This window comes from Phyllobates terribilis, unplaced genomic scaffold (genome assembly GCF_046119375.1).
Source record: "Phyllobates terribilis strain yellow unplaced genomic scaffold, ASM4611937v1 Scaffold_5__5_contigs__length_657084704, whole genome shotgun sequence".
Lineage (NCBI taxonomy): Eukaryota > Metazoa > Chordata > Amphibia > Anura > Dendrobatidae > Phyllobates > Phyllobates terribilis.
Genome location: NW_027362765.1, coordinates 31,049,740 through 31,161,067, shown reverse-complemented (window position 1 = coordinate 31,161,067; position 111,328 = coordinate 31,049,740). Strand labels below are relative to the sequence as shown.

The 111,328-nt window shown below is 47.6% G+C and overlaps 1 pseudogene; it reads right to left on the bottom strand.

Annotated features, from left to right (window-relative positions):
• Nucleotides 1-9,575: 9,575 nt before the first annotated feature.
• LOC141271402 (uncharacterized) lies at nt 9,576-62,855 on the bottom strand (annotated as a pseudogene).
• Between the last annotated feature and the right edge of the window lie 48,473 nt (nt 62,856-111,328).

Here is a 111,328-nt window from a genome sequence, read left to right as displayed (position 1 = left end):
TCCCCCCGCTCTGCTGTCAGCGCGCGCTCCGTCCCGGCGTCCTCCTCCTGCTCTGCTCTCAGCGCGCGCTCCTTCCCGGCCCCTGTGCTTAGGGCGCGCGCGCGCGCGCTTCCCTCCTCTTAAAGGGGCCGCGCGCGCCGCCCTAAAGAGTCCCCGGCCAATGGCCGGAGGACTTCATCATATATAAGGCACCTCCTCCAAAATGGAGGTGCCCGAGCAATGTTGTTTGCACCTGTGTCTCACCTGTGCTTCAGCCCTCAGGTCCCGTTGCCAGTTACCTGCCAGTTTCCTGCTAGTTACCTGCCAGTTACCTGCCTGATTCCTGCCTGAATACTTGTTACCTGTCTGCCAGTCTGAGGTCCGACGGTCTGCCTTACTACTCCTGTCAGTCTGTCTAAAGGACCAGCCTGCCCGCTCACCTGGGAGCGCATATCAGCTACCTGCCTGCTTGCCTGAGGTCCGACGGTCTGCCTTACTACTCCGGTCAGTCTGTCTATGGACCAGCTTGCCCGCTCACCTGGGAGCGCTTCCCCGTTATCTGCCTGCTTGCCAGCCCGGAGGCTCCGTTGTCACGTGCTGTGACCACCAGCTATCTCAGAGACTCTTGCCCGCTCACCTGGGAGCGCATCTCCGTTACCTGCCTGCTTGCCAGCCCGGAGGTCCCGTTGTCACGCGCGGTGACCACCAGCTATTCCAGAGACTCTTGCCCGCTCACCTGGGAGCGCTTCTCCGTTACCTACCTGCCTGCCAGCCCGGAGGTTCCGCCGTCACGTGCCGTGACCACCTGCTATTCCAGAGACTCTCGCTTGCTCACCTGGGAGCACACATCTACCATCTGCCTGCTAGCCTACCCGGAGGCTCTGCCATCACAGGTCGTACCTACCCCTTACCCAGAGACTGCCCTGATCACTTGCCGTAACTCCTTGTCCGTTCACCCAGAGACTGCCACCCGCTCCCTTACAAGGGCCGCCCCCTTGTATAGTAGCTCAGAGGTTCCGCCTTCCGGACCCGTTACAGTCCGCCTCCCGGACCCGTTACAATAGATGTATAGTTACGCTACCCCTTTTACTATGTATATTGTATTTTCTTGTACTTTTTCAACACAAAAATAAAAAAAAACTTGAATTTGAAAAAAAAAAAAAATGAGAGGGGCCTGTAATTGACATCATAGGTAGACCTCAACTATGAGAGACAAATAGAGAAAACAAATTCTGAAAATCACATTGTCTGATTTGTAAAAAATTTTTTTTCAAATTTTGGGGAAAAAAAGTATTTGGTCAATTACAAACTAGCAAGATTTCTTTCTCTCACAGACCTGTAACTTCTTCTTTAAGAGACTCCTCCCTCCTCCACTCATTATCTGTAGTACTGGCACCAGTTTGAACTTGTTATCAGTATAAAAGACACCTGTCTGCAACCTCAAACAGTCACACTCCAAACTCCACTATGGTGAAGACCAAAGAGCTGTCAAAGAACACCAGAAACAACCTGCACCAGGCTGGGAAGACTGAATCTGTAATAGGCAAGCAGCTTGGTGTGAAGAAATCAACTGTTCAGAGCAATAATTAGAAAATGGAAGACATACAAGACCACTGATAATCTCCCTCGATCTGGGGCTCCACACAAGATCTCATTCCGTGGGGTCAAAATGATCTCAAGAAAGGTGAGCAAAAATCCCAGAACCACACGGGAGGACCTAGTTAATGATCTGCAGAGAGCTGGGACCAACGTTACACAGGCTACCATCAGTAACACACTACGCCGCCAGGGACTCAGATCCTGCAGTGCCAGACGTGTCCCCCTGCTTAAGCCATTACATGTCCAGGCCCATCTGAAGTTTGATAGAGAGCATTTGGATGATCCCGAAGAGTATTGCGAGAATGTCATATGGTTAGATGAAACCAAAGTAGAACTGTTTGATAGAAGCACAACTCGTCTTGTTTGGAGGAGAAAGAATGCCGAGTTGCATCCAAAGAACACCATACCTACTGTGAAGCAAGGAGGTGGCAACATCATGCTTTGGGGCTGTTTCCCTGCCAAGGGACCAGGACGACTGATCCATGTACATGAAAGAATGAATGGGGCCATGTATCGTGAGATTTTGAGTGCAAACCTCCTTCCATCAGCAAGGGCATGGAAGATGAAACGTGGCTGGGTCTTTCAGCATGACAATGATCCCAAGCACACTGCCAAGGCAACGAAGGAGTGGCTTCGTAAGAAGCATTTCAAGGTCCTGCAGTGGCCTAGCCAGTCTCCATATCTAAACCCTACAGAAAACCTTTGGAGGGAGTTGAAAGTCCGTGTTGCCCAGCGACAGCCCCAAAACATCACTGCTCTAGAGGAGATCTGAATAGAGGAATGGGCCAACATACCAGCAACAGTGTGTGCCAACCTTGTGAAGACTTACAGAAAACGTTTGACCTCTGTCATTACCAACAAAGGATATATAACAAAGTATGAACTTTTGTAATTGACCAAATACTTATTTTCCACCAAAATTTGATAAAAAAATTCTTTACAAATCAGACAATGTGATTTTCAGGATTTGTTTTCTCATTTTGTCTCTCATAGTTGAGGTCTACCTATGATGTCAATTACAGGCTGTAACGGGTCTGGGAGACGGAACCTCTGAGCAACTATACAAGGGGGCGGTCCTTGTAAGGAAGCGGGTGGCTCCCAGGGAAGACGGGCAGGTAATCACGGCAAGTGACAGGGACAGTCTCTGGGTAGAAGGGCAGGTAGTCACGGCAAGTGACAGGGACAGTCTCTGGGTAGAAGGGCAGGTAGTCACGGCAAGTGACAGGGACAGTCTCTGGGTAGAAAGACGGGTACTCACGGCAAGTGACAGGGACAGTCTCTGGACAGGCAGGTGGTCACGGCTAGTGACGGCAGAGCCTCCAGGTAGGCTAGCAGGCAGGTAGCAGATGAGCGCTCCCAGGTGAGCAGACAAGAGTCTCTGGACAGGCAGGTGGTCACGGCAAGTGACGGCGGAGCCTCCAGGTAGGCTAGCAGGCAGGTAGCAGATGAGCGCTCCCAGGTGAGCAGACAAGAGTCTCTGGACAGGCAGGTGGTCACGGCAAGTGAAGGCGGAGCCTCCAGGTAGGCTAGCAGGCAGGTAGCAGACGAGCGCTCCCAGGTGAGCGGGCAGGCTGGTCCATAGACAGACTGACAGGTGTCGGAAGGCAGACCGTCGGACCGCAGGCTTGCAAGCAGGTAAACGGATATCTGGCAGGTATCAAGCCGGAATCTGGCAGGTAACAGGCAGGAATCTGGCAGGTCACAGGCAGGAATCTGGCAGGTGACTGGCAGGTAACTGGAAACGGGACCTGAGGGCTGAAGCAGAGTGAAGGCTTTGCAACAACATTGCTCGGGCACATCCATTTTGGAGGAGGTGCCTTATATATGGTGAAGTCCTCCGGCCATTGGCCGGGGACTCCTTAGGACGGCGCGCGCGGCCCCTTTAAGAGAGGGGAAGCGCGCTCGCCCTAAGCACCGTGGCCGGGAAGCAGCGCGCGCTGCCAGCAGAGCGGGAGGAAGACCCCGGGCACAGAGCGGAGAGGTGAGGGGAACAGCGTCCCTGCCTAGCAGGAGGCAGGGACGCCGACGCTACAGTACCCCCCCCTTTAGGCCCCCCCTTTTTTAGGCCAGAGAGAAATTTATCAAGGATCAGAGGGGCATGGATGTTCTCCCGGGGCTCCCACGTTCTCTCCTCAGGACCAAACCCCTTCCAATCTACCAGAAAAAAGGTTTTTCCTCTTACCCTTTTGGTGGCCAGAATGTTCTCTACCTCAAACTCGTTCTCAGCGGAAACCGGAGCAGGAGGCGTACCTGTAGACTTGGAAAAAGAGTTAAGTACCACGGGTTTGAGGAGAGATACATGGAAGGAGTTAGGGATCCGTAAGTTGGCCGGGAGTTTCAATTTATAGGCCACCGGGTTGATCTGTTTGATAACTTCCAGTGGGCCGATGAACCGAGGCCCTAACTTGTAGGAGGGAATCTTGAGCCGGACATATTTGGACGAGCGCCAGACTTTATCTCCAGGACGGAATTGTGGAGGATCCAGGCGTTTCTTGTCAGCGTGTTTTTTCATCCGTTCGGACGACTGAAGGAGTGCGGATCGGGTACTCTCCCAAATGGAGGAGAATTCGCGAACGAGAGATTCCGCAGCCGGATTGTCCACCGAGGTGGAGACGGGAAATGGGATCCGAGGATGCTGACCGAAGACTACAAAAAACGGGGATTTGGAGAAAGATTCGCTCTCGTGATTATTGTAAGAGAACTCGGCCCATGGTAGGAGATCCACCCAGTCCGAATGGTGGGCATTAACGAAGTGCCGGAGGTAACTGGTGAGGTTCTGATTGATCCGCTCCACTTGACCATTGGACTGTGGATGGTAAGCAGAGGAGAAGTCCAGAGTGACGTCAAGCAACTTACATGTGGCTCTCCAGAAGCGTGAGGTGAACTGAACCCCACGATCTGACACGATGTGGAGGGGCAGGCCATGGAGACGGAAGATGTGGCGGATAAAGTCTTTAGCCAGTTCGGGTGCAGACGGGAGACCCGGCAGGGGAATGAAGTGCGCCATCTTGGAGAAGCGATCAGCGACCACCCAAATGACCGTACAACCGGCAGAGACAGGAAGATCCGTTATAAAGTCCATAGCAATATGCTGCCACGGGGCAGCAGGTACTGGAAGAGGAAGAAGGCGACCGGGTGGCAGGTGTCTCGGAACTTTGTTGCGGGCGCAGGACACACAGGCAGAAACAAGGTCTATTACATCCTTGTGCAGGGTAGGCCACCAGTAATGCCGGGTAATGAGCTGGAGGGTCTTTTTCTGACCGGCGTGGCCAGCTAGCTTAGACGAATGACCCCAGTGTAGGACCTTCTTCCGATCAGGTACAGTTACAAACGTCTTACCGGGAGGGAGACGATTTAGATTCACGGGAGCCACTTGCATTACTCTGGCGGGATCAATGATGTGCTTAGGTTCCTCCTCTAGATCAGACACCAGGAAGGATCGGGACAAGGCGTCAGCTTTGATGTTTTTGTCTGCCGGGCGAAATGAAGAACAAAATCAAAGCGGGCAAAAAACAAGGACCACCGGGCTTGGCGCGGGTTAAGTCTCTGGGCGCTCTGAAGGTAAGCCAAGTTCTTGTGGTCCGTGTAAATTATTACCGGGTGAAGAGCCCCCTCGAGCAGGTAACGCCACTCCTCCAGTGCCAGCTTAATGGCTAACAATTCACGATCTCCAATAGAATAGTTGCGCTCAGAAGAGGAGAAGAGTTTGGAGAAAAAAACGCAGGTTACCATTCTCCCGGAAGATGACTTTTGGGTAAGTACCACCCCGGCTCCGGAGGAGGAAGCGTCAACTTCTAGGAAGAATTGTTTGTTGCCGTCCGGACGATGCAGCACCGGGGCGGAGGAGAAGGCCTGTTTTAAGGAAAGAAAGGCCTCCTCAGCTTCGGGCGGCCATCTTCTGGGATTAGTACCCTTACGGGTGAGCGCAGAGATAGGGGCAGTCCGGGAAGAGAAGTGCGGTATGAAGAGGCGGTAATAGTTGGCGAAGCCCAGGAACCGCTGAATAGCCTTCAACCCCTCTGGTCGGGGCCACTTCTGGATGGCAGACAGTTTCTCAGGATCCATTTGTAGGCCGGTCTGAGAGATTATGTAGCCCAGAAATGGAAGAGAGGTCTGCTCAAAGATGCACTTCTCATATTTAGCGTAGAGGTGGTTCTGCCTGAGCCTGAGCAGGACCTGACGAACATCCCTCCGGTGAGTAGGAAGGTCCGGAGAGAAGACCAAGATGTCGTCCAGGTACACCACCACGCAGGAGTAGAGAAGGTCACGGAAGATGTCATTGACCAACTCTTGAAAGACGGCAGGAGCGTTACAGAGACCGAAGGGCATTACAAGGTACTCATAGTGGCCATCCCGGGTGTTGAATGCCGTCTTCCACTCATCTCCCTGACGGATACGGACCAGGTTATATGCCCCACGGAGATCCAGTTTGGTGAAGATTCTAGCCCCCCTCAGGCGGTCAAATAATTCAGGAATGAGCAGGAGGGGGTATTTATTCTTCACCGTAATCTGGTTAAGGCCTCTATAATCTATACAAGGACGGAGTGAGCCGTCCTTCTTTTTGACGAAGAAGAAGCCTGCTCCCGCCGGGGAGGTAGATTTCCGGATAAATCCCCAGGCCAGATTCTCCTCAATATATTCTGACATGGACCGGGTCTCCGCTGCGGACAAAGGGTAGATACGCCCACGGGGAGGAGTAGAGCCGGGTATCAGGTCGATTGGACAATCGTATGGTCTATGAGGGGGTAATGTCTCTGCTTCTTTTTTATTGAAGACATCCGCATAAGACCAATAGGGAACCGGTAGACCGGGTAGACTGACTGGGGTAGGAGAAGGACGAGCAGGATGAACGGGAACTAGACAAGTCCTATGGCAGTCTTGTCCCCAGCGAAGGACTTCTCCGGTCTGCCAGTCAAGCACGGGCGCATGTTTCTGGAGCCAAGGTAGGCCTAACAAGAGTGCGTGAGAGAGTCCAGGCAGAACATGAAAGGAGATGCTCTCAGAATGCAGCATTCCCACCTGCAGAGTTATGGATTCGGTGATGAGTTGGATGGGATGTGGTAAGAGGCCCCCATCCACGGCGGCGACAGATAAGGGTACAGCCAGAGGTTTGGTGGGAATGCGGTATTTCTCTACCAGAGACTGAGAAATGAGATTTCCAGCAGCTCCTGAGTCAAGTTGAGCCAGTTCGAAATAGCGGTTCTCTCCGCAGGTGATAGAGACTGACAGCATCAGAGATGGAGAGGGTTTACTTTTGTCTAGGGCGACCTCTCTGAGCGATCCTAGACACAGGCGTTTCCCGACCTCTCTGGGCAGGAACGGATCTGGTGCTCCTTACTGCCACAGTAGAAGCAGCTCCCCTCGGCACGGCGTAAGTCTTGACGGGTTTTGACCATCTTGGTCTGGTCGACCTGCATAGGCTCAGGTGAGTGTGCCTGGGGAGTAACGGAGGGAGTGACGGGTTTCTGGAAGGTGGGGGCTAGACGTGGAAACCTCCTCTCACGGGTGACCTCTTTGGCGCGCTCCTGGAATCGGATGTCAATCCGGGTGGCAAGTGTTATTAAGTCGTCAAGAGTGGTAGGAATGTCCCAACTGGCGAGTTCATCTTTAATACGGCCGGACAGACCCTCCCAGAAGACAGACACCAGAGCGTCGTTATCCCAGGCCAGCTCCGAAGCAAGGATACGGAACCGTATGGCATATTGGCCCACGGTGAGATCTCCTTGACGGAGGCGTAGCAGAGACGATGCGGATGAGGTCTTCCGTCCGGGTTCGTCGAAGACTTTCCGGAAAGCCGTGAGAAAGGCTGGCAGGTCGGACACCAGGGGATCTCCTCTCTCCCATAGAGGATTTAGCCAAGCCAGAGCCTCCCCCGTGAGGTGGGACATGATAAAGGCTACTTTGGACCGGTCGGAGATAAACTGGTGGGACAAGAGTTCAAAGTGCAGGGTGCACTGGTTTATGAAGTCCCGAGATTGAGCGGAGTCACCTCCGAAACGAGGAGGTGCAGAAAACCGGGGTCCGGGACAGGATACCATGGTATTGGTGGGCAGCGGCGCTGCCGGGTTGCGAGTCATGACACTAGCGGTGGTTGCAGGTGGAGCAGACAGAGTGTCCAGGCGAGAGTTGACACTCCGCAGGTGACTCAGGATGGACTCCTGTTGGGACCTCTGACGGGACAGTTCATGACATAGGTCCGAGAGCGAGGGAGCTTGGGTGCCACCGGATTCCATGGCCCGAGCAAACTGTAACGGGTCTGGGAGACGGAACCTCTGAGCAACTATACAAGGGGGCGGTCCTTGTAAGGAAGCGGGTGGCTCCCAGGGAAGACGGGCAGGTAGTCACGGCAAGTGACAGGGACAGTCTCTGGGTAGAAGGGCAGGTAGTCACGGCAAGTGACAGGGACAGTCTCTGGGTAGAAGGGCAGGTAGTCACGGCAAGTGACAGGGACAATCTCTGGGTAGAAAGACGGGTACTCACGGCAAGTGACAGGGACAGTCTCTGGACAGGCAGGTGGTCACGGCTAGTGACGGCAGAGCCTCCAGGTAGGCTAGCAGGCAGGTAGCAGATGAGCGCTCCCAGGTGAGCAGACAAGAGTCTCTGGACAGGCAGGTGGTCACGGCAAGTGACGGCGGAGCCTCCAGGTAGGCTAGCAGGCAGGTAGCAGATGAGCGCTCCCAGGTGAGCAGACAAGAGTCTCTGGACAGGCAGGTGGTCACGGCAAGTGAAGGCGGAGCCTCCAGGTAGGCTAGCAGGCAGGTAGCAGACGAGCGCTCCCAGGTGAGCAGGCAGGCTGGTCCATAGACAGACTGACAGGTGTCGGAAGGCAGACCGTCGGACCGCAGGCTTGCAAGCAGGTAAACGGATATCTGGCAGGTATCAAGCCGGAATCTGGCAGGTGACTGGCAGGTAACAGGCAGGAATCTGGCAGGTGACTGGCAGGTCACAGGCAGGAATCTGGCAGGTGACTGGCAGGTAACTGGAAACGGGACCTGAGGGCTGAAGCAGAGTGAAGGCTTTGCAGCAACATTGCTCGGGCACCTCCATTTTGGAGGAGGTGCCTTATATATGGTGAAGTCCTCCGGCCATTGGCCGGGGACTCCTTAGGACGGCGCGCACGGCCCCTTTAAGAGAGGGGAAGCGCGCGCGCGCCCTAAGCACCGTGGCCGGGAAGCAGCGCGCGCTGCCAGCAGAGCGGGAGGAAGACGCCGGGCACAGAGCGGAGAGGTGAGGGGAACAGCGTCCCTGCCTAGCAGGAGGCAGGGACGCCGACGCTACACAGGCCTCTCTCATCTTTTTAAAAGAACTTGCACAATTGGTGGCTAACTAAATACTTTTTTTCCTCACTGTATATATTTTTTTTTCATGTGTTGGAATAGGATGTGTATATATTATAAGTACACTGTGAGCACCCAATAACTGGTCTAGTATTGAAAACAGCCTGCACCCATGTCCATCACTCAATTACGTAATTGTCCTGACAATTAGAGGTAGCAGAGTGTTATTCCCGGACATATTGGTGACAGCAGGGTTATCAGCATGATCTCTCAGCTGTCATGCCTGACACATACACACACTGCTTTGCTACATATACACATTTACATACGCAAAGCTCTACTACATATGCACCTTTGCATACACATACACTGTGTATTCATTACCCCATTTTGCAGTTCCTTCTAGGTCACGTGAAAGGTCCTGGAGCTAGTCAAATGGAAGGTTCTTCAGCTGCTCACTCAGGATGAGCAGCCTCTATGCAGTTCCTGGTAGCATCCTCTCCTGCTCCACACTGATCACATAGATCAGTGTTCGGCAGACAAGAGAGAAACATTCTGTCAGTGATTGGGAAGGACACTGTTTCAGTGTTCACCTCTATCCCAGGAAGCTGCTGGGGACTATAAGAGACACTCACTTATTAGCAAAACTATTTCTTGTTTAAACTAAGTGTGTCTTATAATGAAAAAAAACACAGTAAGTCCAAAAGTAATTTCCCTTTCTTGTTTAATTATACAACAGTCTGTTATAAGATTCTTGTACAATTTGTCAAAATATATATTTCTTCCAGCGTGAGTTATTTTTGATGGTCAACAAAATATGATTTTTCAGTAATTCAATTTCACATTCTAGGTATTAGAATGGCTTCTCTCTGTGTGGGATTTTTGATGCTTAAGAAGGTTCCATTTTCGGTTAAAACATTTCCCACATTCTGAACATGAAAAAGGCTTCTCTGCTGTGTGACTTCTCTGGTGTGTAACAAGAAATAATTTATTTGTAAAACATTTCCCACATTCTGAACATGAATATGGCTTCTTCCCTGTGTGATTTCTCTGGTGTCTAACAAAGTTTGATTTCTGGTTAAAACATTTCCCACATTCTAAACATGAATATGGCTTCTCCCCTGTGTGAGTTCTCAGATGTGTAACAAGATGTGATTTATGTGCAAAACATTTTCCACATTCTGAACATGAATATGGCTTCTCCCCTGTGTGAGTTCTTTGGTGTGTAACAAGATGTGATTTCTTGTTAAAACATTTTCCACATTCTGAACATGAATATGGCTTCTCCCCTGTGTGAGTTCTCTGGTGACTAACTAGAACCGATTTCCAGTTAAAACATTTCCCACATTCTAAACATGAAAAAGGCTTATCCCCGGTTTGAGTTCTCTGGTGTGTAACAAGATGTGATTTCTCGTTAAAACATTTTCCACAGTTTGAACATGAATGTCGCTTATCCCCAGTATGAATGCTGGTATGTTTAACAAGAATTGATTCCTGGCTAACATATTTTCCACACAATAAATCAGAAGATAAGACCTGTTTCAAAGGATCAGATGACATTTCTTTGTTGTGAAGATAGGATGGTATATTTGGAGCACTGGCATTCACTTCAATCTCAAGGTCATCTGGTTTAAAAATTGAAGATGTCAGTTGTTCCTCTGATCTTCTGGTACAATCATCTGCCAAGAATAAAAACAATTATTATTTTTGAATAAAATATCCTTGAAATTTATATTTTTGATTGTATTATAGAATGTTACAGTTGGAAGGAACCTCCAGGGTCAGTGTCCAACCCCTTGCTCAATGCTGGATTCACTAAACCATCTCAGGCAGATGTCGGTCAAGCCTCTATTTGAATACTTCCATTGAAGGAGAACGCAACAACTCTCATTGCAGCCTGTTCCACTCATTGAACATCCTCACTGTTTTTCTAATATCTAATCTGTATCTTCTTTCTTTCAGTTTCATTCCATTGCTTCTCGTGTTTCCATGTGCAAATGAGAATAAGGATGATCCTTCTACAATGTGACATCCCTTCAGATATTTGTAGACAGCTATTAAGTCTCCTCTTAGCCTTCTTTTTTGGAAGCTAAACATTCCCAGATCCTTAAACCGTTCCTCGTAGGAGATAGTTTGCAGTCCGCTCACCATCTTGGTACCTCTTCTCTTAACTTGCTCCAGTTTTTCGATGACTGTTTTTAAAATGTGGTGCCCAGAACTGGACACAGTATTCCACATGGAGTCTGGTCAAGGAAGAGTAGAGGGGGATAATTACTTCACGTGATCTAGACTCTTTGCTTCTCTTAATACATCCCAGAACTGTGTTTGTCTTTTGTACTGCTGCATCACACTGTTGACTCATGTGCAGTCTGTGATCTATTAGTATACCCAAGTCTTTTTCACATGTGCTGCTGCCTAGTTGTATTCCGCCCATTCTGTAATGTCATTTTTTCCATTAAATACCATTCTTTTAGTCACTGCCTATTGGTCAAGCTTATCTAGATCCTTCTGAATTTTTTCTATGTCTTCTCTAGTGTTAGCTATCCCTCCTAGCTTTTCGTCTGCAAATTTGATTAGTTTACCTTCAGTCACCTTATGTACAGTAGATCATTTATAAAAATGTTGAAGAATACTGGAGCCAGGACAAAGCCTTGTGGTACCCCACTTGAAGCACTATTCCAATTGGATTTTTGAACATTTCAACTCAAAATGTCCATGGAAATGATAAGTTATGTAGTAACATTTAATTATTTACTAAACAATGACAGTTAACAGTCAAATAGAAGACCTCATAGAATGAACCTTTAGAGCACGGTGTTCAACTGTTTGTTCATTCTGCCTCCCAAATATTCAAATAAAAAGCCACAAAAAAATGTTAAGTTGGCGAAAATGATACTAATAAAAACTTGTACTCATCCTTCAAAAAACAACCTCCAGTCAGGTGTAAAAATGGTCACTGCTCCTATAGATTAATTCACTGATGGTTAATTTATAAATGGGAGTCACTTTATGGGGTTTTCTTCTACTCTAGTTTTCTGCCATTGTGTAACATTGGGGCTTCTGCAAATGGTGTGTCATATCTCCTCTGGGATCTGCTCTTGCGATGTCTTCTTCTAACACCAGTCACCGCCATCATTCATTCTGCGGGCAGAGACATTGTAACCAGAAGCCCTGGGCAGCACAGGCTCTGTCCAGCCACAAAGAATAGGGTGGCTGGGACCAGTACTACCATCCAGTCTGGCAGTATGGCAGTGTGCGCTGTCCAACTGGAGTAATCAGCTCTCTGCTTCAGGTAATTGGAAAGCACCACACCCTACTAAAGCTCAAGGCACATTGCTGCAAGGTGCCAGGTACAGCCTTGTTCCCCTCTGGTTCAGCCCTATTGCTCAGCTCCCGGTTTGTGTACTTGATTCTGTTGTGATCCCGGCTGGTTTACGGAGTAATCTTGTGTTTTTGTAAATTTAATTGAACACATAAAAACTTGTTGCTAAATTTATAAGCCTTCTATCATCCGAAAAACCATTAAAAGAATGGTGAAAATATAAAACGAGATGTTGGAAAAATGCTGCCGATCTAAGGGTAGAAATAAAGTAAATGTTATTTATTAACTATTTTGTCTGGTATCACTATCTGATTAAGGAGCATACAAATTTAAAGTTTGAAAATTACAAATCTTTCTAAATAATGTGGCAGTTTTCAGGTATTTTTAAAACTAAACGCAAAATATATTAATCTAAAATTACCAGCAACATAAAGTAGAATGTGCCACAGAAAAAAAAGATTTTAGAATCACTGGAATCAGAAGAAGCATCCAAAGTTTTCACCACATAAAGTGACACGTCAGATTAGAAAAATAGGGCCTGGTTAGGAGCAAAAAACTGTCTGCTGGAAGTGGATAAATCAGAGGCTTTTGGGCACTAACCACTGTAGTCAAAAACTGTGACTATAGACAATAACACATCTACTGAAATCATCAAACTCAAAAGTCTTCACCAGTAAAAAAATAGTAACTAGTGGTGAAACCTCTGTGGAGTAATAAGAGTATGCAGCTCGTGGCAATCTAAACTATCGTAGGGGCCAATATTTTCTGTCAGATGAGAAATTAAAGAAAACTTTTTATAATAGTGCAGAATAAAGGTGTCTTAAATTTAGATGTCAGGAATTTGGCAGAGAAAATGGAGACCTTTTTTTAAAGACTACCAAACAGTTGTGTAGCACCCTGAGGATTCGGCTGCTACAGGGGTATTGCACCTCAACCCAGAGGTGTGGTATTCCACTCCCGGGTAAGGATGGATTGTGGAACTGAGCTAGTAGGCTGCATGCACTACATACATCCCATTTCCGGGGGACAGAACAACGGTACTCCCACCAGTATATGTGCAGGTACGACAGCGTCTGTCCCTGGCTGGAGTGGGAGGGGGGTGGAACATCCCAGTAGTGTAGGGGCAGATAGGGGGTGTAGTCTGGGTAAAGCTAGGAGCCCATTGGGTGCTGGTCACCTGGGCTCACACATAGAGGGAGTATATAAGGTGGGCACCATCTTAGATCAGGGTGAGTTCAGCCTGAGGAGAAGCAGAGCAGAGGACCTCAGCCAGGAGGGCTGACAGGGAGCTGTGGCTCCGGCTGGGCCCAGCTCCAGAGCAAAGCCTGCAGTGAAGCAGAGGAGAGAGGAGTCAGAAGGACCCAGAGAAAGAGTCAGAAGGAACCCCAAGATCCCAGAATAAGGACAGAAGGGTGAAGGGTTGGCGGACACGGGTACCGGAACCCAAGCTGGCAGAGGCAGAAGTAAACCTTAGCCAGGAACCGGAGGTCGTGGTCAGGATCTGCCGCGACCCTCACCAAATCCACTAGAAAGGCATACCAAGTATAGGGTCAGGGAGCCCAGAGGAGGCTTGACCACCAAGAGACCCGAGGGAGCCGGCCAAAAGTGGATCCCTGGTGGGAACGGCCAGAGGAAGGGAGAGTCAGAAAGGAGCTCAGGACCACGCTCCGGAATTGCCTGGGGGTTGGCCGAGTCCAGGACCTGGTGGACGCAGCACGGCTCGGGTGGTCACTCAAGGCCAGAGTGACTAAAGCAACATCAGTGAGTAAAAACCCTGAAACTGCATCTCCTGACTCTGCCTCTCCTTACTGCACCATCACAATCCCCATCATCCACACCTGCTGCCCTGAGGCCATACCCCTCCCGTTGGGGGTTATACCATCACTGCTGCACATATACCACCGGCCTCAGCGGACTGCTCTGCAGCGGCGGCTTCAAAGCCGCACTCAACGGGTGGCGTAGTCGACACATCAAATTAACATCTACTGCCATAGACTGCCACTTAGTTTGACACCCTGGGCACGGACCGGGTCACCGCCACAAGGACTACTACCCCCATACAGATCCGGCTCCGGGTTTCCCCTGAACATGGCCCAGGGGGCGCGTCAGTTGCAGACTCACTTAAGTGAAGCAAGATAATCCCACCACAATCACACATATCATACAGAATGAATCTGTAAAAAAAACATGTTACATCCCCAACAAGAATGTATGTTCAAGATGAGAACTACAACATTAAACCGGAGTTCTACTTATTTATGATGGACTTCGGGAGCTCCTATGAGTCCTGACCAGAAAAGTAGAGAAAGTATTAGTGCTCCCCATTTCAGGAGCGATTGTGCAGTAATCTGAATTCCTTAGGAACGAAAACATAATGTAATTTATGACGTGGACTGATACCATTAAACCAGGGCTCGAGCCATGCCAAAGCAACTCACCTGGGTAGTCATATGTAGGAATCTCCTCTTTACACCACTCATCACCTCTCACATATGTCTCTGTAGTATTAATATAGGTCAGATCTTTACCCTGAAACAAATATTATAAAAGTCACAGACAGATGGAGAAGTCACATCTATGATCATCTCTAATCCTGGAATCTCCACCGTTCTCATTACACAAGTATAAAACTGGTGGATAAAACAAGACTGAGCACAAGACCTTCACAGCCGTCTACACATCATAGGAGAGATCTCATGACACCTTCTCTCCATCTACCTGATGATCCTGAGGAACATAGGGATCTTCTTGTTTACAGTCCTGTGGAAGAAGAGGACGGGGACATCTCTCTGGTGTTGTCCTCTTACTGGATAGAACTGGAGGAAACACATACAGGGACTGAATTCATTCTTTACATACTGATAATTATAGACCGTGTGTATTTAGTCCTGTCTATTACCTGGCGATGTGAGGGGCTGGGGAACCTCCATCATGACGTCCTTGTACAGATCTTTGTGTCCTTCTAAATACTCCCACTCCTCCATGGAAAAATAGATGGTGACATCCTGACACCTTATAGGAACCTGACACATACAATGAAACAGTCATCCCCCCAATCACTTCATAGCGTTACAATATAATGTCCCAGCATTCCCAGCAGTGTCACCTCTCCAGTCAACAGCTCAATCATCTTGTAGGTGAGTTCTAGGATCTTCTGGTCATTGATGTCCTCATGTATTAGGGGGTGAGGTGGAGGCCCCGTGATTGGGCTCAATGGTCTTCTCCATCCCTCAGACACAGAGTCCTGACAGGGCTCACTAGAGGTCTTCTTCACTACTGTGTAATCCTGGTTATGGAGAGACACATTAATAAGTCTCACTACAGACATTTCCAGAGTCCTCACCTCTCCAGTTCTGTTCATCTGTTATTCCCATAGATAAGAATGATGTAATGTGAAGTCATCAGAATCTCTCACCTCTCCAGTAAGCCGGAAGAGGATCTCTAGCGTGAGATGTAATATCCTATCCGCCATCTTGTCCCTGTCCTTATCCATCCTTGAAGGATAAATAAGAAAAATTCTTACTATAGAAGATCTCCACTGAGATTATCTGATTTTGTACGAATCTGAATGGGGAGAAGATGAGCCGATGTAACATCATAAAGATCCCATTTAATAATACAATTATTATATTATGGTGGAAACATATCAGGAGATAGAATGTGTAGATGTTATATTTTCTCTTGCCTCACATGGACTGGAACATAAGTTGAATTGCTGACTAAGACATGTCCTCCATGCTCCCAATCACTGGCTATGTTGGCCACTACTATTAACAACTGATTGGCTATAGGAATCGCAAGTTCTTTATGGCTGACCAAGAAAAACAGAGACTGACGGGGGTCCTAAGAAGTGGTGGTATTTTTATTATTTTACAACATTCTGTTAACTAAACTCTTAAAGCTCGCATACACATTAGACTAAAGTAGACTAAAATTGCTGATTTCAGTGGTCCTTCTGACAGATGATGTCAGGTGTGAGAAGGATCTTGCTGAATTTCAGAAGCTGATCCCTTTGTTCTCCCTGGAGATAAGCGTCCGCTAAATGAGTCTGCCAATGACTCCCACAGACCACAGGGAAGCTCAGCCATGTAGAATGGTTGTGTGTACGGGGAATTCGGGATAGATACGGTAGTCATCAGCAGAATGATTGTTCGGCCAACAGTTATCTCATGTCATGTCATGTCATCTCATTAGTATTACACTGACAGGCAGGGATAATACACCGCACTACAGTAGTACAGTGCATCACCGGAGCAATCAGAGGCTTGTATGTTGTATGATCGCACTAATGAGGACTGGTGAAAAAAAATCTAAAATAGTTTTTAAGTGAAAAATAAAAATCACAGTTTTAGCAAGAAAGAGAACATTATCCATTTTTGATGAAGACAGAGAGAAGACATCTTCCATATATTTCAGCTAACTAAAAACGATCATCTATTATTTTATTTGAGGCAGAGAGAAGGATGAAAAGAGATAAAACCCCTCATACATCAATAGCACCTGCCCACAAGCCCAGATCCATAATTTCCAGACTTGGGAAACTGATTCAGGAGGTTGCTGGTATGTGCCGGGTTCATCTGTATCTGCATCAAGAATGGGGATAAGTGAGGATTTATTTATTAGCCAAAGGAGTGGGTGGTACAATATTGTGGGGGGCACCTTGTAGTATCAAAGTGTGTGGGGTGATGTCGGTATTGTGGGAACATTATACAGGTGCATCTCACTAAATTAGAATATCGTCAAAAAGTTAAATTTATTTCAGTTCTTCAATACAAAAAGTGAAACTCGTATATTATATAGAATCATTACAAACAGAGTGATCTATTTCAAGGGTTTATTTCTGTTAATGTTGATGATTATGGCTTACAGCCAATGAAAACACAAGACTCATTATCTCAATAAATTGAAATAATAAACAAAAAACACCTGCAAAGGCATCCTAAGTGTTTAAAAAGGTCCCTTAGTCTGTTTCAGTAGGCTCCACAATCATGGGGAAAACTGCTGACTTGACAGATGTCCAGAAGGCAGTCATTGACACACTTCACAAGGTCCCAGAGTGGCAATTTTCATTTGGAAATCAAGGTCCCAGAGTCTGGAGGAAGAGTGGAGAGGCACACAATCCAAGCTGCTTTAGGTCTAATGTGTAGTTTCCACAATCAGTGATGGTTTGGGGAGCCATGTCATCTGCTGGTGTAGGTCCACTGTGTTTTATCAAGACCAAAGTCAGCGCAGCCGTCTACCAGGAAATTTTAGAGCACTTCATGTTTCCCTCTGCCGACAAGCTTTTTGAAGATGGAAATTTCATTCGCCAGCAGGACTTGGTACCTGTCCACACTGCCAAAAGTACCAATACCTGGTTTAAAAAGAACAGTATCACTGTGCTTGATTGGCCAGCAAACTCGCCTGACCTTAACCCCATAGAGAATCTATGGGGTATTGTCAAGAGGAAGGTGAGAAACACCAGACCCAACAATGCAGACGAGCTGAAGGCTGCTATCAAAGCAACCTGGGCTTCCATAACACCTCAGCAGTGCCACAGGCTGATCGCCTCCATGCCACGCCACATTGATGCAGTAATTGATGCAAAAGGAGCCCCGACCAAGTATTGAGTGCATTTACTGAACATACATTTCAGTAGGCCAACATTTCGGATTTTAAAAACATTTTTCAAGCTGTTGTTATAAAGTATTCTAATTTATTGAGATAATGACTTTTGTGTTTTCATTGGCTGTAAGCCATAATCATCAACATTAAGAGAAATAAACACTTGAAATAGATCACTCTGTCTGTAATGACTCTATATAATATATGAGTTTCAATTTTTGTATCGAAGAACTGAAATAAATGAACTTTGTGACGATACTCTAATTTAGGGAGATGCACCTGTACTTTATGTGGGGGAAATTGTGGTACTGTGGGAACATTATACTATATATGGGGGGTATGGTGGTACTATGGTTACATTATACTGTGTGTGGGGGGGGGTGGCGGTTCTGTTGGAACATTACACTGTGTGTGGGGAGATGGAGGTAGTGTGGAAACATTACACTGTGTGTGGGGGGATGGCTGTACTGTGGGAACATTATACTGTGTGTGGGTGGATGGCGGTACTGTGGGAACATTATACTGTGTGGGGGATGGTGGTAATGTGGAAACATTATACTGCATGTGGGGGGGATGGTGGTACCATGCGAACATTATACTGTGTGTGGGGGGATGGCGGTACTGGGGGAACATTATACTGTGTGAGGGGATGGCGTGGGGAACATTATACTGTGTGAGGGGATGGCGGTACTGGGGGAACATTATACTGTGTGAGGGGATGGCAGTACTGGGGGAACATTATACTGTGTGAGGGGATGGCAGTACTGAGGGAACATTTTACTGTGTGTGGGGAGATGGCGGTACTGTGGGAACATTATACTGTGTGTGGGGATGGCGGTACTGGGGGAACATTATACTGTGTGAGGGGATGGCGGTACTGAGGGAACATTATACTGTGTGGGGGGATGGCGGTACTGGGGGAACATTATACTGTGTGTGGAGATGGCAGTACTGAGGGAACATTTTACTGTGTGTGGGGAGATGGCGGTACTGTGGGAACATTATACTGTGTGTGGGGATGGCGGTACTGGGGGAATATTATACTGTGTGAGGGGATGGCGGTACTGGGGGAACATTATACTGTGTGGGGGGATGGCGGTACTGGGGGAACAGTATACGCTGTTTACTACAAAAAATTCTGCTGTGTTTAGCAGTCCAAGCAAAGTAGATGTGATTTCATGAAAACTTCTGACCACTTCGTGACTGAAGACGCTGCTGAATTGTTCAGTTCTGGCGCTTTTTTTTCCACTATAGACTTGTATGAGGGACGTACTAAACTGCATATTGGGATGATGGGCTGCAATGCTAGACTCGACCACTAGATGGCAGCACATTTTTCAAATGCAGACCAGGAAATGACTTCTGGCCTTGATACTGGATTAGAAGAAGCTGCAGTTTTTAACTCTTGACCTGTAATATAGAAAGAAATCAGAGGGAATTCAATGGAAATACTAAAATGAATCAGAACATCCACAGGGCTGGATTAAAGTTTAATACTAGAACCAGGGAAAAAAGATTGTAACTATTTGGGATTATGTGTAGAATATCGGGGTTACACATGCCTGGTGATATATCTCATCAACATCTCATAGGAATATAGGTATTATTGTTCTGTATGGGGATTATGGCTAAAATATCACAAATACACATGCCCAGGAACATACTTCATCTACTTCTGATAGGAATATGGGTATAACTATTGTTCTGTATGGGGATTATGGGTGAAATATCACAAATACACATGCCCAGGAACATACTTCATCTACTTCTCATAGGAATATGGGTATAACTATTGTTCTGTATGGGGATTATGGGTGAAATATCACAAATACACATGCCCAGGAACATATTTCATCTACATTCAATAGGAATATGGGTATAACTATTGTTCTGTATGGGGATTATGGGTGAAATATCACAAATACACATGCCCAGGAACATACTTCATCTACTTCTGATAGGAATATGGGTATAACTATTGTTCTGTATGGGGATTATGGGTGAAATATCACAAATACACATGCCCAGGAACATATTTCATCTACATTCAATAGGAATATGGGTATAACTATTGTTCTGTAAGGGGATTATGGGTGAAATATCACAAATACACATGCCCAGGAACATATTTCATCTACTTCTGATAGGAATATGGGTATAACTATTGTTCTGTATGGGGATTATGGGTGAAATATCACAAATACACATGCCCAGGAACATATTTCATCTACATTCAATAGGAATATGGGTATAACTATTGTTCTATATGGGGATTATGGGTGAAATATCACAAATACACATGCCCAGGAACATATTTCATCTACTACTCATAGGAATATGGGTATAACTATTGTTCTGTATGGGGATTATGGGTGAAATATCACAAATACACATGCCCAGGAACATATTTCATCTACTTCTGATAGGAATATGGGTATAACTATTGTTCTGTATGGGGATTATGGGTGAAATATCACAAATACACATGCCCAGGAACATACTTCATCTACTTCTCATAGGAATATGGGTATAACTATTGTTCTGTATGGGAATTAGGGTGAAATATCACAAATACACATGCCCAGGAACATATTTCATCTACTTCTCATAGGAATATGGGTATAACTATTGTTCTGTATGGGGATTATGGGTGAAATATCACTAATACACATGCCCAGGAACATATTTCATCTACTTCTGATAGGAATATGGGTATAACTATTGTTCTGTATGGGGATTATGGGTGAAATATCACAAATACACATGCCCAGGAACATATTTCATCTACTTCTCATAGGAATATGGGTATAACTATTGTTCTGTATGGGGATTATGGGTGAAATATCACAAATACACATGCCCAGGAACATATTTCATCTACATTCAATAGGAATATGGGTATAACCATTGTTCTGTATGGGGATTATGGGTGAAATATCACAAATACACATGCCAGGAACATACTTCATCTACATTCAAGCATCTGGAGGACGGCGCGGAGCTGAAAATGACAGGTAAGTAAAAAGTACACTGACTCTTTAAACAGGTCAAAAACAAGGAAGATTGATATTTTTAGCCTGGAATCCAGAATTTTACAAGTAATTTGTATTTTATGGGCGCTTTAGACTTTCACTATTTTCCAAAAGTGCCCATAAAATACAGTAAAGAGTGTATAAAGGCTCTGAATTGGCATAATGTGTGTTCTGTACATCAGGAACGAATGTGCTGAACATAGGACTTTTTGATGGTGGCACAGCTAAACTGTGCAATCAGGGAGGCAGTGAGGGCAGAGTGGGGTGGGTAGGTCTGCCCACCGCCAATCCTTATTGCAGTGGAGAGGGAGGATGATGTCTGTGACCTATGTCAGGCAGACATCATCCTCCCTTGATGTCCACCCCTCCACATGAGTGTTCCGGCAGAGGTCAGAATTCTCTTGAAGAAGTAGAAGGAAATATGCCACGCACTGGACCCGGTTTCCGACGCACAGCAGAGGATGATAGTGGCAGCACAGAAACGGACACACACAACAAAAAAAAATCTGCCCTGTATAGCGGGGAACAATATGAAAGTTTCCATTCCCATTCAAGTGAACCTGGATGGAAAACAGGCACATAAGATTCAATTATGCCTTGCCTACTGACTAAGAAGCAATACCGAGTCCTATATCAGACATGTGAACGTAAGCAGGATAATTTATTGTTCCATGAAAGCTATTTTGTTGTATTTGTTGTGATGGCCTTCGCATTAACCTAGAGACCAGTATACACTAAAATACATGTTCCATTTCCAAATTTTTTGGTTAAGATAAAACCTATTATTTTATTAAAAGTTGTTTAAAAAAATTTCTATATATCTCCATTAAAAGTTATTGATGTCAACAAACCAAAGTAACCAATAAAACCCTCCAAAAGATCCAACATCCTATAAAGAACAATGTGTTGAGAATAATATAGGTATATAAGCAAGAAGTATGGCGCAAGACTGCTCATCACTCTGACATGGCCAGCCTATCTAATAAGGAGCTATGATGCCAGGGCTCACATCTCCCAGGGGTGGGAGAAGGCAATGGACATGTAATCCTGTCAGATGCAAATAGGTTACAGGATCTGTATATCCATGGCATTCTGACCATAACCCCATATAGAATAATAAATATACCCATATTCTTACCCGAAGTTAATGAAATGTTTCAACATGTGAATTCATCATATTTTACCAATAATCAACATATAAAACAATAATTGTACACATATTCTAACCAGGAATTGATTGAATATGACACTGGGCATGTGTATTCATGATATATCACCTATAATACCCACAAAGAACAATTATACCCATATTCCTAGCAGAAGTAAATCATATATGTTACTGGGCATGTGTATTCATTGTATTTCAACCATAATTCCCAGTAAAAATATTTATACCCTGTGACGACTTCAGTCTTGGGATCGCCGCCTAGCGTCTCCAGGCGGATGGCACTCTTCAATTAAAGGCACTTCACATGGGTTTTAAAGGTAATTCTGGCTCCTGCCAGGTTGATTTCAACAGAAAAAGATACGACTCAGTTACAGCACTGTTCAAACACTTTTGGGCCCCGTGCCCCAATAATTTTCCTTGCCCACAGGCCTCTCTTGCCTGCATGGGACCCTTCAGACTTCCGGGTCCGGCTCCCTCCTGGAGCAATGCACCACACTGCTGTGAGGACATAGGGCCAACAAATAACCCTCCCAACAGTGTCCAAATTGCCCCACCCAATAGATTAACCCCTATGCTGCTGGGATGGGTGTCCATATGGCCTCCTAGCAGCCAACAAATATCATTACTGTGGTCAACCTGCCACAACTCATATTCTTTTTGAAAATTGTATGTATTCCTGATATGTCACCCAAAATCCTCATATAGAATACGAATTATACCAATATTCCTATCAGAAGTACAAGAAATATGTTACTGGATATGTGTATTTGTGATATTTCACCCATAATATTTCACCCATAATCGCCATACAGAACAATTGTTATAACCATATTCCTATTGAATGTAGATGAAATATGTTCCTGGGCATGTGTATTTGACGCGCCCCCTGGGCCATGTTGTTAGGGATACCCGGAGCCGGATCAGATGGGGGTTGTAGTCTCCGAGTGGCTGTGACCCGGTCCGTGCCCAGGGTGTCAAGCTCAGTGTGTGGCAGTCCTACAGATGTTATTAGAGTTCTTTGTGTCGACTACGCCACCCGTTGATTTGCGGTCAAAAGGCCGCCGCTGCAGCAGGGTCCGCTGAGGCTGTTGGTATGTGTGCAGCTTTGGTAGTATAACCCCCAACGGGAGGGGTATAGCCTCAGGGGGTCAGCCGTGGAGGATGGTGGTTGTGAAGGTGCAGCAAGGAGACTCAGAGGCATAAAATGCAGTTCCAGGGTTTTACTTACTGGTGTTGCTCGGGTCACTGTGTACAGCAGTGACCACCCAAGCCGTGCTGTGTCCACCAGGTCCTGGACTCGGTCAACTCCCGGGCAATTCTTGAGTATGGTCCTGAACTCCTTTCTGACTCTCCCTTCTTCTGGCCGTTCCCACCAGGGATCCACTTTTGGCAGGCTCCCTCGGGTCTCTTGGTGGTCAAGCCTCCTCTGGGCTCCCTGACCCTATGCTTGGTATGCCTTTCTAGTGGATTTGGTGAGGGTCGTGGCAGATCCTGCCCACGACCTCCGGTTCCTGGCTAAGGTGTGCTGTAGCCTCTGCCAGCTTGGGATCCGGTACCCTTTTGCCGACCCTTCACCCTTTTGTCCTTATTTTGGGATCTTGGGGTCCCCTCTGCGCCTCTGGGTCTCTCTTCCTTCTCCTCTGCTCTGCTTCTCAGGCTCTCAGACAGACTGTCTGACTGGCTGACTGACAACTGACTGACAACTGACTGACCCTGATCTAAGATGGTGCCCACCTTATATACTCCCTCTATGTGTGAGCTCAGGTGACCAGCACCCAATGAGCTCCTAGCATTACCCAGACTGCTCCCCCTATCTGCCCCTACACTACTGGGATGTTCCACCCCCCTCCCACTCCAGCCAGGAACAGACACTGTCGTACCTGCACATTTCTCTAGTGGGAGTACCGTCGGTCTGTTCCCCGGAAATGGGATGTGTGTAGTGCATGCAGCTAACTGAGCTCAGTTCCACACCCCATCCTTACCCGGGAGTGGAATACCACACCTCTGGGTTGAGGTGCAATACCCCTGTAGCAGCCGAATCCTCAGGGTGCTACATTCCCCCCTGGTAAATCACAGCACGTCCTCGGGCTGTAAGATAACAAAACATCAAAACATACAATTTTTTTTCCCATAAACATCAACATATAAAACATCATATATATATCTGCATAAAACTTTTCATATAAAACTTTTCATAAATAACATTCTTGCTTCTGGTTCCTCCGGTCACGGTGCAACTTGTGACCGGGTAAAGTGCGACAGTCTCTTGAAGAAAAATGGTTTTCCCATAAAACCAGTAGGGGGCGCTTTAGGAAGCGCAACTATATACAAGGGAAATATGGCCGCTCTCAGTCCTCGGCCAGGTATTAGGGAGGAATGACCGCTCTCAGTCCTCGGTCAGTGGGAATAGGGACACACGGGTTTCAGTTCAATCGGCTGGTCCCAACGGGGACTATATTTTAACTAGAACAGTTCTTATACCCTGACGGGTAACTATGTACAGTCTCTCTCTACCGTACTTCAACGACGGCGTCCTCCTGCTCCTTCTTTAGATTCTTCAGACCCGTCCGGGTCCTCTTGCTCCTCCTCACACCGCAGCTCCTCCTCCGTCAGGCGATGCACATGGAGGGCGTAGGGTCCTTTGGCACACTTGTGCCGGGTGAAGGTGACCTCGTCCCCTACATACAGGTCACGACCTCCGTGTCCCTCCGGCAGATGGCTTTCTACGTCTCTGCGAGTTACAAAGACGTCGCCGGGGGTCTGATGGTCTCTGATAAAGCCCCATCCGTGCTGCATATTGAATTTTATCACAGTCCCGGTGGCACGGGGACCATGAGCTGCACGGGGTTTCCTCCTGGTCCGGCTCTTCTGCTCCGCGCTTCTTATCTGCATCTGCTGTTCCCGGACCCGCCTCTCTCTCCGCTCCCTCTCGAAGACTTCGAGCTGCTGGCGGCAGCACTCTGCACGCTCCGCTGCGGCCGCCCGAGTCTCCTGAGTGAACCCCATGAGGTCTTCTCCAGTGGGGTCCCACTCGAACTGTGCCTCCTCCAGCGGGGGCGAGGTCCTCTTTACGGGCTTCGGAGCCGGAATCAGGGGCTCGCACATGGGCCTGGCTCTCTGGAGTTCCAGCTGAATGTACTCCTGGGGCCATATGAAGGGCTGCCCATCCGGGCACGTATGCTGGGCAAATAGATTTTCACCCAGGTGCGGCACTCTAGATGTTGAGGGCGCGTTGATGGTAGCGGCGCCCGGGTTAACCAGGCCTTGCGACCAGGCCTGGGGCACCTTAAAGGCAAAGGGCACCGTAAGAACGGCGGCGCCCTGGGTTATTCGGCCCTGCGACCAGGCCAGTGGCTCCGCGGAGGTAGGGGGCGCTGTTGGAATTGCGGCGCCCGGGGGTACTAGGCCTTGCGACCAGGCCGGTGGTATTTCCTGATTTGCCGCGCTCAGGGTCGAAGCGCGTGACGTCACAGGGGTCGCGGCCGCGGCTTCCGGTTGAGGCCTAGTCTGCGGCGGTGACGATGCAGCGACGGGCACGGCAGGGGGAATTTCGGGCTCTGCGACGGGGAGCTGGGGCAGGCACGCGGTTTCCCGGCTCGGGGTAGAGACGTCCCCTTTACCTGCCTCCGTCCGTTCAGCTCCCTTCTCGGCGCCGTCTCCTGCCTTCATTCCTCCTGCGCCATCCTCAGAGGCGGTCTGTCTCCTCGTCTCAGGTGGCGTGCTCCGCTGACGGGTGCCGGTCTGCTGGGCCATCTCTCGGCTCCACTCCGCCAACGTCTCCCGCTGCACCCGGGCCATCCTCCGTGCGAGGCCCTCCAGCGCGGTCTGTGCACACTCCCGGTCTCGGGGGAGCTGTGCTAGGATCTCCAGCAGGCCTTCTGGAATGGCGACCTGCAACAGGCTCCTGACCACTGGGTCGGTGCTGCCTGACTCTCCCTCCATCTCCGGATAGGCTCTCTCTGGACTCTCTTCCAGACGTCTTGTTTCCGGGTGCGCTCTCTCCAGACTGCTCCAGGTGACACCCATCTTTGCTCTCTTGTTCTGTCTCCGCCCACATCGAGGGTGGTCCCGGGGCAACTTTGTGATTGTCAGTTCCAGGGGCAGTTCTCTTACGCTGATGGACACTTCCAGCATCACAGTCTCTGTTGGTGGGCGCGGTTTCCGCTTTTGGCGCCATTCTTCGACCTGGCCCACGATGGGAGGTGGCCTCTTGCCACCCTCTGGCACGCCCATAATGGCGTCCGCTCTTCCAAGGTGGGAAATCTTTGGAAATGGCGGGAATCGTCTCCCAGTGGCGGGAAACTCCATGGATGGCGGGAAAAAGCTGCAAATGGCGGACAACCGGCGGGAAACGACCTGTGATGGGGCCCGATGGCGGGGACCCTCCGGAACCGGCGGGAGACTTCTTTTTAAGGTAACGGTGAACTTCTCTTCAGGCACGCAGTACCCGGTTGTTGCGGGCACGTTATCCTGCCGACTACGCCAAAGTTGACGCGCCCCCTGGGCCATGTTGTTAGGGATACCCGGAGCCGGATCAGATGGGGGTTGTAGTCTCCGAGTGGCTGTGACCCGGTCCGTGCCCAGGGTGTCAAGCTCAGTGTGTGGCAGTCCTACAGATGTTATTAGAGTTCTTTGTGTCGACTACGCCACCCGTTGATTTGCGGTCAAAAGGCCGCCGCTGCAGCAGGGTCCGCTGAGGCTGTTGGTATGTGTGCAGCTTTGGTAGTATAACCCCCAACGGGAGGGGTATAGCCTCAGGGGGTCAGCCGTGGAGGATGGTGGTTGTGAAGGTGCAGCAAGGAGACTCAGAGGCATAAAATGCAGTTCCAGGGTTTTACTTACTGGTGTTGCTCGGGTCACTGTGTACAGCAGTGACCACCCAAGCCGTGCTGCGTCCACCAGGTCCTGGACTCGGTCAACTCCCGGGCAATTCTTGAGTATGGTCCTGAGCTCCTTTCTGACTCTCCCTTCTTCTGGCCGTTCCCACCAGGGATCCACTTTTGGCCGGCTCCCTCGGGTCTCTTGGTGGTCAAGCCTCCTCTGGGCTCCCTGACCCTATGCTTGGTATGCCTTTCTAGTGGATTTGGTGAGGGTCGTGGCAGATCCTGCCCATGACCTCCGGTTCCTGGCTAAGGTGTGCTGTAGCCTCTGCCAGCTTGGGATCCGGTACCCTTTTGCCGACCCTTCACCCTTTTGTCCTTATTTTGGGATCTTGGGGTCCCCTCTGTGCCTCTGGGTCTCTCTTCCTTCTCCTCTGCTCTGCTTCTCAGGCTCTCAGACAGACTGTCTGACTGGCTGACTGACAACTGACTGACCCTGATCTAAGATGGTGCCCACCTTATATACTCCCTCTATGTGTGAGCTCAGGTGACCAGCACCCAATGAGCTCCTAGCATTACCCAGACTGCTCCCCCTATCTGCCCCTACACTACTGGGATGTTCCACCCCCCTCCCACTCCAGCCAGGAACAGACACTGTCGTACCTGCACATTTCTCTAGTGGGAGTACCGTCGGTCTGTTCCCCGGAAATGGGATGTGTGTAGTGCATGCAGCTAACTGAGCTCAGTTCCACACCCCATCCTTACCCGGGAGTGGAATACCACACCTCTGGGTTGAGGTGCAATACCCCTGTAGCAGCCGAATCCTCAGGGTGCTACATATTTGTGATATTTCCCCCATAATCCCCATACAGAACAATAGTTATACCTATATTCCTATTGAATGTAGATGAAATATGTTCCTGGGCATGTGTATTTGTGATATTTCACCCATAATCCCCATGCAGGACAATGGTTATACCCATATTCCTATTGAATGTAGATGAAATATGTTCCTGGGCATGTGTATTTGTGATATTTCACCCATAATCCCCATACAGAACAAAAGTTATACCCATATCCCTATCAGAAGTAGATGAAGTATGTTCCTGGGCATGTGTATTTGTGATATTTCACCCATAATCCCCATACAGAATAATAGTTATACCCATATTCCTATGAGAAGTAGATGAAGTATGTTCCTGGGCATGTTTATTTGTGATATTTCACCCATAATCCCCATACAGAACAATAGTTATACCCATATTCCCATCAGAAGTAGATGAAATATGTTCCTGGACATGTGTATTTGTGATTTTTCACCTATAATCCCCATACAGAACAATAGTTATACCCATATTCCTATGAGAAGTAGATGAAATATGCTCCTGGGCATGTGTATTTGTGATATTTCACCTATAATCCCCAAACAGAACAATAGTTATACCCATATTCCTATGAGAAGTAGATGAAGTATGTTCCTGGGCATGTTTATTTGTGATATTTCACCCATAATTCCCATACAGAACAATAGTTATACCCATATTCCTATCAGAAGTAGATGAAATATGTTCCTGGACATGTGTATTTGTGATATTTCACCTATAATCCCCATACAGAACAATAGTTATACCCATATTCCTATGAGAAGTAGATGAATTATGTTCCTGGGCATGTGTATTTGTGATATTTCACCCATAATCCCCATACAGAACAAAAGTTATACCCATATTCCTATCAGAAGTAGATGAAGTATGTTCCTGGGCATGTGTATTTGTGATATTTCACCCATAATCCCCATACAGAATAATAGTTATACCCATATTCCTATCAGAAGTAGATGAAATATGTTCCTGGGCATGTTTATTTGTGATATTTCACCCATAATCCCCATACAGAACAATAGTTATACCCATATTCCCATCAGAAGTAGATGAAATATGTTCCTGGACATGTGTATTTGTGATATTTCACCTATAATCCCCATACAGAACAATAGTTATACCCATATTCTTATGAGAAGTAGATGAAATATGTTCCTGGGCATGTGTATTTGTGATATTTCACCCATAATCCCCATACATAACAATAGTTATACCCATATTCCTATGAGAAGTAGATGAATTATGTTCCTGGGCATGTGCATTTGTGATATTTCACCCATAATCCCCATACAGAACAATAGTTATACCCATATTCCTATCAGAAGTAGATGAAGTATGTTCCTGGGCATGTGTATTTGTGATATTTTAGCCATAATCCCCATACAGAACAATAATTATACCTATATTCCTATGAGATGTTGATGAGATATATCACCAGGCGTGTGTAACCCCGATATTCTACACATAATCCCAAATAGCTACAATCTGTTTTCCCTGGTTCTATTATTAAACTTTAATCCAGCCCTGTGGATGTTCTGATTCATTTTAGTATTTCCATTGAATTCCCTCTGATTTCTTTCTATATTACAGGTCAAGAGTTAAAAACTGCTGCTTCTTCTAATCCAGTATCAAGGCCAGAAGTCATTTCCTGGTCTGCATTTGAAAAATGTGCTGCCATCTAGTGGTCGAGTCTAGCATTGTAGCCCATCACCCCATCATCCCAATATGCAGTTTAGTACGTCCCCTTGTATGAGGAGCTTGTAAAAAAATATATAAAAGATGAATGTAAAAAAAACACACTTGCTTTTTGCAGAATCAAAGATTTTCTGTGTTATAAAAAAATGCATTGAAAACGTGGCTTCAAATCTGCATCATATAATTGGGAAAACACAAAGAAATGCAGTAAAAATGCAATAACCCAAGAAGATTGTTATTGTGTAGTTTGGTGCGATCACCTGCAGAAAACCTGCAGCATTTACACCACATGTGAACACGGCCTTACAGATGTGATTGGCAAATTGTCTTGCCACATTTATCTATACTTATGCCTATGGTAGATTTTTTTACAGTTTCATTTTCTTAATTTAGTTTTCCTTTCCACTTCACTCTATTTGAAGCAGAGTAACCAATTTATTTACTTATGTAAATCTACCATGTATAGACAAATATGACACGTAGGGTTTTAGTATTTTCCTCCCTCACTGCATCCACCCCTCTGACAACTCCTCCTGCCAGGCAGAAAGAGATGGGAAATGGGGGCAAAGGGGTGTGGTCAGGGGCGTGGCCAATATATATAGTGCGGAGCCTGACATGTCCGTCTGAGGCGGGAACATTATACTGTGTAGGGGTTGTATGTATCAGAGGAAGAGGAGCAACACGTCAGGAGTAGTGTTGAGCATTCCGATACTGAAATATCGGGTATCGACCGATATTCGCTGTATCGGAGTTCCGATACTGAGTTCCGATACTTTTACAATATAGAATACCGGAATCGGAAGTTCACATAATGCCTGCGCTCTGCAGTGTCTCTGAAGGATGACAAGCTGGATGGCAGCGCTCAGCTGCGATCCAGCCTGTCATCAGAATGCCATCCCAGCATGGGAGAATTCTCCTGCTCAAGAGCTGACATTACATTATCTCCCTTACATTACAATTAAATGGAATAGCAGGAATTAATATTTTTTTAAGATGTTAATGCCACAGCCATGGTGGTTGTGGCATTACAGTGGTTGCCCAAATCGATGGGAACAGTGCTCACAGTGAAACATGAAAAGCCGGCAATTCATCAGCGGCATATACCGGTACCCGACAATTTAGAACAGAAAGAATAGAGCTTCACACATAGATTAGATAGATAGAAACATGTCAGTCACATATATAATAAGTACAGTGACAGTGTTGCTTACTGTACTTGTCATTTAGTGTAAAGGATTTATTTAAAAAAATAATTGTGTTTTCATGCACCGTCTCTTTAAAAAAGCCGGCCGGCAATTCAGCAGCGGTACCCGACAATTTAGAACAGAAAGAATAGAGCATCACACATAGATTAGATAGATAGAAACATGTCAGTCACATATATAATAAGTACAGTGACAGTGTTGGTTACTGTACTTGTCATTTAGTGTTAAAATAAAGGATTTATTAAAAAAAAAATTGGCGTGAGGTTCCCCGTAATTATAGTCTCTAGTGGAGGTTAAGCAGACGGTTGGGGCAGATGTTTGAAGCCTGGGAAGGGGGTAATACCCACGGAGCTTCCCAGGCTACTAATATCAGCCCCCAGCTGAATACCTAGCCTTTAATAGCTATTAAAATGGGGGACCCCCCAAAAAAATGACGTGGGGTCCCCCCTATTTTAATAGCTAGCAAAGGCTAGGCAGACAGCTGGGGGCTGATATTAATAGCCCAGGAAGGGTGCCATGAATATTGGCCCCCTCCCAGGCTAGAAACACCAGCCATCAGCCGCCCCAGAAATGGCGCATCCATAGGATGCGCCATTTCTGGCACTTAGCCTCGCTCTTCCCACTGCCCTGTAGCGGTGGCAGTGGGGTAATAGGGTTGGGGTTGATGTCAGCTTATAATGGCAGCTGACATCAAGCCCAGGTTAGTAATGGAGAGGCGTCTATAAGACACCCCCATTACTAACCGCATAGTCAAAGTTAAAAAAAAACACAAACACCCAGAATAAAGTCCTTTCATTGAAATAAACACACAATTCTTTATTGTTCTAAATTAAACCATACTTACCGTCACGCCCATTCCAGCTGAAGCCAACGATCTCCTGCAATAAAAGTAAAATAATAAAGCAACATCATCCTTACCTTTCCATGGTTCCCACGACAGCTTCAGCTCTGCTACATTCACGACAGGCTGGATCGCAGCAGAACGCTGCCATCCAGCCTGTCATCCTGCAGACACTGAGAAGCGCAGGCATGCTTGCGCTCCTCAGTGTCTGGCTGTGACGCCATCCAGATGAGCCGACAATGAACTCAGCTCACCTCATGCACGTCACTGACAGCGTGGGAGAATTCTCCTGCGCTCATCGCTTCAGCAGGAGAATTCTCTGACGCTCACCGCATGCGCAGGAGAATTCTCCCACGCTGTCAGTGACGTGCATGAGGTGAGCTGAGTTCATTGTCGGCTCATCTGGATGCCGTCACAGCCAGACACTGAGGAGCGCAAGCAAGCCTGCGCTTCTCAGTGTCTGCGGGATGACAGGCTGGATGGCAGCTTTCTGCTGCGGTCCAGCCTGTCATCTCGATGTAGCAGAGCTGGAGCTGTCCTGGGAACCATGGAAAGGTAAGGATGATGTTGCTTTATTATTTTTCTTTTATTGCAGGAGATCGTTGGCTTCAGCTGGAAAGGGCGTAACGGTAAGTATGGTTTAATTTAGAACAATAAAGAATTGTGTGCTTATTTCAATTAAAGGACTTTATTCTGTGTGTTTGTGTTTTTTTTTAACTTTGACTATGGGGTTAGTAATGGGGGTGTCTTATAGACGCCTCTCCATTACTAACCTGGGCTTGATGTCAACTACCATTATAAGCTGACATCAACCCCAACCCTATTACCCCACTGCCACCACTACAGGGCAGTGGGAAGAGCGAGGCTAAGTGCCAGAATTGTCGCATCCTATGGATGCGCCATTTCTGGGACGGCTGGTGTTTCTAGCCTGGGAGGGGGCCAATATTCATGGCACCCTTCCTGGGCTATTAATATCAGCCCCCAGCTGTCTGCCTAGCATTTGCTAGCTATTAAAATAGGGGGGACCCCACGTCATTTTTTTTGAGGGGTCCCCCATTTTAATAGCTATTATTAAAGGCTAGGTATTCAGCTGGGGGCTGATATTAGTAGCCTGGGAAGCTCCATGGGTATTACCCCCTTCCCAGGCTTCAAACATCTGCCCCAGCCACCTGCTTAACCTCCGCTAGAGACTATAATTACGGGGAACCCCACGCCAATTTTTTTTTTAATAAATCCTGTCACTGTACTTATTATATATGTGACTGACATGTTTCTATCTATCTAATCTATATGTGATGCTCTATCTTTCTGTTCTAAATTGTCGTGTACCGATGCTGAATTGCCGGCCGGCTTTCTTAAAGAGACGGTGCATGAAAACACTATTATTTTTTTAAATAAATCCTTTACACTAAATGACAAGTACAGTAACCAACACTGTCACTGTACTTCATATATATGTGACTGACATGTTTCTATCTATCTAATCTATGTGTGAAGCTCTATTCTTTCTGTTATAAATTGTCGGGTACCGGTATATGCCGCTGCTGAATTGCCGACTTTTCATTTTTCACTGTGAGCACTGTTCCCATCGATTTGGGCAACCACCTCCCCCAATACATTCTACATTATTGTTAGTTGTTTTCCTTCATGTAGAATTAACCTACAAGGAAATAAAGGGTTTATTTTCATTCCGATATTTGTGTCCCATTGACTTGCATTGGTTTCCGGTATCGGAATCGGCGATATCCGATACTTTTTGAGTATTGGCCCGATCCAATCCGATCCGATATTTCCTGATATCGGAAGGTATCGCTCAACACTAGTCAGGAGTCATAGAAAGTAGCAACAGGAAAACACCAAAATACTCTCAGCACTGAGGGGGTTAATGCCGACTGCGCCCAGTAATGGGGAATCTTCACATACCTCCACCTGCAGAGCCGCCACCACATATATGGCTGTTCTGTGCGCACAGGACCTGTGATGAGGTCACAGGAGGGGAGGAGTCAGGGGTCACATGATCAGGGGCCTCAGTGGATGCAGGACTCTGCTGTGCTGGTTGTCATGGTGCTGGATGAGGGGAAGGTTATGTGTGGGGTCAGGAGGGGTTTACAGGGGGGATGTAGCAGAGCCGTGTGTGTACGAGGTGTACGGAGCGGAGCCGCGCGTGTACGAGGCGTACGGAGCGGAGCCGCGCGTGTACGAAGCGTACGGAGCGGAGCCGCGCGTGTATGAGGCGTACGGAGCGGAGCCACGCGTGTACGAGGCGTACGGAGCGGAGCCGCGCGTGTACGAGGCGTACGGAGGGGAGCCGCGTGTGTACGAGGCGTACGGAGCGGAGTACGAGGCGTGCTAGCCACGTTCAGGATGAAACTGGAGTCATGAAAAAAATGATACCTATCAGTTATAGGGCTTGTTCACCTGCTTAAAATGGTATGGATGCTTCAATTGTATTACACAATGCTCCAATATGGCTTTCACGGTGTTTAGATGTCTTATTTGGGGTAGTGGACAAGCACATATAAAACTGGAGTACCTACAGTAATCTAAAGATGCTGGAAAGCTAGCGGTCCCAAACCCAAGAACCTAAAATTAAGCTGCCCAGACGCAACATATGAAAGTGTGGGATATTGAAGGACAGGAAGTCAGATCATTTATACAATGCTTTGAAAGGCAATCGCTTCAAAATGCAAAACAAAACCTCCCTACTTTATATTTGATGCATAAGTTATGGCAGTGTCTTAGAAATATGTAAGAATTGTCTGGCTGTTCACAATTTACTGCTATTTGGGATATGCCTTGGTTGACACATTTACAGTGGCTTGCAAAAGTATACACCACCTCCTTGCCATTTTTTGTGTTTTGCGACTTCACAACCTGGAATTTCACTTTTTTTGAACATTTGCACCAGTTCATGTAAAGAACATGCCTACAGCTGTGAACATTTGGTTTTAACTTTATTGTGAAGCAAACAACAAATAGGTCAAAATCACTGAAAAGTTGTGTGCATAACTATTCACCCCCTTAAAGTCAGTACTTTGTAGAGCCTCCTTTTGCAGTAATTACAGCTGCAAGTTGCTTTGGTTAAAGGGAATCTGTCACCGCCTGTTTATTTTTCCCACAGGGTTCTATTGCGCACGTGCCGAGAAGTGACAGTGACTCCCCGACGCCTGCGCAATAGAACCCTGCAGCGCAGTGCACAGAGAGACGGGGCCGTGAGTAAGCAAAGCGTGCTGTACGTGAGCGGCGCTTTGCGCATACCCGGGAAGTCAGGGAGCACTGTGCACATCAAAAGTCCCTGTGACGTGCAGGGGAGGGGGTGGTATGATAACTAAGCATACAGGCGGGGATTTCGGGAAATAATAAACAGACAGGCGGGAGATTTCTTGGCGTCCGGGGGACACCAAGCCTGTAGAAAATGGAGTTTGTAAAAACAGATTTCTCTGCAATCAAACCTCTATTATGGGCCATACAGGTATGTATAGATTTACTTTTCTATACCCTGTATGTCCAGGGTAGAGGTCTGATAACTCCCAGGGGGTGACAGATTCCCTTTAAGTCTCTATGAGCTTTCTTGCCACTGGGATTTTTGTCCACTCCTCAAGGCAAAACTTCAGCTCCTTAAAGTTAGATGGTTTCCCAAATCTAACCACAGATTCTCAATTGGATTAAGGTCTGGGCTGTGACGGGCCACTCCAAAACATTTACACGTTTCCCCTTTAGGCTATGTGCCCAAGTTGCGGAAATGAAGCGGAAAATTTGCGCTTCATTTCCGCATTTTCTCTCCCGGAAAAACGCATGCGGAATTACGCAAGCGTTTTTCGCGCGTTTTCGACATGCGGAATTGCCTTGCGTTTTTTCATGCATTGAAAATGCAATTCCGCTTGCGGAAACGCAAAATTAATTGACACGCTGCGGATTTTTCTGCGCATCAAAAACGCTGCAGAAAAATCCACAGCATGAGCATAGAACTTGCGGATTCTCATTGGGGACCATGGGGTGCGGATTGACAAGCGTTTCTGCTGCGGAAATTCCACAGCAAATACGTTTGTAAAATGCTACGTGGTCACATACCCTTAGTCTCTGTGCTGCCTCTCTGTTTAATGCCTCCCTGTCTGGGCTGAGAGTTTTGGTGGGTGGCCCTCTCTAGGCAGGTTTGTTGTGGTACCATGTTCTTTCCATTTGAAGATAATGGATTTGATGGTGCTCTGGAGGATCATCAGAGATTGGAACATTTTCTTTTGTACTTTCTCAACAACTTTGTCCCTGACTTGTTTCGAGATATCCTTGGTTTTCATGTTGTTTTTTTGGCTAGTGGTGCCTCTTTCTTAATGGTGTTACAGCCCCTGTGGCCTTTCAGAAAAGGTGTGTATATACTGACAGACCATGTGACTCATGCACTCAAGTGGACTTCCTTTCACTAAGCATGTGACTTATGAAGATAATTGCTTGCATCCGAAATTTTTAGGGGCTTCATCGCATAAGGGCTGAATACATATGGACAGGCCAATTTTTAGTTATTTGGTCCCTTAAATTTAATTTATTCCTATATTTTTATCACTTCATTAACTTAGACTATTTCGTGCTGATGCATTACACACAAATTGGATTATAAAAATATTTAAACACTGGTTGCAATGTAACAAAATAGGTAAAAAGCCCAGGGGGTGTGAATGCTTTTGCATGCCACTGTACATTTTCCATGTATATTCTTACCAGATGTCCTACTCTAAAGAAAATGTTACAATAATTCTTATAAAAAAATGTAGTGGTTTATTGAATTGTCCATCAAAAAGAAATATTGTAGCCAAATACAGGATATGTGAAGTAGTTACAAAGTATTAGTCCATTTGTCCATAATTAATTCATATATTAGTTGAAGTTTGTTCACTCATCTATCCCTGGATCCTGAAAGGAAGCTTACGCCTGTCTGTGTCCAAGTCATGGCCCAAGATGTTTCAGGACTGGGAGCATGTGTCAGGCCTTTTTCCATGAGTATGAATGTCAAAGCTCTGGAACCAACAGGAGCACATTGTCAACCTCTGTGTGTGTACCCAAAATGCTGCGGGGACACAAACACATGTCAGCTCCTGGACTTAAACCCACAGAGTGGAGAGTGCATAAAGAATCCCCCCCCATGAATGTCACATGGTATTTACAGTGGGGAAAATAAGTATTTGATACACTGTCGATTTTGCAAGTTTTCCCACCTACAGAGAATGCAGAGGTCTGTAATTTTTATCAACTTTTATTATCAATTTTTATTCAACTGTGAGAGACCGTCTAAAAATAAAATCCAGAAAATCACATTGTATGATTTGTAGATAATTAAATTGCATTCTATTGCATGAAATAAGTAATTGATCACCTACCAACAACCAGCATGATTTCTGGCTCTCACAGACCTGTTAGTTTTTCTTTAAGAAGCCCTCCTACTCTACACTCATTACCTGTATTAATTGCACCTGTTTGAACTCGTTACCTGTATAAAAGACACCTGTCCACGCACTCAATCAATCACACTCCAACCTCCTCACCATGGCCAAGACCAAAGAGCTGTCTAAGGACACCATGAACAAAATTGTAAACCTGCACAAAGCTGGGATGGACTACAGGACAATAGGCAAGCAGCTTGGTGAGAAGGCAACAACTGTTGGCACAATTATTAGAAAATGGAAGAAACACAAGATAACTGTCAATGTTTCTCGGTCTGGGGCTCCATGCAAGATCTCTCCTCGTGGGGTAAGGATGATTCTGAGAAAGGTCAGGAATCAGCCCAGAACTACATGGGAGGACCTGGTCAATGACCTGAAGAGAGCTGAGACCATAGTCTCAAACATTACCGCTAGTAACACACTACACCGTCATATATTAAAATCCTGCTCACGCCAGCACAAGCCCAGGCCCGTTTGAAGTTCACCAATGACCATCTGTACGATCCAGAAGAGGCATGGGAGGTCACGTGGTCAGATGAGACCAAAATAGAACTTTTTGGTATCAACTCCACTTGTTGTGTTTGGAGGAAGAAGGAGGATAAGTATAACCCCAAGAATGGTGGGGGAAACATCGTACTTTGGGGGTGCTTTTCTGCAAAGGGGAGAAGGCGACTGCTCCGTATTGAAGGGAGGATGGATAGGGTCACGTATCACGTGATTTTAGCCAACAACCTCCTTCCCTCAGTAACAGCCTTGAAGATGGGTCGTGGCTGGGTCTTCCAGCATGACAATGACCCGAAACACACAGCCAGGGCAACTAAGAGTGGCTCTGTAAGAATCATTTTAAGGTTCTGGAGTAGCCTAGCCAGTCTCCAGATCTGAACTCAATAGAAAATCTTTGGAAGGAGCTGAAACTCAATGTTGCCCAGTAACAGCCCTGAAACCTAAAAGATCTGGAGAAGATCTGTATGGAGGAGTGGGCCAAACTTGGTCAAGAACTACAGGAAACGTCTGACCTTTGTAATTGTAAACAAAGGTTTCTATACCAAATATTAAATAAGTTGTCCGGTACTTTTTTTAAATTGCCCAATGTATTCAGCATGTGGGCATAAGTATATTTGTAAATACCTTGTGTTGCTGATAGCGCCGCTCACAGGCATTATCGGTGGCCAATCACAGGCATCACGTGACCCCGCGCTGCCGTCATGACAAGTGAGGCGTGGCTCAGCGCTGAGGTCCCAGCGGTGGCTGCTGGGTTGTGGGCGGGGCTATTTCCCGCGTCACACCCAGCATCCACCACGCGTTTTCCCATTGAATGGGGAGAGGGAGAGCGCGCGGTGGATGCCGGGTGTGACGCAGGGGAATAACCCCCCCCCAACAACCCAGCAGCCTCCATGGAACGCGGAAGAGGGACCCTCAGCTGCAGCCGGGGGTCACGTGATGCCTGTGAGCGGCCAGTGATAGCGCCGCTCACAGGCATTATCGGCAACACAAGGTATTTACAGAGATACTTATGCCCATATGCTAAATACATTGGACAACTTAAATAAAAGTACCGGACAACCCCTTTTAAGTTCTGTTTTTCTATTGTATCAAATAATTAATTTGCATTTTATTGCATGAAATAAGTATGTAAAAATCATACAATGTGATTTTCTGGAATTTATTTTTAGATTCTGTCTCACAATTAAAGTGTACCTACGATAAAAATTACAGACATCAGCATTCTTTGTAGGTGGGAAAACTTGCAAAATCGGCAGTCCATCAAACACTTATTTTCTCCACTGTACATAAGTCCTGGACTTAACACTATTTTCTATATATGGCGTTACAATTTACTCTGAGCTAAGTATACAGAAGTATACATGTAATGTCAGCATAATCTTCCATTAATCTTCCATAATCTTCCAGGGTGAAGCAATATAGCCAGTACAGGGTTGAGATTGGAAATTAATAATTTGACTTAATATTTAACACATCCACGGAAGACAACAGTGGTGGATGATTGCGGAATTCTTTCCATGGTGAAGGGAAAAAAACATTCACAGCATACACCTAAGTGAAGAACAATCTCCAGGAAGTAGGGGTTTCAGTATCTAAGTCTACCATAAAGAGACTTCATGAGAGCATATAGAGAGAGTTCACCACAAGAAGCAAACCATTAATCAGCTTTAAAAAGAGAAAGGCCAGATTAGATTTTGCCAAAAAAATAACTAAAGAAGCCGCTCAGTTCTGGAAAAAAATTATTTGGACAGATGACACTAAGATCAACCTGCATCAGAATGATGTGAAGGATAAAGTACGGAGAAGGCTTGGAACGGCCCATGAGCCAAAGCAAACCACATCCTCTGTAAAATATGGTGGAGGCAGTGTGATGGCATTGGCATGCATGGCTTCAAGTGGCACTGGGTCACTAGTGTTAATTGACGATGTGACTGTATACAGAAACAGCCGAATTAATTCTGAAGTGTACCGGGCGATGCTTTCTGCTCAGATTTAATCAAGTGCAGCAAGGATGATTGGCTGGAGCTTCACAGTACAGATGGACAATAACCCAAAACATCTGCAAAAGCAACCCAGGAGTTTTTAAAGGCAAAGAAGTTGAATATTCTGCAATGGCTAAGTCAATCATCAGATCTCAACCCCAGTGGGCAGCATTTCACATGCTGAAGACAAAACTTAAGATCGAAAGACCCACAAATGAACAACTGAAGTCCACTGCAGTAAAGGCCTGGCAAAGCATCATAAAGGAGGAAACCCAGCGTTTGGTGATGTCCATGGCTCCCAGACTTCAGGCAGTCATTCCCTGCAAAGGATTCTCTACAAAGTATTAAAAATGAATATTTTATTTCTGATAAAGTTAATTTGTCAAATTACTTTTGAGTCCCTGAAATGAGGAGGCTTTGTGGAAAAATGGTTGCAATTCCTAAACGTTTCATAAGCTATTTTTGTTCATTGCCTTAAATTACACCTGAAAGTTTAATTACACTACAATTGCATCTCAATTGTTTCATTTTAAACATAAAATAGTGGAGCTCCACTCTACCCGTGGCTGTTAAAGGCACATGATGGCTGAATAAATCAGCCATCATGTGCTGGGAAAGATGTGGGCTCGGCGTGCAAGCCCGCATCAAAGGCAGGGCCACGATTTTTGAGGTACATGTACTTCAAAAGTAATAAAGGGGTTAATTATACAACTGTCTGTTGTATGTTTGTTGTACAATCTCTCAATAAAATATATAGTTTTTCCCCATGTGAGTTATTTTTGATTCAACAAAATATGATTTTCAAGTAAATCATTTCTTACATTCTAGGTATGATAATGGATTCTCCCTGGGTGGGATTTTTGATGTTTAGGATGGTACCATTTTGGGTTAAAACATTTCCCACATTCTGAGCATCAAAAAGGCTTCTCCCCTGTGTGAGTTCTCTGGTGTCTAATAAGAATTGATTTCCGGTTAAAATATTTCCCACATTCTGAGCATAAATATTGTTTCTCCCCTGTGTGAGTTCTCTGATGTGAGATAAGATGTGATTTCTCTGTAAAACATCTCCCACATTCTGAACATGAAAAAGGCTTCTCCCCTGTGTGAATTCTCTGGTGCTTATCAAGATGAGATTTGCAAATAAAATATTTCCCACATTCTGAACATAAATATAGTTTCTCCCCTGTGTGAGTTCTCTGATGTGCGATAAGATTTGATTTCTCTGTAAAACATTTCTCACATTCTGAACATGAATATGGCTTCTCCCCTGTGTGACTTCTCTGATGTGTAACAAGGTGTGATTTATGTAAAAAACATTTTCCACATTCTGGGCATGAATGTGGCTTCACCCCAGTATGAATTTTCTCATGCCTAACAAGAATTGATTTCTGGTTAAAACATTTTCCACATTCTGAACACAAATGTGGCTTCTCCCCAGTATGAATTTTCTCATGCTTAACAAGAATTGATTTCTGGTTAAAATATTTTCCACATTCTGGACATGAATGTGGCTTCTCTCCAGTATGAATTTTCTCATGCCTAACAAGAATTGATTTCTGGTTAAAACATTTTCCACATATTGAACATGAATGTGGCTTCTCCCCAGTATGAATTCTCTGGTGACTAACCAGAATTGATCTCTGGTTAAAACATTTCCCACATTCTGAACATGAATATGGCTTTTCCTCATTATGAATTCTCTCATGTTTAACAAGAATTGATTTCTGGTTAAAATATTTTCCACACTTGGAACAAGAAAATCTATTCTCCTCTATCTGACTTTTTTGGTGTTTAACAAAATACATTTTCAGAGGAAAACTATTTCCATATTCTGAATGTGAAAATGTCTTCTTTGCTTTAAGAGCAGTTGGTTTTTCTATGTCTCTTTTGTGACTTTTATATTTCTTAGTAGACTGTAATGAATCAGAAGATATGAATGGCTTCAAAGGATTAAATAATAGATCTTTGCTGTGAAGGGATGATGGTATATCTGGAGTAATGGCATTCACTTCAATTGTATCCTGTGTGATCTCAAGGTCAATTGAAGAGGTTTGTTGTATCTCTGTTCTCCTGGTACAGTCATCTGAAAAGAATAAAACCAATTATTAGTTTTGAATAAAAAATATAAATTTCAAGGATATTTTAACATTTCTACTTAAAATGTCCATAGAAATGGCAAAATTATGTAGAAAATTTTAATTATTCACTAAGACAATAACAGCTCACAGTCTAATAGAAAATCTCATAGTATGAACCAGTAGAACATAATGTTCAACTGTTTGTGCATTCTGCCTCCCAAATATTGGAATAAAAAGCCACCAAAAAAGTTATGTAGGCGAAAACGATACCAATAAAAACTTTTATTCATCCTGCAAAGAAAAAGTCCCCACTCAGGTCCATCTCCGGTCAATGGAAAAAACAGAGGTTTCCACATTATTAGTAGCTGAAAGGCTTTTGAAAAGCAACATGGCAGTTACGATTCATCCATTCAGTGTGTCTTGGATGCGGTGACTCAGTCATCCATTCTGAGTCTGGGAGATGCTGAGCTTCTTACAAGTGTTCCCTGTTCCAGGTGATTATGCAGCTACTTAGCTGAGCGGTTGGTCCCAGATTTCTGCCAGACTTAGCATCTGCTCAGTGGTGTACCTTGTATTTTTGTGCTTTGTTTATTGATCTACTGCTGCCTGACCTTGGACCTTGTTCTGACCATCCGTTTGCCTAGCCCCTTTGCTCTGATCCGCTGTCTTTGTGGTATTCTGACCTCAGACCGCGACCTGACTTCTCCTTTGTCTTTCCCCTTTAGTTTACTATGTGCTCTTTTGGCATTTGACCTCGGAACGTTTGACTACCCAACCTCACGGCTTGTCCGTGAATAGTGACTAGCATCACAATGGCTTCCATAAACTAATCCTGCAAAATCAGCTCGCCCAAAAGTCAAATTTCACCCTCGCTTCTGAGCCTTGCAGTGTGCCCAAACCACATTTAGCATGCATATATTTGGCATTTCTGTAGTGAGAAGAACCCACTTAACAATTTACGGTGTGTGTGTCTCCTGGAGCACAAATTGGGCACTATATGTTGGGCAAATAGTATTTCCCACCAAATGAATCCACATAGTAGTCAGTTAGGTTCTGAATATGTCTCCTTATATAAGAAGATTTTAAACAGGCATTCAGCTCGTCTGCTGGTGTTGCTCCCTTAAGAACAGATAACGTTTGGAAGAAGTCACCTGCAAAAAGTAAATTTCCCCCCATTAAGCGATTGGATCCTTGCAGATCTTGGAAGGTGTGATTGAGGGCCTCGACCGCTTTCTTGTGCGCCATGGCATGTTCGTCCCAAACTAATGATTTGCAAGTCTGTAATACTTTAGCTTTCCCTGAGCCATTAGTAACATTACAGACGGAAGTTTCCAAAAGCACTAGATTCAAGAGCAATCCTAGGGTTGAATGAGCCGTGCGCCCTCCATCTAAAAGACTGGCCGCAATCCCAGATGATGCAAGGGCCAGATCAATGTTATTGTTTGAACAAATTTCTTCGAGCTGCAAATTAATTAAGAATGTTTTACCGGTACCTCTTGGTGGATCAAGAACAGTCTCCCATTTCCACTTCAAATCTGAGCTATGATTGCCAAATACGCCGATCTTTGGTCATCATCCAAAAGAGGCTTATTTAATGTGACCGATTCTTTCAACTTTTCCAAATCATAGCTTTTTTCTTGCAGGATATCTCTGTCCATTACATCGAAGGCTGGTGCTGGTGAACCTAATTCTATTAGTATTATTATTGATAGATATGCATCTTTCTTCTAGCGTCAAGAGGACTTTATTGAATATGTTGGCAGTGAAATTTAAATCCAAGTCTGGATTAACTGTCCTGTGCACTGTAAGAATATATTCACTAAGATATTCTTTGTATTTGCCCCAAAGAGCACAGTAATTGGAAGGTGCAAAGGTTGTAATTATGTCATGTCCTAGTGTTCATCATCTTCGATCAGACCACACTTTTGGCATGCCTCCCTGTAAGTGTGACACAGCTCACCCTCAACTGTTTATAAATCTGTGAAAGACGTTGGCCCACAGAAAGTGTGAAGCAATAAATGTAGGTAGTAACAGTCTGCATTGTTTGGATGAACTGTATACATGCGTCCAAGAGCATCAATGAAACTTCCGTCCCATCCTTGGGCCATTGCACCTTTTCCTCTTGCAAAATACTTATCAATTTATTCCATGTACTGTATATTATTTTGGAACGTCTGAATATAATAAAGTCCTCGCAAATAGATCTGCTTGACACAGGAGAAAGAAAGCTGTTAGGCTATGTGCCCACGATGCAGAAATGCTCTGGATTTTTCCTGAGCGTTTCTGCATCTCCCTAGCAGAAACAAACACATGTGGATTGTACATGCGGATTGTACATGCGTTTTTCCTGCCAGGGACATGCGGATGTGAAGCGTTCTTCACTTGCATTTCCACATGCGGGTTGACAAGCGCTTTCCAAGCGATTTTAGCATCACTTGGAAAGTGCTAGTCAAGTTGGTCACACTATATAAATCCATGCATGGATTTATATACTGTGACCGTAAAAGAATGTTTAAAAATAAAAAAATAAATCTATACTTACCTTCCGATGGCCCCCGGTGTCTTGCTTCGCTCCGTTCTCCCTTGTCAGGAGATCGCGGTACACTGAAGGACTGCCAACGTCAGCATCGCGTGACCCGTCACATGACTATGATGTCAGCGCAGGTCCTTCAGTCCATCGCGATCTGCCGGCATGAGAGGACGAGCGCAAAGGGGGCCGTCAGAAGTATAACATTTATTTTATTCTTTTTTTCACAGTTTCTATGGTACCCGGGTCCGGAGGAGAGTCTCCTGTCCTCCACACCCGGGTACCATCCGCATATTGAAACGCTTGGATTCCGCATGTACAGATGTGTAATCCATGCGTTCCAATGCAAGTCAATGGCAGCGAAAATGCAGCACTTCCGCAAAATAATTGGTACTGCTGCGTTTTTTTTGCAATGATAATCCGCAGCGGAAATTTCCGCAGCATGTGCACAGCACATACGGATTATCATTGGGGACCATGGCAGGCCTTCTACCATGCGTTTTTTAACCGTTTCTGCAGTGTTTTTGCCTCTGCGGAAACGCTTAAAATACGCTTAAAAAACGCATCGTGGGCACACAGCCTAAATGTTATATTAGGTGGTTGAGCAGCTCTTTTCTCTGCATTGTTAGTAGTGAAATAAACTCACCGTCCATTTTCAAGATGGACGCTGAGATGAACTACAGTCAAATGTCTTTCATGGATGAGATAATTTAGTAATCGCCTCACGGATTCGTTACTACTTATATACCTTCCCATCTCATAAGATGCACATTTTTGATGGAAAACTGCCATATCACTGCCCTTGTTAACGTTTTTGCAAATGTATTTGATTAATTTCATAGAATTACAATATTCTACGTTAATGTGCCCACCGGCTATCTATTTCAATATCTGTGTACTGATTAACCCTTTTAAATCTCATTGTTGTGATTTGGGTTTCAGTCTTCTGTCAGGAGGACATCATCGCCTGTCTGTGTTTCTTCAATCAATTTGCGTAGATCCTTATTCTTACATTTTCCTTCGTTCATGCATGGCGTTCTTAGTTTAAAGGGAACCTGGCATGTCAGCTGGAGTTGGAGAATGTAAACTGCCCCCAGGTTGTTGATAGTGATGCAATATGCATCACTAACACGCTTTTTGCATTAAAATCGGTGCTGTAATCTTTTGTAAAAATCACTTTATGTACTTATATCTTATTTGCTCGTTTAGTCATAGGGGTGTTCCTTTCCTTATTTAGTCCGGCTTGTCCCGCCCACTCAATTTGAATTGCCCCCGTTGTGTGCAGTTGTCACATGAATAGGCATGCTGTGGTCACACTGATGCTGCAACCCACGCTTGCGCAATGTGTATTGAATGGCCGCGCGTCACTGCGATGATCAGCTCCCGCGCGTGCGTGGCGACAAAACCACAACATGTCACAGGAAAAATACCATATACTGTAACATAGGTACGCAGACTTTTATATAACGACATCAAAGTATCCAGTGAAATGGCATAGTTACCTAGTACATACAGTACAGACCAAAAGTTTGGACAAACCTTCTCATTTAAAGATTTTTCTGTATTTTCATGACTATGAAAATTGTACATTCACACTGAAGGCATCAAAACTATGAATTAACACATGTGGAATTATATACTTAACAAAAAAGTGTGAAACAACTGAAAATATGTCTTATATTCTAGGTTCTTCAAAGTAGCCACCTTTTGCTTTGATGACTGCTTTGCACACTCTTGGCATTCTCTTGATGAGCTTCAAGAGGTAGTCACCGGAAATGGTTTTCACTTCACAGGTGTGCCCTGTCAGGTTTAATAAGTGGGATTTCTTGCCTTATAAATGGGGTTGGGACCATCAGTTACAGTATATGGTATTTTTCCTGTCACATGTTGTGGTTTTGGCACCAATTTTTTTTTTTCATTTTTATCTTCTACTTTTGTTTTTACTGATGGTATCTCATATTGAATGTGTATATCATTTCTTCCAGTGTACGTTCTGAAGAAGGTCATAAAAGACCGAAACATCATTGTTTTCGTACATTATGCTTAGCTTTCAAATAAACCTTTAAAAGAGTGCCAGGTTTCATATTGTTTGTATTGAAAGGATTGGGACCCTATCCGTGCACCTGACATACTCATAGGAGTGCCGTACTTCCCTTTTTTGTACCAAAGGATGTTAACTGGAAAGATGAATTGTATATTCTAATACTTTGCAGAAAATGCTTGGACTCAGGAGTTGTTCCTGACATGTATGAAAGAAGAGGTTCGGGAGGTAGACTTAAAGGTGGCAAATTGACTTTGCCATTTGAGCAGCACATGTCAGGCGATTCCAAGTTAAACTTTTTTGCTTGACAATGTTCACATATTACTTCCATTTTGCCTATTATGATGTTCATATGTGACCTATAGTCTCGAATTGAGCCGTAGTGAAATGCTTCCAAACTAAAGTCAGCCTGCCTCTGTCTTTGCATAAGTTGCATATGTCGCATGTGGACATTTTGATGATATTCATCCTTTTGTTCAGATGTTTCCGCATCCCTTGATTCAGCCTGTCTCAGCCGATTCTCCTGAAGACGTTTCCGGTGTTCAGATGTTTCAGTTTCTCTTGATTCAGTCTGTCTCATCCGTTTCCTTTCAAGCCGAGACTTAAGTTTTTTACTTGTGTCAGCTGTTTGAGACAGTTTTGCTTTCTTAGCTTTTGGATTAATTTGCCCAATAGATGATCGTTTTTTGGGCGGCATTTAAAAAAACAGTCCTTAGTATTATGACCCTCAGTAATCACCTCACACTGACCAGAGATCAAATAAGTGAATCTATATATAAAAAGCAAAACATGAGTGACTGCATCACAGTCAGACTGTTCTAGTTGTCCATAGCAATCAGAGCTCAGCTTTCACTTTACCTCAGCAGCTTCAATGGTGAAAGCTGCTATCTGGTTGCAATAGGAAACCAGAACGATCTTACTGTAAGGTAATTTTCATAAATGAGGCCCCAGTTACTTCAGCAGTGGCTATAGCCAACCAGAATGATCTTACTGTGAGGCAATTTTCATGAATGTGGCCCCAATTACGACTGCAACAGCCGTTGGTATAATTACAGACTTTAGAGCGACTTACCAGGTTGCCCCACCTTAGCGACTGTATGGTTGCTGCTCCTTTAAGAACGACTCTTTGGGTGCTGTTGCTGTAACTCCTTAAGACCCTTTGGGCAAAAACTGTGGTTTTGCATTCAACACACAGACACCCATTCTCTGTGGTTTTGCATTCAACACACAGACACCCATTTTCTCCTTTATTTCTATAGAGCCTAAATTCGGAAGGGGGTGTGTGTTGAAACCTCTCTAGGGTAATTAGAGTATGCAGTTAATTAGTGTATATCTAATCTATCGTAGGAGTCAATATTTTCTGTCAGATGAGTTTCTTGAAAAAATATTAGACATTTAAAAAAAACTTTTTTATAAAAGTGCAGAACTGAGGTGTCTTAAACTTAGATCTCGGGCATTTGGCAGAGACAATGGAGACCTTTTTTTAAAGACTACCAGGGAAATGCAGGCTCAGATAAATGAAGCAGTGTAATCCCACCACAATCACATATATCATACAGAATGAACCAGTAAAAAACAACATATAATAAAAAAACATGTTACATCCCCAACAAGAATGTATGTTCAAAGTGAGAGCTCTGATACTAAACTGGATTTGGATTTATTTATGATGGACCACTGGAGTTACTAGGCGTCCTAACCAGAAAAGTAAAGAAAGTATTAGTGCTCCACATTTCAGGAGCGATTGTGCAGTAATTTGAATTTCTTAGAATGGAAAATATATACAAGCCATGCCAACACATCTCCTGCAGCCGTGAATAAATGTATATTACAGCCATCAAGCATGCACTGCTTAGAGAAATTCCATGGCACAGGTGTAATGTTTTTTGTAGTTTATCATATTCAGTTTTGAAGTTAGTCAGTTTTAATAGAAAGTCAAAAGTCATGATAAATGGAAACTCTGTTGTTGTAGAAAAGTCACACTTGGCTCTCATAGCATCAATACACTCTGCTTTTACTTAGAGGCCCATCTCGATATTTTTCTTAAAGTGATTTTATTGTTAGAATCTGTTTCTTTGGGACCATCTGCTATTTTGTTGTGGTTTTCTGGCTGCTGGTCTTTTTCCCCTGGTGTTGGTTTTGACTAAGGTCAGGTGATTGTATCACCCTTTATTACCCAGCACCTGCCTCCTAGTCCTTGCCGGACAATCCGCAAGAGTTCTGGCTAGGAGGTTTGGTAATAGTGCTTTCTGTGTTTAGTTTTATGCAGTTATTGGATCCTCTAGTTCTGCCTGCTGAGATTCCTGTATTCCCTTTTTTGTTTCTGCAGCTTCCTCTAGTTTCCTGCTAGGAGGTCACCTGTTTTTTTTTTTCCCAGTCCTTAGTTCTTTCAGGGTCTCCTTTCCCTCTACCTTTAGGTCTTCTTTTGAGTTTAGTCTAGGAAACGTCGGTGGGTCTATTCGCTAGGAATAGGTTGCCCACTCAACCGTAGGGCTCCAGTCTAGTCCTAGTGCAGGGACAGCTTTTCCCTCTCCTGCCCTAGTGCTGAGTTGCAGTTTCGTAACAGTTTGTCCGGCCCATATAAAAAAAAAAAAACATTCCTCATCCGGATTCCTTCAGTATGAACAGCGTCCAGGAGCTTGCACAGCGCCTGCAAGGGAAGTAGCCTGTCTGCAACAGCACGTGAGTAATTGCCCTGGAGAATTCCCTGATGAACCGAAGGTAGGATTACCTGAGTTTTTTTCTGGTAAAAGGCAGGAATTTTTCACGTTTAAAAATGCATGTTTACTATATTTTCAGCTTAGACCTGGGTCCTCAGGGAGTGAATTACAGCGTGTGGGGGTTATTATGTATTTATTGCTAGGTGAACCCCAAATCTGGGCATTTTCTTTACATCCTAATGATTCTATGATTCTTGTTTGATGTCAGTAGAAGCATTTTTTACTGCATTGGGGTTGTTATATGATGATCCTGATCGGTCACATCAGCTGAGGCAGAGCTCAGATGGCTTAAACAGGGTTCTGGTGAAGCTGAGAAGTATTGCACCCTGTTCAGACGATGGTCCGCAGAGGTCAGATGGAATGACCCAGCACTCTGTAATGGCTCTGGGAGGCGGAACCTCTGAGCAACTCTACAAGGGGGCGGTCCTTGTGAGGAAGCGGGTGGCTCCCAGGGAAGACGGGCAGGTAGTCACGGCAAGTGACAGGAACAGTCTCTGGGTAGAAGGGCAGGTAGTCACAGCAAGTGACAGGGACAGTCTCTGGGTAGACTAGCAGGCAGGTAGCAGGTGAGCGCTCCCAGGTGAGCGGGCAAGAGTCTCTGGACAGGCAGGTGGTCATGGCAAGTGACGGCAGAGCCTCAAGGTAGGCTAGCAGGCAGGTAGCAGGTGAGCGCTCCCAGGTGAGCGGGCAAGAGTGTCTGGACAGGGAGGTGGTCACGGCAAGTGACGGCAGAGCCTCCAGGTAGGCTAGCAGGCAGGCAGCAGGTGAGCGCTCCCAGGTGAGCGGGCAAGAGTCTCTGGACTGGCAGGTGGTCACGGCAACTGACGGCAGAGCCTCCAGGTAGACTAGCAGGCAGGTAGCAGGTGAGCACTCCCAGGTGAGTGGGCAGGCTGGTCCATAGACAGACTGACAGGTGTCGGAAGGCAGACCGTCGGACTGCAGGCTTGCAAGCAGGTAAGCGGATATCAGGCAGGTATCAAGCAGGAATCTGGCAGGTGACTGGCAGGTAACTGGCAACGGGACCTGAGGGCTGAAGCAGAGTGAAGGCTTTGCAACAACATTGCTCGGGCACCTCCATTTTGGAGGAGGTGCCTTATATATGGTGAGGTCCTCCGGCCATTGGCCGGGGACTCCTTAGGACGGCGCACGCGGCCCCTTTAAGAGAGGGGGAGCGCGCGCGCCCTAAGCACAGTGGCCGGGAAGCAGCGCGCGCTGCAAGCAGAGCGGGAGGAGGACGCCGGGCACGGAGCGGAGAGGTGAGGGGAACAGCGTCCCTGCCTAGCAGGAGGCAGGGACGCCGACGCTACAGTAGGCCCCCCCTTTTTTAGGCCAGACAGAAATTTATCAAGGATGAGAGGGGCATGGATGTTCTCCCGGGGCTCCCACGTTCTCTCCTCAGGACCAAACCCCTTCCAATCTACCAGAAAAAAAGGTTTTTCCTCTTACCCTTTTGGTGGCCAGAATGTTCTCTACCTCAAACTCGTTTTCAGCGGAAACCGGAGCAGGAGGTGTACCTGTAGGCTTGGAAAAAGAGTTAAGTACCACGGGTTTGAGGAGAGATACATGGAAGGAGTTAGGGATCCGCAAGTTGGCCGGGAGTTTCAATTTATAGGCCACTGGGTTGATTTGTTTGATAACTTCTAGTGGGCCGATGAACCGAGGCCCTAACTTGTAGGAAGGAATCTTGAGCCGGACATACTTGGACGAGAGCCAGACTTTATCTCCAGGACGGAATTGTGGAGGATCCAGGCGTTTTTTGTCAGCGTGTTTTTTCATCCGCTCGGACGACTGAAGGAGTGCGGATCGGGTACTCTCCCAAATGGAGGAAAATTTGCTAACGAGAGATTCCGCAGCCGGATTGTCCACCGAGGTGGAGACGGGAAATGGGATCCGAGGATGCTGACCGAAGACTACAAAAAACGGGGATTTGGAGGAAGATTCGCTCTCGTGATTATTGTAAGAAAATTCGGCCCATGGCAGGAGATCCACCCAGTCTGAATGGTGGGCATTAACGAAGTGCCGGAGGTAACTGGTCAGGATCTGATTGATCCGCTCCACTTGACCATTGGACTGTGGGTGGTATGCGGAGGAGAAGTCCAGGGTGACGTCTAGCAGCTTACATGTGGCTCTCCAGAAGCGTGAGGTGAACTGAACCCCACGATCCGACACGATGTGGAGGGGCAGGCCATGGAGACGGAAGATGTGGCGGATAAAGTCTTTAGCCAGCTCGGGTGCAGACGGGAGGCCTGGCAGGGGAATGAAATGAGCCATTTTGGAAAAGCGGTCAGCGACCACCCAAATGACCGTACAACCAGCAGAGACAGGGAGATCTGTTATAAAGTCCATAGCTATATGCTGCCAGGGAGCAGCAGGTACTGGAAGAGGAAGGAGGCGACCGGCTGGCAGGTGTCTCGGAACCTTGTTGCTGGCGCAGGACACACAGGCAGAAACAAAGTCTATTACGTCCTTGTGCAGGGTAGGCCACCAGTAGTGCCGGGTGATAAGCTGGAGGGTCTTTTTCTGACCGGCATGGCCAGCAAGCTTAGACGAGTGACCCCAGTGTAGGATCTTCTCCTGATCAGGTACCGTTACGAACGTCTTTCCAGGAGGGAGACGATTTAGACTCACGGGGGCCACCTGCATTACTCTGGCGGGATCGATGATGTGTTTAGGTTCCTCCTCAAGATCAGACACCAGGAAGGATCGGGACAAGGCGTCAGCCTTGATGTTTTTGTCAGCCGGGCGAAAATGAAGAACAAAATCAAAGCGAGCAAAAAACAAGGACCACCGGGCTTGGCGCGGGTTAAGTCTCTGGGCACTCTGGAGGTAAGCCAAGTTCTTGTGGTCCGTGTAAATTACCGGGTGAAGAGCCCCCTCGAGCAGGTAACGCCACTCCTCCAATGCCAGCTTAATGGCCAATAACTCTCGGTCTCCTATAGAATAGTTGCGCTCGGAAGAGGAGAAGAGTTTGGAGAAGAAGCCGCAAGTTACCATTCTCCCGGAAGACGATTTTTGGGTAAGTACCGCTCCGGCTCCAGAGGAGGAGGCGTCAACTTCCAGGAAGAATTGTTTGTTGCCGTCCGGGCAATGCAGCACCGGGGCGGAAAAGAAAGCCTGTTTTAAGGAAAGAAAGGCTTCCTCAGCATCGGGTGGCCATTCTCTGGGATTAGTGCCCTTACGGGTGAGCGCAGAGATTGGGGCAGTCCGGGAAGAGAAGTGTGGTATGAAGAGGCGGTAGTAGTTGGCGAAGCCCAGGAACCGCTGAATAGCCTTCAACCCCTCTGGTCGAGGCCACTTCTCGATGGCAGACAGTTTCTCAGGATCCATTCGTAGGCCGGTCTGAGAAATTATGTAGCCCAAAAACGGAAGCGAGGTCTGCTCAAAGAGGCACTTCTCATATTTGGCGTAGAGGTGGTTCTGCCTGAGCCTGAGCAGAACCTGACGAACATCCCTCCGGTGTGTGGGGAGATCCGGAGAGAAGACCAAGATGTCGTCCAGGTACACCACCACGCAGGAGTAGAGAAGGTCCCGGAAGATGTCATTGACCAACTCTTGAAAGACGGCGGGAGTGTTACAGAGACCGAAGGGCATTATCAGGTATTCATAGTGGCCGTCTTCCATTCATCCCCCTGATGGATATGGACCAGGTTATACGCCCCACGGAGGTCCAGCTTGGTGAAGATTCTAGCCCCCCTCAGACGGTCAAATAATTCCAGAATGAGCGGAAGGGGGTATTTATTCTTCACCGTGATCTGGTTAAGGCCTCTATAGTCTATACAGGGAAGGAGTGAACCGTCCTTCTTTTTGACGAAGAAGAAACCTGCTCCCGCCGGGGAAGTAGATATCCGGATGAATCCCCGGGCCAGATTCTCCTCAATATATTCTGACATGGATTGGGTCTCAGCAGCGGACAAAGGGTAAATGCGCCCACGGGGAGGAGTAGCGCCGGGCATCAGGTCGATTGGGCAGTCGTATGGTCTATGAGGGGGTAATGTCTCTGCCTCCTTTTTATTAAAGACATCCGCATACGACCAATAAGGAGCCGGAAGATCAGGTAGATTGGCTGGAGTAGGAGAAGGACGGACAGGATGGACGGGAACTAAACAAGTCTTATGGCAGTCCTGTCCCCAGCGAAGGACTTCTCCGGTCTACCAATCAAGCACGGGTGCATGTCTCTGAAGCCAAGGTAGGCCTAGCAAGAGGGCGTGAGAGAGTCCAGGCAGAACATGAAAGAAGATGCTCTCAGAGTGCAGCATTCCCACCTGCAGGGTTATGGATTCGGTGAGGAGTTGGATGGAATGTGGTAAGAGGCCCCCATCCACGGCAGCGACCGATAAGGGTACAGCTAGAGGTTTGGTGGGAATGCACTATTTCTCTACCAGAGACTGAGAAATGAGATTTCTGGCAGCTCTAGAGTCAAGTTGGGCTAGTTCAAAATAACGGTTCTCCCCGCAGATGATAGAGACCGACAGCAACAGAGATGGAGAGGGTTTACTCTTGTCTAGGACGACCTCTCTGAGCGATCCTAGACACAGGCGTTTCCCGACCTCTCCGGGCAGGAACGGATCCGGTGCTCCTTACTGCCACAGTAGAAGCAGCTTCCCTCGGCACGGCGTAACTCTTGACGGGTTTTGACCATCTTGGTCTGGTCGACCTGCTTAGGCTCGGGTGAGTGCGCCTGGGGAGTAGCGGGAGAAGTGACAGGTTTCTGAAAGGTAGAGGCTAGACGTGGAAACCTCCTCTCACGGGTGACCTCTTTGGCGCGTTCCTGGAACCGGATGTCAATCCGGGTGGCAAGAGTTATTAAGTCGTCGAGAGTGGTAGGTATGTCCCGACCGGCGAGTTCATCTTTAATACGGCCGGACAGACCCTCCCAAAAGACAGATACCAGGGCGTCGTTATCCCAGGCCAGCTCCGAAGCAAGGGTACGGAACCGTATGGCAAATTGGCCCACGGTGAGATTTCCTTGATGGAGGCGTAGCAGAGATGATGCGGATGAGGTCCTCCGTCCGGGTTCGTCGACGACTTTCCGGAAAGCCGTGAGAAAGGCTGGCAGGTTGGACACCAGGGGGTTTCCTCTCTCCCATAGAGGATTTAGCCAAGCCAGTGCCTCCCCCGTGAGATGGGACATGATGAAGGCTACTTTGGCCCGGTCGGAAATAAACTGGTGGGACAGGAGTTCAAAGTGCAGGGTGCACTGGTTTATGAAGCCCGGAGCTTGAGCGGGGTCGCCTCCGAAGCGTGGAGGTGTAGAAAGCCGGGGTCCGGGGCAGGATGCCATGGTATTGGTGGGCAGCGGCGCTGCTGGGCTGCGAGTCATGACACTAGCGGTGGTTGCTGGTGGAGCAGTCAGAGTGTCCAGGAAAGAGTTGACATTCCGCAGATGACTCAGGATGGACTCCTGTTGGGACCTCTGACGAGACAGTTCATGACATAGGTCCGAGAGCGAGGGAGCTTGGGTGCCACCGAGTTCCATGGCCCGAGCAAACTGTAACGGGTCTGGGAGGCGGAACCTCTGAGCAACTCTACAAGGGGGCGGTCCTTGTGAGGAAGCAGGTGGCTCCCAGGGAAGACGGGCAGGTAGTCACGGCAAGTGACAGGGACAGTCTCTGGGTAGAAGGGCAGGTAGTCACGGCAAGTGATAGGGACAGTCTCTGGGTAGACTAGCAGGCAGGTAGCAGGTGAGCGCTCCCAGGTGAGCGGGCAAGAGTCTCTGGACAGGCAGGTGGTCACGGCAAGTGACGGCAGAGCCTCCAGGTAGGCTAGCAGGCAGGTAGCAGGTGAGCGCTCCCAGGTGAGCGGGCAAGAGTCTCTGGACAGGCAGGTGGTCACGGCAAGTGACGGCAGAGCCTCCAGGTAGGCTAGCAGGCAGGCAGCAGGTGAGCGCTCCCAGGTGAGCGGGCAAGAGTCTCTGGACTGGCAGGTGGTCACGGCAAGTGACGGCAGAGCCTCCACGTAGGCTAGCAGGCAGGTAGCAGGTGAGCGCTCCCAGGTGAGCGGGCAGGCTGGTCCATAGACAGACTGACAGGTGTCGGAAGGCAGACCGTCGGACCGCAGGCTTGCAAGCAGGTAAGCGGATATCAGGCAGGTATCAAGCAGGAATCTGGCAGGTGACTGGCAGGCAACTGGCAACGGGACCTGAGGGCTGAAACAGAGTGAAGGCTTTGCAACAACATTGCTCGGGCACCTCCATTTTGGAGGAGGTGCCTTATATATGGTGAGGTCCTCCGGCCATTGGCCGGGGACTCCTTAGGACGGCGCGCGCGGCCCCTTTAAGAGAGGGGGAGCGCGCGCCCTAAGCACAGTGGCCGGGAAGCAGCGCGCACTGCCAGCAGAGCGGGAGGAGGACGCCGGGCACGGAGCGGAGAGGTGAGGGGAACAGCTTCCCTGCCTAGCAGGAGGCAGGGACGCCGACGCTACACACTCAAGAGTCAGTTTCTGGCAGGTTTGAATGAAAGGGTTAAAGATTTGCTCATTGCATATCCTGCACCTGCCACTTTGGAAACAGCTATGCAGCTAGCTATCCATGTGGATAGAAGATTGAGAGCCAGGCAGAGTGAAGAGAAGGCTCTTTTAATGTTGGACCCCGTCTCTCAGGCTAGTCTCGCCATCAGCGGGGAACCGATGCAAGTTGAGATGATGTCCTTCCGTTCCCAGGAGAGGGAGAGGAGGTTCTCTGGGAGGCTATGTTTGTATTGTGGTAAGGCTGACCATTTTATTAAGCAATTCGAGGCTCGCATAAGGAAGGAAAAAAAAGGGTCAGCAGGAGCAACTCTCCTGTTTGTATAGCATTTTTACGTTCTGCAGGAGTGTTTTTATCTGCTGGTAATACCACCTATCATAGTCATTCCATTGATTTTCAGGTAATGGTTGATTGTGGCGCTGCTCTTAATTTGATTGATCAACGATTTCTAGTCAAGTATAAGTTTGTTTCTGAACCTTTGTCATCTCCTTTCCCTGTTGTGGCGATTGATAACACTCCCCTGGAGCATGGGCGCATTTCTCGGAAGATCACCGGGTTCCCACTAATTATGAATTTGGAACATAAAGAGCGTATAGACTTATTTGTACTTGCTAATTTACCTGCTCCAGTGGTCCTGGGTTTACCCTGGTTAAAGGTGCACAATCCACTATTGGACTGGTCGTCTAGTACTATAAGGTCCTGGGGTCAGGGGTGTTATGGTAAATGCTGTAATGTTCACATTGCTGCAGTTTTGAAGAGGGAGCTACCTGAAGCCATTCTGGATTTATGGGGGGTATTTTCGGATGTTGAGTCGCAAGCTCTACTGCCCCATAGAGAGTACGATTGCGCTATTGAGTTCGTCCCAGGTACTACACTGCCTAAGAGTCGTTTATTTAATCTGACGATTCCCGAGAGGGAGGCTTTAAAGGAGTGCCTGCAGACTAGTTTAGCTGCAGGTCATATTAGACCCTCTAAGTCCCCTGTGGTTGTAAGATTCTTTTTTGTTAAAAAGAAGGATGGGGGTCTTAGGCCGTGTTTGGAATTTCGGGAGATTATTAAGAGCACTGTGCGCAATCCTTATCCGTTGCCGCTGATTCCGGATTTGTTTAATCAACTAACCAGAGCGAAGTGGTTTTCTAAAATTGACCTTCGAGAGGCATATAATTTGTTGCGGGTGAAGGAGGGCGATGAATGGAAGACAGCTTTTAAAACCTCAGAGGGTCATTTTGAGTGTCTGGTGATGCCTTTTGGCCTTAATAATGCGTCTGCGTTTTTTCAAAATTTCATTAATGACATTCTGAGGCCGTTGATCGGTAGGAGCGTTATTGTTTATTTGGATGATATTTTGATTTATTCACCCGATCTGTTGTCGCACTGGCAGAGAGTCAGCGAAGTTCTACAGATTTTGAGTGAAAACACTCTCTTTGCTAAGCTAGAGAAGTGCGAGTTTGCGGTACAGAAAATTTGTTTTTTTGGGGTACTTTGTCTCTGGTGATGGGTTTGAGATGGACCCGGTGAAGGTTCAGGCTGTATTGGAGTAGCCTAGGCCTGAATGTTTAAAGTCCATTCAGAGATTTTTAGGGTTTGCTAATTATTACAGAAAGTTCTTAAAGAATTTTTTTGTTATCGCTAAACCTATAACTGATCTCACCAAGAAGGGTGCTAATACGGTCCAATGGTCCACTGAGGCAGTTAAGGCTTTTGAGCATCTCAAAGAGAGGTTTAGCTCAGCCCCTGTTTTGATCCAGCCAGATGAGACCAAGCCATTTCTGGTAGAGGTTGATGCCTCATCAGTAGGGGTGGGGGCAGTTCTGTCCCAGGAGGGAAAGGATGGGGTGCATCCCTGTGCTTTCTTTTCTAAAAAATTCTCGGAGACTGAGCTCAACTATGATGTAGGGAACCGAGAACTGCCGGCAATTAAACTCGCGCTCGAGCATTGGCGACATTTTTTGGAGGGGGCTAGATATCCGATACAGGTTTTTACTGATCATAAAAATCTGATATATCTGGATGCTGCTAAACGTTTGAATGCCTGTCAAGCTAGGTGGGCACTGTTTTTTGCCCGGTTCCATTTCTCCGTAACATATATTCCTGGGACAAAGAATGTTAAAGCGGATGCCGTCTCGTAGTTTCACTCCAGCAGTTAATACGGAGAAGGAGGAATGTATTTTGCAGAGGGGGGTGGTGGTAGCAGCATTGGGTTCTGAGTTGGAGAATAGCATCCTGGGGGCCCAGAATGCTGCACCAACAAACACTCTGTAAGGTAAATTATTTGTGCCTAGAGCCTTGAGGAGAGCTTTGTTTGCTGAATGTCATGAGTCTCGGTTGGCAGGTCATCCAGCGATTTCGGAAACTAGAAGGTAGATTGGTTGAAGTTTCTGGTGGCCAGGGTGGCAAAGAGAAATCGTCAAGTGGGTGCGTCAGTGTACTGTGCGCTCTAGGTCGAAAGCCTCACATGCCCCGGCTGCAGGGTTGCTGTGCCCTTTGGAGGTCCCTAGTTCGCCATGGATGCATCTTGTTATGGATTTTATTACCGATCTGTCGTTCTCTGACGTTTTTTCTGTCTTCTGGGTTGTTGTGGATTGGTTTAGTAAGATGTGCCATCTGGTCCTGTTCAATAAACTACTCTGCGCCAAGACTCTAGCTAAGGCGTTTGTGAAAGAGATTGTCAGGCTCCATGGTGTTCCCACGGACATAATTTCCGATAGAGGACCTCAGTTTGTGGCTCGCTTTTGGCGTGCTTTCTATGACAGATTAAAGGTTCATTTGTCATTCTCGTCTGGGTATCATCCGGAGTCCAATGGACAGACCGGAAAGAAGAACCAAGACGTTGAGCAGTTTTTAAGATGTTTTGTAGCAGATAATCAGGAGATGTGGTCGGAATATCTGCCACTAGCTGAGTTTGCTCTTAATAACCATACGTCTTCCTCCGTGGGGTGTTCTCCTTTTTTTGCTGTACAGGGAGGCATCCATCTTTCGGCCCATTTTCTAAAATTAGGGCGACGTTTGAAAGATCCCTTCTAAAAAACTTGGGCCTAAGTTTGTAGGACCCTTCAAAGTGGTTCAGGTGGTCAACTCGGCAGTGGTGAGATTAGACATTCCCTCATCCTGGAGAATTAATTCAATTCAGTCTTTTATGTATCGTTACTGAAGAAAGCGGACACGCCAGATAAGGAGGCGATGCCGACTGTCCCTCCAGTTGATGAGGATGGCGAATTTGAAATTTCACGCATTTTAGATTCTAGGTGGCTCAGAGGAGGGTTACAGTATCTCGTGTCCTGGAAAGGATTCGGTCCCGAGGATAATTCTTGGGTGAAAGCTGAGGATGTCTTGGCCTCAAGGCTGATTAAAGCTTTTTACAGGAGATTCGGCCGAGAGGATCCGGAGGATCCTCATAAAAGGGGAGATACTGTTAGAATCTGTTTCTTTGGGACCATCCGGCATTTTGTTGTGGTTTTCTGGCTGCTGGTCTTTTTCCCCTGGTGTTGGTTTTGACTAAGGTCAGGTGATTGTATGACCCTTTATTACCCAGCACCTGCCTCCTAGTCCTTGCCGGACAACAGTGTTAATCCGCAAGAGTTCTGGCTAGGAGGTTTGGTAGTAGTGCTTTCTGTGTTTAGTATTGTGCAGTTCTTGGATCCTCTAGTTCTGCCTGCTGAGATTCCTGTATTCCCTTTTTTGTTTCTGCAGCTTCCTCTAGTTTCCTGCTAGGAGGTCACCTGTTTTTTTTCCCAGTCCTTAGTTCTTTCAGGGTCTCCTTTCCCTCTTCCTTTAGGTCTTCTTTTGAGCTTAGTCTAGGAAATGTCGGTGGGTCGATTCGCTAGGAATAGGTTGCCCACTCCACCGTAGGGCTTCAGTCTAGTCCTAGTGCAGGGACAGCTTTTCCCTCTCCTGCCCTAGTGCGGAGTTGCAGTTCAGTAACATTTATAGCTTGTCAGCACATTCTATGTATGCAGGGCGTTCAATGTCAAAAGTAATTTGAACAGTTTCGGGTGAAGAAGAATTTGGTGGTTTAGCGGTAATATGGTGATCACATAATGCAATATGGCCAGACTACACAGCTGATAGAGGAGACAAGCCGATGTCAGAATTCTGTGGTATTTTTGCGGATTAACCACTAGTAGCTGCTATTATTCACTTTCATAATTGTACTGCATGTCAACACCTTACCACTAGAGGCTTCTATTGTGTTTCTGCAATCGCCCTTTATGAAGATGGCCGATGTTGAACCTTTGGAAGCTATTTTTTTTTTTTTTTTGGGACTACTTCTAGCCACTCTCACTCATTGATTGAGTACTGTGCCTAGCCTTTAGTCTAGTTTCAGTCTCCAGCATCTGAGAACAGTTTTAGGCCATGTTCACACATTTAGTATTTGGTCAGTATTTTACATCAGTATTTGTAAGCCAAAGCCAGGCGTGGAACAATCACAGGTAAAGTATAACAGAAACACGTGCACTGCTTTTGCATTTTTCACCCACTCCGGGTGTTAAAGGGATACCGTGACAGAGAGGGGCCAGAAGATTGCGATGTCTGGTTACACGAACCCCTGCACTGACTAAAACTGCTTGAAATTCCTATTAGCAGTGCAGGTTTTCCTTGCTCTGCTATGACAAGTTTTACTCAGTTCTATTTATCTCCTGGAGTTCTTCGTCTTGAATTGTCTCAGCTGTTCTATGTTGGCCACTCCCCTCTGGTATATATGCTCACCAGTTGAACTTGGGGGTTGCCAGTGATAGCTTACTTCCTGGTTTAGAGTTGAAGGACAGTTCAGAATTAGTAGCAGTCGGTTGGTGGTGTCTTCAGGAGATTTCTGTGTGGATTTGGTTTGTGCGTTTATCCTAATCCTCTTCCCATGCGATTTGTCCTTCCTACCGTTCCCTTGCATTATCACTTTTGCTTCTATCCCAAACCTCCCTGGGTGGGGATGGAAACAGATAAGCGTTTAAATAGAAGCATAACAAGGTACGAGACCCCGGCATCTCCACCATCAGGAGTAATCCGGGGAACAAAGATAGCCTAAGGTTCCGCTAGCTCGAGGGACAGGATAGGAGCTCGTTCTCCCTTGCAATCCTACTGACTTACATGACACCTGGTCTTGGCTTGCAAATACTGATGTAAAATACTGACCAAATACTGAAAGGGTGAATGCAGCCTTGCCTAGACTCTTCCCAGTCTACCCTTCTCTTGTCCCTATGATTCCTAGTGCTAATTCCAAGAATTTGAACTACCGCTTGCTGTTCCATGCTTGTGCTCCTCTTGCCATTGGATTGCAGCCATGACAGCCAGTGACTGAGAAAAATCTGTGACTTCCATGCAATTAGTGGTTACTACTCACCTGAGTAGTCATATGTAGAAATCTCATCTTTACACCACTCATCACCCCTCACATATGGCTCTGTAGTATTAATATGGGTCAGATCTTCACCCTGAAACAAATATTGTAAAAGTCACAGTCAGATGGAGAAGTCACATCTATGATCAGCTCTAATCCTGCCATCTCCACCATTCTCATTAAACAAGTAATTACACATAATACTGGTGGATAAAACAAGACTGAACACAAGACCTTCACAGCCGTCTACACATCATAGGGGAGATACCTTCTCTCCATCTACCTGATGATCCTGAGTAACATCGGGATTTTCTTGTTTAAACTCCTGTGGAAGAAGAGGACGGGGACATATTTTTGGAGTTGTCCTCTTACTGGATAGACCTGGAGGAAACACATACAGGGACTGAATTCATTCTTTACATACAGATAACTATAGGCCGTGTGTATTTAGTCCTATTACCTTGTGATGTGAGGGGCTGGGGAACCTCCATCATGACGTCCTTGTACAGATCTTTGTGTCCTTCTAAATACTCCCACTCCTCCATGGAGAAATAGATAGTGACATCCTGACACCTTATAGGAACCTGACACATACAATGATATCGTCATCCCCACGATCACTTCATAGCTTTACTGTATAATGTCCCAGCATTCCCAGCAGTGTCACCTCTCCAGTCAGCAGCTCAATCATGTTGTAGGTGAGTTCTAGGATCTTCTGGTCATTGATGTCCTCATGTATCAGGGGATGAGGTGGAGGCCCTGTGATTGGGCTCAGGGGTCTTCCCCATCCGTCAGACACAGGTTCCTGACAGCGCTCACTAGAGGTCTTCTTCACTACTGTGTAATCCTGGTTATGGAGAGACACATTAGTAAATCTCACTACAGACATTTCCAGAGTCCTCACCTCTCCAGTTCTGTCCTTCTGTTATTCCCATAGATAAGAATGATGTAATGTGATGTCATCAGAATCTCTCACCTCTCCAGTAAGCCGGAAGAGGATCTCTAGGGTGAGGTGTAATATCCTCTCCACCATCTTGTCCCTGTCCCTATCCATCCTTGATGGGTAAATCAGAAAATTTTTCCTATATAGAAGATCTCCACTGAGAGGATCCAAAACTGTAGGAATCTGAATTGGAAAAAGATGACGATGTAACATCATAAAGATTCCAGTGTAATAATACAATTACTGGATATATGTGGAATCAAATGAGATCTATTATTTTAAAGTATTCAGTTTTCTTCTTTACATCTACTAATAAATCCTATATATTTTAGACCACACACAACAAGCAGTTTCTTCCTCGGAGTCTTGAGCTGAATACGTTTCTCATAGATTCATCGTCCATAACATTAATTTGTCTCCTTTACTAAAATATGTAATACACACACAAAAATTTGAGGCATTTATAAAAACTGGTTTGTAAGAACACCGGAAACAGGAGTTATTTGATGACAAAATCTACATTTAGTCTTTTATGTTTTTTTAAGTGAAAAATATCACACTTTTAGCAAGAGAGAAAGAGAACATTCTCCATTCTTGATGAAGACAGAGAGAAGACATCTTCTATATATCTGAGGTAACTGAAAGAAAACATCCAATATCGTATTTGAGGCAGAAAGACAGAGGCAGAGATCCTCCTCCATTACATCTGGGGCACAGAGAGGGGGAGTCCTGTGTTCCCCACAGACACATCCCAATATATCTCCATGACAGCCGGAGCCTAACAATGGAGTCCTAGAACAATGTCATTAAATTATAAAGAGAAAAACAAGATAAAATACAGCGACATTGTGTAAGGAGATAAGACGCTCTACTTCTGGAATAATCTGTCCCCAGAATGTCTCCATTACAATGTACAGCTCCTACCGCAGAGAACAGCCCCTCCTCATACATCTATAGCACCGGCCCCCCGGCCCGGATCCACATCTCCAGACTGGGGAACTGATCCCAGAGGTCGGTGCTGTGTCCCGGGGTCATCTGTATCTGCATCAGGAATGGAGGAAGGGAGGATTGATCTATTAGGAGGTGGGTGGTGCCATATTGTGGGGGGCAACTTGTACTATCATTTCCATAGTTGGGCTGTATGTATCTATCAGAGATAAAGGAATACAAAAACACTAAAACAGTCTGTTTCTGTTTCCTTACTTTCTGGAAAAGGAACAAACAAAAATGGCAGGATTTTTATAAATCCACAAAAGCACCAAAAGAGTCTCTGTGCTGAAGGGGTTAATGCCCCCTGCGCCCAGTAATGGGGGATCTCCACATACCTCCACCTGCAGAGCCGCCACCACATATATGGCTGTTCTGTGCGCACAGGACCTGTGATGAGGTCACAGGAGGGGAGGAGTCAGGGGTCACATGATCAGGGGCCTCAGTGGATGCAGGACTCTGCTGTGCTGGTTGTCATGGTGCTGGTGAGGTGAAGGTTATGTGTGGGGTCAGGAGGGGTTTACAGTGTGGATGTAGCAGGGCCGCGTGTGTACGATAGGTGCGGAACATAGCCGCGTGTGTACGAGGCGTGCGGAGCGGAGCCGCATGTGTACGATGTGTACGGAGCAGAGCCGCGCGTGTACGAGGCATACGAAGCGGAGCCGCGTGTGTACGAGGCGTACGGAGTGGAGCCGCATATGTCAGGAGGACCAGGATGCGGTGGTGGAAGACGAGGTGGTGGATGACGAAGTCTCCGACCCAACCTGGGAAGCTGGCATGCAGAGCGAGGCCAGCAGCGCTGTGGGGGAGAGATCAGCAGCACCGAAACAGACAGGAAGAGACTGTGGGGTGACCAAAGGGACAAGGTGGGAAACAATCGTGAATTTCTCCATCAAAGAGTTAGGTGTTCCCAAGTCTGGGACTTTTTTAAACAGAGTTCAGAGAGTAACAAAATGGCCATTTGCAACCTGTGCCATGTCAAGATCAGCAGGGGCCTGACCACTAAGAACCTAACCACCACCAGCATGATCATCAAAGCACCCGACTCGGTGGGCCGAACGCCTGGGTCCACGATTGGTGCCAGCGGGTGACACCACTGCCTTTTCACCTGTGCTAGGTGCTACCCAAGGATGTTGTCTTTCGTCCATAACACTGGCACAGATGCCTCCCGACCTGCACATGTCCTTGCACATTTTGAGGCACCATCATCAGGCACTTCCAAATCTTTATACTAGCACAGCATTCAGCTGTCCCTTCCCCAGGCCTTGGAACGAAAAAGAAAGTTAGCAACCAACCACCCACAGGTCAAACGCTAAACGGGTACATTTCCAGGCTGTTTGCTGTGGAAATGTTGCCATTTATGCTGGTGGACTCGGATGATTTCCGCTAACTCATGGCGGCAGCCATCCCTCGTTACTCAGTCCCCAGCCGCCACTTTTTCTCCCAGTGTAGTGTAACTGCCTTCTACCAGAACTTGTCCAGGAACATCACCCGTGCCCTTACCAATGCAGTTACTGGCATTGTTCACTTAACGACTGACACGTGGTCAAGCGCTTGTGGCCAGGAACGCTACAATTCGACATTTGTTTTTTTAACTTGAAAAAGACACCGGTACGGCTTTGAAATGCGTTGTTAATAAAAAGCCTTTTCTTCATCCTCATCTCTGAAGAACTGACTCGCTTCAGCAGCACAGCCCACTTACGTGTTCATCCAACTGGGTACAATTCCCTGATGGCACACTGGGTAAACATTGTAGAGGCTGGTGGCTGAGTCCCACCTTGGCCCGGCAAATGTGCTCCCAATGCCGAGGATTGCTGTCCCTACTTCTATCAGGGTTTCCTACACCGGTTCCGGCACCCCCTCCTGCTCCTCCTCTTCCTCCATCTCCAATGTGGTAATTCCGAGCACATCGTCCACATCAGCCGGAAGCTTTGCAGCACTGCCTCAGTGAAGCGGCAACCGGCTTTGCTGAAGTTAATTGGTCTAGGAGACAAACCACGCACCATGGCACAGTTACTTAAAGGAATAACTGAGCAAACAGATCTGTGTTTTTTGCCACAACCACCAACCAGGCATGGACGTGTGTAATAATGGGCGTAACATGGTGGCGGCTGTGAAGCTTGGCAAGCTCTCAATACCATGCTTGGCACATGTGCTCAACTTAGTAGTTCAGCAGTTTCACAAAACTTACCCAGATTTGCGCACGCAAGTGCCAGCTCACCGACTTGTGTGCGACGTAGCCACACGCAGAAACTCCACACTGCACATGCTGGCAAGGCTTTGTGAGCAGCAGAGTCCAATTGTTGACTACCAGGTCCAACACGCCCGTTGGTATTCTGGTCAGCCTCAGCACATAACTGAAGAGTGGGCATGAATATCATATATTAGTGTGGTTCTCCAAGACTTTGAGGACTCCACAAAGTTGGTGAGCGGCGATGACGCCATAGTCAGCACAACGATCTTGCTTCTGTGTCTACTTAAACATGAAGCCATACATGCCGACCAGGTGGAGATGGAGGAAGACATAAGACATAGAGATTTTACCCAGGCCAGCCTTATTTCATCTGCTCAGCTCTGATTGGGTAACCATGAGGAGGTGGACGCAGAGGAGGAGGAAAAGGAGGAACAGGAGCTGGTGAACAGCGCAACAGAGGCTAGTACCCACACAACCTTTGTCCCGTCTCTCCGACGTGGATGGGCTGAGGATGTGAATGAGGAGGAAGAGGAGATGGAGAGTCGTCATCATGGTGGAGAAAGGGAAGTGTTGGTTGAAGGGACCTTGCCACATATGGCTGACTTTATGTACCGCTTCCTTTCCCCATGACCCTCGTGCTACATTCATTTTGGCCCAAAAAGAGTATTGATTGTTCACCCTGCTAGACCCATGCTACAAGTAGAACTTCTTCCTGAGGTGGAGAGGTCTTCTAAAATGGTACTATACCAGAAAGTCATTGTGGAATTATGTTGAAAAAATTCCCATCAGACAACGCTAGTGGCAGGGGGCAAGCTTCGTTGCCCAACCAAGGAAGAGAGGCCAGGGAGACACACAGCAGAAGTAGGGGTACACTTTCAAAGGCTTGGGGCAATTTCATGACACCAGCCCAGCGCCTAGGGCCTGATGACCGGGTGTTTTTGTAAAAGAGGGAGAAGTTTTTAAAGATGGTCAAGCAATACCTGGCTGACCAAACCTGCGTACTTCCCAGTTCCTCTGCAACTTTCAACTGTTGGGTCTCAAAGCTGGACTCCTGGCATGAGCTGTCCCTCTATGCCTTGGGGGTGTTGTGCTGCCCTGCTGCTAGCGTATTGTCTGAGCGGGTTTTTAGTGCCACTGGGGGAGGTCATAACAGACAAGCGTTTTCGCCTTTACACAGAGAATGCTGACAGGCTCACTCTCATAAAAATGAACAAAGCCTGGATTAGCCCCAACTTTTCCACAACACCAGATGCCAGCAGCACATAAAGTGATTTTAATATTCAATATTGAAATGAGGCCTGCCACTTTTTGCCTTTAAAGGGTCTATGTATGACAAACCACAATGTTTGTCTAGCTTTGCACTTTCTCCAAAGTCTTTATGACTGTATAAGTACATCAAGTATACTTTCAAAATGTTTAAGTTCAAAAAATTTTTATGGATTCAATAACTCCTCCATACAGTTTAACACTGTTTTTGTTGCATTACGGTGGTATGCAAAACTTATAAAAAGCCTTGACAAATATTTATGGATTAGATTACTTATCCAAAGAGTGTTACGTGCTTTCTGTCACATTTTGATGGTATTTAACACTCCAAAAAACATTTAAAAATTAGGCTTGTTTATATTTCATACCTATACAGGATTCCGTGGTCTGGGGTGCATTTGTACATTTCTGTGATCTGTAAAACTAAAATAAAGTGTTTAAAAATTTTACAGGCTTAAATTTTGCAGCTGTACACTATTCCGTAGTCTGGAGTACATTTCGGTGATATACAGTACAGACCAAAAGTTTGGACACACCTTCTCATTTAAATATTTTTCTGTATTATCATGACTATGAAAATTGTACATTCACACTGAAGGCATCAAAACTATGAATTAATACATGTGGAATTATATACTTAACAAAAAAGTGTGAAATAACTGAAAATATGTCTTATATTCTAGGTTCTTCAAAGTAGCCACCTTTTGCTTTGATGACTGCTTTGCACACTCTTGGCATTCTCTTGATGATCTTCAAAGGTAGTCACCGGAAATGGTCTTCCAACAATCTTGAAGGAGTTCCCAGAGATGCTTAGCACTTGTTGGCCCTTTTGCCTTCACTCTGCTCTTCTCCCACGATTGCCAAGTTTGGCTGTACAGCCCGGTCTAGGAAGACTTCTGGTGGTCCCAAACTTCTTCCATTTAAGTATTATGAGGGCCACTGTGCTCTTAGGAACCTTGAATAATGCAGAAATTCTTTTGTAACCTTGGCCAGATCTGTGCCTTGCCACCATAGGCGAATTATAATGAGGACGATCAGGACTACCACCCGGGGCCCGATGCTCCGTGGGGCCCATGGCCAGATTGCCCTCATTATAATGTCTCCTGCAGGGCAGAGGCAGGGGGACCGCCCTGTACCTACACGCTGTTAGACGCCGGCCGGTCACATCACAGGGAGACAGACACGCCCCCTGCACTGCACTGGCTGCGTCTCCAGGACTGACGTCACACAGCGGCGCCTGGAGCTGCATCATCCTGCCGGAGAGGAGCTTGTGCATTGGACCTCAGTGGATGGCGGTAAATGAGGTCGGGCACAGGGCAGGATGTCTGTAGTGAGGAGGGGGCTGCCGGACGCTGCTCCCCTTCTGATGAGTGCACTCAGGATCCTATACTGTCAGGTCAGCGGCTGCTCTGCTGGGGCTCTGTGTGACCTATTGCAGGGGTCTGACCTTTGCTGCAGATCAGGTCACTCTGGGTCATCGGCTCCATCGTCACCAGATCTGCAGGATAATTCAGATTCCTGCAATAAATCACACTGAGCCCCTGCAAAGCGACCACAGACATCAGCAGAGCGGATCCTGCACTGACTGATCAACCCTGAACCTACAGGATAGTCACATACTATACTGCTCCATATATAATATGTGAGGTCCTGCAGGCAGGTCCAGGTGTGATCAGTACAGTGTATATCCCTGTACAAAGAATGTCATATCCCGTATACAGATTACTGCATGGTATACTGTGGTACAGACATCAGATGGGATATAACAATGTGTATAGTATATAACATCTGATGTCTGTACCACAGTATATCGTACTAGCTATTGAACTCGTTCTACACCTGGGTGGCGAGCTTTTTTCTTAGTACATTTACGGCGCCTTTTTTTTTTATGACACTGTATGTGAATTTGCATACACAGTGTCTTCAATAAAATGGTGCCGGATAGCGTGTTATGCGCATGCACTGACTCCAGCACCATTTCATTGAAATATTGTGCTACAAAATTAAAGAGATCCTTTCAACAGAAATAAAGCTATTAACCTGTATATATAACAGTTAATCTGCAGGTTAACACCGTTATTATGCTGCCCAGCAGCTGAATGCAGCGGGGAGAAAATGAACTTTATTCTCCTCGCCAGCATTCTGTTTCAGTCATGGGGGCGGGACGGTGCCGGTTCGGTCACCACTGAGTATACAGAGCGTCCCCTATAACTGCGCCACCAGCACTGACTGACACTGGCTCTACATTGAGGCTGGCTGTCAGTCAGGGCCGGGGTTACATCAGCTGCTCTGTATTTTCAAAGCAATGACTGAACCGGCACCGGACCAGACCCCATGACTGAAACCGAATGCTCCCCCATCCCGGTGTATGCTCCCCCATCCTGGTATATGCTCCTCCATCAGGGTCTCCCATCCTGGTATATGCCCCCCATCCTGGTATATGGTCCCCTTATCCGGGTCCTCCATCCTGGTTCATGCTCCCACATCCAGGTCCCCCATCCTGGTGTATGCTCCCCCCATCATGGTATATGGTCCCTTTATCCAGGTCCCTCATCCTGGTACATGCTCCCCACCATCCTGGTATATGGTCCCCTTATCCGGGTCCCCCATCCTGGTCCATGCTCCCACATCCAGGTCCCCCATCCTGGTATATGCTCCCCCCATCCTGGTATATGGTCCCTTTATACAGGTCCCCCATCCTGGTACATGCTCCCCACCATCCTGGTATATGGCTCCCTTATCCGGGTCCCCCATCCTGGTCCATGCTCCCACATCCAGGTTCCCGATCCTGGTACATGCCCCCCCCATCCTGGTATATGGTCCCCTTATCCCCTTATCCAGGTCCCCCATCCTGGTCCATGCTCCCACATCCAGGTCTCCCATCCTGGTACATGCTACCCCATCCTGGTATATGGCTCCCTTATCCGGAGACGATTTTTTGGCACGAACAAGCCGCAACCCAGAATACGAACCCGAATTTGAAATGCCGAACAAATTCGCTCAACACTAATTGTGATCTCCGGCGCCATTTTGTTGAAGACAAATTTGCACACAGTGTCTTCAACAAAATGGAGATCGAGGTATGTGTCCTAATGACGCCGGAGATAGCAGTATGCAGTCAGCTCTTACGCATACCGTGATCTCTGGCATCACAATCCTTTATCCTCGTCCTCCTGCCTCTCACCTGTAATGTCTGATGTGTTCTTCTGTCTCTGGCCAGACTGCGCAGGCGCATTGCGTGCATAGTCTATAAAGGCTTCGAACAGACAGATACATCTCTGATTATATTATAGATGCCAGTCATGTATTCTCATATAGACTGTATCAGGCCGTTTCTAGGGGAAGAGGAGGGGCAGGTGACCTGGGTACAGCCGTCAGGGGGGTGGCTTCGGGCCACCTCATGTAGTGGTCAGAGGTGTCTCCCTGGCAGCTGCATTTTGCCGCCCCCAGAGAGGGATTCAACCATTCTCTGAGCTGGCTGTGGAACCGACAGTCGATCAGAGAAGGGAGCTATGTACAGGCTCATATTGTATATAGGGAGGCTATGTTGGGGCTCATACTGTATATAGGAGGCTATGTTGGGGCTCATACTGTATATAGGAGGCTATGTTGGGGCTCATATTGTATATAGGAGGCTATGTTGGGACTCATATTGTATATAGGGAGGCTATGTTGGGGCTCATACTGTATATAGGAGGCTATGTTGGGGCTCATATTGCATATAGGAGGCTATGTTGGGGCTCATATTGTATATAGGAGGCTATGTTGGGGCTCATACTGTATATAGGGAGGCTATGTTGGGGCTCATCCTACTAATATTATAAATGCGAAAGTTTGTGAGTATGTATGTTTGTTACTCTTTCACGAAAAAACTACTGGACGGATTTGCATGAAACTTTACAGTAATATAGATTATACATCGGAATAACATATAGGCTACAATTTGTAATGATTTTATGCAATTTTGGTCGTAATATAACGATACATGTCAATTAAGTCGGAAAAAAATCTGGCCTCTGAGAGCGTACGCTGCCTAAACCGTTGGAGTTACACAAAGATGATGTACCGTAGAATTGTTTGTGTTGAATAGTTCTAAATAAAAGTCCGCGACAGCATATATCTACCTTTTATGTGGAAGCCACTATGACTAAAATTGTGAACCATAAATTTAATTAAATTAGAAACTATTTTACAATGCACATTTTAGTATATTTATCAAACTTTTTAGTATATTTATCAAACTCTTATATACACACATACACAGGTGATATTTAAATGGCTGATTTACAGCAGTCAGAAGAGATTGATAATACAATAATTTGCCCATAGTGGATCATTGTATAGTGAGGTCACAGTTGCCGCCTGTCCACAGTCAGAATACAGGGGTGATCATATACCGTGGCCAGGTACAAGTGTGGCACAGGGGGTTCACACACGACCCCCAGGGACTGACATTTCCTAGAAACTTTGGCAGCTGTCAGTCATGAGCTCACCTTGATACATTACACTCTGGAAACAGCTGAAGGGAGAAGGATAATTTATGACATTTTCTCAGACTTAAAAAAAAAAAATAGCCCAGAAAATTGCCCATATGTCAGGAACAGGTTACTAGGGAACTACACGTCCCAGCACGGCCTGCCCGTGCCCACAGCCCGGGGGGAGTGTGAGGCTTCCTCCTGCAGGTTGCCCGGGGGCACCGGGCCGTCATTGTCCTCACACAGGGGGTCCCCGCCGCCATTGTCCCTCCACATAACACCGTATAATAAAACATGCGCTCACCTGCGCCAGCTGCTGCAGCCGGGAAAGTTCCGAGCGCCTCACCTGGGCGGAGGGGAAGTGACTCACACACGGGGAGGGGCAGTAACCTGAGCGCGGCTCCATGGAGGATGCACACACTTCAGCCTGACAGCACCGGCAGCAGCGCTAAACAAATGGCGTCCTCCCCTCCTGTGTGCAGCACAGCCCTGTGTGTGTGCAGCGCAGCATGTCACCCACAGCACCAGCAGGCTGCTCTCAGCTCCCACAGAGCACTGGGAATGGTTGCTATGGGTAACCGCGCCACAGCTGCTCCTTATAGACCATGTCACCCACAGCACCAGCAGGCTGCTCTCAGCTCCCACAGAGCACTGGGAATGGTTGCTATGGGTAACCGCGCCACAGCTGCTCCTTATAGACCATGTCACCCACAGCACCAGCAGGCGGCTCTCAGCTCCCACAGAGCACTGGGAATGGTTGCTATGGGTAACCGCGCCACAGCTGCTCCTTATAGACCATGTCACCCACAGCACCAGCAGGCTGCTCTCAGCTCCCACAGAGCACTGGGAATGGTTGCTATGGGTAACCGCGCCACAGCTGCTCCTTATAGACCATGTCACCCACAGCACCAGCAGGCCGCTCTCAGCTCCCACAGAGCACTGGGAATGGTTGCTATGGGTAACCGCGCCACAGCTGCTCCTCATAGACCAGTCATATACAACTGATATCGTCTGTACAGCGATCGTAATATAACTAATTAGATTGTTTTAGTATTTTGTTTGAACTTTACTAAGTACCTATTTTGTAATTAGTACTTATAAAAATGCCACGAAAGCGTAAGTCTAACATTTCGCAAAGCTCTAATAAAGCCCGAGCTATGAAAATAATTAGACGTGATGAGACGTCTCAACAAGCCGAGCAACGAAGGCTTGAGCAGGCGGTGCGTTGTGCGGCACATAGAGCTGCAGACTCCAGAACAATCCCAAGCCCGACGTGAACAGCATGCGGAGTATCTGGCGTCTCAACGGGCTGCTGAAACTCCAGAACAATCCCAAGCCCGACGTGAACAGCATGCGGAGTATCTGGCGTCTCAACGGGCTGCTGAAACTCAAGAACAGTCCCAAGCCCGAAGTGAACAGCATGCAGAGTATCTGGCGTCTCAACGGGCTGCTGAAACTCCAGAACAGTCCCAAGCTCGACGTCAGCAGCAAGAGACTTACATGGCGTCCCAAAGAGCCACTGAAACTTATGAAATGGCCGAATCTCGCAGACGCACTGTTGCTGAAAGGGCAGCACAGCGACGTCAAACATTTACAAGAAATACATGGATATTGTTTAATAAAGCTGCATTTGAGTATGACGAGACTCTTGATTATGAAACTCACAAGCTTATAAAAATAGAAGCAATGACCATAGATTGCAAATATTGCGGAGCTCTTAAGTGGAAAGAGGAAGCAGCAGGTATGTGTTGTTTGGGCGGGAAAGTAGCTCTTCCTTATATAGACGAGCCAGTTCAACCTTTAAAAGAGCTTTTCTCTAATGAAACTGATGAATCTCGCCTTTTTCTAAATAATATAAGAAAATACAACAAGTGCTTTCATATGACGTCTTTTGGAGCAGATCAAATTGTCTCAATGCCAGGGTTTTGCCCGACCTTTACAACACAAGGACAAGTATACCACCGTATCGGTTCTTTAATTCCTGCGTCCATTTCGCAACCACAATTTTTACAAGTTTATTTCATAGGTGACGAAGAAGAACAAATCAACAGGCGTACTGAGTGCGTGCAAAGCGTAGATAGAAACATAGTTAAAAAATTACGAGTACTTCACAACCACAAGATTTTGGTGCATAAATTTAAAACGGCTAGAGACAGAATGATCAATGACGATCATTTCAAAGTAGTGATTCACCCAGACCGTGTACCACGTGGTCAACATGAGAGACGATTCAATGCCCCTACTACAAATGAAATAGCTGCTGTAATAGTTAGTAGCGAACAAACTATGTCTCGGGACATCGTTGTGCAGCCGCGCGATGGCATGCTCACTAGGGTTCCCGATACACATAGATTCTATGACGCTCTCGAGTACCCAATAATTTTTTGGAAAGGACAAGAGGGGTACAGCATTGATATTCCTCAGATAAATCCAATTACCAAACAAGCAATGCCAAGCAAAAAGGTGTCCTGCAAAGATTTTTATGCCTTTCACTTGATGGTCCGTCGCAGCGATTTTAATTTGATGCTTAAGTGTAGGCTCCTACTTCATCAGTTTCTGGTCAACATGTATGTAAAGATGGAAAGTGAGCGCTTAAGGTTCATTTCTTTAAATAAAAAAAATCTGCGCGCAGAAAATTATATTCACTTGCAAGATGCAATAAGAAATGATGCGGATTTGGATCCAAATAACTTAGGTCAGATGGTGATTCTCCTGTCATCATTTGTAAATAGCCCGAGATACCTACACGAATACACACAAGATCACATACGTACGTAATTATGGGAGGCCTGATTTATTTATTACAATGACTTGCAACCCCGCTTGGCCAGAAATCACCAAAGAGCTTATGGCTGGACAAAATTCAACGGACAGACATGACTTAACAGCTCGAGTATTTAGAATAAAAGTACAGAAGTTGGTAGCTCTACTTACAAAAGGTAACATATTTGGTGATGTGCAATGCTTCATGTACTCGATCGAGTGGCAAAAGCGAGGTTTGCCTCATGTGCACTTACTGCTGTGGTTAAAGGAAAAATTGCATCCGAACCAAATTGACGAAATCATATGTGCTGAGATACCAAACCCAGAAACCGATCAAAAGCTCTATGATACAGTGACAAAGAATATGATTCACGGGCCATGTGGTACATTCAATTCTTCATCGCCATGCATGAAGGAAGGAAAATGTACCAAAAAATATCCGAGGAAGCTTTTAAAAGATACTCAAACCAATGACAAAGGTTATCCTTTGTACAGGCGCAGAGCACCAGAGAATGGTGGACGCACGACGATTATAAAAACCCGTAGAGGAACACAGGAAATATTGGTGGACAATAGCTGGGTGGTCCCATATTCTCCACTCTTATCAAAAGATTTTAATTCTCATTTAAATGTAGAGTTCTGTAATACGGTACAGGCGATAAAATATATTTGTAAATATATTAATAAGGGTAGCGACCAGGCTATTTTTAACATCCGCCAGCAAGGGAATGTTAACATTGACCCAAGAGATGAGGTGCAGACCTTTAGAACCGGCCGATATCTTAGTAGTAACGAAGCAGCGTGGCGGATCTTAGGTCTGCCTCTGCACGAGAGACACCCAACCGTCACTCATCTCGCGATTCATTTACCCAATGGCGAGAGGGTTTACTTTACGGAAAATAATTTTAGAGAGAGATTAGAAGCACCACCTAAAACTACACTAACTGCATTTTTCCTGTTGTGCCAAAGTGATACGTTTGCAAAAACATTACTTTACATTGACGTGCCTCGCTACTGTGACACCCCAGGGGTCTGGTTGCCACAGTAATAGAGATATTATGTCTGAGAGCAAGTGGGAGGTTTCTCTGGTCAGGAGCCCTAAGCATGCAACACGGCCCACCCAGACCTGGGAGGGGAGGAATCTGCCCTTATAAACTGGGTCTGGGGCGGGATTAGGTTAGACAGAGCCTGCAGAACAAGCAGAGCAGTCAGAGCCTGGAAAGGGAAAGTGACAACAGGAGCTCTGTAGGAGCAGGAGTGAGTGCCAGAGGCTGGAAGCTAGAGAGCTCGCCTTGGCTGAAGACACTAATACCGGACACGGAGTCCGAGGCTGTGGGGACATCCAGGTCCAGCAGCAGAATCCAACCGACAGGGGATTCCATGTCCTCTGGCCTTAGAAACCTGAAGGCACGGTCACATGCAAGGAACCAGCACCGCCATCGTCCGGGCACTGATGAAGCGGCAACAAGTGGAACGATCTGGTGGTGAGATAGGTAGCGTGAGAATGTGTGACCCGTTCCCTATTGCCATGCCCCCGAAAAGTGAGATGATGATTTGGTGCCGGGCAGCTATTGGTCTAAGAGGTAGAGACTACCAAGCAATGGTAGAACCCGTCTACTCAGACAGTAGGCCCACCATTTTGACAGCACGGGGGGTGGTCGATGTACGCCATGGGAGGGTGCCCGTCCGCATCATAAATATTGGGGAGAGAGAAGTATACCTGCCCCGGTATGCCACACTAGACAAATTGTTCACCATCAACCAGAGCTCTGTACAGGCCGTGGAACCCTTGCCTCCATCTCAACCAGACGAAGGTAACGGCTCTAAGAAACCAATGGAGGACTGGTGTCAGCAACTGCATTTGGGTACTGGCTCCACTCCCTCACACCAAAAACAGGGAGTCTATCGGGTGGTTCAAGAGTACGAGAGAGTGTTTAGCAAACACCCGTTAGACTTTGGGCGAGTAAAGGGGGTAGAACATCACATCCCAACGGGAGACCATCCTCCCATAAAGGAGAGATACCGACCCGTACCCCCTGCACACTATCAACACGCCAAGGGGATGCTAAAAGACATGAAGGAGGCTGGGGTAATTAGGGACAGCTGTAGCCCCTGGGCAGCTCCACTAGTCTTAGTGAAAAAGAAAGACAACACCATGAGAATGTGTGTAGACTACAGGAAGGTCAACCGTATCACACACAAAGATGCGTACCCGTTACCAAGGATAGAAGAGTCCTTAGCTGCATTAAAATCTGCTAACTTCTTCTCTACTTTGGATCTCACTAGCGGGTACTGGCAGGTTCCTGTAGCAGAGGCGGACCGGGAGAAAACCGCATTCACCACCCCGATGGGACTCAGCGAATTTAACTGTATGCCGTTCGGGCTCTGCAACGCACCAGGAACCTTCCAACGGTTGATGGAATGCTGTCTGGGACACCGGAACTTCGAGACGGTCCTACTATACCTGGACGACGTCATCGTCTATTCCAAGACCTATGAGGACCATCTGGAACACCTGGCAGAAGTGTTTGAAGCCCTGGCAAACTATGGCCTAAAGGTAAAACCCTCAAAGTGTCATCTACTGAAGCCAAAGGTACAATACCTGGGACACGTGGTGAGTGCTGACGGAGTAGCCCCCGACCCTGACAAGATAACCGTGATTAAGGACTGGCCAAGACCATCCAGCATAAAGGAAGTGTGGCAGTTCCTCGGGTTGGTAGGCTACTACCGAAGATTCATTCCCGGTTTTACCAAGAAGGCAGCTCCTTTGCAGGACCTCCTGATAGGCCAGTCCAGGAAGGCCAAAAACCAGAAGCCACCCTTCAAATGGGAAAAGCTGGAAGAGGAGTCCTTCCGCCAGCTGAAGATGGCCCTCACGGGGGATGAAATCCTGGCGTACCCTGATTACAGCCAGCCCTTTATCCTCTACACGGACGCAAGCAACATCGGGCTGGGAGCCGTACTGTCCCAGATCCAGCAGGGGAGAGAACGGGTAATTGCTTACGCCAGCCGAAAACTGCGACCCACGGAAAGAAACCCTGAGAATTACAGCTCGTTCAAGCTAGAGTTCCTGGCAGTGGTGTGGGCAGTAACCGAACATTTCAAGCATTACCTTGCCTCTTCCAGGTTCACCGTGTACACGGACAACAACCCGTTGACACACCTGGACACTGCAAGACTGGGTGCCCTGGAGCAGAGATGAATGGCCCGCCTGTCCAATTTTGAGTTCACGATCAAATACCGGGCAGGACGCTCCAATACCAACGCGGACGCCCTGTCCAGGATGCCAAACCTACCGGACGAAGGGGAGGATCCAGAAGAATTGGAAGAGATCGAACTCCCTGCGTTTCACCGTCATGAGATTACCCAGTATTCCCACCGTGTAAGGGGCCAGCGATCTGCTACGTTCAACCCCTTACCCCACTACAACTGGGCGGAGACGCAAGACAGTGACCCCGCAGTCCGTCTGGTGAAGGAGATGCTGACCCAGGCTGACGCCCGCCTAGACCCAGACGCTCCGGAAGAGACCAAGCAACTGTGGACGGAGAAGAGCAGACTGTTTCTCTACAAGGAGAAGTTGTGCAGCAGAATGGTCAATTCCCGGACACATGAACTGATCTGGCAGGTTGTGGTACCGAGACGGGACGCAGCTATGGTGCTGGAGGCCTACCACAATGGGGCAGGGCACTTAGAATGGAAGAAGCTGGAGTTCCTGCTGCGTGAACGGTTCTACTGGATAGGCATGAGAGGAGCCATTGAGAGGTGGTGTAGAGACTGTGGCCCGTGCAATCTAAGAAGAAGGGACCGTGCCAGCCAGAGGACTCCCCTGCAGCCCATCATCACCAGGCAGCCGCTGGAACTGGTCGCTCTGGACCATGTTAAACTGGCTCCAAGCAGAAGCGGGTATGTCTACGCCCTAACCATCGTGGATCACTACTCCCGGTTCCTAGTGGTGGTCCCCGTCAAAGACTTAACAGCACAGACAGCAGCTAGAGCCTTCCAGCTGCACTTCTGCCGCCCACATGGGTACCCGGACCAAGTGCTGACGGACCAAGGACCAGCCTTCGAAGCGGAGGTCTTCCAGGAGTTCTGCAACCTGTATGGCTGCAAGAAGATAAGAACAACGCCCTATCACCCCCAAACCAATGGACTCTGCGAGAAGATGAACCAGGTGGTGATAGATCGGCTAAAAACATTGCCCCTGGAAGAACGCAGTCTGTGGCCTGAGAAACTGCCCGATCTGGTGGACCTGTATAACCACATCCCGGTAGGTTCCACCAACTGTACCCCGGCTTACCTAATGCGAGCAAGACCTGGTAAGCTGCCTGTTGACCTGGATATGGGAGTCCTGATACCCGAGGACACCTCACCAGAGACAGACTGGGATACAGAACGGCAGCAGCAGTACCGGAAAGTACAAGAGAGCGTCGAGCGAAGTCTCTGTCAATCAAGAGAAAGGCAGGAGAGAACTTATAACCTACATGCTCCCGCTGTTCCCCTGGTACCTGGAGAGCAGGTCTTGAAAAGAAAAAGGCGGCTCCATAAGTTGGACGACCAGTGGGAAAAGGACCCGTACACCGTACTGCCCTCAAGCCACAATAATCCAAAGGTGTACGTCATCAGCAAGGATGGAGGAGAGACCACAGCCACTGTCTCCACAGACCACCTGAAAAAGTGCCCCGAGAAGTTGCAAAGCACGGATGAAGATCAGGAAGACCCTCAACCCGTAGAGGAAAAGGAGGAAATGATCACCACCGTACTCGGAGACTTTCCCCGGTCCTGGACACAAGTAAACAACGCTATCGTGGTGCCCGTCCTCACCTTTCTCCAGCCAGCCCCTCAAGTGCCTACAGACGACCAGGTAGAGCTGAAAGAGCAGCCGGCCCAGGAGGCAGAAGGGTCCACACCAGCAGCACAGGAGGATCAACCCTCTGCTAGTAGTGAGCCTGCCGTGCCCCTAGTGAGCCAAAGAGTGCGCAGACAGCTGCCCAGCTTACCCATAACACCTCCTACACCCTGTAGTGCAGGACCAGTTAGTGAGCTCCGTAGGTCCACTAGAGTCACTAGAGGTCAGATGCCCGCTCGCTGGAGAATCTAAACTAATGCACTGTGAATTTATCTGTTTAACTGTTTATGGTTTATGTTTGTTGCCTGTTATTAATTATGTTTCTCAGTTACCCTGCAGATTTATTTGGACTAACAGGTTATGGACACTGGATAACCGGAACAGTTTTGTAGATAGTTGCACCTTGGTGCCTCTTGCGAAGACGGCCGCGGAAGAGAAAACCTGTCTGGCGTGGCCTACTTGCGGCCCAAAGTAGCTAGCTCCAGCCTTGCAGCCACGCCCAAGGACAACACAAGGGGTTTGCTTTGGACAGGTCCCCTACTTCGCTTAAAGCTTCACCTTGGGTGACATGGACACCCTCTTGTTTCAAAAACTTCACCTTGGGTGATATGGACACCCGGTTGCGGACACGCCGTGACCTTTAAAGAACTAAAGCTTCTTGTAAATATGTTATTGTGTTATTGTTATACCCTGTATTTATGTTTCTTTAAAAAAAAAATGTGTTTAGTCCCGGAGTACTAAAATTTACTAGGGGGGAATGTGACACCCCAGGGGTCTGGTTGCCACAGTAATAGAGATATTATGTCTGAGAGCAAGTGGGAGGTTTCTCTGGTCAGGAGCCCTAAGCATGCAACACGGCCCACCCAGACCTGGGAGGGGAGGAATCTGCCCTTATAAACTGGGTCTGGGGCGGGATTAGGTTAGACAGAGCCTGCAGAACAAGCAGAGCAGTCAGAGCCTGGAAAGGGAAAGTGACAACAGGAGCTCTGTAGGAGCAGGAGTGAGTGCCAGAGGCTGGAAGCTAGAGAGCTCGCCTTGGCTGAAGACACTAATACCGGACACGGAGTCCGAGGCTGTGGGGACATCCAGGTCCAGCAGCAGAATCCAACCGACAGGGGATTCCATGTCCTCTGGCATTAGAAACCCGAAGGCACGGTCACAAGCAAGGGACCAGCACCGCCATCGTGAAGCGAAGGCTGACGGAAGGCCCCAAGTCACCGGCCATACGGGTGAGCACCACACGGTATACTCAGGGACGTGGGCTACTTCTACCCACATAGAGCAAGGTAGCCAGGAAAGAGTGCAGATAGTCGGGGAGGCCTACAACTCCACCTGGCCAGGGGAGATCCTGCTTGCTCACAGACTGACCAGGCCCCTACTGCTAACCAGTACTCCCGGGAGGGTCTGCTTTATACCATCAGTAAAGGCCCTGAACTGCACCACACGTCTCTGTGATTCCTTGCCGCACCAGCACCATTACTACTGGGACGCTCACACCATCACTCCTATCATCCACCTTAGCTGCCCTGAGGCAATACTTCTCCCGTGGGGACTTATCCCATACTCGGCTGCGCAAACAACATCAGCCTCAGCGGTCGGCAGCGCAGCGGCGGTCCCCACTGACCACAATCCACGGGTGGCGTAGTCGGACATTGTTATTAGTTAAGACCGCTACTGGTTTGACCGCCCTGGGCACGGACCGGGTCACCGCCATGGAGAACTACAACCCCCAGCGATCCGGCTCCGGGTATCCCCCTGCACCGCACAGGCCCAGGGGGCGCGTCACTACTATACTTGGAATGTGGCACGGAAGCAATGGAAACATCGTTTACAAGGAACACCTGTCGATGGCTGGCCAGGTGTGAAGGCAGGAGACGCTCTAGGTCGCATTTACACGGTGCACGTTAGCAATAGTGTTGAGCCACCCCCGTAGTGTTCGAGTTCGGTTCGGTTCGTCGAACACCCGTGTGTTCGCCGAACTGTTCGTCGAACTGTTCATCGAACACCGTTAAAACCAATGGCAGGCAAACAAAAACACATAGAAACACATAGAAAACACCTTCAAAGGTGTCCAAAAGCTGACAAACTGCTCTGAAGACACAACTAACACATGGAAAAGTGACAAGTACATATAGTCATGCGAAAAGAAAAGAGGTGGAGGAGTAAAAGGAGGGGGAGACACAGATATAGGCATGTCATGCCCTTCTAAAATCCAAAAAGTGAGAAGCCGACACGTTCAGTCCGCTCCTGCCCGTGCCACCTCCGTGTCGCCGGGTTTGTGCCAGAGCCGCGGTGAACCCTGACGGCCAGCCCCCCTCTCCCAATACTGGTGCCTGTCCGCTGGTGGGTCGAGCGAGCCCCCCTGTGGTGGAGGCAGCTCTAAGCTTTTTAATTTAAATTGTCTCTCTAATTTGAATGAATACACTTTAAATCCATTTACAAGGATCTATTGGAGGGCAAGTCTCATGCCAGCAGCCGCGTAATTCCAGCTCCAGTAGCGTCCACTAAAGCTGCTGCAGTTAAAAAGCTTTTATAAGGATCGAGCTCGGCTGTCCACCGCAAGGCATCCTACTGCCAGTCCCAGCCCCTATGCCTTGGGGTGCCTCCTGATGCTCTTCACTGAGTATCCCGTGGTCCCGAAGCATTTCCTTTGAAAAAATTAAGTGTCCAAACTACAGGTGGTGTAGCTTGCTTAACAGCCGGGATAATCTGCTGACTAGCAGACACTGCTACTAGGCACAAAGTATTTCCTGGGCTAGATGCAGTTAAAAAATTGTAATTAGATACTCTCGTTGGATGCTGAGAAAGCATTCCATAGAGTCTCCTGGCACGCCATATATGATTCTCTTAAAAAGCTTGGGGTAGGGGTCTAGGGGACCCTTTTATAGCCAAAATCACGGCCCTGTATCGCAATACGTCACCTAGGCTGAAGATAAATGGAACTGTATTACCCTGAGGGCTCGGTTGCTACAGAGGTATTGCACCTCACCCAGAGGTGTGATATCTCACTCTCAGGTAAGGATGGAGTGTGGATCAGGACCCGACACCTGCATGCATTACACCACATTGCCGTGGGGCAGGGCGACCAATATGCCCCTGAGATGGGCACGACAGTCCCTGTCCCTGGCTGGAGTGGGGGGAGGGAACACTGAGGAAGGGGAACCCTGTAGTGCAGGAGCAGGGAGGAAGCAGTTCCTGGGTGCATTGAGAAGGGAGTATAAAAGGTGGGCACCATCTTAGTTCAGTGCAGAGAAGTCTGAGCAGAAGTGGCAGGGAGCAGGGGCTTTGCATGAGCTCTGCTCCGGAGGCGGGCCTAGTAACAGAGGCCCAGGCCTGGAAGAGGGAGAAGGAAGGAAGAGGAGCGGAGAAGGCTCCAGGAACGAGGAACGAAGGGATCCCAGGGGTGCGGACGGGCGAGTCGCCACCGCACGCCCGAATCCACCTGCGTGGAGGGGTCAGGCCAAAGGGGGAGACCGGTCCCCGAAACTAGTGGAGGCAGGAAACGACCCTCAGCTAGAAACAGGAGGCTGTGACAATTTATGTGGCGCAGCCCCTCGCTACACCCGCTAGGAAGGCACCACATAGGGTCAGGGAAACTGGCGCCAAGTTTACCAAGAGGAGGCCCGAGGCAGTCGGACAGAAGGGTTGGTAAGAAAGGCCAGACAAAGGACACACAAAGGGGGTCCTGTGAAGCGCTCCAAAGTTATCTGGGAGTTGTCTGAGCCCCTCACCTGGTGAGCACAGTACGACGTGGGCAGCCGTTACCTGCAGACGTGGTCTGGATAATAAGAACTGTGAGTAAAGGCCCTGGACTGCATCACTGACTCCGTGTCGTTACTGCTGCTGCCCTGCACCATCACCCCCATCCTCCGCATACACTGCCCTGAGGCTATACTCCTCCCGTGGGGAGTTATGCTACGCTCTGCTGCACCCACAACACCAGCCTCAGCGGTCTGCCCTGGAGCGGCGGTTCACTCTGACCGCAATCCACGGGTGGCGTAGTCGGACATTTAAACATCAAAACCACATAAATAGTTCCGCCACTGGTTTGACCGCCCTGAGCCACGGAACCGGGTCGCCGCCACGGAGACTACAACCACCAGCATCCACCAAAAAGGGTCCGGCTCCGGGTGTCCCAAGGCCCAGGGGGCACGTCAGAACATTTTCATCACCTTTCACAATCACCAATGGGACAAGGCAGGGATGTTCTCTGTCCCCTCTCTTATACATCCTAGTGACGGAGCACCTGCTCTCATCAATTCGCCATAACCCCAATATTAGGTGGATTGAGGTGGGAGGCACCGAGTACAAGTGCTCTCTATTTGCTGATGATGTCCTAGTATATATCACTCAATCACATATATCCATCCATGCTGTTATGGCTGAAATAGATCACTTTGTTACATGGTCAAATTTTAAAATCAATGCAGCGAAGTCTGAGGCCCTCGATGTCTCCCTCCCCAAATCCATATAGGATTCCATCCAGTCCAACTTTCCCTTTGCCTGGCCCTCACAGGGTATCAAATACTTAGCAATTCCTATTCATAGAGACCTCTCCCATCTATGTTATCTTTATTTTGGGCTCTTTATTGAACAACTCCATACAGACCACGGTTGGCAAGTTAGAACTGTAAGATTCACTACGTGAACCACTGGTGTTTTGTGGAAAAGCACATGTACACTGTGTTCCAAATTATTATGCAAAAAGTGTTTAGGAGTGATAAGGGAAGAATTTGTTTGTTTGTCAGTTAAACTCATTGATGGTGATGTGTGTCAGGGCTCTTTATATCACTGTAAGCAATTGCAGACACCTGTGCTAATTAGTTTGGCAGGTGTGTCCAATGAAAGGCAAGACTACTTAAGAAGGCTGTCTCACATTATTAAGCAGCCTACATTTTCTGCCAAAATGGGAAAGAAAAAGGATGTGTCGGCTGCTGAGAAGCAACAAATTGTGGAGTGTTTAGGTCAAGGCATGACTACAATCAACATTGTGCGATGATCAGGATGAAGTGTCTTGGCAATCAAGAAGTATGTAGCTGATTCACAGTACACACGTGTGCGTGCTGATAAGGGCAAATTGAGGACTCTTTCCTACAGGCAATTACGTCAGGTTAAAAGAGCAGCGGCAAAAAAGCCTTGTCATAGCAGCAGACAAGTTTTTGAAGCTGCTGGTGCCTCCAACGTCCCCCGAACAACAAGATGCAGGGTCCTTCAGAGGTTTGCAGCTGTGTATACGCCATCCTGTCGACCTCCTCTATCCACTTCACACAAGCAGAAACGGCTCCAGTGGGCCAAACATTACATGAAGACTGATTTCAAAACTGTTTTGTTCACGGATGAGTGCCGTGCAGCGCTCGATGGTCCAGATGGATGGAGTGGAGAATGGCTGGTTGATGGACACCCCACGCAAACACGGCTACAGCGCCAACAAGGAGGAGGTGGAGTAATGTTTTGGGCTGGAATCATGGGGAGAGAGATTGTCGGCCCCTTTAGGATCCCTGAAGGCGCTAAAGATGAACTCCATAATGTATGTGGATTTTCTCAAACAGCACTTCCTGCCATGGTTCAAGAAGAAGAACCGTGTATTTCACAGCAAGATCATTTTTTTGCATGATAATGCACCATCTCATGCTGCACATAAAACATCTGCATCTCTGGCTGATATGGGCATAAAAGGGGACAAACTTATGGTGTGACCCCCATGCTCCCCTGACCTCTACCCCATTCAGAACCTCTGGAGCATCATCAAAAGGAGTGTCTATGATGGCGGGAGGCAGTTCACATCTAAGCAACAGCTCTGGGAGGGTATTCTGTCCTCATGCAAAACAATTGAAGCAGAAACCATCCAAAACCTGACAAATTCAATGGACGAAAGAGTTCAGAAGCTCCTTTCGAACAAGGGGTCCTATGTGAAAATGTAACATCACCTAGAATAAAGTTTTGAGTTGAAAACTGTTTGATTTCAGTTTCTAATAACCTGCTAATGCTTATAATTTCAAAAATTACCATTTTTTTGGTCTTTATTAAAATGAAAAGGTTGATCGAAAAGTTTGGGAGATCTAAGAGTGTGGCAACCCAGTAGTCATGATTACTTCGAATTCTGACAATATGAGGGTCATGTTGCAGGTAGTGCAGCAAGAAGGCACTTATGTGTCTTGCGCATCTCGGAGCCCCAAAATTATTTTCCGGGCTAGATGCAGCTAAAAATTATTATTAATTTTAAATCTGGTGGAGCTTAGTATAGATGGCCTAATAGGATCAGTGCTGCACACTGCTACAAAGCCCAAATTATTTTCCAGCCAAGATACAGATAAACATGATTAGTAATTTTAAATCTGGTGGAGCTTATTATAGATGGCCTAATAGAATCAGTGCTGCACACTGCTACAAAGCCCAAATTATTTTCCAGCCAAGATACAGATAAACATGATTAGTAATTTGAAAGCTTAAAAGGGTTGGTAGGGTGATTTTAACCAATCATCCATCTTTTACTCTCCCCAGGATGACACAGGGGTAGAAAAGTCGTTTCGGATCCATGATTTGTTCATCTTTATGAACGTGAGTCTGTCTACATTATCAGTGGAGAGCCGCGTGCGCTTATCTGTCAGCACACCACCAGCAGCGCTGAACACACGTTCAGACAGAACGCTGGCTGCGGGGCATGACAAGATCTCCAAGGCGTAAGTGGCTAGCTCCGGCCATTTATCCAGATTGGAAGCCCAAAAAGAGCAAGGGTCCAGTGACACAGTCATGGCTTCAATGTTTACTTGGAGATACTCCTGTACCATCGTCTCTAGGCGTTGACTATGTGTCAGACTTCTTGTCTCCTGTGGCCTTGCAAAGGATGGGCTAAAAAAGTGGTGAAATGATTGCGCAAAATTGATGTTACCAGCAGATACTGTGGTTCTGTTATGGTTTGAGTGCTGAACACTTGACGGTCCCACGGTTGGCAAGTTGGAACTGTGAAATTCACTACGTGCACCACTGGTGTTTTGTGGAAAAGCACATGTAAGATTCTGCAACAGTCTCTGCTGATACTCCTGCATGCGTGCATCCCTTTCTATGGCAGGAATAATTTCTGCAAATTTACTTTTGTACCGGGGATCTAACAGTGTGGCAACCCAGTAGTCAGGATTATTTCTAATTCTCACAATTCGAGGGTCATGTTGCAGGTAGTGCAGCAAGAAGGCACTCATGTGTGTTGCGCATCCAGGAGCACCAAGTCCCTGTTGTGTTGGTGGCGAGGTAACAATCATGCTTCCTTCCTCTGTCCTCTCCCCCCAACCTCGCACAACAGAAATGTGATCAAGGTCTCCCTCATCTGATGAGTCTTCCATCAGTTCGTCCTCCACTTCTTCCTGGGCTCCTGCACCTTCCTCACTAGTTTGGCTGCTACCATGCGCCCTGGTAAAACCATCTCCCCCACCCTCACATGCCTGCCGCCTTGGTGCTGCCGACCGTCTGGACCTTGCAGATGTTAGCCCTTCCGCATACAACTCCTCCTCCTCTACTTCCTCCACCTCCTCTTGTGCCACCACCTGACTCCGAATTCTGTTTAACATGTGCTCCAGCATGTAAATCACCGGAATAGTCATGCTGATAATGGCATCGTCAGCACTAAACATCTTCGTCGCCATTTCAAAACTGTGCAGAAGGGTGCATAGGTCCCTGATCTGAGACCACTCCTCCAGCGTGATTTGCCCCACCTCTGGATCTCGTTGGCCCAGGCTATACGTCAGAACGTATTGCACCAGGGCTTGTCGGTGCTGCCACAGTCGCTGCAACATGTGCAGAGTTGAATTCCACCGGGTAGGCACATCGCATTTTAGCCGGTGAAGTGGCAGGCCCAACGACTTCTGTAGAGATGTAAGTCGCTGAGCTGCGGGATGCGAACGGCGGAAGTGAGCACACAGCGACCGTGCCCTCTGCAGAAGGCCATCTAGTCTGGGATAGTGGGCTAAAAATTGCTGGACAACCAGGTTCAACACGTGAGCCATACAAGGCACGTGTGTGACATTGCCCCGGCGAAGGGCCGCACCCAGGTTTGCAGCTTGTCGCACACGGCCTTCCCTGGTTTTAGGTCCAGTGGAGACAACCATTCATGAAATTGGTTCTCCAGAGCTGACCACAACTCCTCAGCTGTGTGACTCACATTTCCCAGATATTTCAAAGTAAAAACCGCCTGATGACGTTGAGCCCTACTGCCAGCATAGTAAGGAGGTGTGCAGGATCCCTTCTGCGCAGTTAGAAAGCTTGTGGCATGACCAGACAGGCTTTGGGTGCAGGTGGAAGACCGAGAGGAGGTTGAGGAGGCAGAAGCAGTGGAGGAACTTTGACATAAAGAGGATTGACGCACAACTCGTGGGGACGGCAAGACTTGGACAGCAGCCCCTTGTCCTGCTGTCACCATAGTTACCCAGTGCCCAGTCAGCGACATGTAACGCCCCTGTCCATGCCTACTCGTCCAAGTGTCTGTGGTGAAATGCACGCTGTCACACACAGAGTTTCTCAAAGAAGCAGTGATGTTGTGTGCGACATGCTGATGGAGCGCAGGCACACCTTTCTTTGAGAAGTAGTGCCGACTGGGCATCTGGTACTGGGGCACTGCGACGGACATAAGGTCTCGAAAATCCTCTGTGTCCACCAGGCGGAAAGGCAGCATTTCTGTAGCCAAGAGCTTGCAGATGGTGAAATTCAACCTCTTAGCTTTCTCATGGCTAGGAGCAAATGGTCTTTTACTTGTCCACATCTGAGGGACCGAGGGCTGGCTATTGTGCTTAGACGGGGTTGATAAGGGTGTCCCCGGCAAACTGCCGGTCTGTGAGGAAGATGCAGGCGGACATGTTAGGTTGCCTTGATCCAAAGGTGGTGCTATCGATGTCGGACAGCGCTCAACACCAGCTGGTGTTACCACCTCCAAAGAAAATGATGACCTGCCAATCACGCTGGCTGTTGCGGGTAAAGAGGTGGCAGGTCTGCGCCCCAAAACAGGTGTGACTGCTATCCCCCCAGTCACAGAGGATGAAGAGGCCGCGGATACACAAGATATGGCAGACGGTGGTTGGCCCGGCCGGCTAGGCCGCATTGTAGCACACTGAGCTTCCCACTGCAACTTATGCTTCATGTCCATGTGCCGGTTCATGCATGAAGTACTCAAACTATGTATTTTTTGGCCTCTACTTAGCTTTTGCTGACAAATGTTACAGATAACACGAGTTGGGTCATCTTTATCGATCTGAAAAAATGCCCAGGCTATGCAAGGCTTAGCACCCATGCGACCTGAAGAGCCACCACGACTTGTGGTGAGAGGCAGAGTTGTGTTTGAGGATGCAGTTGCTGACGTGCTTCCAGTACTACGTCTCTGTCCAGGAAGGCGCAACCTGACCTCGTCGTCACTAGCATCTTCCTCCACCTCCTCTGCTGACCTCATCTCTTGGCTGACTGTGGGTTGACAGTAAGTGGGATCTCCAACCTCATCATCATCACCCTGTGCGTTATCACACCCGTCGTCCTCAGAGCCAACCTGTTCCTGCCCTGACAAAAAACTAAAGTTGTCGCTCCAATCAGGTATTTGAGTCTCATCATCGTCTTCCTCATTGTCTCCACCAACAGGAGTTACAGTTTGGGAATGAGGGTCTACATTATGGTCAGAACCTTCTGCGTCTGGTCCTGTATCCGACTCATAAAGATTCTGGGCATCAGTGCAGATCATTTCCTCGTCTGGATTCACAGAAGCGCTGGAGTCGACCTCTGATTCCCAGGCTATAGTATGAGTAAACAGCTCTGCAGACTCAACCATCTGTTCTACCTCATACTCAGACGGGCAGCTGGAGATTTGGGAGCTGTGAGGAAGCAAGTGCGATTGGGGTGACACCTTTGAGGACTGGAGTATTTGTGATGTTGAAGTTGATGTGGAGGAGAGCCCACTTAAAGGAGCACTTGATATCCGTTGAAGCACCTGCTGTTTTTGTGCCTCATCTGGAATTTGTAGCGATTGGCGTGGCCGTAAGAAAGGGATCTTATCACATTGTCCGCTAAAAGAAGTAGACATTTTAGTTTGGCTGGAAGATGGTCTTTCTTCTGCAGATGTTACTGTTGCTTTAACACCTACCCCACGGACACAACCTTTTTTCCCCTTCCCAACACGCCTATTCCCCTTTCCACCAGCAGCAGGCCTTTTTCCACTCATTTTGGTGGTTAACTAATTCACAACTCTGGAGTTGTTTGCACAAAAAAACAATGGATGGGAACCGAGCAGAGCTGAGTGGCCAAACTGTGGTATTAGGCCAAAACTATTGGCTGGGTTAGATGCAGAAAAAAATTATATTCAATTTGCAACCTGATGGAGGTCAGTATAGATGGACTAATAGAACAAGTCCCACACACAGCTAGAAGCCCAAATATTTTTTCAGAGGTAGATGCAGAAAAAAATATATTCAGTTTGCAACCTGATGGAGCTCAGTATAGATGGACTAATAGAGAAAGTCCCACACACTGCTAGAAGGCCAAATATTTTTTCAAAGCTAGATGCAGACAAAAAATTATTTTGAATTTGCAACCTGATGGAGGTCAGTATAGGTGGACTAATAGAACAAGTCCCACACACTGCTAGAAGGCCAAATATTTTTTCAGAGCTAGATGAGAAAAAAATTATATTCAGTTTGCAACCTGATGGAGGTCAGAATAGATGGACTAATAGAACAAGTACCACACACAGCTAGAAGCCCAAATATTTTTTCAGAGCTAGATGCAGATAAAAATTATTTTTAATTTGCAACCTGATGGAGGTCAGTATAGATGGACTAATAGAACAAGTCCCACACACTGCTAGAAGGCCAAATATTTTTTCAGAGCTAGATGCAGAAAAAAATTATATTCAGTTTGCAACCTGATGGAGGTCTGTATAGATGGATTAATAGAACAAGTCCCACACACAGCTAGAAGCCCAATATTTTTTCAGAGCTAGATGCAGAAAAAAAATATATTCAATTTGCAACCTGATGGAGGTCAGTATAGATGGAGTAATAGAACAAGTCCCACACACAGCTAGAAGCCCAAATATTTTTTCAGAGGTAGATGCAGATAAAAATTATTTTTAATTTGCAACCTGATGGAGGTCAGTATAGATGGACTAATAGAGAAAGTCCCACACACTGCTAGAAGGCCAAATATTTTTTCAGAGCTAGATGCAGAAAAAAATTATATTCAGTTTGCAACCTGATGGAGGTCTGTATAGATGGATTAATAGAACAAGTCCCACACACAGCTAGAAGCCCAATATTTTTTCAGAGGTAGATGCAGAAAAAAATATATTCAGTTTGCAACCTGATGGAGGTTGTAACGGGTCTGGGAGGCGGAACCTCTGAGCTACTATACAAGGGGGCGGCCCTTGTAAGGGAGCGGGTGGCAGTCTCTGGATGAACGGACAGGGAGATACGGTGTAACATACCTGGCGGCGTCCTTGCATGGTGGTCCATCTCCCACTGTGCAAGAGGGCGCACTTGATCTCCTGTCCAGAATGTCTCTCTGGCTTCCCTCCATGCTGTCTGTTTGTGTCTGTTTCTGCTGCTTAAGGGCGGCGCCCGATCACTTCCTGCCTTTTGTACCTGCTGTGGGTCACACCCCTTGTGCGTCCTCAGCCTATTGCTGTCTGTCACCTGGTATATAGCTCAGCAGCTCCCTTCTATCCCTGCCTGAGCATAGTGTTTCCTTCAGTGTGTGCTTGCACTCTGAAGGTGCCAGGTCCCGTCTCTTGTCTCCTGCTTTTTGTATCAGTTCCCGTGTCTGAACTGAGTCCTGTATGTCTCCTGCTTTGCGGTATCAGCTCCCGTGTCTGAACTGAGTCCTTTCTGTGTTCTCTTGTCTGTCCTGTCTGAACACGCTCCTAGCCTGTTCCTCCTGCCTTCTAGGGGCCGATTACCTTGACCCGTTCCTGTATCTTGTCTGACCTGTCTGAACACGCTCCTTGCCTGTTCGTTCCGCCTTCTAGTGGCCGATTTCCTAGACCCGCTCCTGTGTCTGGTCTGTCCTGTCTGAACACGCTCCTTGCCTGTTCGTTCCGCCTCTCTGGGGGCCGTATTCCCAGACCCGCTCCTGTATCCCTCTGCAGTGTCGGTCTCCTCCGTACACTCAGTTCCAGTCTGAACTCTCTCCTGTCCTTTACCTGTTTTGCCTCTATGTCCGTTCCCTTCCTTTTTCTGCAGAGTCTGAACTCGTACCTAACTCCTGCTTGTTGTCTCTGCAAGTACTGTGTGAGTATCTGGCTCTGTCTTTCCCTTCCTGTCTGTTCCGTGTGAACAGAGCCCTGTCCTCCCTGCTCAGCCTTGTCTGCACTCTAGCTGTGCTTGCCTGTAACCCTCTGCCTGTATTGTTCCTGAGTCCCGGTGTGTACTGGGTCCTATCCCGCCTGTGTTCCTACCTGCTAGTGCCTCCCTGTCTGCACTCTAGCTGTGCTTGCCTTTACCCCCCTGCCTGCATACTCGCCTGCCTGCATACCAGTCGTGCCTGCCTATACCCACCAGTCTGTGTGCCAGCCTACCAGCCTGTTCCTGTATTCCCCTGTGTGGGTCAACAGCCGTGTCCGGGGTCTGTCCTGGAGTAGCACCTGGTCCCTCTGCTCGGTTCCTCCTTGGTGCACTGGCGTCGTATGCCGTCGTGCGACCCTGGTCGGATCGGGTGAATACTTAGTCACGCCCCTCCAGGCATTCACTCTCCGGCACGGTCCAGTGGAATCACTACCAATCACACGCACACGCCGCTTAGCCCGGGCGTGTGCATAACAGCATGCTCAGGCCATGGTTCCCGTTGAGCCCCACGGCCTTCGCTCTTTGAGAAGTTTTTCCAGCGAATACATGCATTAAAATAAATAAATAAATTTTTTCCCCCCTTTAGCTGAGTTCCAGGCGAATTACGCACCCGTCCAGATGGATCTATCAGCTCTCGTTCCTGCGGATCCGCCACGTTACTATGGGGATCCAAGACAGTGTCGTGCATTTGTGGAGCAATGCATGCTACACTTTAAGGCCTACCCTCTCTATTTTCCTTCCGATTGGGCTAAAGTGGCCTTTATGATTGACTACCTAGCGGGTGATGCCTTGAAATGGGTCACCCCCCTATGGGAAGCATGGGATCCTGTCATCCTTGACCTGCAGGCCTTCCTGGTGGCCTTTCGTATGGTCTTCGAGGACCCTAACTCTGAAGCCCCTGCTGAAGCTTCACTTCCCAATATCCCGGAGCAGCCCCGACGGGTAATGTGTGTGGGTAGCGCAATAGTCCTCCAGCCCAATGAGACTACTGCCCACCCAGAATCCTCACAGGGTGACTACGCTTTCCGGAATACTTCTCTCAACCTCAAGAGGCAGTCCAGACGTGCTAGACTTAGAGGCAAGCCGTCACGCCAGGGTCTGTCCTCCCTGAGACCTCCTGACCCCAACCTTGAAGTCCCTACTGAAGCTTCATCTCCCTGTATCCCGGAGAAACCCCAATGGGTAATGTGCGTGGGTAGTGCACCAGTTCTCCTGGCCGAAGAGACTTCTGCCCATCCAGACTCCACACAGGAGAACTTCCTGCACCCGGCATCAGATGCTTCTTTCTCTTTAACCGGTGTGCATGTCCAAGGATGCTCCAAAGCTGTGGTTACCTCAGAGTCTGTGCACCTCTACTACCTGGCGGAGGATCCCCTGTTGCCTCCTGAACCCTCCGGGATACCACTCGATGACAAATGGAGAGAGACTTCTCTACACCCGGTACTCAATACTTTGTCCGCTTCGTCCTGTGAGCCTGACAATGGGTACCCCGAAGCAGAGGTTACCCGTGAGTCTCTACACCCCTCTGACCAGGCGGAGGACCGCCAGCTGTCTCCAGAACCCTTCGGGGTGCCACCTGGTGGTGAATGGACAGAGACTTTCCTATACTCGGTACCCGATACCTCGCCTGCTTCCTCCAGTGAGTCCGACCTAGTGTACTCTGAAGCAGAGGTTACCCGTGAGTCTCTACACCCCTCTGACCAGGCGGAGGACCGCCAGCTGTCTCCAGAACCCTTCGGGGTGCCACCTGGTGGTGAATGGACAGAGACTTTCCTATACTCGGTACCCGATACCTCGCCTGCTTCCTCCAGTGAGTCCGACCTAGTGTACTCTGAAGCAGTTGTTTTCTCTGAGCCTCTGCACTCTTCTGACCCGGCGGAGGACCTCCAGTTGTTTCCTGAATCCTCCGGGATACCACCAGATAACAAAGAGACAGTGACTTTTCCTCATTATGTACCTGATAACCCGTCTATTTCTTCCTGTGAGCTTGACAAGATGTACCTCGAAGCAGAGATTACCCTTAAGTCTCTGTCCCCCTCCAACCCAGTGAACGACTGGCCCTCGAATTCCCTGCGGAAGATTCTGGCAGGCCTGAAGAAGAGGGGGCGTAAGGGGGGAGGTACTGTAACATACCTGGCGGCGTCCTTGCATGGTGGTCCATCTCCCACTGTGCAAGAGGGCGCACTTGATCTCCTGTCCAGAATGTCTCTCTGGCTTCCCTCCATGCTGTCTGTTTGTGTCTGTTTCTGCTGCTTAAGGGCGGCGCCCGATCACTTCCTGCCTTTTGTACCTGCTGTGGGTCACACCCCTTGTGCGTCCTCAGCCTATTGCTGTCTGTCACCTGGTATATAGCTCAGCAGCTCCCTTCTATCCCTGCCTGAGCATAGTGTTTCCTTCAGTGTGTGCTTGCACTCTGAAGGTGCCAGGTCCCGTCTCTTGTCTCCTGCTTTTTGTATCAGTTCCCGTGTCTGAACTGAGTCCTGTATGTCTCCTGCTTTGCGGTATCAGCTCCCGTGTCTGAACTGAGTCCTTTCTGTGTTCTCTTGTCTGTCCTGTCTGAACACGCTCCTAGCCTGTTCCTCCTGCCTTCTAGGGGCCGATTACCTTGACCCGTTCCTGTATCTTGTCTGACCTGTCTGAACACGCTCCTTGCCTGTTCGTTCCGCCTTCTAGTGGCCGATTTCCTAGACCCGCTCCTGTGTCTGGTCTGTCCTGTCTGAACACGCTCCTTGCCTGTTCGTTCCGCCTCTCTGGGGGCCGTATTCCCAGACCCGCTCCTGTATCCCTCTGCAGTGTCGGTCTCCTCCGTACACTCAGTTCCAGTCTGAACTCTCTCCTGTCCTTTACCTGTTTTGCCTCTATGTCCGTTCCCTTCCTTTTTCTGCAGAGTCTGAACTCGTACCTAACTCCTGCTTGTTGTCTCTGCAAGTACTGTGTGAGTATCTGGCTCTGTCTTTCCCTTCCTGTCTGTTCCGTGTGAACAGAGCCCTGTCCTCCCTGCTCAGCCTTGTCTGCACTCTAGCTGTGCTTGCTTGTAACCCTCTGCCTGTATTGTTCCTGAGTCCCGGTGTGTACTGGGTCCTATCCCGCCTGTGTTCCTACCTGCTAGTGCCTCCCTGTCTGCACTCTAGCTGTGCTTGCCTTTACCCCCCTGCCTGCATACTCGCCTGCCTGCATACCAGTCGTGCCTGCCTATACCCACCAGTCTGTGTGCCAGCCTACCAGCCTGTTCCTGTATTCCCCTGTGTGGGTCAACAGCCGTGTCCGGGGTCTGTCCTGGAGTAGCACCTGGTCCCTCTGCTCGGTTCCTCCTTGGTGCACTGGCGTCGTATGCCGTCGTGCGACCCTGGTCGGATCGGGTGAATACTTAGTCACGCCCCTCCAGGCATTCACTCTCCGGCACGGTCCAGTGGAATCACTACCAATCACACGCACACGCCGCTTAGCCCGGGCGTGTGCATAACATACGGCATGTGATCAGGGCAGTCTCTGGGTAAAGGGTAGGTACGACCTGTGATGGCAGAGCCTCCGGGTAGGCTAGCAGGCAGATGGTAGATGTGTGCTCCCAGGTGAGCAAGCGAGAGTCTCTGGAATAGCAGGTGGTCACGGCACGTGACGGCGGAACCTCCGGGCTGGCAAGCAGGCAGGTAACGGAGAAGCGCTCCCAGGTGAGCGGGCAAGAGTCTGGAATAGCTGGTGGTCACAGCACGTGACGGCGGAGCCTCCAGGTAGGCAAGCAGGCAGGTAACGGAGAAGCGCTCCCAGGTGAGCGGGCAAGAGTCTGGAATAGCTGGTGGTCACAGCACGTGACAACGGAGCCTCCGGGCTGACAAGCAGGCAGGTAACGGAGAAGCGCTCCCAGGTGAGCGGGCAAGCTGGTCCATAGACAGACTGACCGGAGTTGTAAGGCAGACCGTCGGACCTCAGGAAAGCAGGCAGGTAGCTGATGTGCGCTCCCAGGTGAGCGGGCAGGCTGGTCCTTTAGACAGACTGACAGGAGTAGTAAGGCAGACCGTCGGACCTCAGACTGGCAGACAGGTAACAAGTATTCAGGCAGGAATCAGGCAGGTAACTGGCAGGAAACTGGCAGGTAACTGGCAGCGGGACCTGAGGGCTGAAGCACAGGTGAGACACAGGTGCAAACAACATTGCTCGGGCACCTCCATTTTGGAGGAGGTGCCTTATATATGATGAAGTCCTCCGGCCATTGGCCGGGGACTCCTTAGGACGGCGCGCGCGGCCCCTTTAAGAGGAGGGGAGCGCGCGCGCCCTAAGCACAGGGGCCGGGAAGGAGCGCGCGCTGAGAGCAGAGCGGGAGGAGGACGCCGGGAAGGAGCGCGCGCTGACAGCAGAGCGGGGAGAGGACGCCGGGCACGGAGCAGAGCGGTGAGGGGAGCAGCGTCCCTGCCTAGCAGAGGGCAGGGACGCCAGCGCTACAGAGGTCAGTATAGATGGACTAATAGAGAAAGTCCCACACACTGCTAGAAGCACAATATTTTTTCAGAGGTAGATGCAGAAAAAAATTATATTCAATTTGCAACCTGATGGAGGTCAGTATAGATGGACTAATAGAACAAGTACCACACACAGCTAGAAGCCCAAATATTTTTTCAGAGCTAGATGCAGATAAAAATTATTTTTAATTTGCAACCTGATGGAGGTCAGTATAGATGGACTAATAGAACAAGTCCCACACACAGCTAGAAGGCCAAATATTTTTTCAGAGCTAGATGCAGAAAAAAATTATATTCAGTTTGCAACCTGATGGAGGTCTGTATAGATGCATTAATAAAACAAGTTCCACACACAGCTAGAAGCCCAATATTTTTTCAGAGGTAGATGCAGAAAAAAATATATTCAGTTTGCAACCTGATGGAGGTCAGTATAGATGGACTAATACAACAAGTCCCACACACAGCTAGAAGCCCAATATTTTTTCAGAGTTAGATGCAGAAAAAAAATATATTCAATTTGCAACCTGATGGAGGTCAGTATAGATGGAGTAATAGAACAAGTCCCACACACAGCTAGAAGCCCAAATATTTTTTCAGAGGTAGATGCAGAAAAAAATTATATTCAGTTTGCAACCTGATGGAGGTCTGTATAGATGGATTAATAGAACAAGTCCCACACACAGCTACAAGCCCAATATTTTTTCAGAGGTAGATGCAGAAAAAAATATATTCAGTTTGCAACCTGATGGAGGTCAGTATAGATGGACTAATAGAGAAAGTCCCACACACTGCTAGAAGGCCAAATATTTTTTCCGAGCTAGATGCAGAAAAAAATTGTATTCAATTTGCAACCTGATGGAGGTCAGTATAGATGGACTAATAGAATGATGCTATGCCCAAAAGATTTTACTTCACTAGGTGCAGTAAAAAAATTGGTATTCTATACACATGTGGTATATCTTGCAACACAGATAGGCTACTCCACTGACTAACACACTCTGCAATAGGCCAAAAGGGATTAGCTTTGCTAGATTCAGCCAAATGCTGTGAAAAAAACTTGCACAGCACTGGCACAGACCTGCCTGGCAAGAACTGATAGGAACTGATGTAACCTAGTCCTGAAAAGGACTCCAATTACAATTAGTCTTTACTCCCACAACCTATCTATTTAAGAGCACAGACCTGCCTGATAAAAGTCGTAGGAAATGCTGTAACCTAGTCCTTAAAAGGACTGCAATCACAACTATTCCCTACTCCCAAGCTATCTGTAGATTTGTGTGAAAATTGGCTTGAAATTAACAAGGTATAGCGCACACAGCAACAGCGGTGCCGTCTAACACGCAGCTGCAGCAGTGAGAAAATGGTGGCGACGGGGAAAATGGCTTGGTCTTATAGGGCAAGGACATGTGACATACACTGCCAATGACACATGCCCTTGCTTGTGTGAAAAAAAACACTTCGCTCCGTGTGTGCGCTGCTGATAGGCTGACAGATTGCACCTCCCCACTGTAAATGCGGGAAAGAGAAAAAAAAATGGAGATCTTCATTATTCCTGCAGAGATCCATCCCCTGCCCCTCCCCCCACCCCGCTGTACACTCAAACTGCGTATTAACATTAATTTTCATCATTACTGAGAAAAAATCCAGTTATGATTTTGGTGCACGAACAGTTATCGAACATAACCTCGAACAGCCGAATTTTTCTCAAATCGTTCGTGTTCGCCGAACGGCTCGAACACCGCCCAAAACAGCTCGAATTTGAGATTGGCGAACAGTTCGAGTAGAACAACGCTCATCTCTAGTTAGCAATTTTGAATGTTATTGCTTGCGTATGCTGCTGAATGTAATAAGGGGTCCAACCAACTTCTCGGATTTAAAAACATTTGAAGGTCAAGAACTTGCAACTTTTCGGCAAGATGGGGTTGTTGGAAGATAACCTCTGGGATACCACCTTAGAAGAGGCCGTGCTATGTCGCTCCCCAGCGCAAATAAGAGAGCTGTTTGCCATATTGATATGCACTTGCGGTTTATCCAATCCTCTACAACTCTGGCACAAGTATAAAACTGCGTTATCAGAGGATATCATGCACAGATTTGAAAGAATGGATCACGTTAACGATGATCTCTGTTTCAATGAGGCGTTGGGGCTTATCGAGGACAAAATATTAATAATTTCTGGAAAGAAATTGTCCGATTTTGGTCTACCCTCACCGCGGCAGGAGGAGAGCTGTCGAACGAGTTGATAAAAGAGCTAAGCTATGATACCAACCAGTTAGACGCTCACGTTAGCGAAACAGAGCCACGTTTGCTACCTGATCAAAGAGAGATTTATCACAAAATAGTAGGACGAGTAGAGAATGGTGAAGGCGGACTTTTTTTCCTTGATGCCCCGGGTGGTACAGGAAAAACTTTCTTGCTTAATTTACTTTTAGCAAAAATTCATAGCGGTCATAACGTTGCATTAGCTGTGGCTTCCTCTGGAATTGCTGCAACATTGCTAAGCGGTGGACGGACGGCACATTCAGTCTTTAAATTACCTCTTAATCTGGTGAACGAAGAAACCCCATCGTGTAATATCAGCAAGAGCAGCGCCCGTGGCCTCCTGTTGCAACAGTGTAAACTAATCGTGTGGGACGAGTGCACAATGTCACACAAACGCGCCATCGAAGCTCTTGATCGTTGTCTACAAGACTTACACAGTAAACAAACAATAATGGGTGGTGTGGTTGTTTTATTGGCTGGGGACTTTAGGCAAACTTTGCCTGTCATCGAGCGAGGCACTGCAGCAGACGAAATTACCGTATGTCTGAAATCCTCATATTTATGGACCAAAGTTGAAAAGCTGCACCTCACCACCAACATGCGTGTCCAGTTATTCAGTGATCTAGAGTCGGGCGCGTACGCTGAGAAACTGCTCGAGATCGGTGAAGGTCGAATCGAAACTGAGAAAGAAGGTATGGTTCTATTCACTAACCAATTTTGTCATGTTGTGGATTCGGAAGACGCACTTATTGCTCAAGTTTTTCCAAATTTGCAACAAAACATCCACGATGAAAATTGGCTATGTGAAAGAACTATACTAGCACCAAGAAATGAAACAGTTGCGAAAATCAATAAAATTATCTTGGACCAAGTAACCAGCAATGCAACAACCTACAACTCCATCGACACAGTCATTTCATCTGAAGACTGTACGAGCTACCCCGTGGAGTTTCTTAACTCTTTGGAGCTATCCGGGGTCCCATCTCATAAGCTCGAATTAAAGGTCGGTATACCCGTTTTGTTAATGCGGAACTTGGACGCCCCGAGATTATGTAATGGCACTAGATTGCAAGTCACTGAACTAGGCAGGCACATTGTAAAGGCCACAATTTTAACTGGAGAAGCTAAGGGTGAAAATATTCTTATACCACGCATCCCAATAATACCCAATAACTTACCCTTTAATTTCAAACGTTTGCAGTACCCACTTAAAGTTGCATTTTCAATGACCATCAATAAATCGCAAGGGCAAACTTTGAAGGTAGCGGGGATACATTTAGGCACGCCCTGTTTTTCCCACGGTCAGCTATACGTAGCTTGCTCACGCGTTTCTAAATCGCAAAATCTACATATTTTCGCTGAACAAAAGAAATCAAATAACATAGTTTACAGGAGTATATTGCAGTAAAAACACATAGATAAATTACCTGCAGATGTCCATTATTCCAATTACATACTAATTCTTTACTAACACGAACAATATTAAACACAAGTAGCTTCAGTCCGTCCTGTTTATTAATCAGTGTTTAGTAATCCGTTTGTGATGAAATTTGATATGGATAATTTCCAGCCTGGGGAAGGACATAGGGCTACTTTTTATAAACACACCATACAGGCGAAGATTATATAAAACTGTAAACCTGATTGACTGACACACCTAGCGGTCAACGCACAGCCGAAACCACTGAACTTAGCATCTTGAAATTTGCAGATAGGCTCTATTATAGCTTAAATGAGCACTAAGAAAGGAATTTTGATAATTCCACCCTCAAGAGTTTCCCTCTTAATATTATAGGGGTTCAAAGACTGTATGGAATCCGTCAGTTTTGAAGTTAGACATCTGAAATTTTGGATGTACGAGTAACTAAATAAGATTATTTTTTTTTTTATTATTAAGATTATTTTTTTTTTACTATTAAAATGATCTGTCACGAAACTTAATGTGGCAGACCAAATTCCACGCGAGCGAAGCCGCGGGTAAAAGCTAGTACTGTATATAGGAGGCTATGTTGGGGCTCATATTTTATATAAGGAGCTATGTGAGGGGCTCATACTGTATATAGGAGGCTATGTGGGGGAACGATACTGTATATAGGGAGGCTATGTGGGGCTCATACTGTATATAGGGAGCTATGTGGGGCTCATACTGTTTATAGGAGGCAATGTGGGGCTAATACTGTATATAGGAGGCTATTTGGGGGCTCAAACTGTATATAGGGAGCTAAGTGAGGCTCATACTGTATATAGGAGGCAATGTGGGGCTAATACTGTACAAAGGAGTCTATTTGGGGGCTCAAACTGTATATAGGGAGCTATGTGGGGCTCATACTGTATATAGGAGGCAATGTGGGGCTAATACTGTATATAGGAGGCTATTTGGGGGCTCAAACTGTATATAGGGAGCTATGTGTGGCTCATACTGTATATAGGGAGCTAAGTGGGGCTCATACTGTATATAGGAAGCTATGTGGGGCTTATACTGTGCATAGGGAGTTATGTGGGGACTCATACTGTATATAGGGTGATGTCAGCATACTTAATTCTGCTCAATATTAAGTCATACAATTAATATAATTTTTTTATTATTTTGTTAATATTAATATTGAGCAGAATTAATTTTAGCCTATTGGTTTGGCCTCCACAACAGTCATGGTCTCTCATGTGGCCCCTCGGGAACATTAATCTCCCACCCCTGCTCTGCTATATATAGTTCTATGTTATGTATAGGGTTGTATATAATGGAAAAAAAATCCACCATTTTCCGTCTATACAGTGCCTACAAGTAGTATTCAACCCCCTGCAGATTTAGCTGGTTTGATAAGATGCAAATAAGTTAGAGCCTTCAAACTGCAAACGAGAGTAGGTTTTATGAACAGAAGCATAAATCTTACAAACCAAAAAGTTATGTTGCTCAGTTGAATTTTATTAAATTTTAAACATAAAAGTGTGGGTCAATTATTATACAACCCCTATGTTTAATATTTTGTGGAATAACCCTTGTTTGCAATTACAGCTAATAATCGTCTTTTATAAGACCTGATCAGGCCGGCACAGGTCTGTGGAGTTATCTTGGCCCACTCCTCCATGCAGATCTTCTCCAAGTTATCTAGGTTCTTTGGGTGTCTCATGTGGACTTTATTCTTGAGCTCCTTCCACAAGTTTTCAATTGGGTTAAGGTCAGGAGACTGACTAGGCCACTCCAACACCTTGACTTTTTCCCTCTTGAACCAGGCCTTGGTTTTCTTGGCTGTGTGCTTTGGGTCGTTGTCTTGTTGGAAGATGAAATTACGACCCATCTTAAGATCCTTGATGGAGGAGCGGAGGTTATTGGCCAAAATCTCCAGGTAGGCCGTGCTATCCATCTTCCCATGGATGCGGACCAGATGGCCAGGCCCCTTGGCTGAGAAACAGCCCCACAGCATGATGCTGCCACCACCATGCTTGACTGTAGGGATGGTATTCTTGGGGTCGTATGCAGTGCCATCCAGTCTCCAAACGTCACGTGTGTGGTTGGCACCAAAGATCTCAATCTTGGTCTCATCAGACCATAGAACCTTGAACCAGTCTGTCTCAGAGTCCTCCAAGTGATCATGAGCAAACTGTAGATGAGCCTTGACATGACGCTTTGAAAGTAAAGGTACCTTACGGGCTCGTCTGGAACGGAGACCATTGCGGTGGAGTACGTTACTTATGGTATTGACTGAAACCAATATCCCCACTGCCATGAGATCTTCCCGGAGCTCCTTCCTTGTTGTCCTTGGGTTAGCCTTGACTCTTCGGACAAGCCTGGCCTCGGCACGGGAGGACACTTTCAAAGGCTGTCCAGGCCGTGGAAGGCTAACAGTAGTTCCATAAGCCTTCCACTTACGGATGATGCTCCCAACAGTGGAGACAGGTAGGCCCAACTCCTTGGAAAGGGTTTTGTACCCCTTGCCAGCCTTGTGACCCTCCACGATCTTGTCTCTGATGGCCTTGGAATGCTCCTTTGTCTTTCCCATGTTGACCATGTCTGAGTGCTGTTCACAAGTTTGGGGAGGGTCTTAAATAGTCAGAAAAGGCTGGCAAAAGAGATCTTTAATCCACACATGTGAAGCTCATTATTCTTGGTGCCTGAACTACTTCTTAATACTTTAGGGGGACCAAACAGAATTCTTGTGGTTTGAGGGGTTGAATAATAAATGACACTCTGAATTAACTTTTAACTTTAAAAAAAAAAATAAAATAAATAACCAAAAACAAAATTTGCTGCAGTGCATTTCCCACTTCCAGGCTGATCTACAGTACAAATGTCACAATGCCAAGTTAATTCCGCATGTGTCAACCAGCTAAATCTACAGGGGGTTGAATACTACTTGTAGGCACTGTAGATATGATCAGAACTTCGGTGTTACTCACATGACCAGTCACATGATCTATCAAATGAAGATCATGTAACATGTCACGTGATACATGTGGTACTTGGGGGGGGGGGGGCACGCCTTCTAAACTGCCCGGGGCCCTGGCTACTCTTAATCCACCCCTGCACGCCACAATTCTGTCTCTGAGCTCATTGGGCAGTTCCTTTCAGCTCATGATTCTCATTTGGTCTAACATGCACTGTGAGCTGTAAGGTCTTATATAGACAGGTGTGTGCCTTTCCAAATCAAGGTCTATCAGTTTAATTAAACACAGCTGGACTCCAATGAAGGAGTAGAACCATCTCAAGGAGGATCACAATGAAATGGACAGCATGTGACTTAAATATCAGTGTCTGAGCAAAGGGTCTGAATACTTATGACCATGTGATATTTCAGTTTTTCTTTTTTAATAAATTTGCAAAAAATGCTACATTTCAGGTTTTTTTTCAGTCAAGATGGGGTGCAGAGTGTAATTTAATGAGAAAAAATAATGAACTTCATAGAATTTACCAAATGGCTGCAATGAAACAAAGAGTGAAAAATGTAAAGGGGTCTGAATACTTTCCGTACCCACTGTATAGTTGTGGCAGCTCCTCACACTACTCCTTCCTGATCCTTGGTTCCTCGTTAGTTCGTCGGCGAGTGTCCTGCGCTTGTTTGTATTGTTACTCCCGGTATCAACCCAGCTTGTTTACCCATCCTGTCTGATCTCTCCGGTCCTCACCTCGGCTACGTTTATCAAACCTGTGCTGCCTTTCCTGATCTCAGATTGTCTGACTGCATCTTTGCCTTCACCCTCCTTTACCTCGTACCCATGTCTTTGACACGGCAGTTAGCTGCTGCAGACCAGGGGACTGTCCTAGAGTGGTACCAGCGGCCCAGCCTATCTTCACCATCAAATGCTCTAGTGCATACCCGGCAGTCACTTAGTCACGCCCCCCAGGGTAAGCTCGGCCCGTGGGAGGTCCACACCCACCAGCAATGCAGTCCGTTCAGGCTATGGGCCCTGCTAAAAAAATCAGGACCCAGAAATCCTAAGTCTAACGTACAAGTTCTGCATGAGGAGGTGCACTCTCAACATGAGTGTCAGGATCACATGATGCAAGTTATCAGTGTGATGGCAACCCAGCTGCAGGGTCTGTCCACCATAATGTCAGTCCTGTCTTCTGACTCTACCGCATCTGGCCAACCCTCCACAGGACTATCAGCCTCCCCAATGGAACCGCCTAGGGCAGCAGCTTCTGGGGGAACTGCTGAGCTCCAGCTTTCATTTTCTTCCCCCTACAATGGTGACCCCAAGGAGAGCCATGGCTTCATAAATAACATTTATGGTCTCTCTGCTGTCTTGACAAGCCCAGGCCTGGGCAAATCTCATGTGGGAGCATGGTGGTCCAGAGTCCCATAACCTTGGGAGGTTCCTGGAGATGTTCCGTGCAGTTTTTAATTTGCCTTACACTTCTGTACTTTGGCGGCGGAGCTGACGTGGAATGAAGAAGCCCTGATGGAGACCTTCTAGCAGAGCCTGTCCGATCATATCAAGGATGAGTTGGCAGGCAGAGCTCTACCATCCTCGCTGGATACCATTATTCACCTGGCCACTAAGATAGATCTCCGCTTCCACGAGCGAGCTCTGTAACAAGCTTTGGTGTCTCGTCGTAGCAGACGACCAACCAGACTGGCTCAAAACTTCCAGTTTTCTTTGTTACCACAAGTCACACCACCAGCCACTGACCCAATGTAGGTTGAGTGTGCTAAACCTTCTGTGCAAGAACAAGATCGGAGGCACAGAGAGAATATGATGCATGATGCAGATCTGTCAATTCTGTTCTCCTGGCCTTCCATGGCTGTGTCTACAAGAGCTGGTTATTGACTGGTCTTCAGGTCAGGCACTTCATTGGGGACCATATTGTGTTTTCAACTGCCTAACCAAAGTCACGCCCAAAATTCCGCCTCCTGTGCTTTCGAACATTGCTTCACTGCTCATCCAATATCGTGCCTTAGCAGACATCTTCTGTTATAAGAAGGCTGAGGTACTGCTACCCCACAGACCTTATGATTGTCCCATTGACCTTCTACCTGGTACTTCATTACCTTGGGGCCGGGTGTGTTCTCTATCTCTACCTGAGACTCGGGCCATGTCAGAATACATCCAAGAGAATTTAGCCAAGTGATTCATTCGTAAGTCCTATTCTGCCAGTGCCAGCTTCTTCCCCATACCCCCGTATAGACGATCAAGGTCTTAACAAAATCAGTATAAAGAACAAGTATCCCCTGCTTTTGATTTCGAAGCTATTTGTCAGATTTTGTGGAGCTAAGATCTTCACCAAATTAGATCTGCGAGGGGCTTACAAATTCATATCCTTAAGGACGACGAATGGAAAATGGCCTTTTATAATTGTGACGGTCACTACGAGTATCTTATCATGCCCTTCAAGCTGTGCAATGCACCCGCCATGTTTCAAGAGTACATTAATGACATCTTCTGGGACCTCCTCTATATTTCTGTGGTTGTGTATTTGGCTGACATTCTGCCCTGATCTACATCCCCACAGAAAACACGCCAATCAAGTTCTGCTGTGTCTCCGGGAGAATAATTTTTTGCCAAATTGTCCAAATGTGTTTCTGAATAAACCTCCTTATCTTTTCTGAATCCAGAGAAGGTTTCTGCTGTTCTTTCCTGGCCTAGTCCTCAAGGTCCGCGTGCCATACAATGCATCCGGGGTTTCGCCAACTTCTACAGACAATTTATCCCGCACTTCTCTTTCCTTATGGCACCATAACCAAGAAGGGGCCAATGTCAGAGACTGGCCTGAGTCAGCCGTGTCGGCCTTCCAGCATTTGAAAGAGATCTTTGCAAGTTCTCTGTGTTACGCTCACGCCCGGACTGACTGGCGTGAGCGTAATTAGTGATCCCACTGTACCATGAACCGAGGAGTGCCTGGAGGGGCGTAACTAAGTATCAACCCGATCCGACCAAGGTCGCACGGCGGCTTAGTCAACTCCGTGGACCAAGGATGAACCGAGTAGAGGGACCAGGTGCGCCTCCAGGTCAGACCCCGGTCACAGTTGTTGACCCACACCGGGGAATGCAGGAACAGGCAGGTTAGACTGGCATACAGGCAGGTGGGTATTGGCAAGTACGGCTGGTATGCAGACAGGTGGGCACTGGCAAGCACGGCTGGTATGCAGACAGGTGGGCACTGGCAAGCACGGCTGGTATGCAGACAGGTGGGCACTGGCAAGCACGGCTGGTATGCAGACAGGTGGGCACTGGCAAGCACGGCTGGTATGCAGACAGGGAGATACTGGCAAGCACGGCTGGAGTGCAGACAGGGAGGTACTAGCAGGTTGGAGCGCAGGCTGGATAGGGTCCAGTACAGACTGGGAGACAGGTACAGAGCCGCAGATGCGGTAGACAAGCAGAGTAAAGCGAAACCACCGGAGGACAAGGCAGAGCAGAGAGGAACTGCTGGTGCGGTGAGCAAGCAGAGCGGAGCGAAAACCGCAGGTGCGGTGGACAAGGCAGAGCAGAGCGAAACCACTGGAGCGGTGGGCAAGGCAGAGCAGAGAGAAGCCGCCGGAGCGGTGGGAAAGTCAGAGTGGAGAGAAACCGCCGGAGCGGTGGGTAAGGCAGAGCAGAGGGAAGCCGCCGAAGCGGTGGGCAAGTCAGAGCAGAGAGAAACCGCCGGAGCGATGGGTAATTCAGAGCAGAGGGAAGCCGCTGGAGCGGTGGGCAATTCAGAGCAGAGATAAACCGCCGGAGTGGTGGGTAAGGCAGAGCAGATGGAAACCGCCGGAGCGGTGGGCAAGTCAGAGCAGGGAGAAACCGCCGGAGCGGTGGGTAAGGCAGAGCAGAGGGAAACCGCCGGAGCGGTGGGCAAGTCAGAGCGGAGAGAAACCGCCGGAGCGGTGGGCAAGTCAGAGCAGAGAGAAACCGCCTGAGCGGTGGGCAAGGCAGAGAGGACAGGGCTCTGTTCACATGGAACAGACTGGAAAATACAGGAAGATACGGAGGAAGGGAAAAGGGACAAGCATAACCAGATACGCACAAGGTTCTTACTATGAAGTAGTGAGTGGACACAAAACTCACAAACACAAGTACAGAGACAACGAGTTGGAGTTAGGTGCAGGTCCAGATACTGCAGGAAAAGGGAAGGTACGGACATAGAGATAAACAGGTAACAGGCTAGGATACAGTTCAGACAGGAACTGCTACTGCAATGAGATACAGAAACGAGCCTGGGAATACAGCCCCCAGAGTGGCGGAAACAGACTAGAAGTCACAGGTAACAGGCCTGGGAATACAGCCCCCAGATTAGCGGAAACAGACTAGAAGTCAGAGATAACAGGTCTGGGAATGCAGCCCGCAGAGTGGCGGAAACAGATTAGAAGTCAGAGATAACAGGACAGGACCTGGCAATACAGTTGCAAAGACAAACTGAGTGAAGGTGTTGCTCAGGCACCTCCTACTGGGTGGAGGGGGTTTAAATATCCAGAGACTCATAGCAATGGGCTGGAGACACATTAGGGGTGCGCCCACAGCAGCTATAAGAATCAGGAAGTAACCGGGCCGCCGCCCTAAGCAGAAAGTCAAGAGAAAAGCACACAGCATGAACTGGAGCAAGATTTGCAGGCTGGACTGACAGGTAAGATTGCGGTCTTGCATAGTGGGAGGTGGTGCACTATGCAAGCACGCCGCCAGGGATGTTACAGTACCCCCCCCTTTACGCCCCCTCTTCTTCAAGCCTGCAAGGGTCTTCTGCAGAGAATTTGGAGGCCAATCCTTCTCTTCAAGAGGATTACCTCTTCTGTCCATTAGAGGAAACAAAACTAATCTCATCATCTTGGTGACTAGGATGCTTCCTCCTATCAAGCCATCCTCAGCAACAGATGATGTGGGTGAAGTACCAGGAACAGCACACAGGAAAGTCTCTCTCCGTTTGTTATCAGGTAGCACCCTGGTGGATTCAGGAGACAAATGGAGGTCCTCCGCCTGGTTGGAGGGATGCAGAGACTCGGGGGTAATCACTGCTTCGAAGTACATTTTGCCAAGCTTACTGGATGAAGTGGGCGGCGTACCAGGTACCGGGTGTAGGAAAGTCTCTCTCCGTTTAACAGGTAGCATTCCGGGGAATTCAGGAGACAACTGGAGGTCCTCCGCCTGGTTGGAGGGGTGCAGAGACTCGGGGGTAATCACTGCTTCGATGTACACTTTGCCAAGCTTACTGGATGAAGTGGACGAAGTACCAGGTACAGGGTGTACGAAAGTCTCTCTCCATTTAACAGGTAGCACCCCGGAGGATTCAGGAGACAACTGGAAATCCTCCGTCTGGTTGGAGGGATGCAGAGGCTCGGGGGTAAACACCGCCTTGATGGATGTAAGACCAGATTTATTAGAGACGGAGGGTCCTTGCTTTAGGACCATCTTCAGACTGGTTTCAGAGATGACTTGGCTGTAAGGCGGGACGGTACCTGAAGCCAGATCATTGGTACAATCGTCGAGACTGTGTGGGGACAAAGCCTCCGCTTCTCTTCCTTTGGAGACTTCAGCGCACAGCGAGTCAGCGACTAGCAGATCTGGTGAAGAAGAAGAAACTGCTGACTGTCCTGAAGATGTGGGGACTGGACACCCCTTGTACCTTAGCAGTCCCCCAGGATACACCATGCAGGATCTCCGAACCTGAGCGGGCACTAGATTTCTCGGCTCTGGAAGACCTGTGGGTAAGCCAGTCAGCACCTGGAATGTGAACTTCTTCATATGTAATGCTCCAATCTGGAGCTTAATTTGTACAGACATATTTTGACTGTTTCTGAGTAGGGCTCGTCCTTCTGCTGACAATGCCCAAACTGGCTTCTGGAGTTGTCGGACGGGAATCAGACACCGACTCTTCAAGGCTTTAAGCCTGAAACTTCTGGTTAATCTGAGGCCTTCACTTGCCACGGAGACAGTCATGGTAATCTGTGGAGAGGAAACACTAACGCCAAGGGCCGCCTCTCCTACAGGCCTAATGTCTTGGGATTCTCCAACCTTCGCTGGAGAAAGACCGTCAGGGGCTCCCAAACCACTGCAGCGGGACCGCAATCTGATTTTGTGACTGTGTTCTGGCTTCTGCTTTGCCTGACGAACATAGTCATCCTTCATGGATTCTGTGCGGAAAGCTGCCTCTACAGGCTGGGGAACAGGAGGTCTTTGGGAGGACAGAACCTGGCGTGACGGTTTACCTCTACGCCTTGCACGTCTGGACTGCCTCTTGAGGTTGGGAAGAGAAGTATTCTGTGGAGCATAGTCATCCTGTCTGGATTCTGGGTGGGCAGCAGTCTCTTCGGGTTGGAGGACTGGTAGGCTACCTACACACATTACCCATCGGGGCTGCTACGGGATATTAGGAAGGGAAGCTTTAGCAGAGGCCTCAGGATTAGGGTCATCGAAGACCATTAGAAAGGCCACCAGGAAGGCCTGCAGCTCAAAGATGATAGGATCCCATGCTTCCCATAGGGGGGTGATCCATTTCAAGGCATCACCCGCTAGGTAGGACATCATGAATGCTACTTTAACCCAATCAGTAGGAAAATAGTGAGCATAGAACTTGAAATGCAGCATGCTTTGCTCCACAAATGCACGGCTTCGTTTTGGATCCCCATAGTACCGTGGTGGATCGGCAGGAAAGAGTGCGGATAGATCCATTTGGGCTGGTGCATAAATCGCCTGGGCCATAGCTTGAGAAAATTATTATTTTTTTTTCTTGGTGCACGTATTCGCCAGACAAGGATTCAAAATGTCTCTGAGAGCGAAAGGCCGTGGGGCTCAACGGGAACCATGGCCTGAGCAAACTGTTACGCTCACGCCCGGACTGACTGGCGTGAGCGCGATTAGTGATCCCACTGTACCATGAACCGAGGAGTGCCTGGAGGGGCGTAACTAAGTATCAACCTGATCCGACCAAGGTCGCACGGCGGCTTAGTTGACTCCGTGGACCAAGGAGGAACCGAGCAGAGGGACCAGGTGCGACTCCAGGTCAGACCCCGGTCACAGTTGTTGACCCACACCGGGGAATGCAGGAACAGGCAGGTTAGACTGGCATACAGGCAGGTGGGTATTGGCAAGTACGGCTGGTATGCAGACAGGTGGGTACTGGCAAGCACGGCTGGTATGCAAACAGGTGGGCACTGGCAAGCACGGCTGGTATGCAGACAGGTGGGCACTGGCAAGCACGGCTGGTATGCAGACAGGGAGATACTGGCAAGCATGGCTGGAGTGCAGACCGGGAGGTACTAGCAGGTTGGAGTGCAGGCTGGATAGGGTTCAGCACAGACTGGGAGACAGGTACAGAGCAGCAGATGCGGTAGACAAGCAGAGTAAAGCGAAACCGCCGGAGCGGAGGACAAGGCAGAGCAGAGAGGAACTGCTGGTGCGGTGAGCAAGCAGAGCGGAGCGAAAACTGCAGGTGCTGTGGGCAAGGCAGAGCAAAGCGGAACCGCTGGAGCTGTAGATAAGGCAGAGCAGAGAGAAACCGCAGGTGCGGTGAACAAGGCAGAGCAGAGCGGAACCGCTGGAGCAGTGGGCAAGTCAGAGCGGAGAGAAACCGCCGGAGCGGTGGGTAAGGCAGAGCAGAGGGAAGCCGTCGTAGCGGTGGGCAAGTCAGAGCAGAGAGAAACCGCCGGAGCGGTGGGTAAGGCAGAGCAAAGAGAAGCCGCCAGAGCGGTGGGCAAGTCAGAGCAGAGAGAAACCGCCGGAGCGGTGGGTGAGGCAGAGCAGAGGGAAACTGCCGGAGCGGTGGGCAAGTCAGAGCAGGGAGAAACCGCCGGAGCGGTTGGTAAGGCAGAGCAGAGGGAAACCGCCGGAGCGGTGGGCAAGTCAGAGCAGAGAGAAACCGCCGGAGCGGTGGGCAAGGCAGAGAGGACAGGGCTGTGTTCACATGGAACAGACTGGAAAATACAGGAAGATACGGAGGAAGGAAAAAGGGACAAGCAGAACCAGATACACACAAGGTACTTACTATGAAGTAGCGAGTGGACACAAAACTCACAAACACAAGTACAGCGACAACGAGTTGGAGTTAGATGCAGTTTCAGATACTGCAGGAAAAGGGAAGGTACGGACAGAGATAAACAGGTAACAGGCTAGGATACAGTTCAGACAGGAACTGCTACTGCAATGAGATACAAAAACGAGCCTGGGAATACAGCCCCCAGAGTAGCGGAAACAGACTAAAAGTCACAGGTAACAGGCCTGGGAATACAGCCCCCAGAGTAGCGGAAACAGATTAGAAGTCAGAGATAACAGGACAGGACCTGGCAATACAGTTGCAAAGACAAACTGAGTGAAGGTGTTGCTCAGGCACCTCCTACTGGGTGGAGGGGGTTTAAATATCCAGAGACTCATAGCAATGGGCTGGAGACACATTAGGGGTGCGCCCACAGCAGCTATAAGAATCAGGAAGTAACCGGGCCGCCGCCCTAAGCAGTCAGTCAAGAGAAAAGCACACAGCATGAACTGGAGCAAGATTTGCAGGCTGGACTGACAGGTAAGATTGCGGTCTTGCATAGTGGGAGGTGGTGCACTATGCAAGCACGCCGCCAGGGATGTTACACTCTGGTGCTGCATCACCCTGATCCCAACAAGCAGTTTCTAATGGAGGTAGATGTCTCAATTATCGGTGCTAGGGCAGTGCTCCTGCAAAGAATTTCTTCCGGGAAGCCTGTCGTTTGCATTTTTTTCTACAAACTGTTTTTTTCTGGCAAATGGGGAGAGAGGGGGAGGGTACAATGAAGGGTATATATTGTTATATCCTATATATGCTTTAGGTCCTCTTTGACATGAAAAATACCTTACAATTTACATTACTGCCCTACTAAATCTCTACCTACCTGCACCCGTAATAGGTTACAGTAATTAAGTTTTCACTGGACCTCTTGTTCATTGTTCCCTTCGTCACTCCATCTCTGCCTGTCAGGATGACTGGTTACAACTACTCCCCTGGGCAGTTTTCTTACAACAACCACATTGGGGAGTCTTCTGGAGCATCTCCAGTCTTCATTTTTTATTCCCAGTACCATCAAGTGTTCTCGCCTGTCTGCTTCCTCTGAGGTACCAACGGATGATTCTTATGGAAACTTCCTTCAGATTTGGCAGCAGAATCAGGTCTTCTATGCTTAAGGCTGGGTCCAGGAAGAAATACCATAAAGCAAGAAGAGAGGTTCTCCGTTCTATTACTGACCCGGAGACAAAGTTTGGCTGCCTTGTAACATTCTCCTGAAGGTGCCTTCTTATAAGCTCGCTCCTCTGTACGTGGGAATCCTGAAAGTCCTTAGGACGTGTTTGAGGTGAAGGACATGCTGGATTCCAAGAAAGTTAGAGGGAGGACCTTTTTTCCAGTTGACTGGAAGAGTTTCGACCCTGAGGCAAGGCCTTAGGAGTCTGCCGAAAATATCTTTACCCCTATTATTCTTGAGCGATTTCTCCATCGGGTTGGCCTATAGAAGAGTCAGCATAAAGGGGAGTAAGGTCACAGCGGTAACTCACAAGCTTCTTCAGTGCCGCCCTACTCATCATGTGGCTTATCCTTGTGTTAGGCCATCTTACAGCACTGCTGCATCAGCATGTAGTTTCCATTTGGCTTTAGGGGTGTGTGGCCGGTCTCTGTAGGAATTTAACCCTGCTGTGTCTGGCAGAGATTAGGTTCCCTGGCCTATCCTATGTGAGCAGGGTCTATATTAGGCAGCTCCTCCCACCACTCTTTTTGCCCTAACATTGGTTCTTAGCTTGCTAGCATGCTGCTTATACATATCTTCTTATTCTGTCTCCAATTATCGATCCAACCTGTTTACCCGCTGTTTGACTTATCCATCCCTGACTCCAGCCTTGTACAGTGAACCCATGATGCTTGCCTTGACCTCGGACCATATGACTACGCGTCTGTCTCGCCCTCCAGTA